General features: G+C 43.5%; 1 protein-coding gene across 2 annotated transcripts; it reads left to right on the top strand.

Annotated features, from left to right (window-relative positions):
- The first annotated feature begins 45,043 nt into the window (after positions 1 to 45,043).
- On the top strand, positions 45,044 to 113,663 carry GPD1L (glycerol-3-phosphate dehydrogenase 1 like). 2 transcript variants are annotated; one of them, XM_014827172.3, is made up of 8 exons: positions 45,044 to 45,339; positions 58,129 to 58,306; positions 69,814 to 69,954; positions 72,041 to 72,179; positions 78,318 to 78,430; positions 94,333 to 94,566; positions 94,868 to 94,974; positions 101,585 to 104,630. In XM_014827172.3, exons 1-8 carry the CDS (start codon positions 45,293 to 45,295, stop codon positions 101,679 to 101,681), a joined length of 1,056 nt encoding a protein of 351 aa, XP_014682658.1. In that variant the 5' UTR covers positions 45,044 to 45,292; the 3' UTR covers positions 101,682 to 104,630. The 2 variants fall into 2 exon arrangements, with proteins under 2 accessions (XP_014682658.1, XP_070348648.1); XM_070492547.1 differs by lacking the exon at positions 101,585 to 104,630 and adding an exon at positions 113,123 to 113,663 and having other exon boundaries at positions 45,092 to 45,339.
- Positions 113,664 to 123,626: the final 9,963 nt, after the last annotated feature.

Here is a 123,626-nt window from a genome sequence, read left to right as displayed (position 1 = left end):
ACTTGATAGATAATAGCCATGGTCAACTGAGGAGTCATTTATTAATACAAAGATACATGAAGTAATACTATGCATTAGCTATAAATAATTATGTATGAAAATTATAAAATATGGAATGGAAGACAGCTCAATCTCCTCAATGCTAACTGAAGTGAGGGCACAGAGAGGGAGAGAAATGGGGTTGGGGTGGTGATTACAGATGTTGGGGCCAGCCCCGTGGCAGAGTGGTTGGGTTCCCGGTCGCCCAGGTTTCACGGGTTTGGATGCTGGGCGCAGACCTAGCACTGCTCCTTGGGCCATGTTGGGATGGCGTCCCACACAGCAGAGCCAGAAGGACCTGCAATTAGAGTATACAACTATGTACTGAGGAGCTGTGGGGAGAAGAAGGGGGAAATAAAAGATTGGTAACAGATGTTAGCTCAGGTGCCAATCTGTAAAAAAAATAAAGATAAAAAATAAAGGAGACACTGGCTTCATCTGTAATGTTTTATATTCATTAATGAAAAGACTAGCAGCAAATAAGACAAATGTTAGCAGTTATTAATTCTTCATGTTCAAATGGGAGTATTTGCTCAATTTTTCTAAATACTTTTCAGGATGTTTGGCTCAAAAACATTACACTAATCAAAAATTGAATGTGTTCAGATTTTAAGCAAGAGGCATTTCACGTAAGAAATGCAGGTGCCCCTTCAGACTTCACAATTTAGCTTTTTCTCACTGCACCATAACACCTTGAGCATTTTCCTTCTTGTTCTTTTCCTGAGGGAGCAATGGAGAGAATGGAATAGCTGTCTCTGATCCATTAGCCACCTTTGTCTTTTTTTTCTTTTTTTGAGGAAGATTAGCCCTGAGCTAACATCTGCTGCCAATCCTCCTCTTTTTGCCGAGGAAGACTGGCCCTGAGCTAACATCCGTGCCCATCTTCCTCTGTTTTATATGTGGGACGCCTACCACAGCATGGCTTGCCAAGTGGTGCCATGTCTGCACTAGGGATCTGAACCAGCGAACCCTGGGCCGCTCAAGGGGAATGTGCACACTTAACCACCGCACCACCGGGCCGGCCCCTTGGTCTTTTGAAAATAAGTAGCCACTGGGTTCTAGAAGTGGGCACAGCCTGGGAATAAAGAAAACTCTAAGAACTCTCTCTGTTCATGATGGCCCTACCACTTCATTGGGTCCTTCTTTAGGTGATATCTTTCAACCCATTTCTCAGCCCAGAGCTCACGTGGCTCATGCTCAGGGAGGAGGACATAGAGATGCGCTCTCTCAGACACACTCACATACTCATATATGTAAGTGTGAGAAGGGTTGACTTAGTCTTGATGTCAAATATATTTCTAGCTATGAGTCACAGTCAGAATGTCTGAAAGCCACTATACTAAGCAATTCAAATATAACATGGTCAAATCAGAAATCTTTATAAAGTGTAAAAATTTTCCTCCATCTCAGTAAATGATACCACCATCCAACCCAATTGCTTAAACCAAAGACCAGAAGTCATCTTGGTTCTCTTCCCTCGCTCTCTACATCCCAGCCTTCAGGTACAGAATAGATAATGCTTGCGTCACAAGTATTGGTTGGTAAAGTCTGTGTTTTGGACACATACACACCCACCCACACACATAATATGCACACTGAATTGTAATATAAAATGTATTTCTTCCCTTTTCCTGAAGAGGGAGAAAGTTACAAAGAGGTGGGTTTTATATTTATCCTCTTTAAGGAGCTTGGACACATCTGGAGCTCATAGATTCTTTCTCTCCTCTTTTTTATTTTTAAATGTTCGGTATCCTCTTCATGTTGTTGGCTTTCCTTTTCTATTGCTGAGAAGTCTCTCCTTTTGTGAGGAATAATTGATGGGAGGTAGGAGGAAAGGGAGAAGGTGGAAGGTGTGGTACGTTTTCAGTTTGTTGTGTCCTTATCGATAGGTGTGAGGACCAGCTGGGAGTCTGCTCTCCCCACTGGATGTCCACAGCGCTCCATCCAGACCCCCCTATAGCACTTGCCACTTTTGACCTTGTGTCTCATTTTTTGGAAGACATGATTTATCCTCCCTAATTGTCTGTACTCTGGTTGGGAAAGGTTCCTTCTATATTTCACCTCTGTGTTCTGCCCCCTCTCACCCCCTTCCACCACCAAAAAAACTAGCACAATCCTTTAGAAAAAGTCTTCTGAGCGACTGCCTAATTCTAACTTCCTTCTTTCTTCCCTGCTTTCTTTTTTTTTTCCTTCCTTTTTCCCTCCTTCCTTCCCTCCATCCTTCCTTCGCTTCTTCCTTAGAGAACAATTGTGCTTTAGAAACTGCTTTCAACTGGAATTGGGTACAAAAGGGGCAGGGCCTTTGGTACAGAGGGCACCTGCCATGGCACCTGCCAGTGGATGGTCCGGCAAACTGGCCACAGAGAATAAAAGTGCACAGTGGGCCTGAGCTAGCGAAAGAAAGGCAACACTCATCAACTTGGGCACAAGCAGAGTTTGTCAAGTGTCCTTGCCAATGTCAGAGAAGAAATCCCTTTATCTCATTCCTGTGGGGAAACTTCCCTTCCAGTGAGCTTTGAATGACTCTAACCTCTAAGGTTATTTCCAACACTTACTTACAGATATAAGTAATGCCAGCCTACTGCAGGTCCTGGAATCATGAATCAATGTTATGTGCTTCCAAAGGTCATTGGTATACCTTACTACTCTGGTGCTTCCTCTTTGGGAGTTCAACTTGACTGCCAAGGCATCAACTACTGGTGGGAAGAGAGTCCACAAAAATAAGGGGAAAATGCATCATCTCACTCTAAGGAGTGTCCATTCCCTAAAGGAGAAAATAGCTGAGGTAGAACCAGAGAAACCATATAGAGACATATTGTTTTTATTTGCCAGATTATAGGGCAGAGGGCAGTGCTTATGGCTTCTTTATGTCTCACATAGCTCCAAGTGCAACTACCAGCAATCAACAAATAATTTTTAATAATAACAATAATGTTATATCTGAGACCAATAAATACTCGAACATTGCCCGTTAAAAGTAGCCTATAAACCATTTCTTGAAATTGCTTTCCAGCCAGTTTCAAACATGACTCTATTAAACCATTAAATAAAAGAGAAGAGGCTGTGTCATAAAATGGAAATGAGGATTATGTCGAAGAAGGTTAGAGGCTAAATTTATAGTATCTAAATTTTCTTAAGGAAGCAAGTGATAAAATTTTACTAAGCACAACCCTTAAGTTATAAAAAATATTCTCTGGTTGGAATCACATTCTGTCCAACGGCAATTCTTATCTCAAGGGAGTGATGAGATAATATGAAATATTTTAACTAGGGAAATAGAAAGACTGAAAATAATCGAGGAGAACTTAAGTGAACTTCACCTACAAAAAAAAGAGTAAAATACTCCACAATTTTATAATTTCAGGGAGAGCAACTGAGTTTGTCTTATCTGAATGTATCTTAAGCTCACAGATGAAGCCAAGATGGCTGGCATTTAGGACTTTAAATTTTCATATATTGGACATAATTTTTTTTAAAAGATGTGATTAGGGCCAGAAGCCTACTTCTTGCAAAAAAATTTTTAGATTGTCTTCAATTATTTAATCTGAAAGAATCCACAAAATTCTGATGTTAGTAACTTGTAAAGGAACATTCGGAGATAGACTCAAGAGGGAAAAACTGACACAGGAAATGCATTTCTCCATAAGTAAAAGTAAACAATGAGAACTAGGAAATACTAATGCAACAGAAAAACCAGTCTGAGATCTTAGAATATTTCAGATATAAGGGAAAGATGAATCACTTTGAGAACTGCGCCTTTAAAGTATTAAGGCATTCCATATATTTTGTTTTCATGGAAGGAGAAGTTCCTTCTTGTGTGACCTTCCTCCCTCCCTGCAAAAAAAAATGAAAATCAGGAAAAGAAGAATGATTAAATTTTAGTTTCTTTAAACTTAAGTGCCATCTAAACAGGACACTATTTCTCTTGTGACTATGAAAAGAAACAAGAATGTAAGATTTACTATCTCTGATTTTTAATTTTATTGAACAGCTGACTCGAGATGATAACGCTATCAACCTCCATCTCGTTAATGTCTTGAGTAGAGAATTGCGTGTTCGCCTTCAATTCGATAGATGTATGTTTCAGATTCTTGTTAACATAACAGGAGAATCAACAGGAAAAATTATCTCTGGCACACTCCCAAATGAACTCTCCATTAACACAGAATTTTATAAAACAAGATTTGTTGTTGGCGGAAGTCCAGTAAAAGAAGATTCATGTCTTTATTCAAGAATATCCCGGGGCGGCCCGGTGGCTGAGTGCTTCAGTTCGAGTGCTCTGCTTCGGCAGCCCAGAGTTTCGCTGGTTCAAATCCTGGGCGCAGACATGGCACCGCTCATCAAACCACGCTGAGGCAGCGTCCCACATGCCACAAGTAGAAGGACCCACATCGAAGAATATACAGCTATGTACGGGGGGGTGAAACTTTGGGGAGACAAAGGAAAAAATTTAAAAAAATCTTAGAAAAAAAAAGAAATGAGAAAATGTACATAGATTTTACAAATTTGTGTGTTACTGAACATTTCTCCTTTATTTCCAAAACCATAAAACAATTTGAAATGTCTATTAAGAGCTGAATGGGGTTTTTTTGTTTTTTGAATCATTTTAGTCCAACTTGTCAAAATTTGAAGATCTTAAGAGCTGTTTCAATTACAAGAAGGCTTTCAAATATCTGTATTAATCTTGTAAGATTAATTTTCATCTTAACAAGAAGTCTTATTTTTTAGTACCTAGAATTAATTAACTTGAACTTACATGATCCAGTAGAATTTAAAATCTGGCAAACCATGGACACCAGTTCTAAGGTTAGGAATTTAATTATAAAGTATTTGGCACCTAAAAGCCACTCAAAGAATATTTGTTGGAGTGAATGGGGTGGAGAGGTACCTCCTTGCTAATAAGTGGGTAATACAATTCTGAATTGCAGCCAACGAATGCTGTATTAGAAAATACCTAAGAATGTTCAGATTTGCATTTCATTGTCAGCTACAAGTGACAGCAACTTCCGCAGATACTGGTAAAAAAAAAAAAAAATAGAAGATTCCAATCAAGTCATTCATACCATTTACGATAGATTTTATAGGACATTTAGCCCAGAGTGAGAAGATTAGCTGCCCACAAGACAGTAAGGCAATAAAAACCATTGTTATTACTGGATTTTCTTACTCTGTATTCAGTGCAAAGAAAGAGGAGAGAAAAGGTGAGAAATTAAGAATTTCTATAACTCACAAATGCCCTCCTCTCCAAAAGTTTTGAGGCTTCCTAGAAGAAAATTAATCAATAATTAGAGTCCAATCAATCACAAGCTCTGAAACTGAAGAAGAATCAACACCAAGATTTCCCAAACTGAAGAGAATGATGCTCATTCTAGTGTTTTCTGAGAAAACAAATTACTGCTCTGGGTCCACATCGTGGGAGACTCTAATTTGTCTCCGACACAGAACCCAATACACTACAAGCATTCAGTTAGTCTTGGTCGAGAGACTATATCTGCCAATAGGTAACAATTTCAGGGTCAATTTGTGAATTCAGTATTGTTGAACTTATATCTATCCACACGATGTCAGAGAGTTGCTATAAGAATCAGCCTTCATCAATGGATGGTAAGTCAGTTTAAAACTATAAAAATCTATAAAACACATCAAAGTAAATATACAGCTATCCCAGGGTCTAGGAAAGAGAAGTCATCATATATATAAATTCCCAGAGTGATAAAGCTGGCAACTGTGAAGAATTTTAACACACGATCATCGGGTTTTCTCATGTTACTGAAGGTGTTTTACAGAAGTAGCAATGTCTACACTCAGACATTCTCATCGCATGCACAGTTAGCCATACCAGAGAGAATTTGGAGATAGGAGAGTGAGGAGGCAGGATACAGCATAAAGCTATTTTACAGAAAAAGCAGGTTAAAACAAAAACTCACAACTCTAAAGGAATCAGAAATGTCATTTGTAAGATCAGACACTGATGTTCTTTTTCTTGAGAAAAATAATGTTTGGAGGAGAACTTAAGAGAATATCCATTTATTCTATCCCCCAATCTTCTGGCAGGAGAAGAACTTAAACTGTCTTCACAAATTTAAAAAGCAAAATATAAGAGACAAACTCAGACATAGAAAGTAGAATAGAGGTTAAAATTTTATGTTAGATAACTTACCGGTTTAACCATTTTTAAGTGTATAGTCCTGTGACATTAAGTACATCTACATTGTCATGAACTGTCACTACCATCCATCTCCAGAACTCTATTCATCTTCCAAAACTGAAACTCTATACCCATTCAAAAGTAACTCCTGGTTCTCCCCTCCCCCCAGCCTCCTGTAACCACCGTTCTACCTTCTGTCTCTGTGAATTGATGAGGATCAAGGCTGCCCCACAGAGAGAAGCCCAAGGCGTCCTGCCCTACATACCGATCTATATCATCCTCTGGGAAGCATAGGATGTCCTGACTTAATCTGATCTGATTCTTATCTAAAGTTATAGGACCACCCAATAACCAGACCCCACCTACAGTGATACCATTTAGTGACGTTTTACATAATCTTTCCTTTGTCTTGTAAAGAAATAACTCACATACCTATGCCTTATAAATTTAGCTCTACCCTCAATACGTTGCAGCAATTAGTGCCCATGGGTCCTGTCCTCATGCCAGCAGCTCTTACTGCCCATGGGTCCTGTCCCCATGCCTGCAGCTCTTCACTGCCCATGGGTCCTGTCCCCATGCCACAGCTCTTACTGCCCATGGGTCCTGTCCCCATGCCAGCAGCTCTTACTGCCCTCGGGTCCTGTCCCCATGCCAGCAGCTCTTACTGCCCTTGGGTCCTGTCCTCATGCCTGCAGCTCTTACTGCCCTTGGGTCCTGTCCCCATGCCTGCAGCTCTTCACTGCCCATGGGTCCTGTCCCCATGCCGCAGCTCTTCACTGCGCATGCGTCCTGTCCCCATGCTACTCCATGCTAGTCTCTGAATAAAAGAGCACTACTGCTAGACCTTGAGAGCCCAAGAAATCTTTCTCTCGACTTCTCGACTCACTGAGCCTGCATCATGAATTTGACTAATCTTTGTACCTCATTATGTTACATATATTTTGCCACAAGAAAAAAAATTTCTTTTGAGGAAGATTAGCCCTGAGCTAACATCTGCTGCCAATCCTCCTCTTTTTGCTGAGGAAGACTGGCCCTGAGCTAACATCCATGCCCATCTTTCTCTACTTTTTTTTTTTTTTTTTTTAATATCTAGGACACCTGCCCCAGCATGGCTTGACAAATGGTACATAGGTCCGCACCTGGGACCCAGAACCAGCAAACCCCGGGCCACTGAAGCCAAACGTGCGAACTTAACCACTGCACCATTAGGTTGGTCCCCTCTCCCCTCAAAAAAATTTTTTAAGGAGAAAATAAGAAACTATTCTCTCCTTTCTGTTCCAATTGGACTGCCCTGGCCAGGCTACCACGTTATCTCACGTGGATGATGGCAGCAGCCTCCGAGCTGGTCTCCCTCCCTGTGTCACGACTCTGGCCTGTGACCCACTCAACTCCCCACTTCCACCCTGAAATCATCAAGGGTGTTCTAATTCCTACAGAACCAAACACAAAATCCTCAGACTGCCTCGAGGCCAACACGGGGTAAACCACCAGCGCCCTCTCCAACTGACTAAAATGTTTCTCCAAAGAATGACAAACTTAGACAGTGAAATATAAGACCATACACCAAATTAAAGACATTCCCACTAAATGCAACGTGTTTGGACACTCATTGTAAAACACACTCCTGATGATACCTGCGCAGCTTCTCTCTAAACCACGGACAGCCACAAAGAATGCTACCTAGCCTCGTTCTACCAAAAAACTAGGCAGAGGTCCTGGCAGCATAGGCAAGCCAGCTTAATCTAAACCGATCCAAACCGAAGTTGTGCCTCACCACCCTACACCACCACCTGCCAGCCTCTGTAATGGTTCAGTGATGGCAACTACCCTTACTTGACACACCTCGTGCATAGCCCACTGCATCTTGGGAGGCATCCTCTCAGGCAGTCCCCCTGTAACAGGAAATGCTGGAAGGAAGGGTCTCCCATGCACCGAACTTGACAGACAGACTGGGGAACTTCCGGCTCCCTAGGAGAGCCGGGCTGAACAGGAGGCAGACAGCCCTGTTATTCCACCGCCCACTGCTGAGGCTTTCACTCCCCTAGGCAGCTTCTTGGACTCGTTCTGCAGTTGGAAAATCCTAGAATGTGAGCAGAAAAAAAAGTTTTGCTTCTGTCAGAAGAAAGCCTGACAGGCACCAGAAATTGCTTTAGAAGACAGTGCAGTTCAGTTCTCCATTATCCTGAGAGAACTCTGACACCTGCACATCAATGAAAGGGGATCAGAACAGTGTCATCTTCCCAGCGACAGTCTCCAGGTCTTAACAGATCTCTCTTCAGTCACAGAGGAGAGAATTTATATATCCTAGAAAAAGGTTCCACAGCTTTTAAGGGAAAGAAGCATTGTCCTGAGGACTCAGAGAAAAAACACTGCTGGGAAAACGTTTCTATATATGAGCAAAAAAGTTGTTTATAGGGGGCTGGCCCCATGGCCCAGCAGTCAAAGTTCTGCATGATCTGCTTCAGCGGCTCAGGTTTGCCAGTTTGGATCCCCAGCGTGGACCAACTCCACTCATCAGCCATGCTGTGGAGGCATCCCACATAAAAAGAAATAGAGGAAGATTGGCACAGATGTTAGCTCAGGGCTGGTCTTCCCTAAGCAAATAAAAAGAGGAAGATTGGCAACAGATGTTAGCTCAGGGTGAATCTTCAAAAAAATTTTAAAAATTGTTTATAAAATATCTAAAATTGGGGCTGGCCCCATGGCTGAGTGGTTAAGTTCGTGCGCTCCACTTTGGTGGCCCAGGGTTTTGCTGGTTCAGATCCTGGGTGCAGACCTGGCACCTCTCATCAAGCCATGCTGAGGCGGCATCCCACATGCCCAACTAGAAGGATTTATAACTGGAATATACAACAATGTACTGAGAGGTTTTGGATAGAAGAGGAAAAAAAGAAGAAGATTGGCAACAGATGTTAGCTCATGTGCCAATCTTTAAAAAAAAGAAAAATCTAAAATTTATTGAGTAACATACCAGAGATAAAGGAGTTGCACTGAGAGAGAGTTCCAGAGATCTGCAAAGGGTACTCTCGAGTCTTTGGCAAAGTGCTGATTTCTTTGAGCACAAGAGGAAGCTACCTGAATTGAGGGGAAAACCACCAGAAAGAAGTAGGTAAACATATCTAAAAGAAACAGAAGTACTGATACATGGATGGGCCTCAAAAAACATTATGTTCAGTGAAAGAAGCCAGGCACTAAAGACCACATGTTACATGATTCCATTACATGAAATGTCCAGAAAAAGAAGATCTATAAGCATGGAAAGCAGACCAGTAGTTTCTTGGGGCTGGAGGTGGAGCAAACAGGCAGGAAGGGTCTTTTTCCATGATGGAAATGTACTAAAACTGGATTGTGGTGGCATAACCATGGGCTCATTTAGACCCACTTTGAACAGACCCCATCTCTCATCAACAGAGTGATTAAGGAATTGTTTTTCAGGGGCCGGCCCAGTGGCGCAGTGGTTTAAGTGCGCACATTCTGCTTTGGTGGCCCAGGGTTCGCCGGTTCGGATCCCGGTGTGGACATGGCATGGCTTGGCACACCATGCTGTGGTAGGCATCCCACATATAAAGTAGAGAAAGATGGGCACAGCTGTTAGCTCAGGGCCAGTCTTCCTCAGCAAAAAGAGGAGGATTGGCAGCAGTTAGCTCAGGGCTAATCTTCTTCTTCTTCAAAAAAAATTGTCTTTCAGAAAATCTGCAAAGTCCTGTAGCCATGACTTGTGCAGAAGAAGAAATCTTGACCTCAAATGACTGCAGAACCAAAGATTCTCCTCCCCAAAGAACCAAAGGACCTGAACATGACTGGAATTTAAAAGTCAGACTGTTATCAGAAGTGAGGGGCCCATCATTCAGAAGATTCAGTGTTAAAATTCTTTTCCCACCTCACCATAAATGTTTAGAACCTTACCATTAATGTTTGAAGCTCACCAATCAAAACCTGTCCCACCAGCATTTCTGGGTGCCAGCCTGTTCTCCCCAACCTCTTAAATTTCACCCCAAATCCTGAGTCAGGGAGACAGATCTGAGGGGACAAGCCCCCTGTTCTCCCTGCAGATCCATCTCACAGAATAAAGCTGATTTCTCTCCCCAAAAGCTGACGCTGTAATTAATTGGCTCGTTTATGCACATCAAGTAGGAAAACCATTTTTACGCAGCAACAGTGATATTTGTACAACTCAGTACATTTCCTAAAAATCATTGAATTGTCCACTTAACCATGAATGAATTTTATAGTAGCTTAATTATAGCTGTTCAAGAAAACAAATCCTAGACAATAGAAATAAAATAAATGACAAAATGCCTTATCTACAAGTTAAGATAGGCTAAAAGATTACCCCAAGTAAACTACGAAGACAAAATAAAAAATTAGCAATTGACAAACCTGAAAACAGTAAGATTAATATAAAAACTTTAGGAGCTATTAAAGAATTTATAAAAAGATACACTTCTAAAAAAGTAATTTACAAAAGGAGGAAAAGAAAATGGAAATTCTAAAGGAGATATTAAAAGATAAACCGAGGCAAATTAAAATATTTAAGAGTACATTTGAGCAAAAGTCTATTCGAATCCAGCAGCAACCAATCAGATTGAAAGGAGCTCCAAGGAGCTGTACAAAATGAAGGACTTTTACAGCCAGAAGGGAGCGGGAACAAGGACGGTATACTCCGCAAGAAAGTGAGTTGGTTACTGCAAGGTCACTCCCAGAGGAGAGGGAAGGGGTCTGTCAGGCAGATTACTAACCAGTGTTGAGCAGGTGATTCCTGGTTGGATGGTTGAATGTTCCATTTCTGGGAGAGCCAAACTGTAATTATGTTAAGTCTCCATTTGGTGATGGGGGACTTAGCACGAGCGACTCGATTTTAGTACTGTTGTCTTGTTTTTAACAGAGATATAACAACAAATTATTTTTTATTAATTTAAAAGAGAACAGAAGAAACACCCTCCCCTTAATGTTAACAGTGCTTCTCTCTGTTTAAATTGATTATAAGTGCTTTTTATTTTCTCCTGACTTTCGCAAATTTCCTATAATACCACAATTTTGATTATAAAATATTATTATATTTATGCATGTTTATAAGGTAATGAATTTGAAATTTTCAATGAAATGGTAAATCTTCTAGATGTTGATCTTCTAGAGCATCCACTTCATTGGTTTGTGATTATATGTTTTTCAATATTTGAGGCGATCATCCCTTTCCCTATGTGCTTCTCCCCCATGGACCTTCCCCAACCCAAGCATCCATGTCCTTCCATCTGCACTGCCTCGGGGAAGCGATGATTCAGGAGAGTCCAAGCTTTGTCTTTAAGTTTCAAAAGGGGAGGTCATCTTGGCATTAATACAAAAGATTTTGGAAGGGTGTGGTCACATTCACACTCCCAGTACCAGAGGTTGACTGTTGGGTTAGATTTTAAGGAATCCTGTGCCTCGGGTGGACAAGGGGGTGAGGGAGAGTGGCAAAATTATTTGCTGAAAGAATCTTCTCAGCTTTACATGAATCAGTAATTCTTCACAGCCTCTACCTGTAATTCGCAGGGAAGGGAACCTAGTTCTAGAGAGTGAAGAGAGATGTCAGATAGTTTTGGAGGTTCTAGAGGGGAAGGGACCCGATGGTCACCTCCCATGTAGAGACCTGGGAGGTCGGTCTGGAGCTTTCTAAATGTCTCTGTGCAGTTGGCCTGGCACAGGAGTGAAACTAGTAGGTAGACAGGGAAGAACCCAAACAGTCTCACAGAGTTCCCTGCAGCCCCAGAGAGGTGCAGGACAGCAGCCAAATTTTCTGTGTGTCCCCAGTAAAGGGCGGTTTTAGCTGAAACAGAGACAGACCTCAAGAAGCCCCGCAGGACCTTCCAGGTTGGTGAACAGGTGCAGATTTGGGGAAAGTGGCTCACTAGGAGAGAACATGGAAGCTCCGTGCCCTTTCTTGGTACCTTGCCCAATGGGCATCTCTTCCATCTGGCTATTGATGGTAATCTACTCTTGTTCAATGAATTTGAAGCCTGGTACCTGAGGGTTACTGTAAATATTCAATAAGAACATGATTACTTTTCAACCTTGTTCCCAACATAGACATAGATAAAAAGAAGTTAATCTTGTCAATTTGCTGTTTTCTTGTTTAACCTGAGAGGTGACTCAAGGGTCACAAGGATTTATGAGCCTGTTTTGCAGAAGAAAAAGAACACCTTCAAGGACGTTGCAATCATCAGGTAACCAGCCCCCAGGTGCCATTGACCCTAGAAGTTAGATTGCCCAGGCGCATATCTGGAGTGAAAGAAACACGATTACCCAGTTGCTTCTCTGAAATTCCTCCTGCCAAGCTCCTTAGCTCTATAAACCCCTCTGCTTTCTTCTCTTGTTAAGGTGGATTTGAGAGACCCTATCCTCCCGCCTTCTTGTTTTGGTCAGTTCGAATAAACCTTTCTCCATCTCCAAGCACCAATTTCTGTGTTTGGTTTACTGCGCATCAGGCACACAAACTTGAGATTAAGAGGTTTGCTATCAAACTGATAGATTTAATAAAGAAAAAGAAAAAGAAAGACTGACCTTTTTAACTTTAAAAGAAAAAAGTAAACCAAGAGATTCAAAGAAATATATCTTGGAGTTGTTAACAACATGTGCATGCCTCAGAAAGGAAAATGAGACCGGATTCTAGCAAGACCAAAACAAGATGGCAGCAACAGAGCATGGCATCCTTCCACAGACTGTCTGCCAGTCTCCACAGCCACCTTCTGCCTCCATAGGTCCCACCCAAGGATTCTCAGAGGTGCAGGATAAGATTTTTTCTAACTTCCTTCCTCATGGTGACTCCTCATGTCACCCTAAGGGCTGTGGTAACTATTTCTTTGTGTAAAAATCCCTGTGGTACTCCTTCACTTACTATCTCCCTTATAAATAAAATGGCATATTAAAATTGTTTTTACTTTATAAATATTAAAAAAAAGAAGAAGCCTTGCCATCAGGGACAACATAGTGGCAACCTGCTCAAATCACCAACCCAGGGCAAAATGGGTGCAGGCACATCTGGGCAGATGCCAGCTTAGGCAGAAATCAGCACATAATCAGCTCCCTCCTGACTGTGTACACCCAAGGGAAAGGAGGAGGGTGGGTTGAACTCAGGCAACCCAGAATGGCAGCGATTACCCAGAACTGAGTAAGATTAAGTTCTCATGCTCTGATGGAATTTCTCAAAAGAAAAAGTAGATTGATTCATAGAAAAACAAAGCTTTATTTCTTCTGTGATGTGTGGCTTGAGATACAGTGCCTGCCACAAAGGCAGTCAAGATTTTTCACAGTGTGGCCCCAGTTTATATTTACGGTTCCACCTTCTCCCACTTTCTATCCCACACCTGAAATTCCAGCAGCACCAGACTACCTGACAGCTGGATAGACCCCATGTGCTCTCACGCTTTCTCAGCACACCTGTGATAATTTTTCAAACGGCCATATGCCTCCCATTAAGAAAGGGGAGTCTAAGTCCTTTCCTATTGAATCTGAGCCGGCTAACCTTGGTGCCTCTTTTTAACCAATAGAATGTGGTGGAAGTGATATCATGTCACTTTAGAAGCTAGGCCAGGAAATTCCATGCAGCTTCTGCCTGGTTCTCTGAGAAAACTCACTTTTGGAGCCCTGACCTGCCAAGTTAGAAGTCTGACCATCCTGTGGCCACCATGCTGTGAGGAAGACCAGGCCACACGGAGAGGCCTCAGTGAGGTATTTCTGCTGACAGACCCAGCTGAGGTCCCATCTAAAAGACAGTATCAACCATGAGACTTATGAGCGAAGATGCTTCCAGGTAATTCCAGCTCCCAGCTGTGAGGTCACTCCCAGCCTTGGAGTCTTCCTAGTTGGGGGACCCAGATGTTGTGGAGCAGAGACAAGTCATCCTCACTGCACCCGTGCTGAATTCCTGACACACAGAATCTGTGAGCATAATAAAATAGTGGGTTTTGACTACTAAGTTTTAGGGCAGTTTATTATGCAGTAGTAGTAACTGGCACATGCCCTTCTCCATTTTGAGGGGTCAAAGTCTTATTCATTCTTAAAAAGACAAAAGTCTCGCCCCCTTTCTGAAGCACCTCCCTCAGCTCCAGGGTCTGAACCGACCCCCAGTCAGACTGCTGTCCTCAGTTGGACACTGCTTTCTCTCTCCCTTCTCCAAGGCCAGCATGTGGTGGGCACTGCAGTTAGTCAGGAGTTCTGCACATAGTAGGAACTAAAAAATTATTTGCTGAAAGAATCTTTTTTTTTTTTTTAAAGATTTTATTTTTCCTTTTTCTCCCAAAGCCCCTGATACAAAGTTGTGTATTTTTTAGTTATGGGTCCTTCTAGTTGTGGCATGTGGGACGCCACCTCAGCATGGCTTGATGAGTGGTGCCATGTCTACGCCCAGGATTTGAACCAATGAGACCCTGGGCTGCCGAAGCAGAGCGCACGAACTTAACCACTCAGACACAGGGCTGGCCCCTGCTGATAGAATCTTATTCCTCAACTTCATTTGAAAGAGTAGCTCAATGCAGCCTCTGCTTGAAATTTACAGGGAAGGGGACCTGATTTTACAGGGAAAACCAGGCCTACTTCCAAATGAATGCCCTGCTTGGAAAGGTTCCAGAGTAACTCAGTTGTGTCTTCCTTTTAAAATTAATCTGCAGTATGAGACAACCTACGGTATTTAATTTTGCTTTATTCGCATTTTGTTTGGGCAAGTTTTCAAAATAAAAGAAGCCTTGCCTTTTAAAATGACATAATGGGCGGGGCCATGAGCTAGTGTGAATGAGAAACAGTCTGGATGGAGCACAGAGTGGTTTTTTCCAGGCAGTTCAGAGTATGGTTCCCATATGGTGCAGGCGTTCTGCCAGTGAGCATTCCAACTTCCTTTGAACATGGCTTCGACTGGGCTTCTCACAGATGCAAGAAAACACTTGTGAGCCACTAGGAGCGAGATTACTCTAATGTCTATTGTAAAAGCAAATTTGATAGCAGCTGTCAGGATGATTATGACAAAAGTAGATCAATAATTGAGTTTATGCTAACAGATCAATCTGCACAAAGCCAACAAAGAGTGTTGAGAAAGAGCCTGAGAAAGGGGGTGAAAGGTGAAGCTCTGTGTACACAGCGATAGTCATCAGGAAATAAAGACAAGATCAATAATGGAATGGCTGGCAGTGTGGCTTTCTACCTGAGGGGGTTCCAGACTGACAGAATTCAGCCTGGAATCAGAATTGACAAGCATCTTTAAAGGCAGTACTGGCAACTTGAAAACGACGTCAACCTCTCAGATTTCCCACAAAATCTTTCTAGAAGTGAAACTTGTGGATGTTGGCTAACAAAGTGACACGAAGCTTCCACCCTTCTCTCTCATCCCATGGGGTTGATTCAGCAGCATTAAACAAAAATGCAGGAGGAAATTTATATAGGTGTATACCAGGTGTGAGCAAAGTAAGAATAAATGTATGTGATTATTCAACATTCTAAAATCACAGAATCTCTGTTCTACTGAACCCACTTTCCTGTGGTTTCTTATTTCCTAGTTACAGTACTGAGTATTTTTGCATTGCAAAAATGGGGTCCTCCATAAAAACACTGCTTGCTTTAAAAAAAAAATAACACTCAGGAAATTTGGTTTGGGGTGTAGCCATCTATTCTTTCGGCTTATCTCCCACCTCCAGCAGCTTTCGTTCTCCCACTTTTTAAAGAAAATATTTTATATGACACATTTATTTTACTTTTTTATGTTACTGAGTCAGTGCTTTGGGGGAGTGTCTGTTAGAGATAGTGTGTCATTGACTTAAAAAATATTTTTTTTTATTTTGTATTGAGACTGTGCTGGTTTACAACCTTGCAAAATTTCAATTGTACTTTATTGTCAGTCATATTTTAGGTGCACCACTTCACCCTTTGTGCCCACCCTCACCCACCCTTTTCCCTGGTAACCACTAATCTGTTCTCTTTGTACACGTCTTTAACTTCCACCTATGAATGGAGTCATACAGAGATTGTCTTTTTCTATCTGGCTTATTTCACTTAACATAATACCCTCAAGGTCCATCCATGTTGATGTGAATGGGCTGATTTTATCCTTTTTTATGGGTGAGTAGTTTTCCATTGTATATATATACACACCATTTCTTCTTTATCCAATCATCAGTCATGGGCACTTAGGTTGCTTCTACATCTTGGCTATTGTGAATTATGCTGCAATGAACATAAGGGTGCATGGGTCTCTTTGAATTGCTGATTTCAGGTTCGTTGGATAGATACCCAGTAGTGGAATGGCTGGGTCATATGGAATTTCTATTTCTAATTTTTTGAGAAATCTCCATACTGTTTTCCATAGTGGCTGCACCAGTTTGCATTCCCATCAACTATATATGAGGGTTCCTTTTTCTCCACAACCTCTCCAGCATTTGTTGTTTTTTGTTTTTGGTTATTTTAGCCATCCTAATGGGTGTAAGGTGGTATCTTAGTGTAGCTTTGATTTGCAATTCCCTGATGACCAGTGAAGATGAGTATCTTTTCATGTGCCTATTGGCCATCCATATATCTTCCTTGGAGAAATGTCTGTTCATATCCCCTGCCCATTTTTTGATTGGGTTGTTTGATTTTTTGTTGTTGAGTTGTGTGAGTTCTTTACATATTATGGAGATTAACCTTTTGTCAGATATATGATTTGCAAATATTTTTCCAAATTGGTAGGTTGTGTTTTTGTTTCAATCCAGTTTTCCCTCACCTTGTAGAAGCTCTTTAGTCTGATGCAGTCCCATTTGCTTATTCTTTCTATTTTTTCCTTGTCTGAGAAGACATGATATCTGAAAAGATCCTTTTAAGACTGATGTCAAAGAGTGTACTACCTATATTTTCTTCTGGAAGTCTTATGGTTTCAAGTCTTACCTTTAAGTCTTTGATCCCTTTTGAGTTTATTTTTGTGGATGGTGTAAAAGAATGGTTGATTTTCATTCTTTTACATGTGGCTGTCCAGTTTTCCCAATACCATTTGTTGAAGAGACTTTCTTTTCTCCATTGTGTGTTCTCAGCTCCTTTGTCAAAGATTAGCTGTCCATAGATGTGTGGTTTTATTTCCAGGCTTACAGTTCAGTTCCATTTATCTGTGTGCCTGTTTTTGTACCAGTACCATGCCATTTTGATTATTATAGCTTTGTAGTATATTTCGAAGCCAGAGATTGAGATGCCTCCAGCTTTGTTCTTTTTTCTCAGGATTACTTTAGCAATTTGGGGTCTTTTGTTGCCCCATATGAATTTTAGGATTCTTTGTTCTATTTGTGTGAAGAATGTCATTGAGGTTCTGTTTGGGATAGCATTGAATCTGTAGATTGCTTTAGGTAGTACAGACATTTTAACTATGTTTATTCTTCCAATCCATGTGCATGGAATGTCTTTCCATCTCTTTATGTCATCATCAATTTCTTTCAGGAAAGTCTTGTAGTTTTCATTGTATAGGTCTTTCACGTCCTTGGTTAAATTTATTCCAAGATATTTTACTCTTTTTGTTGCAGTTGTGAATGGGATCGTGTTCTTGAGGTCTCTTTCTGTTAGTTCGTTATTAGAATATAGAAATGCTACTGATTTATGTAAGTTGATTTTGTACCCTGCAACTTTGCTGTAATTGTTGATTACTTCTAGTAGCTTTCTGATGGATTCTTTAGGGTTTTCTATATACAAGATCATGTCATCTGCAAACAGCAAGAGTTTCACTTCTTCATTGCCTGTTTGGATTCCTTTTATTTCTTTTTCCTGCCTAATTGCTCTGGCCAAAACCTCCAGTACTATGTTGAATAAGAGTGGTGAGAGTGGGCACCCTCGTCTTGCTCCTGTTCTCGGAGTGATGGCTTTCAGTTTTTCCCCATTGCGTATGATGTTGGCTGTGGGTTTGTCATATGTGGCCTGTATTATGTTGAGGTACTTTCCTTCTATACCCATTTTACTGAGAGTTTTTATCATAAATGGATGTTGGATCTCATCAAATGCTTTCTCTGCATCTATTGAGATGATCATGTGGTTTTTGTTTCTCATTTTGTTAATGTGGTGTATCACCTTGATTGACTTGCGGATGTTGAACCATCCCTGTGTCCCTGGTATAAATCCAACTTGATCATGGTGTATGATCTTTTTAATGTATTGCTGTATTCAGTTTGCCAATATTTTGTTGAGGATTTTTGCATCTATGCTCCTTAGTGATATTGGCCTGTACTTTTCCTTCTTTGTGTTGTCCTTGTCTGGTTTTGGGATCAGGGTGATGTTGGCTTCATAGAATGTGTTAGGAAGTGCTCCATCTTCCTCAATTTTCTGGAATAGTTTGAGAAGGATAGGTATTAAATCTTTCAATGTTTAGTAGAATTCTCCAGAGAAGCCGTCTGCTCCTGGACTTTTATTTTGGGGGAGGTTTTTGATTATTGTTTCAATCTCTTTACTTGTGATTGGTCTATTCAGGTTCTCTATTTCTTCCTGATTCAGTTTGGAGAGGTTGTAAGAGTCTGAGAATTTATCCATTTCTTCTAGGTTGTCCAGTTTGTTGGCATATAGTTTTTTCATAGTATTCTTTTATAATCTTTTGTATTTCTGTAGTATCTGTTGTGATTTCTCCTCTTGCATTTCTAGTTTTATTATTTGAGTCTTCCCTGTTTTTTCTTAGTGAGGCTGGCTAAGGGTTTGTCAATTTTGTTTATTTTCTCAAAGAACCAGCTCTTAGTTTCACTGATCCTTTCTACTGTCTTTTTTGTTTCAATTTCCTTTATTTCTGCTCTAATTTTTATTATTTCCCTCCTTCTGCTGACTTTGAGCTTTGTTTGTTCTTCTTTTTCTAATTCTGCTAGGTGTAGTTTGAGATTGCTTATCTGAGATTTTTTTTTTTTTAAAGATTGTATTTTTTCCTTTTTCTCCCCAAAGCCCCCCAGTACATAGTTGTATATTCTTCATTGTGGGTCCTTCTAGTTGTGGCATGTGGGATGCTGCTCCAGTGTGGTTTGATGAGCAGTGCCATGTCTGCGCCCAGGATTCGAACCAACGAAACACTGGGCCGCCTGCAGATGAGCGTGCGAACTTAACCACTCGGCCACGGGGCCAGCCCCTGCTTATCTGAGATTTTTCTTGTTATTGAGGTGAGCCTGTATTGCGATGAATTTCCCTCTTAGGACTGCTTTTGCTGCATCCCAGATGAGTTGGTATGATGTGTTTTCATCTTCATTTGTCTCCAGATAATATTTGATTTCTCCTTTAATTTCTTCAATGATCAACTGGTTGTTCAGTAGCATGCTGTTTAATCTCCACATCTTTGTCCCTTTCCCAGCTTTATTCTTGTAATTGATTTCTAGTTTCATAGCATTATGGTCAGAAAAGATACTTGATGTTATTTCAATCCTCTTGAATTTGTTGAGGCTTGCTTTGTTTCCCAACATATGGTCTATCCTTGAGAATGTTCCATGTATACTTGTGAAGAATGTATAACCTGCTGTTTTTGGATGGAGTGTTCTATATATATCTATTAAGTCCATCTGGTCTAGTTTTTCATTAGTTCTCCCACTTTTATTGTTTTTATTATTTTTAATTTTTAAATTTTTGTTGAGGAAGATTAGCCCTGGGCTAACATCTGCTGCCAATCCTCCTCTTTTTGCTGAGGAAGACTGGCCCTGAGCTAATATCTGTGTGCATCTTCCTCTGTTTTATATGTGGGTATGCCTGCCACAGTATGGCTTGACAAGTGGTGTGTAGGTCTTCACCTGGGATCCAAACCGGCAAACCCCAGGCCACCAAAGCAGAATGTGCGAACTTAACCGCTGTGCCACTGGGCCAGCCCCATAGTTCTCCCACATTTAGACTTCTAATTCTCTCCTCATCTCCTTACCAAAACAAAAAGAAAGATCAGAGATCACTATCTGTACTTTAAATGAAATCCACATACACTAATATAATGACTCTCCCAGGCATCTGCAATTTAAAGACTCTTTTTGCAAAATGAGTGGTTCTATTTCCTATTAAAATAATGTTTCTACCACAGCAGGCAGATGGGAAAGTGATAAGGATGGGAGGAGCTGAGAGCAGCAAGAGGTTTTCCTTGTTCTAAACTGTAAATGTCTAAGACTGGACCCAAAACTAAACCAACCAAGTACCCATCCATCCTTTCAGCAAATATTTGCTATCCATCAATCAACAGAAAGAGTATTCACTCTCAATTACATGATTTCATGTGCTCCTCATAAGAATCTCCTGGAGTAGATACTATTATTATCTCCATGTTGCAGATGAAGAAATTGAGGCACAGAGAATTGAGTTAAAATAAATGTACAGGTAATCCGTGGTGCAATAGGGACCTGAATATAGGCAGTCGGACCCCACAAGTGTTCCTCTAACTACTGCACTGGGCAGCTCCTATCAATTTTCCTTCTTTTCCTTTCCCTTTTCCTCAATCCTAATAACTCCCCCTTCCATCTCTCTGATCCAAATATCCAAGACTTCAAAGATCCAGAACCCATTCTCATACACTGTCTTTTCTCCTGGGCACCATTTCTATAGCCTGGCTCTTCACTCCACACCCATAAACCTCTACCACACTGCCAACTGATCATGCCATTGCCCCTGGGATAAGTAATATCTGTTCCCCAGTGTTTACCATCTCAGACCTTCTAGATCCATGTGGAGGTGAAGGGAAACATGGGCCCTCAGATGGGGGGACAAGCCCAGGAGAGGATCAGGAGGTGGCATTATTACCACCAAAGGGGGGTCGTTTGCCTGCCACAAGACCTGCCAATAGTGGAGAGGCAAGGTGGTAGGAGAAAAAGGGTTTTATTACAGCTTGCTAGCAAGAGGGAAGATGACCTACTAATGTCGGAAAGAACCATCTTACAGAACAAAGACTACAGGCCAGTTATATATGGGGCTGGTCTCTAGGTGGGGGAGGCATCTAGCCTTCAGGTGGGGCAGACATCTAATCTTAGTTCCTGATAGTCTTTATTTTACCGGATATGCATTAGAGACCAGAGCAATGCCTTGTACCCGGATCTTTCAGTTGTCATTGATAATGGTTATCAGCATAGACTCTTTGCCCAGGAGTCATCACATTCTTAAAGAACTGAAAAGAACAAAGTTATCAACTTATAGCAGTTGAGAGGGGCCTTAAAATCTACAGAGCATGTATATCTCCTTGAGGATGCATATCTAGCTGGGTTAGTTAATCAGAGTTGATTCAAAGTTACAATATAGGGGGCTGGCCCAGTGGCCGAGTGGTTGAGTTCATGCCCTCCACTTTGGCAGCCCAGGGTTTCACCCATTGGGATCCTGGGCACGGACATGGCACTACTCATCAAGCCATGCTGAGGTGGTGTCCCACATAGCAGAACTAGAAGGACCCACAACTAGAATATACAACTATGTACTAGGGGGGCTTTGAGGAGGAGAAGAAGAAGAAAAAAAAGATTGGCAAGAAGATATTAGCTCAGGTGCCAATCTTTAAAAAAAAAGTTAAAATATAGTTTCTTTTCTATAATATGCCTTCCCTTATGTCAACCTTGTGTTGAGCCAGTATCAGCATTACACAGCTGAGAAACATACCGAGCTCTGGAGCCTGAGGAAGGGTAACCTGTGCAAAGAAACCTGTCTACAGCAAGAACGACATTGATCTTTTACTGCATAGACTGGAATGGGTATGATAATAAGAATAATTCAAAGATGTCATCAGGAAATAAAAACCATTGACATTCAAAATTCATCTAATAGTACTCTTAAGGTCTCTGCATTTCACTTCATATATATTTACCTCAAAAACAAAATCTGTAGACAAATCTTGAAGTCTAGTAATGATATGCATGTGGACATGTTTAGAGATGAGATGTCCCAATGTCTGCAACTTTGAAATGCATAGGAAATAAGATAAATGGATGATGGCTAAATAAAGCAACTGTAGCAAAATGCTGTCAGTTATATAATCTAGTCTGTGGGTATATGAGTATTCTCTGTATAAATCTTTCAACTTTCTGTGTGTTTCAAAATTTTCATAATGAAATGTTGAGACAAAAGCAGAGACATAAATAGGATTAGAGATAACTATCAAGTGGAGAAGAAAAAACACTAAAAATGTATTTTGACTATAGAAAAGTATGGTCTTTTTGGAGTCCTGACTACTTGTACATGTTTTAACTGATCTGAATCAGTAAGCATACATCAAATGAACTTGTTGCGCCATTTGATTATAACATTATACTCTAGGCATACAGTTCCCACTTCGGGTCACATAATACTGTTACCGCCCAAGGTGGAGTTGTCTGTCAGCTGCAAGCCATGTCAATAGTCAAGAGGCAAGGTGGTAGCAGAGAAAGGGTTTTATTACAGCTTGCTAGCAAGAGGGAAGATGCCCAACTAATGTCTGAAAGAACCATCTTGCAGAACAAAGACTACGGGCCAGTTATATAGGGGACCAGTCTCCATGTGGGGGAGGAAGCTGGTCTCTGGGTAGGGACAGACATCTGGTCTTAGTTCCTAATAGTCTTTTGTTTACTTGATGTGCATCAGAGACCAGAGCAACACCCTATACCTTGATCTTTCGGTTGTAATTGATGATGGCTATCAGCATAGGTTCTCTGCCCTGCGGTTATGACATTCCTAGAGAACTCAAAAGAGCAAAGTTATCATCTTATCGCAGCTGGGAGGAACCATAAAATCTACAGAGTCTGCAAATACCCCTAGACAGACCCTTACCTACCTAGGCAAACTAAAGCAAGGATTCAAAGGAGCTGGTGAGTCAGGGTTAGTCAATCAGAAGTCTTCAAAGTTACAATATGGCTTCTTTTCTACGATATGGCTTTGTAGGGGAGAAAAAGATTTCCTCTACCCTCTCTGGGTTCATCTGGCTGGAGAACGAATTAAATTCACAGGAGACAGAATAGCAGGAGAAAATTAAACAAAGCTTTATAACATGTATACATGGGAGAGGCTCAGACAAGCTGAGCAACTCGCCAAAATGGCTGAAGCCCCACCCCCCCTTAAATATCATATCTAGCTAAAGACAAAGGAGGATGTTGGGGGTGGGGGGAGTAAGTTACAGGAGGTTACCAGAAACAGGAATAAGATTATTATGCAGATTTAAGTCCTTGCATTCTGTATTGATAGGAGTTTCTAGAGATAAGGTCATCCCCCTCTTCTTCCTGGTACAGAGAGGGAGGGACATTTACGGATGGAGATTTCCCTTACAAATGTAAATGCTTCTTAACAAAGGGTAAGTAAGTTCCACTCCTCAGAGCCTCCTTCCCTGTCCCAGTTTATCAAAAGCAACAAGCCCCAAATAATCCTCATGCCAAAGAGACATATCTTGGGGTGGCCAATTCCAGGCCCCCACAGCTTCCCTCCTGTCAACCTTGTGTTGAGCCCGTATCAATATCTGCTCAGTCTGTTTGACACCTGAAAAAATTAAAAAGCACATGTTTCAGAGACATTAAAGGGAGATAGGAAAGAAAGACATTTATGAAATAAGGTGACACTGAGAATAAGAGTAAATTAAGGGCATTAAAAAGTAGGTGAAATATATTAAAAAGAACATTGGTCTGATTAAAATAACCCCTGAGTTAAAGTGGAACAGATGTGACCAGATGATAAAGAAATGACTTGCGGGGCCAGCCCTGTGGCCGAGAGGTTAAGTTCACGCACTCTGCTTCGGCGGCCCAGGGTTTCGCCAGTCCGAATCCTGGGCGCAGACATGACACCACTCATCAAGCCACGCTGAGGTGGCATCCCACATACCACAACTAGAAGGATCCACAACTAAGAATATACAACTATGTACCAGGGGCCTTTGGGGAGAAAAAGGAAAAAAATTTTAAAATCTTAAAAGAAAAAAAAAAGAAATGACTTGGAATAGCCCATGAATGCTGGAAAGATAAAAAAGTCAATAATGGAACAGTTTGAGGAGTTAAATTTTAAGAAAAAAGCCAACAATTCAGTACAAAAGTGGACAAAATATATGAATAGAAAGTTCATAGGAGGGGCCAGCCTGGTGGCATAGCAGTTAAGTTCGCACATTCTGCTTTGGTGGCCCGGGGTTCGCTGGGTTGGATCCCGGGTGCGGACATGGCACCACTTGTCAAGCCATGCTGTAGCAGGCATCCCACATATAAAGTAGAGGAAGATGGGCACAGATGTTAGCTCAGGGCCAATCTACCTAAAAAAAAAAAAAAAAAAAAAAAAGAACGTTCACAGGACAGTAGGTACAAACGGCAGCTATCTTGAGACCATGAAGGGAGCCAGCCCAGAGAATAAAGCCAGCAGCCTGTGGACAGTAGAGGAGAAAGAGGGGAAGAAACGGTCTTGATAAGGGCATTGGACCATTACCTTAAGCAGTACTAAACTGCTTACTTCCAGGCTTCTAAGTAAGATAACAAATGTCCTTAGTGTTTAGACAGCTTTTAGTTGGTTGCAGCTAAAAAACATCCCTGATATACTGGTACTATTTTGAGGTTATTTATAAAGAATATATTGCAGCATTGTTTGTGATAGCAAATGATGGAATACAAACTAAATACCATCTGAAGGGGATTTGTTTTGTAAGGGAGCAAAATTCGCTACCCCAAAATGTATCTCTTTGCCTTGATTATTTTAAAGAACAAAAGACTCAGGAAGAAACTTTGACCTTCTCCCTAATTGCCTGAAAGAATTTTAGAAGGTCTGCTCCAGGAAAGAGCTATCACCATAGATAACCATAGTATAATATTAGCTAGGTGTGGTAGACAGGGATCCAGCCAGGCCCATTTGAGCAAAGTCCTCTCCACATGCCATCGTCTCTACAAGGCATGGCAAACATTTGTTTACCAAACCTTTGCTTTTCCATCTCCACGTGAATTGCCTCCCTCCTCTTTGAAGTCCCAAGCCACTACCCTCAACCTCCTCTTTTGTCTTTAGCTGCAAATGGTATTTAAGTTGGTGGCTCTGGCCATTTTAGCAAGTTACTCAGTTTTCCTGGCTTTGTCTCAAGTACACATGTTATTAAACTTGTTTTTCTCCCGTTATTCTGTCTCATGTCAATTTAATTCTTAGACCTGGCAGAAGGACCTAGAGGGTAGAGGAAAACGTCTCCCTCCCCTGTAATTAAGGAAATTATAATACATCCCTATAATGGAATAACACAGTCATTTAAAAGGATGAGGCAATACAAAAGACTACATACTGTATGATTCCGTTTATACAAGTTTTTTAAACAGGCAAAATTAATCTAGGGTTCTAAAAGCCAAGATAGTGGGGGCAGTGACTAGAAGGTATATGAGCTGGCTTTTGGGAATTCTGGTAGTGTTTTGTGATCTGGGTGATGGTTACACACATATAAAATTATCTTTGTGAAAATTCAATGAGCTATATATATACTTACATCATATATACTTTTCTGTATGTGCCTTCTATATCAATAAAACTTACAAAAAGAGAATGAAAGAGCTTTCTATGTACCAGTAGGGGACATTACCCTAACTATGCATGTCCTAAAATAACTTAAAAACTAACTAAATAAACAGGGGCCAGCCCTGTGACTGAGTGGTTGAGTTCGCGTGCTCTGCTTCGGTGGCCCAGGGTTTCACCAGTTCGAATCCTAGGTGCGGACATGGCACCGCTCATCAGGTCACGCTGAGGCGGCATCCCACATGCCACAACTAGAAGGACCCACAACTAGAATATGAAACTATGTACTCGGGGGCTTTGGGGGAAAAAGGAAAAATAAAATCTTTGAAAAACAAAACAAATAAACAAAAAACTAACTAAATAAATGCTAGCCAAATTCCTCTGCAGAGGAGATCTAACCTACTTTGCACTAATTTGCACTTCATGACTCCCACCTCCCACACACATACTATGGGTGAATTCAGTGTGCTTCCAATAAGCTCCTCATCCTTCTCTGTTTCAATATCCGTCAGATGCCCAGACCGGACACCATCATTCTCAATTCCTCCCCCTTTCTTGCTTTGCACAGACGCTCATCTACCAAAAGAATATAGATTTTACTAGTTATACATATCCCAAACCTACCAGGGCTTTCCACTTCTACCTTAGCCAACGGCACTATTCTCCTGGAATAATGACAGTCTCACTTCTTGTCTTCAATCATTCTCTTCAACTGCAGCCAGAATTTTTTTTTTTTGAAGATTTTATTTCTTCCTTTTTCTCCCCAAAGCCCCCCAGAACATAGATGTATATTCTTAGTTGTGGGTCCTTCTCGTTGTGGCATGTGGGACGCCTCCTCAGCGTGGCTTGATGAGCAGTGCCATGTCCGCACCCAGGATTCGAACTGATGAAACACTGGGCTGCCTGCAGCAGAGCGCGTGAACTTAATCACTCGGCCACGCTGCCAGCCCCAACAGCCAGAATTTTTTAATGTACAAAAGGCAAATGTGACCATGTCTCTCCCCAGCTTAAAAAACACTTCAGTGGCTTCCCCTTGCCCTTGGGGCAAAGCCGAAACTTTTTGACATGAAGTACAGGGCTGCCCTTGATCTGATCCTGCTTACCTCTTCCCCTCACCTCAGAGCATTTTCCTGCTACCTCCCCGTCCCTTAGACACACAGACCCTTCTCAGTTCCTCACAGGAGCCTCACTGAGTCTCCCCTCTCAGCCCTCCCACATCCCTCTTCTCCCCTCTCCATCTGACCAATTCCTGTTCATCCTCACGCACCTCCTCAAGAAGGCCTTTGTGGAGGCCCACCCTGAGTTGGGTCCTCCTGCTCTATCCTCTGAGCATCCCATACAGCCCCTCTCAGAACAGTCACCACACCTTATTGTAATTGTTTAATATCTGTTTTCCAGATAAACTATAAGTACTGTGAGTGCAAGGATGGTCTTTGCTCTTGAATCACTATATTTCCAGTATTCAGCTCCAGGCCTGGCACACAGTAGGAGCGCAATACATATTTTTTTACATAAGTGAAATCATAAAGAGTGATGGGATGAACAAACTCTTTTTAAATTATCCAGAGTAAAATTAAAATTACTTCTCTATCATAATCAGGTGCTTAGTGGGCACTATCCAAGATGAAGTCCTTGGGGGAAACCTTAAGGTCGTCTACAGCATAAAATCCTTTCAATGAATGCATTCTCCCTTCGAGTGTCAAATTTTGTCCCTCCACACCAGAGGAGGGTGCAGGTCTTATACTGGTTGCTGGATTTAGCAACTGAGAGTGCTACTTAGCCTACTTAGAGAGAGGGTAGACAGCTAGTGTTGGGGGTTTTTTTGAGAAAAAAGATCAGAAGAGACAAGAGAAAGTAGATGAAGAGAACAAGGGGGATCAATACCATGTGCATAACACATGTCTGGCTGGATGCCAACTTGGAATGGCAAAGGGAAGAGCAAGGATAGTGTGGGAGAAGGAAAAGGGAAGTGAGCAGAAGTGACCCTGGAGGAAATTTATAACCTATGGGAAACCAGAGCAGAAATCTGAGGTGCTCCTGACACTCCAAATTGGAAACATGGAGGGAGGCAATGCAAAGGAAGACCAAAGGAGCTACACCAAGAACACTGGCCTGGTGGGAGCCCTGGGTTCTTGACTCAGCCCTGACACTAACTCGCTGTGCAGCCTTAGTCTAACCACTTAGTTTCAGTGGGTCTCAGATTCCCCATTTGCGAAATGAGGGATTTAATGTAGATCACGTTTACTAATAGTTCAGAACTTTGGTAAATGCTGTTGTTCAATGAAAACACTTTTCTCAAAAGACAAAATGAAAGAACACTTGGAAGAATTAAACCCTTTAATGTTAATTATCTCTACTTGGCATTTAACAAACCTCACCAGGGGTACATGGTTTCTTTCTTATAAGGCTCTCTAATCTAAGGTATGTTTTTATCTGGTGCTAATTTCCCTATAGGATTTCAGTTATGTTTTCAATCACAAAAGCTGACATTTGCATAATATAAATTGTCTTTAGGATTTAGAAAGTTCTTTCATGCTGGTCCAGACAACTCTGAGTGCGGATATGGAAGCTTGCCCAAGTACACAGAGCTCAAAAGGAGGGAGCAAAAGCTGGGCTGTGGGTCCCTGCACAGACCTGGACTTAGTGCTCATGTGGCAAACAGCCTGGCATCACCACTTACTTACATACTTTACTTCTAGCAAAAGTTTGTGGATGTATTGTGGACTTCTAGACAAACAGGACAGCAGAATCTGTCAATTCTCAAATCATTAAGCTCCTGTTTTTATTCCCCAACATGTTTTGCAAATATTTAAAATTTTAAAATAAAGGCTATCCAACCTATTTTTACAAGCTGTTTCAGAAGCATGCAAGATAATCAATCCTTCCAAATAAAAAGTCTTCCTTATTCCAGTACTTTTGACTTTGAATATACTGTCAGAGCGCAAATCCTGATATTAGTCATGTATCTGGGATAACCTCAATGCACAGTAGTTTATGTACTAAAAATATTTATGTATTTCCTGGTCTTGATGAGCACAACAGCAGTCTTTCAAAAACCTTGCAGTGGGATGTAATAAAACTTGAATTTTAGCCCTGAATCATTCAAGTCTCAACTCTGTCTCTTGGTCGCTGAATCAACTTGGGCATGTGTCAAGGGCAGAACAACAGAAGACTGCCTTTTCCCTCTGGCGGAAGTTAGGGGTGATGCTAAACTGCTTCTCTAGGGAAGAGGTGGCCGCTAACTATTTTCAGCACTGGGAAAGAAGGACCATTTAATCCTGCAGTGGGATGGGAGGATGATGAGGGAGTTGTTACTGCACAAAATTAGGGTCTTCTTGCCCAACGCTCATAAAAAAAAAAACCCAATTAATTATAAGCATCAGCTTTTGGGGGAGAAATCAGCTTTATTCTGCAAGATTGATCTGCAGCGAGACAGGGGGCATGTGGCCTCAGATCTGTCTCCCAAGTTCGGGATTTGGGGCAAAATTTAAGAGGCTAGGGAGAACAAGCTGGCATGCAGAAATGCTAAGAGGACACGGTTTTATTTATTTTTTTATTTACTTATTTTATTGAGGTCATAATAGTTTACAACATTGTGAAATTTCAGTTGTACCTTACTTCTCATCAGTCACCATATATATGTGCCCCTAACCTCATGAGCCCACCCCCTAATCCCCTTCCCCTCTGGTAACCACTAAACTGTTCTCTTTTGGGACAGGTTTTGATTGGTGGGCTTCAAGCATTTGTGATAAGGTTTTAAACATCTATGACAGAGTTCTAAACATTGATGATGAGGTTGGGAAGGAATTTTAACACTGGATTTTCCTGAATGAGAGACTCCTCACTCAAGATAAGAGTTCAACTTTGAAGGTCTGATCGGGTCCCGGCCGTTTGGTAGCCATGGGCAGCAAACGTGGATTCCTACAGCTGTCCAAGAAGGTTCCTGAATGAGAAGTGAATTTAGATCCATCCTTGGAAAAGAGAAAGGCACAAGGAAGAAAAGTGGACTTCCTAGAACTTCAGCTCACAAGCTGGTGAAGCAAGATCCCCGTATGGGTCATCAGAAATGATGTGGGCTCGGCAAGCTGAGTCGTCAAAAGAAAGATTTCCTGGACTCTCAAGTTCCGATAGTAGTGCTCCTTTATTCAGAGACTAGTGTGGGGACAGGGCCCACGGGCAGTGAAGAGCTGCAGCATGGGGACAGGACCCATGGTCAGGACTTTATCAATAGGTGTCGGTCTTATAATATTGGATAGGGAAGTATTCCCAGCCAGACAGTTTAAAACATACTCAGGCAAAGTTGATATAACCTCTTTGTAAAAGAAATCAGCTCAAGCATTCCAACCTTTGCAATCTTATCAATACTTAGACTTTCACGTTTCATCAATTCAATTCTAACCTGAGTCAGGGTCTTAAGGCCAGTCATTCTTTTTGCATGCGTGTTTCCTTTTTAATTTGGCCTTTTCATAGGTATCAATAAAAATTATGATGACAGCTCTCACAAATTTTTCCCCCAATTTAGAAGTTTTCCCAATTTAAATGATCTATCATCTGGCCACACTGACGAGTAGGATCTTAATAGTGACTCAACCAATAAGCTTAATTATGGACACAAGAGGCGTCCCCAAAAGAGATCCAGAAAGTTCACTCTCAAAAGTAGTCTAAGAAAGTCAGGCAATGAAGGTTGAGATCACAAAGTCCCCTTATGAAAGCAATTGGGACCCCTTGTGACAAACTCCCCTGAGAATGGACACAGCTGGATAAAGAGAGTGTGTCCTGGAACCCCAGTGTACTCAACTGGCTGCCAAGATACGTGCCGGTACTTGCATCCTCCAGATGGCGGAGGCCAGAAAGGTCACAAAGCCAAGCTCTCAACACATAGAACAAGACAAAAGGCCCAGACAACAGGCTTATAGAGATGCCTGTGTCTTACGACAAACAACAAAAAAAGACAGAGACAAGGAAAAGTACTATCTCTGGGAGGAAAAGGATCTACAATCAATGAGTATGCAACTAAATCCTAGAGTCGCTGAGTCCAAGAAGCCAGCTTCACCAAAATTTTCTCCTGGTAATCTAAATTTAGAAAAGCAAAAAAAACTCACCACTCTTGCTTCCACTGGACCCTGCAGGCAGAGATCCGGGAGACTGACGTGGGAAGAACTCTTATCTTCTGCCGGCTCTCGTCAGGGGTCCATGTTCTCTTGGCTGCAGCAGTCCAGGAGCAAGCAGTGTCCAGCCAGTGAAATTTTATCCTGTCCAAGTCGCCAAACTGTAGGGGAGGAAGACGTTTCCTCTACTCGCTCTGGGTCTTTCTGGCTGGACAACAAATTAAATTCACATGAGACAGAATAACAGGAGAAAATTAAACAAAGTTTTATAACATGTATACATGGAAGAGATCCAGAAAAACTGAGCAACTCACCGAAATGGCAGAAGCTCTCATCTTAAATACCACCCTCAGGTAAAGACAAAGGAGGATGTTGGGGGTGGCAGAAGTCAGTTATGGGAGATTACCAGAAAAGCACAGTAAACAAGAGTAAGGTTATTATGCAGATTTAAGTCCTTGCATTTCACCTTGATTAAGACTTTCTGGAGAAAACATCATTCCCCCTTCTTCCTGGTACAGAGAGGGAAACACCTTTACAGATGGAGATTTCCTTTACAGACGCAAATGTCTCTTAACAAAGGGTAAGTAAATTCTACTTTTCAGAGTTTCTCTCATGTCTGCAGTTTTTAAAAGTAACCAGCCCAAAATAATCCTCATGCCAAAGAGACATAGCTTGGGGTGGCCAATTCCAGTCCCCCACAGTGGTGTCCTCTCTACCGCAGTGAGGGAGAAACTCAGCTTTGTCTTTTCAATTGGTCGTGTTGGTGCTATTCAGGGGGGCTGCGTAGACAGATAGAATCATAGAATCTAAGTATTACAAAAACATCCATAATGCATCTGGTCCACCAAGGGCTAGGATCCTCTAGCAGGTCCCCTGACCAATAGTCATCCAGGCTCTGCTCTGAGACGTCCTGTGCTAAGACCCCCACTTCTTGTGGGGCCCATCCTATAACTGCTCAGCTCTCCTTGTGACTTCTCCACGCAAATTATGGTCCTGCCTCCAGAAATTCACCCAAAGACTGGTTTCTCTTCCAGAGATTAGCAGACAAGAAAATCATCAGCCCTATGTCCTTATCAGCTCTATCTGAAGGCAGCTGGCCACAAAGCATAATCTAAAATGTCAGAGGGGGTTGGCCTGGGGGTGTAGCAGTTAAGTTTGCACATTCCTCTTCAGTGGCCCCAGGGTCGCCAGTTCTGATTCTGAGTGCAGACCTACGCACGGCTTGTCAAGCCATGCTGTGGCAGGCGTCCCACATACAAAGCAGAGGAAGATGGGCACAGATGTGAGCTCAGGGCCAGTCTTCCTCAGCAAAAAGAGGAGGATTGGTGGCAGATGTTAGCTCAGGGCTAATCTTTCTCAAAAAAAAAAAAAAAAAAAGGAAAAAAATTAGCAAAAATAAAATAAAATGTCAGAGGCAGGCCCTGCTTGGAACTCTCTTTATCTCCTTCAAATAGGATCAGGAATTCCTGCCACCTTTTGGGAATAGGGATTCTGTATCTAATGAAACCAAAAAAAAAGATAATATATTTGTTTCCTCTTTTCTGTTAAGGTCTGGGGACCCCTCTTCAAATGCAAACAATTTTTTGAATAAGAATGTACAGAGCCTGTCCCACTCTTTACAGACAAGTGCCAAGATGAACCAAACGAGTCTTGTTTGGTTTGAAAATATTTTATTGCTGTTCATTTGTTATAGAAATAACACATATTCATTACAGAAAATTTAGAAGAGATCAATTTTAAAAAGTCATCTGTTCTCCATCACCTAAATATAGCCACTGTTCACATTTTGAATACTTTGATGTTCAGTCTTTCGGCTGTTATTCCATTAACACGCAGTATGTGTGTGTGTATACTGATAAAGTTAATTCCTATTATGGGGACCCACGAAATGGAGGCCACCCCAGTGGCCTGGCCCACAACACAAATCTAAACTGAAGTCAGCCTGCACTTCCGAGAAACACCTGTCAAAGAAGCCTAACACACACCAATCACAATCCTCCAACTCACCTTTAGCTAGTTTACCTTACCCTAGAAAATAGGGCGTTGGCCACCTTTAAGACACTTCAGTAGAAGTGGAAAAAAGCCAATTTACGGTCTCAGAAAATTATGCCACTTAAATATTTCCACCTGCAGAGTATAACAGGGCCCCTTTCCCCATCTTCATGAATATTAGGTATTAGCATGCACTTTTAACATTTATGCCAATTACCAGACAAGAAATTGAACCTCAGTGTTGTTTCCTCTTGCAGTGTTTGAACTACTTTTTTTTGAGACTGAACATATTTTCAATTTTTATTTTTTTTAAGATTGGCACCTGAGCTGGCACCTGTTGCCAATCTTTTTTTTCTTTCTTCTTCTTCTTCTCCTCCTCCCCAAAGCCCCCCAGTACATAGTTGTGTATTCTAGTTGTGAGTGCCCCTGATTGTGCTGTGTGGGATGCCATCTCAGCATGGCCTGACGCACGGTGCCATGTCCGCGCCCAGGATCCGAACCGGCGAAACCCTGGGGCGCCGAAGCGGAGCAGGGAAAGCTAACCACTCGGCCACGGGGCCGGTCTCGTGAACTACTTCTGATCCTAAACACTTTTACATGTTTATTGGTCATTTGCATTTCTGATAGTACAAATTGTCTTTTCATGCCATGTGCTCATTTTTCTACTAGGATATTCAGTTTTCTCTCAAGTAAGTTATTGGGGTTCTTTATATATTAGGATACTCATCATTGTTTTGTTCCACATTTTGTACAATTTTCTGAAGTTCAACAGGCAATGGAGGTGAAGGATCTGGACCGTTTGGTCACAGAGGAAGGGTACAGCTCAGGAAATGTCCACAGAGGTGGCTCCTGAGCAGCATGGGGGAATTAAACCCAGGAATAAGTAGGGAGAGAAATGTGGGAAAGAAAGAAGAGAACAGTGACCCAAGGCAGAGAAAGGCAACAAAGAGACCATATAGAGAGAAAGAGGGTGCCTAAAAGGATAGGCCTGTCCAAAAGGACTGGGTAGAGTTCCTTTCGATTCATCTAAATGTGATCATCTTTTCCACTTACTCACTACTGCATGGAGGGGCACCAAGACCACCCAGAGATGATCTTCAGAAGTCAGGGAGGGGGTGTCCCTAAGAACCTAGATAAAGCAGCAAAGTTTAAGTTCCTCTTCCAAACAGACATACTTCCCCTCTCTACAGCCCTGTCACACAGTCAGAGGCCCCCTCCTTTATTTCAGACCCCCTTAATGCGCTACCTACCTCTGGAATGTCCCATCTCGAAGGCCTCCAAGTTGCCTGTAAGATTACCTCGCCGAGTCCTCACTTCTGTAATGGAAACACTTGGTCCTTGTTTAAAAAACAAAACAACAACAAAATCCTGCTAAGTTTCACCCATCTTCAGACACTCCTGTCCTGAGCCGACCAGAATCGTACAGAACCCCTCCTAGACCAGTTTGAATCGCAGCTTCTCAAAATCGGTGACGTGACAGCTGGAAGGAAAGTGACCGTTCACAAAGAGGGGTTCATAGTCCTCCTGGGGCACCCCGAGACCTGAGCTCAGAGACTGCCTTCTTTGTCGCTTGCTCCTTTTTTGTTCCATATTTAGCCCTTTTGACTTTCTGCTCTGAGATCCACTGAAATCAGACCTGAATGACATGGCTCTTCCTTTCCAGGCCAGCAAATACATTCAGCCTTCTCTTAGACTGGCATTTAATGATCTTTGTTTCTTACCATTTAACATCCCACAGCTTCATTAAGTTTAAGTGATTACCAGGTTAACATAATTAATACCAAAGTGTGAACGACTGGCAGGCTTTCATTTTCTCAGGAACATTGAGATGTCAAAGGATTTCTCAACGTATATTAGTCTATAAGTATATAATCGGTACATCTGTTTTGGGGGTAGGGAGACAAGCAGGAAGGGAAACTGTATCTGTGAAATGAGTGGAAAAGAATAGAGTCCCTCCCCCCACTCCCTCCCCTTTCCCCTGAAAAATACAGGTGAACTCTCTGCCTGGTGCTGCCCGGTGCCTCTAGGCTGCCACTACGCCCACCGCTACCCCACCATGCCCAGTACATCAGTCACTATCTGCACAAAAGTTGTGATTACATCTGCTACAAGCCAAAGCAGAGACGTGGTTTTCCCCAATTTTGTCTTCCCAGTATCACACACACTCACACACACACACACGAGGGACTCATTATAAATATTTGTTAAATGAATAAACAAACATACATGTGTTATAGCACGCATCTGTTAAGTCCTTGAGTTGCTGAAGTGAATCAATAAAATCTTTACAAATGAAAGCTGGTTTGGAGTGTATGTGTGCTATTCCTCCTCCCCCCAACTCTGAGGGTGAGGCATACGCCCCCAACCAGGAAACTACAGAACTCTCCTCTTGAGAAGTTAATCTGCCCTGGAGAAAAGTCACCAGGATACTGACATTTGGGAGTGCCCCACACAAAAGACCTGTTTGTCCCCAGACACCCTCTGTCACTAGCCTAATCGCCTCAGAGCTGCCTCACTCTGAACTAGGAACCCATGGTCACACATCATTAAACATTTGAGAAAGCCTCCAACACGAGAAACAACACAAGCAAGATAAAGGAAAAGCGGTAACAAAAAATCGAAGGAAAAAAAATCCTACACTTAATATCTTCAAAGAAATAAAAAGAGTAATAAGAAAGAACTCTTGGAAATGGAAAACAACACAGCCTTAAAAAAAAAGTGCACCAAAAGAGTTGAAAGATAAAATCCAGAAAGTGGGGGCGGGGGTAAGCAAGCAGAAAAGAGGAAGATAAGACTTCAGAGAAGGAGACAAATGCTAAATGATAAATGTTTCAGACAGAAACTACAGAGAAAATGGAAAGCAGCTAATTCTTGAAGAAATGAGACAAGAAAATTTCACAGAACTGAAAAATACAATAATTCTGATTGAAAGTGCACCACTGAATTTAGAACAGCCCATGACGAGGCTATAATCAGGAAATTTCAGGACACTGGGGATAAAAAAAGGATCCTAAAACTTTCAGGGGGTGGGGGGAGGCAAACAAGTCATACAGAAAGGAACAGTATATGAAGGAAGAATCTAAGTTGTTTTAACACAGATATAAAATATGGAGTGGCATAATCAAAATAGAAATGAATTCCTACTCACGTCATAGCTAAGAGGTAGAGGGCGGAGCTGGAAGGGCTCCTCAGGAATCCTCATCATCCAGCTTCCAATTCAGAATTCAAGGAGGCAGTCTAGGTCCCCCCATCGTGTCAACATCCTACCACGGGGGAGAAGGAGAGGTGAAAGGTCTCTGGATGCTGAGTCCTTCCAGGTTACAACCTGAAGTGGAAAACACAATTTCAACTCGCATTCCAATGCCCAGAACTTAGTCACTTGTCCAGAAAGCAGAGTGCGGGGACCTGAAATTGGCCACCCCAAGATATGTCTCTTTGGCATCAGGATTATTTGAGGCTGATTGCTTTTGATAAACTGGGACAGGGAAGGAGGAATGGAACTTGCCCTTTGTTAGGACATGTTTACATTTGTAAGGTAAATCTCTATCTGTAAAAGGAGCCTCCCTCTCTGTACCAGGAAGAAGAAAGGAGATGACATTCTCTCTAGAAACTCTTAATCAATACCAAAGGCAAGGACTTAAATTTGCATTTTATTGTGCTTCTCCGGTAACCTCCTGTAACTGACTTCCCTCCCCCTCCCAACTTTGGCATTTCTTTAAGGATTAAGCATCCTTCCTTAGGCTAGGAACTGATTGCTGCACTCATCTGTGACCACCCAGCTCAAGACAATAGACTTGCCTCCTGCTACGCCCTCTGAGACAGCAGACCACTACCTGCCGTGTCCATCAAGCCCTGTGCCGACAGGGCAATCTTGTGACTATTGTGGGAGGGACATTTCAATCACATGTGAAACACCCTATTTGGGGGTATATAACCACTCTGTGTACCCCACTTCTTCGGTGCCCTTTCCTCCTTCGGGAAGAAAGGCCCCGGGCCATGGGTCCTCATAAAGCTTTGTTTAATTTTCTCTTGCTATTCTGTCTCATGTGAATTTAATTCATTCTCCGGCCAGACGAACCCACATTTGGGAAGAGGAAATGTCTTCCTCCCCTACAAGAGCAAGGAAAGCTCGGAAATGTCATCTCCAGCCAGGTAAATGGTAGGCATTATTTTGCTAAAGGAAAAAGGAAGAATGGATACTGGAGGAAAATAGAAGTCTTTATCCCTAACAGAATCAGAATTGAGTCATATTTCTTCACAATATCACTGGATTCTAGTAACCAGTGGAATAATATCTCCATAATTCAGAGAGAAAATGATCTTTAGCCTAGGATGCCACACTAGTCTGATATCAAAGGTGAGGTTAGAACAAAGACATTAAAGACCTAAAAACAGAATTTTCTGGAAGTTATTGAATGATATGCTCACTTAAATAAAGAGTAATCCAAGAAAAAGGAGGAAATGGGATCCAAGAAGCAGGCTTGGAGAGCAGATAGTGCAGAACGGTGTAAAAGACAAAAGGCTCTGGGAAGGGAATCTCCGTGGAAAAAGGGAATCAATAAATTATCTAGTACATTTGATGGCTTGGGAAAAACTATCAATAGAACATTGATCCAATGGAGAAAATGAGAAAACTTTAACAATTAGTAGAAGAAAAATAAGTGAGCATAAAACCCAAAGCAATTATTAAGTCCACGGTCAAAAAAGAGTACATGAGAGGAAATCTTATAATACACTTCTTGGAGCTATGGCTAAATATGTTTACACGTCATAATAAGGCAAACTGATCACTGAATTGACCCAAAACTGTGATGCAACTATGGAACAGAGAGGATGAGGTAGAGGAAATATGTGCATGTGTGTGGGGGATAGTGTTAATGAAGTCAGCTCCCGCTTACTATTACAGGATGTCTGAATTATAACAAGCAAGAAGTAGCAGCAAACTTCATTCCTAAGAGAAATGCAACGTGAAAATAAAATGAGAATATTTTCACCTATCAGACTGAGGAAGTCCCAAAAGTTTGGAAATACACTCCCTTGGCAAGGCTTTGGGGAAGTAGGCACTGGCATACACTCTGGGAAGAGTGTAATCTGGCCAACCCTCCGTGGAGGACAATTTGGCCATACCTATCAAAATTACGAGCGTGTGTACCCTTTGACCCAGCAATGTCACTTACCGAAATTTATCCTAGAGATATATTCTCACGTGTGCAAAATAGTTTCTGAATATTCCCTGCAGCATTTTTTGTAAAGGAAATACTGCAAATAATGCAAATCTCCATCTGCTTTAAAAAAAAAACAGTAGGGATGCTCTATTTACTGAAATGGCAAGATTGATTAAATATCGTTCTAGCTGAAAAAAGCTAGGTGCAGAACGGTGCACATGTGAGCTAATCACCAGTGCTGTTCGCCAGCATGTCTGGCTCTCTGACTCCTGGGTACAAGATAAGTTTGCACTTCCCTGCCCCCTTTAAACTGTCAGGTCCATGTGACATGCTTTGATCAATGAATGTGAGCAGAAGTGACATGTGTCACCTCTGGGAGTAAGCCTTTAGGGGCCAGGGAGCAATTTGTCATAGTCTCCGTCCCTTGCCATTGCAAGCATGACACTCCAGATGGTAGAGATTCTGTTGGTTTGCAACTCTGCATGCAGAAAATGTGAAACAACCAGAGAAGGGCATGGAGCACGGGTGAGAAAGAAGCCACTAAGATGTCTGGATTGTTTGTTAATGTGAAATATCCTACTTCATCATGGTTGATTAGGGATACTTTTGCATAAAAAATAACAGAAAAAGGCAGACAAAGTAAATATATAATGTTATTTTCTTGTATCTAGGTACACAGAAAACTAACAGAGGTTATCTGGGGAAAGTGGGTTGGGTAGGAAGTAGATGGATGGGAGATGTGAGTAGGAAAAATACTCTTTACTGTATATCTTTTTACATGTCTTATTTTAGGACCGTATGACTGTATTAGTTATTCAAAAACTTTAATTAAAAACAAAATAATAACATAAGAACATATGGAAGCAAATATCAGATCAAATAAAAAGGCAGTTGAAAGTGGTTAGTTTTAGGGAGTAGAATCTAAGGAAGATGATTGTCACTTTCCATTTAGTACAATACCATTTTAAAACTATGTGTATGCATTACTTTGATTTTAAAAAATTTAAGAGAAAAAACCATGGAAAGTGACCAAGCTAGTGTCTTGTGAAGTGATATTATGAGCGGTGAGTTTTATCCAACTCTGTTTTACTTTGGGAAGTGACATAAGAATAGAAATGTTTGAATTCCTCCAAAGTGCCAACTTTTTACAAATTGAATCACATCTCTTATGCTTGCAGGTCATTTATGGAAAAATGCAACCAATTTTGAATACTGTTTGGTATGAAATGTAACACAAGGATTGGTATCTAATTTCATAGTCTAGAAAAGAGGAAAACTAGAAAAGCACCAGTTACTTTTGCTTTTGCCAAGAAAGACAACTTCTGTCTCAAAACACTCCTCGTCCACCACTATCACCTACCCCGCTGTCCAAATCAGAAATCTGGGACTCATACTTAACTCTTCCTTCTCCCTTCCCCACATTCCTTCCCATGCCAGGCCCTAGGGGTTCTGCCCTTAACTGGTCCACCTCTCTCCATCTCTGCTGCCTGGATCACTGCGACAGCTTCTTAGCTCACTGCTCTTCTCGCTTCCAGTTTTGTCGCTTCCAGAACATCCTCTTTGCCACAACCAGAGCGATCTTTTAATAGACAAATATGACCACATCATTTATCAGCCAAAACACTTTAATGTTCCCCCATTGCCTTCAAAATAAAATCCCAACCCCTATAACAGAAACTTCTGTTACCTGGCCCCTGTCCACCTGTCTGAGTCATCTGTCTTTACCTCTCACTCTATCCACCAACTTCCTGAACTTTCAGTTCTCAAAGGAACCAATGACTATTTTTCTTTTGCCTCCTAGCCTTCATATGTGTTCTTCTCTCTGCATCAAACATTATTCCCACATTTCATTCCTACTGGTCCTTCAGTTCAGACATCTTTCTTCCAGAAAGTCTTACCTGGCATCCTGAGTCCAGGTCGGTACCACTCCCATCTCTTCCCAGAGTTCCCTGTCTCTTATCAGAGCAACATCAGGCTGGACTCTCTGGAAGATACTTTTTTCTTTCTTTATCTGACTTCCTTTACAGATTGCAAACTTTGTCTCTTTTCTTCAACATCGTATCCTGAGATCCTGGCATGGCAGGAGTTCAGTGAATATCTGTTGAACAAGCAAATGAACAAGATTTAAATCTAGAACCAAGTCCAGATTGATATTTGATTTTTAATCAAGTAGAAACTGAAGAAATAGCTCTGCCTTTTTCTGGGAAGGTACAATGCTGAGTCTGGTAATTTCATCTTTAAAACTCCCTAGTTCTCCAACTGATCCAAGCTGGCTAGTCCCCCAAAAGTAATCAATAATAATGCCCAGAGCTTGGCTAAGGGCTAGCTCCTAAACTAAAGGTGGGTTATCGTAGTGTGATCTTTAAAAGAAGCAACAGATCCTCACGTCATCCCAATCTAAAGGACCGGGGAAAATGCACAGTTGGTAAACAAAACCTGATGCCCAGTCCCCTTTGATAATTTAATAAACTTTGAAATGAACAGATTATAATTGACACCTGCTCCTGCTAAGTGTCTGGGGCTCTATTTGGTTTTTGTAAGTGGCCAAATCTGCCTTTCATCTATTATGTCTCTATTCTCCGAGGAAGTAAGATAAAAGCCCATATAAGTTTCCAGAACGAGGCATTGTTTTCATCAGCCCAAAACCTGTAATTTTCTCATTAGACTGTCAATAGCAATATTGAATATGGTCAATTTCACTTGAAGGGAGTTGTACTAAGAACAAATATCACCAATGGGGATTGTACAGTGTGTAATTAGGAAGCAAAGCAGTGACATATGTACTGCAGGATGGAGTAGCTAAAATGTTTCTCCAGGGTGGCCCAAGTATACTATTACCTGGAATTAGAGGGATGAATTTTTTTTTTTTTCCTGAGGAAGATTAGTCCTGAGCTAACATCTGCTGCCAATCTTCCTCTTCTTGATGAGAAAGACTGGCCCTGAGCTCACATCTGTGCCCAAATTCCTCCACTTTATATGTGGGACACCTACCACAGCATGGCTTGCCAAGCAGTGCCACATCCACACCTGGGATCCAAACCGGCGAACCCGGGCCACCCAGGTGGAACGTGCACACTTAACCGCTGCGCCATCGGGCCGGCCCCTAGAGGGACGAATTTAACCAATACCAGCCTGTGAAAGTTTTCAGTGCCGCACAGAGATGAGAAAAATAAAGACTTCGTGGGGAGAGTTTTCTAAAAAGCAAAATTTATTCTTTTCATTTTTGGTTTTAAGTTTTCATTATGTGCATTCAATTTTTTAGCATTGACTGACATTTTTAATATGAAATAATGTTAGGTGGGGAAGCTGTTACAGGACAAATGTATACACAAGAAACCAGGAACGAGGGTTTCCCTAAAGGAGAGAACTGGGAGGCTGCAGGAAAAGGGAGGGAGAGACAATTTCACTAAACACCCTTTCAATCCCTTTGAATTTTGAATCACGTGAATGCATTAATTATTCAAAAAATTAGTTAAATTAAAATGAATAAGATTAATTAAAATAAATAAAAATAAAATAAGATGAAATGAAATGGGAACAGTGTATGGCAATAGTTTATGTCCTTACTTGGGGAAATTAAAAAATTGGCAATTCTATGTCAGACTTCAAAACATATTTTTAATCTATAAAATCTCAAGGACTGGGAACTAGTTCAAAATATGTTTTTCAACAGCCAATATTAACTAAATGCATCTCATTCCAGCTAAAGTCACCTGCGTCAGTTTGTCCCATCTCTGGTAAGATGGCTGACCACTTGGTTAAGCTGGTGTCAGCCAGTTTTCTCTACTGTAAAGTTACTCTTTTACCCTTAAAGTAACTTGTGTGGAGACTTTGAGGCCAGGTAAATATCCTGTCCCTCATCAAACTTTCCCCGCTATTTTTGGTACCCATTGATAATTGTGTGGTACCCTCATTCCTTCTCCACCTATTAGCTGGGATTCTATTGAAGGAAAGGGCTTCCCTTCTGCCTCATGTATTTGTTTGCTCATTTCTTTAAATCATCATAGACTCATAAATTTTATTTTATTTTACTCAAAGAGTTTAAGTCAATTACTATTATTATTTATTTTGATGCTTGTGTTGACCCAGATTTGGCTACCAGGAAATCTTTTTTTTTCTTTTAAACCATGGACCACAAGGCCCTACCATTTAATCTGGCCTGCTGCATCTCTGACTGAAATTCTTCTCTTGCTCACATTTGTTCACTATGTTATAGCTTTCTGTTCTTCAAACACACAGGCTCTTCACTGCCTCAGGGCCTTTGCACTGGCTATTCCCTCTTCTTGGAGGGCTCTTCCCCCCGTCTTCCCACGGCTGCTTCCTTTGATTCATTCTGGTGTCCCCTCCTCAGAGTCCTGCTCTGACCATCTCAGCTAATTTGGGCTAATCCCTCCCTCACTCTCCTACTCTCCCTCTCATTCTCTCTCCTGTATTTTCAACCTCTCTCTCTCTCCTGGCTGCTTCCTAGGAGTATGTCAACATTTTCTAACCTCTTCCACATGATTTTAAAAAACCAAAAACCTAAGAAATCTTCCCTTCCTTCTTTAGTTTTGCCTTTCCCTTCTTGCATGTCCCTAATCTCTCAACTTCTGCTGTCAGCCAAACTTCTAGACAGCATTGTCTACACTCTCTCAAGCTCCACTTCTTTGCCTTCCATTTACACCTCCACCTGCTGCCAGCTAAGTTTATGCTCTGCCCCAAAACTGAAATTGAACTGTTCTCACCAGGTTCAACAACAATCAGGGTCGTGGTTAGCCAATACAACACCTTTGTGTGGACTGGAAGAAGGTGCCCCTCCTTTGAGATGCTTGCTTCCATCTGTCAAAAAACAGTCATCTTAAGCATACCAATATGCAATGTCCACAACGTGCATGGTGCCCACTGGCATTGTGCAGTGTACTACCTGCACAACCATGCTCGAAAGCTCTGTCAGCAGCCTTCTTTCTGCTGGCTTGAAAGACATACTCCAGTCTCATCTTACTTGACCATTCTCAAACTCCCCTATGACCATCCCTCCTTCTTGAAATGCTGTCTTCTTTGGCAGCTGCAATACCACGCTCTACATTTTTGCTGCTCCCTTCTCACCGTCTCAGGCTCCTCTTCTTTGCATGTCTCAAGTATCAAGTCCATTTCAGTGTCCTGGTTTGTCTTCCTTTGTTACTTGACTCGTCTCTCTGAGTGGTCTTAATCACTTTCATTCAACAGACATTTCCTGAGTGCCCACTCTGTGCCAGGCATTGTTCTCACACTCACCACTTGCAACTTCCAAGTACGTGCTGATGAATTGCAGACATGTCTGTCTCAGACCCACAAATCCGACTGCCTCCCTGAAATCTGAACTTGGATACCAGATGGACTCCTCAAACTTAACTTGTCCAGAACTGAGCTCATCGTCCTTCTCTCATGAACTCCTTATAAGACCAGGAGGGTGTTAGTGACAGGAGAGGAGTTCTTCTCGCTCTTCTGTACTGTAGCTTCTCCCCTCCCCCATGATATTCATTACATAGATATACAAAAATACTTATAATCAAAGGTGTAAAGAATAACCAACCCTCCTCTCCACCATAACTACAATCCTGCATTTCATGCTTATCTTTTTCTCGTTTTCCTTTACAGTTTTACTAGGTATGTGTGTATCCCTAGTGATATATTTAATTTTGCTTGTCTCTGAACTAAGAGAAACAAAATCATACTGTATGTATTCTCTTACGACTTGCTTTATTCTCTTAACATTATGTTCATGGACTTCACCTATTTCATTTTTGTCTTAACCTTTGTAACCAGTCTATAAAATAAATGACTCTATTCTGGCATGATGTGTTGTGCATACCAGGTGATCAATAAACACCATATGATGACACTGTGTGGGATAAGTCCACACAGTGGACAGTCGAATAGCCGGGCAGCTCATTTTCACGCAGGTGTAGTTGCAACATTGAGGAAGTGGAGTTTCCATATGAGTTACAAGTTGTTTAGGCAAAGGCTAAAAAGGAACCAATCTCTTGGTGTCAATCTTTGCAATGCATGTATACTCCTCAAGTACATGAGTTCATTACTTAATCTGACAAAACCATTTTGTAACACAAATGCAAGAAAAAGATGACTAAAGCATCTTTCACATCATCACTGCTTAGGTATCTTTCCATCTGTGCAAATAACTGAGAGCAAACCATCAGTGAGCGAGTGGAGAGAATGTTCTGTCTCACTCACTCTCTTTAAGTATTTCCTTGAGTAAATATCATAAGCAATATAGATAAATCTTTCTTACAAATATAGAGATGAAAACAAAAATAACAGTTAATCCTCTGGGCATCAACCTAATAGGCCCAGTATTTTTCCAGGTGCTAGGGTATGTTTCTTCAGCCAGTCTCCAGTGATATTTTAGTTCTCTGGTTCTCAATCTTGACTGGCTTTTGCAGTCACCTCTTGAACTTTAAAAAAATTCTGACGTTTGTATCCCATTCCTGGCGATTCTAATGCAGTTGGTCCGGGGTGGTGCCTGGGCATAGGGATTTTTAAAAGTTCCCAAGACTCTAATATGCGGTGGAGTTTGAAAACCACTGGTTTAAGCCACTTTATCCTCCTCCTATGGTGTCCAGCACAGGGCCTGGTGGAAAGCGATGCTCAGAATGAATAAATAATGTTCTATTTTTCAGGAAGGAGGGAAGCGTAGTCTCAGAACCACAAACTCTCCTGGTGCGCTGGGGCAAAGAGGCAAACGGTGCTAAGCAATTGGGTCAGGGCGATGCTGCCCGCGTCCAGGTCTCTCTGCTGACTCTCACTAGAAAGATGTCCACATTGAAGTGCAGGTACTGTCCTGCAAAGTCCCGAAGGCCTCAGAAGATACAAGGTCACTAAGAAGCTCAGGAGAGCCAGGCTGTGTCTTGCTTCCACAAGGGAGGCAGAGGCTGAAAGTCAGGTATGGGCACTTCGAGCTCTGACCCAAGTCTGGTCGACTTTAGAGGCAACCTAGGATCCTCTCTCGGCTCTAAGTAGCAGTGTGGTGGCTCTTGCCGCATGAGGATAAGGGCTCGAGCGAGGCGGCACCACCGCGAGCCGCTCTGCCGGGAGGGCTACGCAGCCTCCAGCGTTGGGAGCGCGAGCCTCTGCTCGACTACCCTGGGCTGCACGTGGCGCGGGGGCAGCAGCTGCCCGGGACTGCGGGGCTGCCGGGAGCGGACTACAAGTCCCGGCATGCCTCGGGCAGGGGTGGGGCGGCGCCGGAGCCGGGCCCGGAGGGCAGCCAGGCCGGGGCGTGCGCAGTGGTTCTCGGGAGTTGCGAGGCGGGTTCTCCCTGGCTGTCATCTGTGGCCTGGGGCGCCCTGGCGGGGGTGGTCGCTGCCATTGGCTGAGAGGCGGAGAGGCGGGGCCGCCGCGCCTGCTGCGGCCAAAGCTGAGCAGGCTGAGGCAGGCGGCCGGCCGGGGAGGCGCGGGCCGGGCTGCAGCGTTCCGGCCTGGCCATGGCAGCGGCGCCCCTGAAAGTGTGCATCGTGGGCTCGGGGAACTGGTGAGCTGCTGCGGGCCAGCGGCGCGGGCTCCGCCTCCAGGAAGCCCCTCTCCGGGGCGGGCCAGGGCCGCGGGTCCCCGTCGCAGCATGAGCACCCGGCACCGCGCGCAGGGAGGCGGGGCGGGCGGCCTCGGCACCGCGCGCCTGGGGAGGCCCCGCCGGGGCACTCGCCCGGAGGCCCTGCCGCGGGGGCAGCGCGGAGAGAGGGTTCTGCGCGCCCGCGGGCACCTGTCTGCGCTCTAGTCACCGCACGGCGGGAGACCGGAGGCCACCTGCTCGCCACGCCCGGGTAGTTTTGCGCAACATCCTAAGGGCGTTCTCCGTTCTCCTGGGCAGATCGCCTGGATCGAGGAATTGAGGGGGGCGCGAGTCTTCTTACTGTAGTCTCGGTACGGAGGAAACTGAGGCAGAGAGGGCTGAGGGGCGCTTGCTACCCAGGCCGGGGTCCGCGCTGTCCTTCAAAGTGCGGGTCTCGCCCCGCTTCTGATAGTGCAGCATCTTAGTAACGTTCTAGCGGGAAGAAAATCCAAGTTCCGGCAGGCTCCGCTCCCAGGGGCGTTGGGAATTCTCCTCTGGGGAGATGTTTGTGAAGCTTCGGCTCTCTGCTAGGCTTTATTTGACTTTTAACATTTGTTAAGCACTTTCTATCAAGCGCTCTTCTAAGCTCTTTATAAATGTCAGCTCTTTTAGTTCTCTTTATCAACTAGTTAGTTCCCACTGTGTACGATTCTCTGTGTTGGGGTGAATATAGAGGAGAGTGGGGGAGGCAGAATAGAGTATGGCATCTGATATTTCCAGTCCTTTTTCCCTTGTTGTGCAGTGTTTTTCCCACATCCGAGGGACTGGTATAGAATAGTTCAGAGTGAGGTTCTTTCACTGCTTCTGGTTTTGCGTGGTCTGACACTCCTGGCAGTTCAGGCTTCTAGGAATACTGCAGCCATTGGTACTAGCTCCTTGGTCTTACTCTTTAAGACTTGGCCCAGAAAGTACTTCTTGGAGGAAACCTTATCTGGTTCTCCACTTTTCCGTCCCAGCAAGGCCAGTGGCCTCTCCCTGTGCCCCCATTGCTGACGTCTATCACTGCAAGGTAATGATTCATGGGGTTATCTGTTTCCACTCCTCCTCACCCAGCTCTTGCGTACAGCATCTAGCCCAGTGCCTGTCATAGGCTAAGTAAATACTAAATGAGGGTCTGAAAACTAACTTTTTAAAATGTAATTATATTTGCTTAGGTAACATATTCCATTGTTTGGTACGTTTTAGTGACCCAAAACCCACAAAAAAAACAGTGGAACATCTCCCACCCACACTTGTCCCCCAAGGTACCTTCCTCCTGGAGGAACACCAGTGTTATCTGTTTCTTCTGTCCTTTCTGGAGAAATTCCGTCAGATGCAAGGGAATGTTTACACATGTTTTTTTCCCTCTCTGCCCTGCAAATACTAGGATAATATGCACTTCTCTGTAAACTGCTGTTTTTTGACCAAGAATGGAATGTTCCACCCAACATTTAGTGGAGTCGGTACCTATCCACTGCAGAGCTTCATTTGGACTTTCTGCTTGTCTTTGCCGGCTTTGATCCCAAGGTCACTTGAGTGAGATGTCAGCTGCCCTGTTGGCCATGGGACTGGAACAGCACCCAGTTAGCACATGTTCTTTTAACATTAGTTTTCCTCTTCTGTGAGAGGACACAGAACCACAGATGACAGCGCCTTTTCCTAATTTGCAAGGTGCAACAGAGGTAGCACAGCTTTGCCAGGCGGGCTCTGGGCCTGGAGCAAGAGTGGACCCTCTTGCGCCCTCTGCTTGGATTTGGCTGCCTTCCCGCTGCTTCACTCTGATGTACTTGTCTGTTTTCTTGGCCCACTCCAGCCCATGGAAAGGAAGTAGAACTTGGCTAGTGACACTGGAGCAGAGCAATTGAGAAATGTGCCGTGCCGATAGTTTGGGCGGGCTGCCTGGCTCCATGAGTTGTGGGATCAGACGGGAACAGTTGTTGCCTTTCTGCAACTGCCCTGAGAGCAGAGCCACTCCAGTCCTAGAGAGAGGAACATGACCTCCCCAGAGATTCGGAAACTTAAGAACTGAAAAGAACATAAAGAGGCTCCATAGGGGCTGTTCGGGGGTCAAGCTCTGTCAGTAGACATTTGAGAGTTTGCCCTGGGTAGATCCTGTGGCCTTTCCTGGGATACAGACACAACTGGACACAATCCCTGCCTTTAAGGAATTTGCCATCAGGTCTGAGATGGATAAGGACTTGAAAATAAATTCAAAAGCAACAAAATGGAATGAAATATCTGTCGCAAGTTTAGACGTTACATTTGAAGTAGTGTTTCTTAAAACGTGGTCCAGAGATGACTTGCATCAGAATTACCATCGAGGCTAGACTTGCTGATTCATATGCCCTGAAGGTGGGACAGATTTTTCCCTGAGAAACCTGTAGCCTTTTGCTAATTTTAAAACAGACTACCAGGAGATGGATCTACCCTTCCAGATGTGGGCCTCATGTCAGGAATGGGAAGTTGCTTAAGCAATGTTTACACTTGGGACTTTGGAGGAGCTCAGAATGCTTATGTAAATAAAGGTGTTATCACATCTAAGCTCCTAGCTGAAGAGTGGCTATAACCCTCACATTGAGTGCTTCCCCATGTGAGGATCATGGATTGCAGTAGAGATACCAGAAGACTGAATCTGGCCGCCTTGCCAGGGAGCTTCAACCAGGAAAGACATGAAGGGAAAGTAGATGGGTTATGTAATGCAGCCTTGTCTTGTCCTTTGCCACCTCCTTTCCTCTAGACAGATCAGACAGAGGAGGCCAGAGGGGCCCTCACGCATCCAGCCAAGCCCTGCCATGCTGCACACGACAGGGGCTGCAGGGAGCTGCTTCCTAACCTGTGTGGCTTTTTATGGCTCCAGTGACTCAGAAAAACAACAAAAAGAAAACAGCTTCTTAAGTTCCTCCAAAGATGAAATAAAGTTTCTCCACTAGAACCTTGGGAAGATCAGCCAGACATAGTACAAGATCCAGTTCTAGAACTAAAACCTCGGTGCTAGGGAGCATTTGCCCCAAGCCTCCTTTGGAGGCAGGGTAATGCAGTGGGGTAAGGAGGGCTCAAGATTCCAGCTCTCTGGGTTTCGATTTTGGCAGCTCTGAGGCCTTAAGCAAATTGTTCCTCTCCAACTATCATTGCTTGTAATATTGGTACCTGCTGTCTAGGATTATGATCAGGATTAAATTAAATGAGGCGATCTGGGGAGGGGGCAAGGTAAATGTCAGCTACTATCATCACTAGTTTCATCATCCTTGACCAGCATCATCGTTAAGTTACAAAATGGACCGGACCCACGTGGAGTTTGGCTAAGGAGTAGAGGCAGAGAAAGGAGAGATGAAAGACAAAGAGCATAAATGATGGACAGCTGCAGGAGTTGTTTTATCTCTTCCTCCTGTTTTCACCATCAGCCCACAGCTTGACCCCTGAGACTAAAGGTCAGGGAGAGCTTTGGCCTACTTTGCACTGGTGACCAAAGCTGGACGTGTATGACTCTTTTTTGGCCGCTGGAACCATCCAGAATGCGGCACTGCGGCTCTTGGTCCTCCCTTTTCACCCTTTGTACTGCTCAGTTTCTGTCATGATTCTCGCTACACCCCCACAGGGAGAGCCCAGCAGCAGTTTGAGCATCTGTAAATTAGCTCCTCCGAGGTCAGAAATAATCCCTTCTCTGTCAACAGGCGGCACTGACACACCTCTGCTTTGGAAGCTGGAGGGAGAGTTCGATAATAGGATGAATTTGAGCTGAACTGGGAAGAGATCCAGAGTTCCCTTGTGAGCAGGGTGAGATAGCCTGTACAGTTAACAGAAAAACAAAACCCAAAACACCCTGATACTTAGTCATCTATTTCCATCACTCCCCCGCCTGTTCAGTATAAAAATCACGACTCCTGTTCAGGGGTGAGTCACGACCTCTTGGTTTTCATATCTTAACCTTTCACCTCCTAACCCTCTCTGACCTCTTACATGGTTCTTCTCTTCTGCTTCCTCCCCTCCCTTGAGAGGGATAATCATAATAACAGTTACCACTTACTGTCATTTTCTGTGTGTCAAGTACCTGCACTATTTCATTTAAATCCCAAAGCAAGCCTACACAGTACTATAATTATCCCTGTTTTAGATGACAAAACTGAGGTTTAGAGAAAACTATCCCAGGTCAGTGGCTAAAAAGGTGGAGTTGAAACTCAGCTCCTTCTTACTCCAATGTCCATGTTTCTATAAATTCTTAATCATTTTCAGTGAGAGGCATGCTTTTACCTGAGGACAAATCTCACTGTCATAAAACTATTGAGTATCTTACCCTCCCAACAAAAGTCTGGTGTAATAATATTCCACTTAAGAAAAATCAAATTGAAAGAGGCCTTAAAAATCATCGTGTTCAGTTTCCCTCCAAAGCAGGCATCCCCCCTCTTATAGATATGACAAATGATCATAGTTTACTATTTTTAAGGTAACTGATCTTCTTAAAATTAATCTAGCAGATTAATTCTTAGGAAAATCTTATATTTGAGTGAAAAATCTGTCACGTCCAGCTTACACCTGTTAATCTCAGGGCAATGCCCGGGTGAGCCCACTATTTTCTAAGACATGTCTTTTTGGATAGCAAAGTCATATGTCCACTGAATCTTCTTGGTGGCAGTCCAGGTAGTGTCCCCAAGGCTCTCAGTGGTTGCTGGTGGGAAGTGGTTTCTGGGTCCTCACCATCCAGATTACCCTTCTCCCTTTCTTCTTCCTTTCATCCCTTGTCCCCATGCTTGGTGATGTCAAGAACTAAGCTCAGTTTGCCAGAAGTCTTCTGGGCTCCCTTAAGATTATACTAGTGGCACTTTGCCATCATCCTACTTTGGGACTCAGTTTCTTCCTCAGGTGAGAACTGGGAACTGAATCAATTATCTGTTGCTACCTAACCATCTTCCCCTAAACTTGATGACTTTAGACAGTAATCATTTATTAGCTCATGATTCTGGGGGTCAACAATTTAGGCTGACTAAGCTGGGAGGGTGTTTTGCTGGTCTGGCCTGGGCTCACTTATAAGGCTGTGGTCAAGTGGTGGGTTGGCTGGGACTCTTGGTCCTCGGTGACCTCCTTCGCCTGTCTGGCAGTGGACAGGCTTTGGCCAGGTTGACAGGAGTGACTGGGCTACGTGTCTCATTCTTCAGCAGGCTAGCTTGGGCTTCTCCACGTGGTGGCTGAATTCCAACAACAGCAAGAGAGAGTTCATATAAATGCCTCATAAGTGGAATCATACAGTATTTGTCTTTTTTGTTACTGGCTTATTTCACTTAGTATTATGTTCTCAAGGTTCCTCTACGTTGTAGCATGTGTCAAAATTTCCTTACTTTTTAAAGCTGAATACTATTCCATTGTATGTATATAGCACATCTTATTTATCCATTGATCTGTCAGTGGACACTTGGGTTGCTTCCACCTTTTGCCTATTGTGAATAATTCTCCTATAAAAATAGGTGTACAGATGTGTGTTCAAGTCCCTGCTTTCATTTCTTTTGAATACATAGCCCCAAGTGGAATTGTTGGATCATATGATAATTCTATTTTTAGTTTTTTGAGGAACCAGTGTATTGTTTTCCATAGCAGTTGCACCGTTTTACATTCCCCCCAGCAGTACACAAGGATTCCAGCTTCTGCAGTCCTCACTGGTGCACTGGTGACCAAATAACACTTGTTATTTCCTGTTTCTGTGTGTGTGTGTGTGTGTGTGTGTGTGATAGTAGCCATCCTCATGGGTGTGAGCTGGTATGTATTTTGTTAATTGCATATGATCATGTGACATGTACAGTTTTGCATCCTGTTCTTTGTGAAATGTAACGTTCTATCTGAAGCTTTTTCCTCAGCAGTTTGCATTTTGATAGATAGAAAGGCTTTTTTCATCTCCTTCTCCTCCTCCTTTATGTGGAGTTGTTCACATTGATCTTTTTCCTCTGTGGTTTCTGTCTTTGATTTTAAGCTTAGAAAGTTTTCCTATCCAGAGATCAAATAAACATTCACCAAGTGGAATCTATTCAAAAAATGCTTCATTTTTCACATTTGCATCGAATACCCTGGCGTTTGATTATACTTTTATTGAAGTCCTTTAACTGCAAAGAATTACACAAAATGTTAACACTGGTTCTCCCTGGGTGGTGAGATTATGCATAATTGTTTTTTCTTCTTTCATGTATAACTTTAATGAGTAAAAAAAAGTGGATGTTATTTAAACCAAAATTGACCACCCTCTTCCAGCTCTGGGGGAGACCAGGGCATGGAATGTGGAGAATCTGGCTGAACCCTTGCTAATTCTCCTGGGCCTAGTTTCTTCCTTGGTAAAAAAAAAAAATAAAGGATGGACTATGGGGTCCTTTCTGGCCCAGAAAGATTCTGTACCCTGTGAAGAAACATGGGCCACCAGAATTCTGTCAGATTCGGGCCTGACTTGATAGGCAGCTATACCTTGGCTGACGCAGCGCCTCCCCAGCCTGATTAAAATATGACACCTTAGAGTCATATTTATGACTTTCTTAGAGAGGAAGGAGCGAGAGGGCCGTGGACAGAGAGTGAATGTCAAGGGGCTGGGGGTGGGGGGGTTACCAAGCTGGAGGTTAGGACCTCCGGCATGTGGGTGTCCATGCAGTTGGGACCAGGGAGGGAGAGCAGAATGTTGAAGACACAGCCTGGGGTGCAAATCTCTGTTCTTCCACTGACCACCTTTGATTTCTTCCTGTAAAAAATGGGGATCATAATGGTACCTGCCTCAGAGAGTTGCTGAGGCTTAAAAGGAATAATTTGGGTAAGGTATTTAGAAGAGTGCCGTGCTAAGGAGCTAATCATATTGCAGTATATAAATGTATCAAATCAACACGTTGTACACCTTAAACTTACACAATGTTATGTGTCAGTTATATCTCAGTAACAACAACAAAAACAGTACCTGACACCTGGTAGGCAGTGAACCAGTGCTCATTGTTCCTGCCCATCCCTGCTCCTTTCTCACCTCTTGTCCCATCCTTGCCCTCTTCACCTTCTCACCTCTCCCCATGCAGTCCCATCCTCTCCCTCCGATTTCTTTTCTCTTCCCTCCTTCCTCTGCCTCCCCTCTGCCCGTCACCCGACTTCTCCCTCACTGTCTTCTCCCCCTCTAACCTCTCCCCTCCCCCCTCCTATCCCTCCTCCTTCCCCTTCCCCTCCCTCTTCCTACCAGTGTCGGCCCTAGATAAAAGCAGGAGATAATTTCCATACCCCTCCTGTTCCTGCATCAGAGTTCAGAGTTCAGCCCTAGCTGCACTTCCTCCCTGCTTTCCCTGACCTCCCTGATGTCCACCAAGTGTCACTGTGTCACCTGCTTGGCCACTTTGGTCAGTGTGGTGTAGTTAACATTTCTTTGTGTGCTTGCTGGAGCAGCGTCGGTCTCCATTAATCAGTCTCTAAGCTCCATGAGGACAGGGGCTTGTCTGCTTTATTCCCTGTGTCTCCTGTGCCCAGGATAGTGTCTGCACTTCACAGGTACTCAATCTGTATTCTCGGCAAATGATTCTACTCTACACCAGGGTGTAAAATAGCAGGAAGTGTGGGCTTTGGATGCGGAGTTGGGTTAGAACTGCCGGCTCTAGATGGACAGCGTGACTTTGGGTAACTTACTCTCTGAGCCTCAACTTGTTCATCTGTCAAGTGGGGAAATGTGTACCTCTCTTGTGGTTGCTGTATAGATTAAATGAGGGAGCTGGCCCCCTGGCTGAGGTTAAGCTTGTGTGCTCCGCTTTGGCGGCCTGGGGTTTGCGGGTTCGCATCCTGGGCATGGACCTAGCACCGCACATCAAGGCATGCTGTGGTGGCATCCCACATAGAGGAACTGGAATGACTTACAACTGGGATATACAACTATGTACTGAGGGTTTGGGGAGGAGAAAAAAAAGAGGAAGGTTAGCAATAGATGTTAGCTCAGGGCCAGTCTTCCTCAAAAAAAAAAAAGATTAAATGAGATCTTATATCATATACCCAGTACATAGCTACCACTGGAACATTATTTCCCACCCAAATCCCTTCTAAATTTCATTTACATAACCTTGTAGAGGTTGTGAATTAGTCTGTATTTTGAGACCTGAGTTAAGATAATTCATGATTTCCTAGGAAATGTGATTTTATACATCTATGTAAAGACCCAGGACTGGTCATCAGCAGACCTGAGTCCCTCTCCCGGTTCTGCCACCACCTGGTTGTGTGACACAAGGTCAGAGTGACTCTGAGCCTCATGTGTCTTAATCTGCGAAGTGAAGAGTTTGGATCGGATTAAACCTCATCACACAGGCTCCGCCCGGATGGCTTCGGCTCTGACTGCACCACACCAGTACTATTGTTTGCTTGGTATACTTTCTTTAAAAGTTGACTTGAGAGAAGACTTCATATTGCTACTGTAAATATCATAAGTAGAAGGTGACAACAACCACCAGTGGAATGAAAACAACAGTATTACAGAGTCTTGCCAGATACTCCTGCCTCTGCAAGTCCGAGGCTGCCTCATACTTTGTGAAGAAGGGAAATTAGCACATGCTGGAGAGATGGCAACAGCATAATGGCACGCGAGTGAGACGTTCGGCGCTCTCTCAAAAGGGCCATAGGAGTTGAGAAGGGTACAAGTGAGTCAGTGTAATTTGGTGCGGTGTCTAGGGGCGCTCTGCCATTGGGGGCACCCCTGGTACTCATTCCTCACCTTGGAAAACACTGGACTCAATCATAAACCTAGAAGGGAGCTTACAGGTCATCTGCCCCACGTGTCATTTAGTAGATGGGTGAGGGGCCAGCTGTGGAAATGGCTGCTCGTGCCCTTAAGCCAGCAGTGTAAGATCCATGCCTGGCTGTGCTGTGCAGTGGCCAAACAACCCCTGAAACATGGAGAGCTCCACCAATGTGGGACCCCAGCCACGACCACGACCAAGCCACTCACAAACTGCCTTCATGGACTAGTCAGTACTTTTATTTTAAGCTCAGTTCTCATATATCTGTGCATGTTTTTGGGCTGGCCTCTGTAGGCCAGTCACTTTTTCTTTTAGAACAGAGTGTGTCACTTATAAATAGACTCCAGTCCCTTCAAAACGCTCAGGTTCCTCCCAAACACTCCCTTTGCTCTGTTGGATCCTGTTCTTTCACGTTGGTTGGAAGTAGTGACACATATGTAATGTACGCATCTAGTACCATTTCAGAGCCACAAAGGGGTTTTGGGTGTGGATTATACTTTTTAATAAAAAACAGCTTTGTTGAGGCATAATTGATATACAAAAAACATTGGACATATTTATTTATTTATTTAGTTAAAGATTTTATTTTTCCTTTTTGCTCCCCCAAGCCTCCCGGTACATAGTTGTATATTTTTAGTTGTGGGTCCTTATAGCTGTGACATGTGGGATGCCACCTCAGCATGGCTTGATGAGTGGTGCCATGTCCACATCCAGCATTTGAACCAGCAAAACCCTGGGCCGCTGAAGCAGAGCACATGAACTTAACCACTCAGCCACGGGGCTGGCCCCCACTGGACATGTTTAATGTGTACAATTCGATGGGTTTGGAGATATGAATACACCTGTGAAACCATCACCACAATCAAGATAATAAACATCTATCGCCTCCACAACTTTCCTCCTGTCTCCCCTATTTTTGGCAGTAGGAACACTCACAGTGATCTTAGCTGAGGGCTTGCCATATACGGCCTTTATTATGTTGAGGTGGATTATCCTGTTTGAGGTTTTATAAATGGCACAGAAAAAAGTAGACAGCAAAGAAAATACTTGGGTCAACATGGAGATTGTACTAGATTGTCAAAGAGATTAAAACCAAACAGAACAAAATGTAGTATTTTAAGTCCTGATCTCCAAAAAGAAGATTACTGTAAAAGTTACTTAGAACAATTAAGACTAGGCCTTATAGGCACCAGAATCTTTTTGTTTCTTTCCTTTCTAGATTTGTCCTTGAATTAAACTCCATGCTTCTTCCCTCCATCCTGATCACCCTCCCCATTGCCCTCCCCCCACTCCCACCCCATCCCTGAGTGGCACATCCAACAGCTTGGCCCACTATTGCTTGGAGTTACCTCAAAGCTGCTGTATTTGGTGCATCCCTTCACTATTATTGCAAAAGCCCACCCTCCCCCAACTTAGATGCTCACAATAATAAGCATTTACTGTTACTTATGAGTCTGTGGATCGGCTGGGTAGTTCTTGGCTTGGTGGGGCTCACTCGTGTGTCTGCCGTGAGCTGAGTATTGGGTGGAAGCGCTGCCCTGCCTGCCCTTCCCATCCCTAATTTGTGAAGCCCTTTTTGCTTCTCAGCAGAGGTATGGTCTTCCTCAGCACCGTTCCCATGTCTTCTCCCTGTGCCCCAGCTGTACGCTGTGCGTGGTTCTCTCAACAGCAGGTTGAGCATGGGAGGTTTCTCATGGATGACAGCTGAGTTCTTTGTGTTAAAGTCCGTCGCAGTTTACCCTCCCAATCACATACCGATCCATTTTTCTTCACCTCTTATCGCACGTAGAATTGTGAATTTCTTTTCCCTTGTTCATCTCTCTGAGTGGGTGGTAAGCTTTTGAGAGGTAAGAATGCATTGCCTTTTCTCAGTTGTATCACCAGCTTCTAGCTCAACACATTATATACAGCAGGTGCTTGGTAAATGTTTGATCACAGATAAATAAACGAATGAATGATTGAATGAAGTGATTGATGAAACCAGGGAGGAGGCAGAATAAGGTCCTGATGACCTCACATGAGTAAATAACATAACTGGAGTTTCCCTTACTTATTTTTGTCCTGTCATTTTAAGCCCCATTGAACCCCAGAGGAGGTACAAACATGGTCTGGTGGGCTTAGTTCTTAACAGTTCCAATTTTTATTTAAATTGTCTTAACTAACTCCTTTCAGCAAAATGCTACAGGTTTGCCTCTGGTTGCAAATGCCAGGCTTCCCTAGGAGGTGGCTGTAAAGGGAGAAGGTCATAGGGGAGGGGTCTTGTGGTTCTGGTTTATTTTCTCATTTGATTTATTACACTTGGATTCCTAGTGTCTTCCGGACCCCCCTCAGTTTGCTTGATTCCACAGAAGCACTCTTGCTCTCTTTGGCCTTGTGTGAGTTACTTCATGCCAGGGAACACTGTGAGCCCGAGCTGCTATCGCCCTGTGAGTGCCTGAGCAGCTGTTTCCAAGACTAGAATAAAGGTGGTAGTGATGGTGGGGAGATTCTTGGCCTCTTTTCTATGAAGTGTCAGGAGAGTTGGATTAATGGGTATTTAGCTAATAAACTGTCCTGCTAGCATGGAATAAGAATTTCATGGGTAAAGCCCCAGAGCATTGATATTTACAGCTATCTTTTGTGAGGGAGGAGGGTGCCAAAGTTCTAGATCATTGTGCAGAGCAGCTGTTCTCAACCCTGGCTGCACATCAGACCCTGAGGGGTTTTAACAACTACTGATGCCTGATCCCACTCCAGAGGTACCAGTTTCATCGGTCTGGGGAGTGGCCTGGGACTCAGGATTTTTACATCTCGCAATTCTATTGTGCACAGTTGAGAAGCACTGGCTTAGTTTGTCCATTCTCTCTCAGGAAAGGGAAAATGATTCTAATATGGTTATAATTATTTGGATTTTCCTGGTTGTTAAATCACAGAGGTTTATATGCTGGGATGAATTAGAGTTGGGTTAGAATAACTGAGATTTATCGGAGAGTAAGGATAACCATCTCCAATATGTTTCTCTGCATCAGCTTGGTCCCCGTCACTTTCTGTTATCACCCCTTTCTCCATCTCACCAAATTGTCTTGAGAGTAATTGCTAGAAAAATAACGAATGCCTGAATGTGTGAATTGTCACGGTGCTCTTTTACCGTTCTTTCATTTGCTCCTCACATCAGGAAAGGTGGCCAAGAAACAAACTATTTCTCTGACCCAAGTCCTGAAGGAGAAGCTGATTGGCTCAGCCCATCCACAGGCCCGTGGTCCACTGCGCTCAGCCCATCTGTGAGGTGGGCACAGGTGCCCATGCTGGTCATGAACACTCCATTGTGGCAACCAGCTGCAGACCCACCGCCCGTATCCAGAGGGCTGGTGTCAACTCATCAGAGAGCCTTCTCTTCCCCTGTCGGAGAGCCTGTGGGGGACATTCATTACCACGATATGTTTGGTGACTAGAGATGCAGAAATAAGGGAGCCTGGTGGGCTAGAGGCCAGCTGGATGTCCGCTGGGGGACCGCTCAGGCGGCCGGGCCCTGTGCCCTTGCTCTGCTCCTTTTCTGGAATCCACTCAGGTTCTTGTCTTTCCATTATGACTGCACCTGGGGCCTGTTGCGGTCCACCAGGACACACTTTATTCTGGGATAGCTACATTTTAACCTCCTTGATAGATTTGAAATATAGCCTTGTTGCCTCGGAGGCTTAGTGAACCCTCTAAGTGTTATTTTTATGCCATCTTTTAGGTGGATTTCTCTTCTGTCTGTGATAGTCTCTTCCAACATAGGTTGTTGCTTACTAGTTTCAAGAGGTGATGCTTTTTGACCTTCTCCCAAATTCTGGGGCTTTCTTGATCACAGAGGGTGGTATTTTCAGGTAAAAACAACTAAGTTTCAAATGGCCTGTGGCTGATACATCACATCTTGAGTTATAAACTCAGTGCTTGAATCAGAATCAGGAGCGAGACTTCTAAATTCTAATCTAGTGCTTTTTCTCTTCTGCCCGAGTGAGTTTAATTTTTTTCTTTTCCACTGTTTCTTTTGTAGGGGTTCAGCTGTTGCAAAAATAATTGGTAATAATGTCAAGAAGCTTCAGAAGTTTGCCTCCACGGTCAAGATGTGGGTCTTTGAAGAAACGGTTAATGGGAGAAAACTGACAGACATCATAAATAATGACCACGAAAATGTAAAATATCTCCCTGGACACAAACTGCCAGAAAATGTGGTAAGACTCTGGGATGAAAAGTACATTTGGTTAATTCTGAAAGTCACGCTTGGCTGAGTTAGCACTTGGGACTTGCGGAAATGGGAAGGCTGCTTCCATCTTGCCCTGTTCCTTTCTACCACCAAGTTCTTTGCTTGGTTAGTTTTGTTTCTCCTGAGTCTGAAAATGGGCTTTGTATTAGTTTGCTAGGGCTGCCGAAAACAGGGGGCTTCAACAACAGAAATTTATTTTCTCATGATTCCAGAGGCTTCGAGTCCGAGATCAAGGTGTTGGTTGGTTTCTTGAGGCCTCTCTCCTTAAGTGGTAGATGGTTGTTGTCTTCCTGTGACCTCACATGGTCTTCCTGCTGTGTGTCTGTGTCCTGATCTCTAATTCTTATAAGGACACCAGTCATGTTATATTAGGGCCCACCTTAATGACCTCATTCTAACTTAATTCTATAAAGACCCTGTTTCCAAATGCAGTTGTCACCGCACCGGGTTTGTTTTTGCCCACTGCCCAGAAAGCCAAACACCGAGATGACAAGATTGCAGCAGAGAGAGGGTTTACTCACAAGGCAGCCACGTGAGGAAGCGAGAGCATGAGCCTCAAATTTGCTTCCCCAGAAGTAGCGACTCAGGGATATTTATGGGCTGGGGGGCAAGGTGGTCTGAAATGTGAAGGCAGGTAAATGGAGATGAGGAGAGGTGAGGTAATTGATGATCTGCGCAAGCGTAGTCAGACTCCATGCCTCTTCATAGGACCCACGTTCACAAAATGGCGGCATTAGCATGATCTGAGGGTGGAGTTTTTAACCGATTGACATCAGGAGGTCGCTTATCGGACATCTGTGCAGGCCCGGTGGATGGGTTGGTGGTCTCAACCAGCCTGAAGTGGACAAGGAGTTCTAATTCCTGAAAAACAGCTCACACACCCATTACCATGGGGACCCAGGCTCCAGGGAGATGTTATCTATAGGAGCCTAGTGGGAGTCAGAAAGCATATTGCCTAAACAGCACAGTTAACAATGGGTGGGTTAAACAGCTAAAAGCTGTAATCAGTAATTGCAAAAAGGAAAACAAGTTCCTAGCTACTTAATCATCAATGGCTAACTCTCTGCTGGTTTCACAGTCATATTCTAAGGTGCTAGGGTTAGGACTTCAGTGTATGAATTTTGAGGGGACACAGTTCAGCCTGTAACAGGCTACTTTCTTGGCATTCGAAATGCTGGTCACCTCAAAGCTGGGGCTAACAACCTTGCCCTCAGCTGCTCGTGTCCCCTGGTAACTCCCAATGTACCCTTTCTAAGTGCGTGGACTTTGATCCACCCACTAGGACAGCTACTGCACTGGTCTGTGATTAATATCAGGGTCAAGGCCTAACTTACAGAAGGAGATGAGAGGAAATAGAGAATTATAGGACTGACAGTTTAAAATTCAAGCTTATTAGGTCTGGGAGAAAAAAAATACAGGTTATTGCCTGGCCTCATTCCAGTGACTTTCGGGGAAGGAAGAAAATAAGCTTGAGGAACAAAAAGGATATACCCTAGTCTGAGTGGAATTTATGGACTTTTCTTGCCAGATTCACCTTTTGGTGGCTTTCTGTAATAGTCTGTTTGAAAACCAGACCCCATCGTGGCTGCCTAATTCCTGTGGTTAACTGGAGAAACTCCTCTCCATTGTTAATGAAATACGCATGACTGTATCTGTCCACTCGCCAAGCCTTTATGAGTGTGTGCTGTGTACACAAAGCAGAGTGTTGGGTGCCGGAGACAGAAAGAGGAATAAGGGGCCGTTGCTTCCCTCCAGGAGTCCAGCAGGGGAGACAGATCCATAAACTGATAAATACCAGGAAGCTTGGACGTGCAAAGACCTTGCTGACTGAAGGTTTTTGTTGGGCCTTTGGTTACAGTGTTCATTAGTGTCAGGTGCTGTGCTAAGTAGTTTACATATATTATCTCATTTAATACTCTCAATAAGCCTCTCAGGTTGATACTATTCGTTTTCCTATAATGACAGTGATTCTGATTTTTGCAGGGGAAGAGACCAAGGCTCAGAGAGGTTAATGAATTTGCCCAGGGCCACCTAGCTAGAGACTAGGGTTGGAATTTGATTCCGGGTGGACTCATTCCTGAGCCTGCTGAATCCACTGCCTTCTTGACAATGATGACTTCCTCCTCTGTGTCACTGAACTAGGGCCAGGCTGCATTTCCCCACTGTTGTTCTTGGTTCTGTTGGTGAGGAGGGAAGGGATCCCTAGGGTTCTGAGCTTGGAAATTAAGTTTTCCAAGGATCTGATGGGAAGAATAAAGGGAGCGGCTATACCCACTGCCGTGGAAGGCCTCTGGGTCATCTCTAATCCATGCTTGGAGTAGAGAATTCCTGTGAGCTTCGCATCTCTCATTCCCTTCTGTAGACCACGTGCTTCATTAGTATGTTCCTTCTGCTCTGCTTTGTGCCAGTCCCTTCTGTACCTGTGTCTTCACCCCTACCTGCCCCAAGTGTGTGAACCTGACTTTCTGGTTTCTTTTCTCCTGTCGTTGCTAGTGCGGTGCTCAAGGAATGTTGGGGGAGGTGAATCTGCCAAATGTTCTGTGACATTAAAGCCTGTGCTGTGAATAGGGCAGGAGGGGGAAGGAACTGACATAGAATCAGGAACCATCTTCACTCAGAGCCCAGCCCCCACAGTGATTGACTCCATCACCCTCCCCTGGTCCCCCGGTGTGGACAGAGAGGGGAGAGAAAGGAGGAACTGTCCACTCCCAGGACTAGGTTGGTGTCTGAAGCCTTGTAGATTCATGAAAAGGAAGGGATCCATTCTCTGGAGTGGACACTGGCATGGTTTCTGGTTGTTTGCTGTTAATGGCCAGTGCTCCTAGGAACAGCCTTGTATACCTCCTGGGGATGGAATGTTAGGATCACAGGTAATACACATCTCTAATTTTACCAGATCACACCACTGTGTTTGAGAACTCACATCCTTGCCAGTGCTTGGCAGAGGATACACAGGGTATTGCAAAACTTTATTTCTTAAGCTGGGGGAAGGTACACAGGTTTTTTTTTCTTTATACTTTCTGTATTCTTGAACTGTACCTATGAAATGCCTCGTAATAAATAGTTTAAAAAGTTGAGTGATGGTGAAGTGCAGTGGTGAAGGACACACACTTGGAGTCAGAGGGCCTGGGCGTGAAAGCTCACTGAGTGAGCCCGGGAGCCCTGCCCCACCCCCAACCCAACCGAGTCTGGACTGTTACTAGTGCCTTGGCCTTAGGGCTTTTGTGAGGAGTAAATGAGATGATGCACATAAATCGTTTAGAGTTAAGCATTTGTTAAAAGCTAGGGTTCAGTTCCTGAACACAAGACAAGATGAGAAGACAAGGATGAGAGGCAGTGACAACTATATTTCATAGAGGATGCTGCAATCGTAAATCCTGGTGTCATATGGAGCACATACTGACACAGAACCACACCACTTGTCTATCAGTAGCCATACTGTGGTGACAGCTCACATAGAAGAACTAGAAGGACTTAGAACTGCAATATACAGCTATGCACTGGGGCTTTGGGGAGGAAAACAAAAAGAAGTAAAAAAAAAAAAACACCAACAAAAACCAGGGTTTTGTTTTTGTTGGTGGTTTTTTTTTTTAGATTTATATATTTATTTCAGAGTTTTTCACATATCTCATTTGAGCATTTAAAAAGTCAACTAGTGTTAGACAAGATCCACATTGTTACCATTTTTTAAGATAAAAAATCAGACGTAGAATTGATTGACTCACATAGAGCAAATGTGGCTCTGGAGCTCATAAGCTAGCTTTAATCATTTTTGCCTTGCAAATTCAAGCAGGAGAGACTTGTTGCATTTCCATCAACATGAGATTCATATTGAGGATGTCTGTCAGTTGGTGTGCTGACTTGAGACTGCGAGTCTTTCTTGCTTGGGGCCCCCAAGCTGCTGCCAGCCTGACCCTTCTCAGGTCCATGCCCGTCATGTGATCCCCTCCACATGGGAGCCTTTTGTAACAATGACATCACTGTGTCATCACCTGCTCAATAAAAACTGGGATGGTCTGGGTTTGCGATTTCCTCTTAGACCTGACTGGAGGGAACGCTTCTCATTTCCTGTCCCTACAAGATAAAAATTGTTGATCCTGTTTTATAGCTATCTGTCCAGGGCCTGTGTTTAGAGGTCATCCAGGTAGGGAGCTCTTCTGCCTTCTCGTTCCAGCTTTAACCAAGCTCCGTAAGACACCAGGATTTACGATTGCAGCATCCTCTATGAAATATAGTTGTCACTGCCTCTCATCCTTGTCTTCTAAGCCTTTCCAGCTCTTTTTTTTTTTTTTCATGAGGAAGACTGGCCATGAGCTAACATCTGTTGCCAATCTTCCTCTTTTTGCTTGAGGAAGACTGTTGCTGAGCTAACATCTGTGCCAATTTTCCTCTATTTTATGTGGGATGCTGCCACAGTGTGGCTTGACGAGCGGTGCTAGGTCTGTGCCTGGGATCTGAACCTGCAAACCCCAGACCACTGAAGCAGAGTGTGTGAACTTAAGCACTACGCCATTGGGCCAACCCCTTGCCAGCTCTTTTTTTAAAACAGCTTTACTGAGATATAATTCACAGACCATACAATTCACCCATTAAAGTATACAATTCACTGGTTTTTAGTGTATTCACAGAGTTGCACAACCATCACTGCAATCAATTTTAGAACATCTTCATCACCTTAGAAAGACATCTCCTGCCCTGTAGCAGTCATCACCTATTCCCCACCATTCCAGCACTAAGCAACCACTAACCTACTTTCTGTCTCTCTAGATTTGCCTATCCTGGGCGTTGCATGTAAATGGCACCATACAATATGTAGTCTTCTGTGACTGGCTTCTTTCACTTAGCACAATGTTTTGAAGGTTCATCCATGTTGTAGGGTTACCCACAGTTCTTTTTTATGGCTGAATAATTTTCTATTTTATGGATGTACCGTATTGTGTTTATTCACTCACCAGTTGATGGACATTTGGGTTGTTTCCACTTTTTGACTGTTATGCATAATACTGCTGTGAACATTTGTGTGCAATGTTTTGTGTGAACACGTTTTCACTTCTTTCGAGCATATCCCTAGGAGTGCAATTGCTGGGTCATATGGTAACTCATTAACTTTTTGAAGAACTGCTAGACTGTTTCCACAGTGGCTGCACCATTGTCCATTCCCAGCAGCAGTGCATGAGGGTGCTACTTTCTCTACATCCTTACCACCACTTGTTCTTAACTAACTTTCTGGTCCTAGCCATCCTAGTGGGTGTGAAGTGCTGTTTTATTGTGGTTTTGATTTTCGTTTGACTGATGGCTAATGATGTTGAGCATCTTTTCATGTGCTTATTGGACATTTGTATATTTTCCTTGGAGAAATGTGTGTTCAGATCCTTTGCCCATTTGAAAAATTGGGTTATTTGTCTTTTTATTATTGTGTTGTAGAAATTCTTTATATATACTAGATACAAGTCCATTTTCAGATGCATAATGCAGAAGTATTTTCTCCCATGCCTTGGGTTTTTACTTTGTTGATGGTATCCTTTGAAACATAAAGTTTTAAATTTTGGTATCCAATTTATATATATATATATATTTTTTTTTTTTTTTGGAGGAAGATTAGCCCTGAGCTAACTGCTGCTAATCCTCCTCTTTTAGCTGAGGAAGACTGGCCCTGAGCTAACATCCTTGCCCATCTTCCTCTACTTTATACGTGGAACACCTGGCACAGCATGGTGTGCTAATCGGTGCCATGTCTGCACCCGGGATCCAAACCGGCAAACCCTGGGCCGCCGAAGTGAAATGTGCACACTTAACCTGTGCGCCACTGGGCTGGCCCCAAATTTATATATTTTTCTTTTTTACTAACTCTTGATTTGGTTTCTTGCATAAGCTGCATTCACTGATGATTTCTCAGCACCTAGAATGGTGACTGGCATTACCTGTGGTCTGAATGAATGCCAGGGACAGTGGAAGTGGTGAGGAAGAACAGACCAGGGTGAAGAGTTTTGTTTCAGTGCTTTGGGTGGTGTCTTATGGGATGTAAGTTTAGGCCAAAACAATTCAAAAAAGATAAGACTATTTACTTTTGGGTAATAGGGTTGTGATAATACCTATTAATTTTGGCCAAAGGTCTTCTGTGAAAATTAGAATATCAGTTCAGTGGGAAGCCTCAGTGTTAACTGTTTCCTCCCTTGATTTAGCTTTTTTTTTTTTTTTTTTTTTGGTGAGGAAGATTGGCCCTGAGCTAACATCCATTGTCAATCCTCCTCTTTTTGCTTGAGGAAGATTGTTGCTGAGCTAACATCTGTGCCAGTCGTCCTGTACTTTGTATGTGGGATGCTGCCACAGCATGGCTTGATGAGTGGTGTGCAGGTCCACACCCAGGATCCAAACCCACGAGCCCTGGCTGGACTGCTGAAGCATAGCGTGCAAACTTAACCACTATGCCACCAGGCCAGCCCCTGGGTTTAGCCTTTTGATTTTCTTTGGAGGAGTAATCTTCGCTGGAGCTTCTCAAATTTAAGTGTTCCTCAGAATCACTTGGAGAGCTTAAATATATAAGTTGGATACCAGAATTCAAAACTATATTTTTATGTTTCAAAGAATACCATCAAGAAAGTAAAAACCCACAGCATGAGATAAAATACTTCTGAATTATGTATCTGAAAATGGACTTGTATCTAGTCTATATAAAGAATTTCTACAACACAATAATAAAAAGACAAATAACCCAACTTTTCAAATGGGCAAGGATCTGAACACACATTTCTCCAAGGAAAATATACAAATGTCCAATAAGCACATGAAAAGATGCTCAACATGGTTAATTTAAGTGTTCCTCGGAATCACCAGGGATTACTGGATCCACCTGGGGGCCTCCGATTCGTTAGGTCTCAGGTGAGGCCTGTGCATTTGCATTCCTAGCAAGTTCCCAGATGATGGTGATACTGTTGGTTTAGGAACCACACACTTTGGGCATGACTGCTTGATATTACTGGTGTAGTATTGGGGTAGCCAAGCCGTTAACAGCTGGTTTTTTTATTCCAGAAGCAACCTCACTTACCGACAGTGGCATATTTGTATAAGAATCATCAGATAAGATTGATCTGAGGACCATTTCTCTGAATGTAGAGCCAAGGATGTGAATTTCATCTTGGATCTTGGCCAAAATTGTGGTTAAGAGAACAGAAGGGAAGCACAATACTTTTGAACCTCTGCTATGTGCCAGCTACTGCTTTGCTATATGTGTTATTCATGCCATTGTGTTTAATCTAAATATTCATTCCCTCAAGACCCTAGGTGAGTTGCCCAGAGTCCAGCTAGCTAACTGGTGATAGAGCTATACCAAGATGCCTACACACTGCACCGTGATAACCGAGCCAGGGGGATACAAAAGAGCCTTCAGGCTTGTCCACACAGACTTGCCTGGCTCTTTTTCCAATGGTTTTACTTATTATTGGTTTTTTTTATTAACTTGGACCAAGAACCCTGGATTCCTGAAAGTCTGGGTATTAAGTGGACCAACCATGATGCCTTGGTTCTGATTTGATTATTTGTCCTCCATGCCAATGACAGGCAGCCCTTTTGTTCTGAGTTGTCTTTCCCAACTTACTTCAGCCTCTGTAATGCTGCCACCCTCAGAAAGATTTTGACCGTGATATAGGTTGGCATTTCCTAAGCAGTGTCTTGATTTTGTTCAGAGTAAAAGATAGGATAGAGGCTTAGCTAAGGGTTTTATTCTGAAGGAGAATATTCAAATTCCCATGTTGGTTGAGGAGAGCTCATTCTGATACCGTGTGAGAGGAATAATGTTCTGTGAATGGACCTTGTGCACCATACAAATGCGGCTCGTATCACACATTGCCTCTGTGGGTTAAACCCTAACCGCTCTGCCAAGGAGAAGCTTCTTTGATTTATTGAAGAAGGAAATTTTATTTGATTTGTTGAAGAAGGAAATGTAAGAGACAGGAAGAAATCTGGACCAGCTGGCAGCTTCCTTGCAAATGTTTTTTAACAAGGGACCTGGGGATGGGCTGATTCCTTAAAAGTTAAGAATTTGTAGGAAGCAGGTAGATTTTTCTGATGAATGATCTTTTGCATTTGTTTCATATCATTTCAAAGCACTGTGCTTTATATAACTTAATTGGAAAGTGCTCTGTGAAGTAGTTGGGTAGGAAAGGTGACTTTTATCCCCATTCTATATATGGAGTAACCAAGGTCAGTGAAGATAAGTCACTCGTCCAAGGTCACACAGCTGATCAGTTGCGTTCATCTTTTCTCTGTGGTTCTGGTGTCTTTTCCATTTCACCGTGTTGGCAAGTGCCCTGAAAGGGGGTGTCTGTGCATGTATGTGTTGGAGATGGATGGGGAAGAGGAGAAACAATAGAAACAATCCAGAGAAGAAAGGTTTTAATTAAAATTCAGGCTTCCAGGCTCTATGTGAAAAAGAGTGTAGAGAGCAGAAATCCCTGCCTAAGTAAGACTAGTAACCCAAGGGGGAGTGAGGGCTCCGAGTTCCTGGTAGGGCTAGGGGGGATTGGGTGGGACCACAGGCAAATATGTACAAAGAGCGTTGCCAGTAAAGGACAAACAGAGTAACTGTGGGTTGGCATTGGGAGGCTAATGGAATAGAGTAAGAAATCACTTTTCTGGAGGAGGCAGAATCTCCAGATGCTAGGGAACTAATAAGCAGGTCGATTTTTGGTGATGTGTCTTTACCACCTGTGGCTACCCAGCCTAGATTACCAATCTGGAGAAGCCCCTCTGAAGAGGAGAACAGGTTTTCCCCTGCCTTTGGAGGTGTGAATAAAGACAGAGAAGTGCTAGACTTTGGGTTATGATCTGCTATATGGGGAATGATGCTTTATGTTGCCATTCAAATCAGCTTAAGCTGAGATAGAGAATGCTTTGGTTCATATGACTAAAAGTCCAGGTAGAGCTGGTTTCGGATGCAGCCTGAACCATTAGCTTAAATGATGTCAACAAAGCCCTGTGTTTTCCTCTGTTTCTTGGCTCTGCCTTCCACAAAGTTGGCTTCATTCACATCAGAGCCCCTTGGCAGGTCTAGATTCTCTCCTCCCATTTGTAAAATGGTTACAGCTGTTCCAGACCCCCACACCACCATCCCGCACTGTTCAAGGAAAGATCCAACAGCTCCCGCAGAAGAGCAAGGAAGCAGCTGTTCCCTAGAGGCCCCAGCAAATGTCTCCTTGGCTCTGAGTGTTTTACGTGCCCATTGGCGTCAACAAGTTAAGGACCATCCATGGAGCAGGGGAGGGGCCAATTCCACCCAAATTGCAGGGTTAAAATGGGGAAGCAGTAGCTTTTGAAATGAAGTTCAGGGGCACTTTTGCTAGAAATAAGGGGAATGGAGGCTGGGTGGTAAATTACAGAACTCTTTCCTGCCAACCAAAGGGATAAAGGAATGAAATAATTCCAGATAGATTTCCTTGGGGAATTCTTTGAGTGAGGGAGTAACTTTTAGCACATATATTAGTTAAAAGAATAGACTAACATCTAAGAGGAGACATAATAATTATGTGGCTTAAAGGACAAAGGGATTTATTGCCCTCTCACATAACAGCGGTCCAGCAGCTTCGCTTCACACCACTGTTCCTGGCCCCATCCTTCTTTATCATTTCCTATACCATCTCCTAGTTAAGGTTAGTTAAACCCTAGTTAGTCTGGGTTGCCATGGGTTTCAGCCTGCAGAAAGGGGGAAGAGAAAGTGTGGAGGAAGCAGCCCACTGTTTTCAGGGCTCTGGTCCGTAATTGGTGTTCACTGCTCCCTCTGACATTCCGTTGATGGGAACTTGATCCATGCCTTGTGTAACTGCAAGGGCTGCTGGGAAATGTAGTCCCTAGTGAGGTGGACAGCAACCAGCTTACAGCTCTGTGACGATAAGGAAAGGGAGAAGGAATTTTGGTGAGCAGTTGGCAGTCTTCATCACTGCTTTCAAACTAGATTTCCTATGAGGCTTACCCATCCTGAATGGTGTTTCTGTGGCAGATAACACTTCCTCAGAGAAGAATCCTCATCTGAGACCCTTCATTTCGGGGACCAGGAATGCTTGATGAAACTATATCAGTTCCAGTTAGGTTCAGGGATATGTGACACAAAACCTGAAATAACAGTGACCTAAGCAAAGTAAGTGTTTGCTTTTTCCCTCCTCTTATATAAAAGACGTTCATCATATTAACAGTGCATCATGGTGTCAGGGATCCTTTTTGTCCTCTGTTCTGCCATCTCAGCATTTGGTTTCCTCCTCATAGTCCAAGACACCTGTTTGAGCTCAGGCCATCTCTTCCCATTCTCTCTGGAAAAGAAGGAAGAAAGGCTTTCAATGGCATTTCCGAGAAGCCACACGTGACACTTCCATTTCCACTCCATTGGTCAGAACTTGATCATGTGGGGCCCCTAGCTGCTAGGGACACTGGGCAGTGTAGCCTTCTTTCCTGGTATTCATGAGCCTTGCCCCAAATTGAGGGTTCTCCTGCTGAGGAAGAGGGGAGAGCAGACATGGGCAACAACAAGCAGTTTCTGCTAGAGACTGTCTGCCCCGTGTCCTCACTAGATGCCCTTCCCTCTGCCTATGTATGTGTTTCTCTGCCCGTGGTAAATTTTAAAACCCATCTTCGTACTTATCTGAAGGAAGAAATCAGCATAGTAGCCAGCATGTAGTGAGTGCATACCAGGCGCCAGCCACTGTTCTATATCATTTATTCTTCACAACAGCACTCTCAAAGTGCTTATTAACCAAGGAGAGTTTCGTGCAGGACTATTTACAAAGGTGTGGGCAGACTCAAGGGCACAGAAAGGGCTTGGTGAAGTGCCTGGAGATTAGCAACAGCAGGAAGCCATGAGCACTCCTGAAAGGGCAAGGGGACAGACCCCTGTTGCCAAACCAGCCTGACCAGAGCTTAGAGACGTGGAAGAGGGGCTGCCTATGAGGATGTATGACTACAGTATGAAGCCAAGCCTGTTCTCCTCACAGCCTGTGCAGGACGGTCCCCAGGAGCCTGATAAACACCTTGACCTGTCCCTTCTCCTACCTCACATCTCCAAAGTGCCCCTCTTTGGCTGAAGCCAACTGGAAGGCAGAGAGCAAGGCTGTCCAGGGGAAACAGTCCACAGAAAGCAGCCTCCTGGGGTACAGAGTGGGGCAAAGAAGGGCAGAAAATGGATTGGGGGGTTGAGAGAGCAGCTGAGAAGAGCCCACACAGTCTTATTATGACTCCCTTTTACGGGTAAGAAAGCTGAGGCACGGAGAGGGTGAGTCACTTGCCCAGCTGGTAAGCGACCGAGGCAGGACCCTCCAGGCTTCAGATGCATGGCTTGAATGAGGAAGGCAGAGCACACACCACACTTGGCTTTATCGTCTGTCTGCACAGTGCACTTTGCACAGTAGGCATCTGAGAAATGATCAGTGAATGAAACCATTTGGATAGGCGTGTTTTGGTATAGGAGTGACCATTTCCTCCTTGCCATCGCAGGTTGCCGTCTCCAACCTCAGCGAGGCCGTGCAGGATGCAGACCTGCTGGTGTTTGTCATTCCCCACCAGTTCATTCACAGAATCTGCGACGAGATCACTGGGAGAGTGCCCAAGAAAGCCCTGGGAATCACCCTCATCAAGGTAACTCACCTGTGACCCCTCGCCAGATGTTGGTTACTGGGAAATTTCATCTCACTTTCATCTGTTGGAGATGAGGAGCTGAAGGAGAGGTTATGGCAGTTTTTTGTTTCTTTAAAGATGCCTGGAAGATAATCAAAAACACACATCCCGCGAGCTGAGCTGAACTCAAATTTAGGAGGGGGCTGCTTTCTGTCACAGCAGCGGTCATGCCTCCTATCACAGCAGCTCCTCCTCGTGCACCTTGCTATCAGAAACAGCCTTCCTGTCTGGTACTCAGCCTTCGTTCTGGAAATCACCAGTGGTTTGCATTAGCTGGGAAATTAATCATCGTTAGTTCCCACTCCTGTGTATGTTCTCTGAAGAGGGAGTTGTTTTGTTTTGTTTTTTTTAAAGATTTTATTTTTTATTTTTCCTTCTCTTCCCCAAAGCCCCCAAGTACATAGTTGTATATTTCACTTGTGGGTCCTTCCAGCTGTGGCATGTGGGACGCTGCCCCAGTGTGACCTGAAGAGCAGTGCCGTGTCCGCGCCCAGGATTGGAACCGGTGAAACCCTGGGCCACCGAAGCAGGGCACACGAACTTAACCACTCAGCCATGGGGCCAGCCCCAGAAGAGGGAGTTTTTAACCAGAAGTCCACACACCACCCCAAAGGTCCATAGAAAGAACTCAGGAGGTTCATGAACTTAAATGTGGGGAAAAAAATTGCGTTTTTATTCATTTTAACCTCTAACTGAAATGAGCATTTCTTTCATTTATGAATGTAGGCCACAAGCCAGAGTTTCAGTAACAGTAGTATTAGCAGGACTTGTGACCCTGTTGTTAATAGAAACCACAGGTATTTTCATATCACTTTATAATAAATGGCTTCAGGTATCTCAAGCTATCATTTAGGCTCATCACTACTTTGAAATTATGGTAATTATTAGACCTGCCATGACATCTTTTCCTAATTGCATTAATAAAATTGCACATATATTACTTGGTTGCAAATTTGATGGGTTTTTTCCTAACATTTTGATAACTATATTTCAATATAGTTGGCTTCCTTGGTAATTGTATATATCTTGCTTTATGCATATGAAATTCTAAGAATGAGTTCATAAACTTTGCTGGACTGCCAGGGGTGGGGTCCACATCATAAAAAAGATTAAGAACCTCCTAGAGAGACTCTGTTCCAGAATGTTCGTAGATGAATGTTTATGAAAGCAAACTGGAACAGCTCAAATGTCAGTCAGCAATAGAATAGGTAAATGAATGCTGGACTATTCGTTTTGGAATACTACACAGTAGTAAACAAGAATGAACCAGGAGGGGCTGGCCCGGTGGCACAGCGTTTGAGTGCGCACGTTCTGCTTCGGCAGCCCAGGGTTCGCCAGTTCAGATCCTGGGTGCAGACATGGCACCACTTGGCAAGCCATACTATGGTAGGCATCCCACATATAAAGTAGAGGAAGATGGGCATGGATGTTAGCTCAGGGCCAGTCTTCTTCAGCGAAAAGAGGAGGATTGGCAGCAGTTACCTCAGGGCTAATTTTCCTCAAAAAATAAATAAATAAATAAAAAGAATGATTTTTTTTTTTTTTGCGGAAGATTTGTGCAGCTGCATGGGTAAATCTCTAAGAATGTAGCACAAAACAGCACATCACAGATGAACAGTACAATTTCATTTATAGGCCTTCAAAAATAGGCATGAAGCCATAACATATTATTTAGGGACAGTTTTATGTGGCAAGATGATCAAGAAAGGCCAGGGAGCAGTGCATACGGCACTCAGGATGGTGGGTCCCTGGTGGGGGCGGGGGAGCGGTGCTGAGCAGGAGAAGGGACTTCAGCAGAAACACAGGCCTTCAGTGGTGTTGGTCACGTCCCGTTTCTTCACTTGAGGGGTTACAGTTCATTTTCTTTTCATTTTATTGCTGTTCTTTAAACAGTACATACACAGTATATATGTTTTCTCTGGTAAGAGAGATTTTTCAAGTTGTATATGCCATTGGCTGTGTGAGTCTAGATGACTTATAAAGCAACTGTCTGCTGCCTCTTTTATTTGGTGGTTTGTCTTCCGCTAACTTGTTGACATCTTTGTAGGGCATAGACGAGGGCCCCGAGGGGCTGAAACTCATTTCTGACATCATCCGAGAGAAGATGGGCATTGACATCAGTGTGCTGATGGGAGCCAACATTGCCAGTGAGGTGGCCGCAGAGAAGTTCTGTGAGACCACCATCGGTGAGGGCTGGCTGGGGAAGGGGCCTCGGGAGCCTGGACATTTTGGGTCTGAACATATACATTTTCCATTTCTGGTATTTTCTGTAGTGGACTCTTTTCTGCCCCCTTAACATTCCTGAGGTTGATAGTCCGTGGTGAGGGGATTTTATGTAAGGAGGCCATTCTCTTGAAACTGAAGTGTGTCAACAGCCCCCAGAATGAAAGTAAAGCCAAAGAGACCATTTCGACCACCAGGGTCCAAATTATCAAGGTTAGGCACAGACATGCAGGGCTGCTTGTACTGAGAAGCAGGTGGTTGCATCTGTGGTGGGGCTCCCCTTGCCTATCAAGCCAGCTTTGCTTTACTCACAAATGCCAGTTTCTGGGTCCTCATTGGTTTCCAACGAGATCTAAAAATTGGTGGGAAGGATCCCCGTTTTCAGGTGAATAAGCTAAGACCCAAAGAATAAGTTACCTGTGCCAAGGTCACAACTAATTTAGAACGCAGGCATGAACTTGGGTCTCCTGTTTCCTGACATAGAAAGCTCTTATACAACATTGGTGTTGTGAAAATTTTTGTTTCTTTTTAAAATGGCTTTGGAATTCTCAAGTCCCCATGTATCACATTAAAGGACTTGTAGAAGAATTATATCATTGTATTTCTAGATGTGTTGCAAAAGTTTATAAGGTTATCTATCACTCCAGAACTTACCTCCACCCTTGTCAAACACACTAGCAATGCAAGTCTTTTCTCCTTGGCAGCTTTGTAAAGGAAGCTCTGAGAGAAGTCAGGTTCTCTGGAGTAAGGTGGGATGCTCCAAAAAAAGGGAATTCCTGATTCTCTCTCTCTCTTTTTTTTTTTTTGATGAGGAAGATTGGCCCTGAGCTAACATCTGTTGCTGATCTTCCTCTTTTTGCTTGAGAAAGATTGTCGCTGAGCTAACATCTGTGCCAATCTTCCTCTATTTTTTGTATGTAGGATGCCACCAGAGCATGGCTTGAGGAGCGGTATGTAGGTCCACACCTGGGATCTGAACTCATAAACCCCAGGCCGCTGAAGCAGAGTGTGCCAACTTAACCACTATGCCACTGGGCTGGCCCCCTGATTCTTATACATGCCTTCAAGTTACAACATTTTTACTCTTGTTTGCTTTTTTCTTCTGTATTTTTAATTGCGTAGATATTACCTCATTGTTGTGGAAAATAGATAATCAAAAGGAAATAATTTTTTATTTTTTATTTCATTTAATTTTCATTATTTTTTCTATTTGTGCAAACTGTTTATGTTTGTAGTTAAGCTATGTACTGTGTTACGATTGCTTTATTTACCTAATATATAACGAACAGCTTCAAAGTCTATCAACATACATCTTCATAGCTGCATAGTATTTCACTGACAAGCCCATGTATCTGGGCACTTCAAACTGTTTTTTTGAGAAATAATATTTTTGACGAGGAGAAGTATCACAAATAATATAAAGAAGAAAACAAAATGGCCCATAATACTGTCACCCAGTTTGATATTTACAAAAGTGATATAGACACAGGTAAGAAAATTCAAACAGTTTGAGAAGATGTAAAATTAGAGTTGACTGTAATTTCTCACCTACTCTCTTCCCGAAGGGAATCACTGTTTCTAAGTATCCTTCCAGAAAAAAACATTTACATATGTATACTAGTCTATGTATAGGTTTTATTGTTTCACAGTTAATTCTTTTATCCATCTGTGATTTTAATGTAGCCTGTGACATTGTTATGTAATTACTTTTATTTTTCCAAAAACAATTAACTAGTTGTTCCAACTCAATCCTATTTGCCAATAATCAGTCAGCAATCAGTTTTACCAGTCAGTTGGTTGGAAATGACTCTTTACCCCAATCATCCTGTAAGGCTGAGATTTCCTCTCTGATCCTTGATTTAAACCTGTATCTACCTGTAGATTTGGGCTAGGATTTTTCCCTGCCTCTAGCCCTGTTTGCTTAGGAAAGTTTCCAGTCAAGTGAGTGTGTTAGTGTCTTTTCATTTGTAAAGAAAGATAAATGCACAGAAATTACTACGCTTTCCCTCTGGCTTCTGTTTACCCAGTGCTTCCACTGCCTTCTCTGTGGGTTGGACCATAGTTGGTGAGAGTGACCTGAATTAAATTAAGTAAAACATTGAAAGGAAGATAGAACGCGAAGGTGATATTTTCTAAATTGTCTTATATAACCTGAATTTAATCAGGAGGAAACATCAGACAAGTTCCACATGACGGACATGTTACGAAACAACCAGCCTGCACCCTTCAAAAATGTCAGCGTCAGGGACCAGCCTGTTGGCGCAGTGGTTAAGTTTGCGCACTCCACTTCCGTGGCCTGGGGTTCACTGGTTTGGATCCCAGGCTCGGACCTGCACACCGCTCACCAAGCCATGCTCTGGTGGCATCCCACCTACAAAAGAGAGGAAGATTGGCACAGATGTTAGCTCAGGGACCATTTTCCTCATCAAAAAAAATAAAATAAAAACCATCAAAGTCATGAAAGACTAAGGGAGTGTCCCAGATTAAATAAGACTCAAGAGACATAACCAGTAAATCAAGTTTGGGATCCTGGGTCGGGGGAGGGAAGGTTGCCATAGAAGACAACGTCACAGTAATTAGTGAGATTGGTATATGGGTTGTATGTTAGATAACTGTATTGTACCACGTTAAATTTCATGTATTTAATAATTTTACTGTGGTTATCCAGATCTCCTTTCTTGATGACATTGGCAACCAACTCATTTTTAATTATGGTAGATTCAGGAATCTTGGCCCACTTGAGTCTTCTGTGGAGAAAGAAGAAAAAAATGGCATTGTTTTTAGTATCTGGTAAAAATACTAACCGGCATCATGAACTATGGTGCCCTCTTGTGGTGAGAGCTCCCTTCCTTCTTGGACTGACTTCACAGAATTGGAGACTGTTACTCAGTCATCCCACAAACACTTTTCAAAGACTGTCATGTTTCAGGCATGGCGCTGAATGTCAAGGATACTTAAGCTCCTTGTGAAACTTCTAAGCACACAGACAAATATGGAATCACAGACTGGAATGAGGGTTTTGAAGGAATTTTATTAAATAGCTTGATTATCTCTAAAACTTGGCATGAAAGAGAAGAGGGATTTCCCTGTCTTTTGGTTCATAGTGAGTTTGAGGCAGCCCTTCCGCCTAGCTGTTGGGCATTACCTGTTCTTTACCAGATGGTCTGGGTCCCCACTTGCCACATCACTGCTTGTTACTGGTAAGAATAATACCGTTAGTGCTTTCTTATCCCTGATTTAAAATAATAATTTTTGAACAGTACATTTGAGAAAAAGTGAGATTGCTGTAAATCAAGCCCACTTCTCTAATGGACACTGTGTAATTTGCAGCCACGGAGGAAGTGACAGACTCCACTTTGTATAGGTGGTAAATGGAGAATGCCCTTCTGTCACATTATTCGCAGCAACTCAAGTTTCTACCTGCAGACAGCTGGACGAAAGTGATGGAGTGAGGGGCTTGTATGTGATGCTCATGAGCATCCTTCATGTTGGAGGCACTGGGCAGTGAGGGACAGAGGAGAAACACAGTAATGATGTCATGATATGGAGGCTGGGGGCTGGTTTACCCGCCCAGGTGATGAAACAGTGTTGCACAGACTCACCCAGATGGTTTGGTGGACTGTTTAAAGAAGGAAGAGGTCAGTTTACTCAAACAGACCCAGTTCTAATATTTGGAAAAAAGGAGAACTCAGCTAAATAATAGATAATAGCAATGCCTATAGAATAGAAAATGTGTTTCTAAGTAGTGAGTGCAGATATTTTAAACATTTTATTATGGAAAATTTCCTTAAACAAAAGTAGGAAGAACAGTGTCATGAACCCCGTATACCCATCACCCGTCTTTAGTAATGATTCACTTCTGAACCGTCTTATTTCCTCTGTATCCCCACCCTCTCTCCACTCTCCCCTGGATTACTTTGATATGATATTACTTCTGGGTGTAATTTCAATTGTTGACAATCATCTTTTTTTCTGCTTGGAAGGATATATCTCTAATTGTGATGCTTGTTTGGTTTTTCTGGTTTATTTTCTCTTATCCCTCCCCCAAGAGGCAGCATAGCATAGACAGTCAGAGCCTGGGTCCTGGAGCCAGAGCACCTGGGTTAGAATCTGGGCTCTGCTTCCTCCTAGCTGTGTGACCGTGGGGGAGTTGGTAAACCTCTCGGGGCCTTCTGTCTGTAAATGGGGAAAATCCTAGTCATGAGCGTGTAAATGTCAGCTATCTCCATCGTTATTGTGTAGAACTTTTGAGTGCTCTTTATGACTCATAGGCTATTTTCATATCTGGTTCTTATTTAACCTCACAAGGGTCCTGAGAGTGCCATAGTGTTATATTCTTGAGGAAGCTGAGGCTAGAGGAGGTTAGATCAGAGGTTTGCAAACTTGCCTGTCCAATGAAGTCACCTGAGGAGCTTCAGCGATTACTGGTGCTTGCCCCCCTCAGAGACCCTGAGTTAATTGGTCTGAGGGGTGGCCTGGTTTCAGTGTAAAGATATCCCCAGGTGCTCGTAATGTGCAGACAAGCTGGGAACAAGTTTGGGAACCTGGAGGCAGGCAGAGCCCAAGTACTATAGTCCGGGTGTGCTTTCTGCCATCTCTGCTGGAGACATGCTCTTGGGAGCCAGGACTTGGCTGATAAGTCTTATCATCTTGATTTCCAGAGCTGAGCCCCACCCCCAATCCCACCAACCAGAGCAGTTTTCACATCAGGCTTCATGTGTAAAGTTTTGTTTTTGTTTTTAATCAAAAGCCCCTAAACAAAAAAAAAATAATGTGTGAAGACTTCTGAGCATCCGTCTCATTCCAGGCACTGTCCCAAGGGAGGGGATCTAGCAGTAGCAAAAACAAGTGCTCTTGGAATGCATTTCCGTCTTCCGCAATTTAGTCATTGAGAATATTTGTTGATGTTGTATCAGTTCTCCATTGCCATGGTGTTGCTGAGTTACAAACAACCACGGAACCTCAGCGGCCTAGAAAATAAGCACAGTTAACACATCTGTGGGTCCACTGGGGGTCGGCTGATCTTGGCAGGGGCAGCTCGGCCGGTGGCTCTGCTCCGCGTGTCTCCGTCTTCCTGCTGGGCCCAATCGGCCAGCTGGGGCATGTTCTTCTCACAGCGAAGGCAGGGGTACAAGGGAACCAGGCCTACTGCTGCACAGTGGGCTTCAAGCTTCTGCTGCGTCGTGGTTGTTAATGTCTCACTGACCAAAGCAAGTCACATGACTGAGCCCAAAGTCAAGGGGTGGGGACATATGCCCCCCTGGCTGTGAGTCCAAACACAGCGAGTGGTCAAGCCTAACATCGGTAGAAGGGGATGCGCTCTCCTCCGGTGGAAACCAGAGGGTGATTGGTTTTAAACAGTAATCTGTTACAGATGGAAACACAGAAGTTGAGCTTATAAATGTATATGGTAACAAAAAGTTGCAACAATTTTAGATATCAAACATCAGAAAGATACTTAGATAAAATATAATACATGTCCACAGTAAAATACAAAGCAGCCATTTAAAATGATATAGAAAGTAGATGATATTGACAATTATTCATACCATAAAATGGGGAGAAAGCAGATTCTGAAAACACATGTACATTGTTCCCAATTTTGAGAAAAACTATGTATATTCATATTTCAGTAAGTTAAAGATGCATGCCAAATTGTTCATGATCATCTGTGGTGGAATTATGGAATATTATCTTCTATTTATACTCCTGTGGATTTTCTAAATTTTCTATAATGAACATGTGTTACTTTTTTTTTTGAGGAAGATTAGCCCTGAGCTAACATCTGACGCCAATCCTCCTCTTTTTGCTGAGGAAGACTGGCCCTGAGCTAACATCCGTGCCCATCTTCCTCTACTTTATATGTGGGACGCCTACCACAGCATAGCTTTTGCCAAGCGGTGCCATGTCCGCACCCAGGAAGCGAACCGGTGAACCCCAGGCTGCCGAAGCAGAACATGCAAACTTAACTGCTCCACCACTGGGCCAGCCCCTGCACATATGTTACTTTTGTAATAAAAAAGTTGTTTTAGACTGTGTTAGATGTGAAAAGTAAGAGTAGAGACTGTTATTAATTTCCCTTTTTTCTAACCTTTCAATAGGCAGCAAAGTAATGGAGAATGGCCTTCTCTTCAAAGAACTTCTGCAGACTCCGAATTTTCGGATCACTGTGGTTGATGATGCAGATACCGTTGAGCTTTGCGGTGCTCTTAAGGTAAAGTCAGCCTTGTGTTTCTGCTCCAGGAGCGGAGTTAATCCTGCGGGGCCGCTGTTAGCATTATTGAGTCTGATCCCGAAGAATGGGCTCTGTGTTCTGTGCGCTCCCTTCAGCGAAGAATAGTGAATCGAGAGCCTTGTTTGTCATTTCCTGCTTTGCCCCAGCCTTTCCTGGGTGGTTGAGTTCCTTTCTCACTCCTGGTTTGCTTTTATTTGCAAATCTGGGAGAATCGTGGCATTTTGTTCATTGGGAAATTGGCAGTATCGATATTTGGGAAGCGTTGATGGTACCTGGATCGCCGAGTTTTGCCTGGGAGCAAAGTCTTCTAACTCATACATTCGTAGATTTCTCCTGCATGTTGTCTTGAGCAGGAGATGGAACTTGTTCCCTCTGAATGATGCTTCTCAATTGGTTTGATGGTTCATTTGGTTGTTCTTTTTAAAGGAAAAAGTAGTTGGCTGCTGCCAGAGGTTTTTCTAAGAATAGCTTTATCTTTGCCTGTACAGGGGAAAGATCAGATGAAGGAAGCAGCTTCTGCCTGCCAGTGGCTGGGGAGGATGAAGGGAAGAGTTGCTGCACTTGGGCTCCTCACTTGTTCCCCTCTGCCTTTAAAAGTCTTGGTCAAGGGGCTGACCCGGTGGCATAGTGGTTAAGTTCGCACACTCCACTTCCATGGCCTGGGGTTCACAGGTTCAGATCCTGGGCACAGACCTAGCACTGCTCATCAAGCCATGCTGTGGCAGCATCCCACATAAAATAGAGAAAGATTGGCAAGAGATGTTAGCTCAGGGCCAATCTTCCTCATCAAAAAAAAAGTAAAAGTCTTGGTCAAGGTCCCTCTCCCTGTCTTGACTATGGAAAACCAGCAGCAGGGAGCTGGGCGCAACTTCTCTCCTCTCCTTGGAATCAGCGTTGCTTTAGCTGCTATTTCAAAAAAAGGAAAAAATAAAGAGTTTCAGTGTGAATGAATTCCCTGTTTGAGTGACTTTTGAGTCATTTCTTTTGTAGCAAAAGCCACTTTTCAGGAATTTGAGCATCAAGGAAAGGAGTTAGGCAATCTGGCATTCATGTCACTCTGTCAGGTGAGAACTGCAGAGATTAGAAGAAAGCTGGGGAGACCAAAATCCAAAAAATGCCTTCCCACGCCTTCTCTCCATTGTACATCTTTTTTTCTAGTCAGAATTTAAAACAACTTTTTAGAATGAATACCGTGTGTATAGGTGTGGTCACACGTCCCTATACAATGAGAATTTTAAGAATTAAAGCCAGTTAAAGCCTTGGGCCCCCGCACAGCACACGTCTGTCTTTCTAGATGCTCGTGTGGGGCACTCTGCACGTCACGTGCAGACCGTGTCATACATTTAAGACGCTGGCCTTGGCTGCTTTGTTTATTTTTGTTGGTTGAGATTTTTATGTGTTTTTAATAGCCCTTCATTACACTAATGACCGCTCAACAGCAGGGCAGCCCGGATGCCTAATTGCTCAGCACCAGGCTTTGTCGCTCCAGAACCGTTTTTGACTGAACATTTTTGCTGGTGGGCGGAGGAGCTGTGAGACCCCACCTAGCACAGAGGGCGCTGGGGCAGATGACGGATTCCAGATGGAAGGCTCTGGAAATCTCCTGCAAAGGGGCCCCCGTGCTGGTCTAGTGGCTGAACTTAGATTGCCTTTTCATTTTGTTGGCAGGAAGCCTACACGTGGATTTGCACCTGCTCCCGTGGCAGGGGGTGGTTCAGGGGGGCTGAGGCCGAGGGTGGGGACCTTTCATCCTCCTTCCCTTGGCTGTCCTTTGAAACAGGATCAGTTGCCATCAGTCCGGTCGGCTTTGTCAGAGCTGGGATTTTTGAAAACCGAGAAACAGGCACTTTGGCAGTAATCCAGTCTAACCGTTCTGTCGTCTAGGTGAGGAGAGAGAGATGCAGAGAGAGTCAGTGACTCAAACTAGCGAACATCGGCTCACTCGGAGTGTGGACGCGGGTTCACGAACCTCCATCCGGTGTCCTTTGGTTGCTGTGTGCGACCGGACGTTTCTGGTTTGTGTCCGGGCCGCTGAGTAAAGTGAAGCCCTCCCTGTGGGAGCCTGTCTACGCAGGGACACGCGGACACACGGCTCTTTTATGATGTCATTAGCAGTTTGTTGGTTTTTCCTGATGATAGAAGTAGTGCGCATTCCTGTGTTTCACACAACAGAAAGATGTTGTAAAAGAAAGTGACCATCGCTGATACTCCCCACCTCCTGAGGTGACCACCATCACCGATTTTGTACTCTTCCAGTCTTTTTAGCAAGTGTACGTATGTGTATGTCTCCTTTTTAGAAAAAAACTGCTTCGTACCGTTGAAACAGTTTGACATGTTTTACTCTTTCACATTAACAGCCTTTAGTAATCTTCTCCCTACTAGCTAGTAAAAACATGTAAGCTATCTTTTTTTGTGCTCAAAAACATGAGGGCATTTGAGTTACAAAAGAAGGAAGGGAGGGAGGGAGGAAGGAATGAAGGCACAGCTCTTTACAAAGGTAAAAAGAAAATTCAAAGGAATTCTGCAAAATCATTCTGTCCCAGTACATCTCACTGCCGTCAGAATGTCCTTCACTTCTTAGCTCTATTAATTTCTTAATCAGAAAGGGAATAGTCTTTTTTAAATATCAGCTTTATTTAAGTGTAATTCGTGTATGTTAAACGGCATCCATTTAAAGGATATAATACAATGGGTTTTAACAGTTGTACATGCACCCTGGGAACTGCCACCATAACACAGGACATTTCCTTCATCCCCAAACAATTCCGTCTGTCCCTTTGCTGTCTGTCCTGGCCAGGCCGCTACCCATCTGCTTCTGTACACTGCGGTTTGCATTTTGTAGAATTTTTATAATGGAGTTGTACAGTATGGACTCTTCTGTGTCTGGCTTCTTTCACTGGGGGTATGTTTTTGTTTGTTTTACTGTAAATTTTAAGAAGCACTTCATATAGGAAAGTACAAAAATCGTAAGTGTACTGCTCAACTTACGTTATTATTTTTTTCTTCTTCTGCCCAAAGCTCCCCAGTACATAGTTGTATATTCTATCAACTTATGTTATTATTATTATTTTTTTATTAATGTTATGATAGATTACAACCTTGTGAGATTTCAGTTGTACATTATTGTTAGTCATGTTGTGGGTACACCACTTCCCCCTTTGTGCCCTCCCCCCACCCCCCCCTTTTCCCTGGTAACCACCGATCAGATCTCCTTGTCAATATGTTAACTTCCACCTATGAGTGGAGTCATATAGAGTTCGTCTTTCTCTGACTGGCTTATTTCGCTTAACATAATACCCTCGAGGTCCATCCACGTTGCTGCGAATGGGGCAATTTTGTCTTTTTTTATGGCTGAGTAGTATTCCATTGTGTATATATACCATATCTTCTTTATCCAATCATCAGTTGCTGGGCATGTAGGTTGGTTCCACGTCTTGGCTATTGTAAATAATGCTGCGATGAACATAGGGGTGCAAGGGACTCTTGGGATTTCTGATTTCAGGTTCTTAGGATAGATACCCAGTAATGGGATGGCTGGGTCATAGGGTATTTCTATTTTTAACTTTTTGAGAAATCTCCATACTGTTTTCCATAGTGGCTGTACCAGTTTGCATTCCCACCAACAGTGTATGAGAGTTCCTTTTTCTCCACAACCTCTCCAACATTTGTCGCTCTTAGTTTTGGATGTTTCTGCCAATCTAACGGGTATAAGGTGATATCTTAGTGTAGTTTTGATTTGCATTTCCCTGATGATTAGCGATGATGAACATCTTTTCATGTGTCTATTGGCCATATTCATATCTTCTTTTGAGAAATGTCTGTTCATGTCCTCTGCCCATTTCTTGATCGGGTTGTTTGTTTTTTTGTTGTTAAGCCTTGTGAGTTCTTTGTATATTATGGAGATTAACCCTTTGTAGGATAAGTGGCTTGTAAATATTTTTTCCCAATTAGTGAGCTGTTTTTTTGTTTCAATCCTGTTTTCCCCTGCCTTAAAGAAGCTCTTTAGTCTGATGAAGTCCCATTTGTTTATTCTATCTATTGTTTCCCTCAACTGAGGAGTTATAGTGTCCGAAAAGATTCTTTTGAAACTGATGTCAAAGAGTGTACTGCCTATATTCTCTTCCAGAAGACTTATTGTTTCAGACCTAATCTTTAGGTCTTTGATCCATTTTGAGTTTATTTTGGTGTGTGGTGAAAAAGAATGGTCAATTTTCAATCTTTTGCATGTGGCTGTCCAGTTTTCCCAGCACCATTTGTTGAAGAGACTTTCTTTTCTCCATTGTAGGCCCTCTGCTCCTTTGTCGAAGATTAGCTGTCCATAGATGTGTGGTTTTATCTCTGGGCTTTCAATTCTGTTCCATTGATCTGTGGACCTGTTTTTGTACCAGTACCATGCTGTTTTGATCACTGTAGCTTTGTAGTATGTTTTGAAATCGGGGATTGTGATTCCCCCGGCTTTGTTTTTCTTGCTCAGGATTGCTTTAGCAATTCGCGGTCTTTTGTTGCCCCATATGAATTTTAGGATTGTTTGTTCAATTTCTGTGAAGAATGCTCTTGGGATTCTGATTGGGATAGCATTGAATCTGTATATTGCTTTAGGTAGTATGGACATTTTAACTATGTTTATTCTTCCAATCCATGTGCAAGGAATGTCTTTCCATCTCTTTATGTCATCGTCAATTTCTTTCAAGAAAGTCTTGTAGTTTTCATTGTATAGATCCTTCACTTCCTTGGTTAAGTTTATCCCAAGGTATTTTATTCTTTTCGTTGCGATTGTGAATGGGATTGAGTTCTTGAGTTCTTTTTCTGTTAGTTCATTGTTAGTGTATAGAAATGCTACTGATTTATGTATGTTGATTTTATACCCTGCTACTTTGCTGTAGTTGTTGATTATTTCTAATAGTTTTTCTATTGATTCTTTGGGGTTTTCTATATATAAGATCATGTTGTCTGCAAACAGCGAGAGTTTTACTTCTTCATTGCCTATTTGGATTCCTTTTATTTCTTTTTCCTGCCGAATTGCTCTGGCCAACACCTCCAGTACTATGTTGAATAGGAGTGGTGAAAGTGGGCACCCTTGTCTTGTTCCTGTCCTCAGAGGGATGGCTTTCAGTTTTTGTCCATTGAGTATGATGTTGGCTGTGGGTCTGTCATATATGGCCTTTATTATGTTGAGGTACTTTCCTTCTATACCCATTTTATTGAGGGTTTTTATCATAAATGGGTGTTGAATCTTGTGGAATGCTTTCTCTGCATCTATTGAGATGATCATGTGGTTTTTGCTTTTCATTTTGTTGATGTAGTGTATCACGTTGATTGACTTGCGGATGTTGAACCATCCCTGTGTCCCTGGTATAAATCCCACTTGATCATGGTGTATAATCTTTTTGATGTATTGCTGATTCGGTTTGCCAGAATTTTGTTGAGGATTTTTGCATCTATGTTCATCAGTGATAGCGGCCTGTAGTTCTCCTTCTTTGTGTTGTCCTTGTCAGGTTTGGGGATAAGAGTGATGTTGGCTTCATAGAATGTGTTAGGGAGTACTCCATCTTCCTCAATTTTCTGGAACAGTTTGAGGAGAATAGATATTAAGTCTTCTTTGAATGTTTGGTAGAATTCTCCAGAGAAGCCATCTGGTCCTGGACTCTTATTTTTGGGGAGGTTTTTGATTACCGTTTCTATTTCTTTACTTGTGATTGGCCTATTCAGATTCTCCATTTCTTCCTGATTCAGTTTGGGGAGGTTGTAGGAGTCTAGGAAGTTGTCCATTCTTCCAGGTTGTTCAATTTGTTGGCATATAGTTTTTCATAGTATTCTCTTATGATCCCTTGTATTTCATTGGTATCTGTTGTGATTTCTCCTCTCTCATTCCTAATTTTATTTATTTGCGATTTCTCTCTTCTTTTCTTGGTGAGTCTGGCTAAAGGTTTGTCGATTTTGTTAATTTTTTCGAAGAACCAACTCTTTGTTTCATTGATCCTTTCTATTGTCTTTTTTGTTTCAATATCATTTATTTCTGCTCTTATTTTTATTATTTCCCTCCTTCTACTGACTCTGGGCTTTGTTTGTTCTTCTTTTTCTAGTTCTGTTAGGTGTCGTTTGAGGTTGCTTATGTGAGCTTTTTCTTGTTTAGTGAGGTGAGCCTGTATTGTGATGAATTTCCCTCTTAGGACTGCTTTTGCTGCATCCCAGATGATTTGGTATGTCGTGTTCTCATTTTCATTAGTCTCCAGATAATATTTGATTTCTTCTTTAATTTCTTCAATGATCCATTGTTTGTTCAGAAGCGTGTTGTTTAGTCTCCACATTTTTGAACCTTTCTCTGCTTTTTTTCTTGTAGTTGATTTCTAGTTTCATAGCATTATGATCAGAAAAGATGCTTGATATTATTTCAACTCTCTTGTATTTATTGATGTTTGCTTTGGTTCCCAAAATATGGTCAATCCTTGAGAATGTTCCATGTGCACTTGAGAAGAATGTGTAACCTGCTGTTTTTGGATGAAGTGTTCTATATATATCTATTAAGTCCATCTGGTCTAATTTTTCATTTAATTCTATTATTTCCTTGTTGATTTTCTGTCTGGATGTTCTGTCCATTGGTGTTAATGGGATGTTGAGGTCCCCTACTATTATTGTATTGTTGTTGATGTCTTCTTTTAGTTCTATTAAGAGTTGCTTTACAAATTTTGGTGCTCCTGTGTTGGGTGCGTATATATTTATAAGTGTTATGTCTTCTTGGTGGAGAGTCCCTTTTATCATTATATACTGTCCCTCTTTATCTTTCTTTATCTGTTTTGCTTTGAAATCTACCTTGTCTGATATTAGTATAGCGACACCTGCTTTCTTTTGTTCATTATTAGCTTGGAGTATTGTTCTCCATCCCTTCACTCTGAGTCTGTGTTTGTCTTTGGGGCTGAGGTATGTTTCTTGGAGGCAGCATATTGTTGGGTCTTGTTGTTTGATCCATCCTGCCACTCTGTCTTTTGATTGGGGAGTTCAATCCATTTACATTTAGAGTGATTATTGAGATGTGGGGGCCTACCACTACCATTTTATGTCTTGTTTTCCGGTTTTCTTCAATTTCCTTTGTTTCTCGTCCCATGGTTTCATCTGTTCTGATGAAGAGCTGCTATTCTCTGTTGTTGTCCTTCTACTTATCTCCTCTGCTCTTGGTTTTGTAGCCCCTTTCCTTTTTTGGATTTTTCAGGAATGAGGGTTTTCCTGAGGATTTCCTGAAGAGGAGGTTTTGTGGCAATGAACTCCCTTAATTTTTGTTTATCTGAGAAAGTTTTTATTTCTCCATCGTATTTGAAGGATATTTTCACTGGGTAGAGAATTCTCGGCTGTAGGTTTTTGTCCTTCGGATTTTTGAATATATCATTCCACTCTCTTCTAGCCTGTAAAGTTTCTGCTGAGAAATCTGCTGATAGCCTGATGGGGGTTCCTTTGTAGGTTAGTTTCTTTTGCCTGGCTGTCCTTAGTATTTTCTCCTTGTCGTTGACTTTTGCTAGCTTCACTACTATATGCCGTGGGGTTGGTCTTCTTGCATTGATAAAGTTTGGAGATCTGTTGGCTTCTGTCACCTGAAGATCCATCTCTCTCACCAGATTTGGAAAGTTCTCAGCCATTATTTCTTTGAGTAGGCTTTCTGCCCCTTTCTCCTTCTCTTCTCCCTCTGGTATACCTATAATCCTTACGTTGCATCTCCTAATTGTGTCTGATAATTCTCGGAGAGTTTCTTCATTTCTTTTTAGTCTTACTTCTCTCTCCTCCTCTGCCTGCAGCGTTTCTATATTCCCATCTTCCAAATTGCTAATTCTTTCCTCCATATTATCGGCCCTACTGTTCAGTGCATCTAGATTTTTCTTAATCTCCTCTATTGTGTTCTTCATTTCCAGTATTTCTGTTTGGTCCTTCTTTATCGTATCAAACTCTTTTGTGATGTAGCTCCTGAACTCGTTGAGTTGTCTATCTGAATTCTCTCTTAACTCATTGAGTGTTTTGATGATGGCTGTTTTGAAGTCATCGTCATTTAGGTTATATATCTCATTTTCTTTGGGATTGTTTTCTGTGCATTTGTTATTTTCCTTCTGTTCTGGAGATTTAATGTATTTTTTCATATTGCTTGATGTTGTAGATTTGTGCCTCCGCAGAGAGATAGAGTTTAGTTGCTCCTTCCACTTGTTTCTGCTGGTGTGGTGGGGGAGCAGCTGTTTATACTGCACCAACCAGGAACCCTATCTGCAGTTCCTAACTGGGCCTGGGCCCCTCCTCATAGTCACAGTGGTCCTTTGGATTCCCTCTTCTGCCGTGGGGGCTGTCATGGGGGGGCTTCAGGCTGCTGGTGCCTACTGTTGCAGCCCACCTAGACGTGCTCCCTCCTTGGGGTCTGCAACGGTGTTATGGGCTTTTCCAGCGGCCAGGGGTAGGATCACTTATATTTGCCGCTCCGTCACTGTCAGCACCCACAAAATCTCACTTGTCCACTGTGGATCGCAGCAGAGCTATTGGCATCTTCTACAGTCTGTGGTTAGCTCACCTAGCTATGCTACTTTTGTCCCGGGGTGTTCCAGCCTTGTGGCTCCCGGATGGGTGCTCTCTACTAGTGCTGTGCAGACGCTTTCCCTGAGGCTGCTGTGAGCCTGTAGGGTTTCCCCCTAGGCTACGGAGCTGGGTCGCTGGAACTCCACCCAGCCCCAGTCCTGTTCCCCAGGAACTCGGGGAGCCCTTTGCCCTGTCTGGGGGATAGCCGGAGATCCTGATTTCAGTGGTAGCTGGTCAGCTGCTGCCCTGCCTGATATTCTCCTCTCCGGGACCCTCCCGGTGTTGTGGATGCTGGGCGTGGCCCCTCCGCTAATAGCAGACAGAGAGTTTTGTCTGCTGCCCGGGCGGAACTCTGGAGCTTCCCCTCCGGGCCACAGAGCCAGCCTCTGGAGCTCCCCCCACCCCCACTTCTCTCCGAGATCTCCTGCAATCCCTTGCCCCACAGGGCGGGCAACGGCAGCTGGGGGTCACCTCGCCCTCTGGGATTCTCTCTGGGACTTTCCCAGAGTTGTGAATGCTGGGCGTGGCCCCTCCACTACTGGCAGACAGAGAGTTTTGTCTGCTGCCCGGGCGGAACTCTGGAGCTTCCCCTCCGGGGCGTGGAGCCGGCCTCTGGAGCTTCACCCAGCCCCAGTCCTCTCCAAGATCTCTGGCAATCCCTAGCCCCACGGGGTGGGCAGTGGCAGCTGGGGGGCCGCCATACCCTCTGTGATTCTCTCTGGGACCCTCTGGGCACCGTGAACACTAGGCGGGATCTCCCCATCAATGGCGGGGCGAGACTCTCCCCACGGGCTCAGGTGTGTAACTCTAGAGTTTCCCTCTGCGTTTAGGAGTAATTGCGGGGGGTTTAGGTAGGATTCTGGTCACCTGTTTCCACCGTTGCTCCTCTGGTGTGTGCTCGCTCCTGCCCTAGGTGTGTGTTGATCTTCTGGGGGCGTCCGTTGGAAGAAAACCGCTTGCAGGTACTAGGCTGTTCGGTCGGGGTTGGAGAGTTTTCACCTATCTCCACATCCTCCCGGAGGGAAGTCCGTCCGCCTTCCGATGTATAGTCGCGTGGGTCTCTCAGACGTCCTGAGATGCTATCTGGATATCCTTTGTTAAGTGATGAGTGTCCAAATAATTGTAGACTTGAAGGGGGAGAGACAAAGAGGACTACTCATGGCGCCATCTTGGATCCTCCCCTCTATGTTATTATTTTTAATAGATACTTTATCAGGATTAAATTTCATTAACAGAGACCAAAAATGATAGTGGCTGAACAAGGTAGAAGTTTCTTTCTTTCTTATGTAAAAATCCTGAATCCATATGATAACTCCATTCTACAGAATTCTCAGAGACCCAGGTTCCTTCCAGCTCATGAGAGTATGGCCCTTGTCCTCGTGTTTTAATATAGTGACCGGAAGTCCAACCATCACATCTGCCTTCTGGGCAGCAGGGTAAAACTAAAAGAAAGGACAAAGGGCATGTGGCAGCTGTCATTTAAGGCAGGTTCTGAGAAGTCACAATGTAACACTTTGGCTTCACAATACTTAATTGTGTGACCATACCTAGCTGCAAGGGAGGTAGGGAAATAGTTGTTGTTTTTTTTTCCTGCGTTACCACATACTTGCATGAAAATCAGGGACTCTATGGCTCTGGAAGAAGAGGAGAGTAGATTGGGGATAAACCCATCACCTGTGGCCCAGGTGCACGGCGCTGCTTTGTATGGCTGTTCTGTAGCCAGGTTCACCCTCTGTCAATTGCTGGGCATGTAGGTGTCCTCGGCGGCTTTGGCTGTGATAAACCATACTGTGATGCACAGCCTTGTGCCTAGTCTCTAGCCAGGGCCACTGCTAGATGTGGCTATTTGTATTACATTCAAATTAATTAAAACTTTAAAAAAATTAAAAATTCAGTGTCCAAGTCAGAGTAGCACCATTTCCGAGTCACAGTAGCCCCATTTCAAAGGCTCAGTAGCTACGTGAGTCTTTAGTGACTCAGTGGCTAGTAGCTTCTCTATTGCATGACCACATAGAAAACATTTACATCATTGCAGAAACTTCTCCTGGGTGACGCTGTTCTTGCTAAGGCAGCTTCTTAGCCAAGTGCGCGGCCCGCTGGGCCAGGTGTGGGCTCGAGCTCGGCCCTCCTGGACGTCTCCACCAAGCTGCTTTCTACAGGGCCCGGCCTGGAAGCCACCGTGGTCCTTCGCCTGCAGTAAGCCTGCACTCTGAGGGCGCTTTCCTCTTAGGTCAAATCCGCTAGGAGCTGGCCTCAGGAAGAGTCCCATGGGTTGGTGGGCTTACAGAAAGTCGTGATATGGTCGCGGTTTCTTCCTAGGTGGTGAGAGTGTCTGCATAACCTGCAGGCGGCCTGGGCTGCTGATCCAGTTTGATATTCTTTTTGTGGGAGTGGGAGGGACTGAATCCCATCCAACCCGCCCCGATTCAGAATCGCAAAGATGGCACTTTGGGTGGCTGATTGCCTCTGAGTGTTGCCATAACGCAGGAAATGGGGAAGGGCTTAAGCACATCTTCCGAAAATCGTAGATATTTTTAGCTCCAGAATAGTTTAAAGCAGATTTAAATGCACAGTGGATAATGATAACTTTCACAGCTGAGCCATCTCAGAGGACATCTGCTCGCATGCTATTCAAACTCGAGCTGACTGGCTCAGTGTGTTTATTTTTCTTTTGACAGTGATAAGTGGAGGGAGAGAGTGAGGATTTCAAGATCCATCATAAGACGATTAAACTGGATTGGGGCCCAGCGTCCCTAGAAGAGAGAAGTTTACCCTGCAGTGGCCCCCTGCTCCCTCCGATGGGAGGTTAGATGTCTGGTGGAAACCGTGAGGTTGTTCTGACCTGTGTGCCCTGCGAGGAAGTGGCCGAGAGGGCGCTGAAGCCCCCAGGTCATGGATCTCCTTCTCTGCCTTTTCTCTGACTGCAGAGACACGAAGGTCAGAAGCACTGCTTTGGGGCTCAGGGCTCATCCATACAGCTCCTGCTTGGATGCTCCCGGTGACTGAGAGCTCACTCCTTTGCCTCTAAGTCTTTTCAGTTGAGTGGGGTCAGCTCGTGCTGTTAGAAAGTTCTCATCTTGACTCTGAGGTGGCCCCTCTCCGCCTTTTACTCGCCGGCTCAAGAGCAGCATGGTGGGATCTCCTCCCTGGAGAGGACTCCGGAGCCAGGCCGCCGGGGTTGAAACACGGCTCTGCAGGTCCTGACTCTGCCACCTTGAGCAAGCTACTTGTCCTATGTGTCTGAGTTTCCTCGCCTCTCACTGTGCATAGTAACAGGACTTGCCGTGTGGGAATGCGGGGGAGATTAAATGAGTTAATGATTTATGAGGCTCTTAGAACTGTTCGATAAGGTTAACTGTTGTTATTTTTATTATTTTTCCCCATCAATTTGTTCTCCTCCTCAGCCTACCCTTTTTGCCATGTGGGCCAGGGTCCTCTGTTCAGGGTTAAGGGTTCAGGATGATCTCTGACCCGGGGAGAGGTGGGGTAGCCAGGCTCCTACTGTGGGAGCAGCAAGGCATGGGGGACAGAGAGGAGCTTGCAGCCAAGAGCCAGGTCCTGGGAGCCTGTGCCGACTGCCTCCATCACCAGCGAGGTGTTCTCCGCAAGCCACTGCACCTCTCTGAGGCCCCCAGGAGGAGAGGTACACGCTTGCCTGCATTGTCACGAGAATTCCGATGAGACGGTGGGTGCAGGGGGCCTGGGGTGGCTCCCTGTAGCCACTTAGTAAGCAATCCCTCCCCCGCCTCTGTCTAGGAGCCCTTGTTGAACGGAAGTCCCTGCTGTCTCCCACTGAGTCTGTAGGCAGTTACTGGGGTTGGTTTGTCAAGTAACTTCCAGAATGGGTCACATCGTGATGAAGGACACAGTCCAGGAGGCATCAGAGAGCAATTTCAGCAATCTAACCATTTGGATCCTAGGCCTCCATACATTGCCATGGTAACTTCGATAAAACCATTTGATGGGTTCACCCAGCAGCTGGCCTCATGGCCTCTGTGGTCTGTCCCCCTGCATGTCCTCGGGTGTCACTCTGTTGCCCCAGTACTGTCCCGCTGCCTGCAGCCCCAGGGCAGCCCACAACTGCACCAGCTTCCCAGGACAAATGTGACCACCAGAAGGGCCTTGAAGAATCTTGTCCAACCCCTGAATTTTAGACCTGAGGCAAAGAAGTTCCAGAGAGGTAGAGTAATTGTTCCAAGGTGACACAGCAATGAGGCAAAATAAGAACCAGCGGCCCTCTGCATATCAGTGCTTGTGCCCCTTGGGTCTCCCCATGGCTTCCGTGCCAGGAGGGGTGCCTGGGCCCGGATGGACCGAGCCTTGGGTGTTCTTATGGTCCCTGGCACCTAGTCTCTGCCCAGCGCCCTATCTAAAAGAGCTGGGTATTCCATCCTGGCTTGGCGGCTCATCCCCTCTGGAGCAGAGCTGTAGAACCAGAGTCCGCCCCCCGCCCCCAGCATCTCTCCAGGCTCCTTCACACTGCCTCTCCCCTCTTCTCTTCCCACGGCGCCGCCACACACTAAGTGCGCCAGCCAGGAACTGCCTCCTGCCTCCCTCACGCGCACACGCAGCAGGTAGCTGGGGGTGGGTGTTTGCTGTCAGGGGGCTGATGACACCTACAGTTTGCATCGTCTGTGTGGCGGGAAGGGGTTGGCACGCTCTTGCAGGTACAAGCAGAAGTTAGTACCTTATGAAAACTTAGGCTCCCTGCTCCGGCTGTTGATCCAGAAGACCTGAGTCGTCCTCAGCTCTCCCTGCAGCTGTGGGCACAGGGTCTACACAGAGTCCGGCCTTCGGAGGGGAAATTGATGGCCTTGGGAGCCACGTCATTGGTCTGTTAGAGCGGTTAGCCTCATGGAGAGACCATCGAAAGCACAGGAATGCCGGGAATTTGTCTAAAACCTGCGTGTGTTCGTGTTAGCTTTCGGATCAGATTTAGAGCATTTTTTACTTTTTCCTTGTATTCATGGCAGTGAGAGGAATAGGCAGCAACCAAAGTAAGCTCAGTATTCTCCCTGAGGAAGAGAAGAGGATGCAGGTGGGGCCTTTGTGCTCTGATCCCTCGTTCTCCAGTCCCCTTCATTCACCCTGGACGCCGGGAGGGAGGGTCCTGTTCTGTTGTCTGTTGGAAACAGACAAAAGCTTCAGGAGGCTCATGGCCTCTTTTCATCTCAAGCGGCTTCATGGCTTCGGTGTCCCTGTAGCCGTGTCTAAGTGGCCAGATCTGTCTCTCAGGGTGAGCCTGGCGGCATCAGTGCTGTGTTTGATGTATTTTATCAAAACCTGCTTATCAACCAAAGAAGGCATTTTTCTTCCCCAGTTCATTCTGTTTTTCACCTCATCCCTCAGATTTTATAGGCCTGATGTTTTATGAACTGTTCTGTCCCTCATTAATGAAACTTTATTGGGGGAAGGGGAGAAAAAACCTTATTTTAACTTATTTTCCATTTGTTGCCAATTAGCTTCACGTTTTAAGATCTGTCAAGGCACAAATCCACAATCCAGGTGTTATGGAAAAATGCTAGTTCGGTTAGACAGAGTCAGAACACTTGCATTTTTCCTGGCATCAAGTCTTCTTTGTGAAGGAGCTGGTAAAGCAGAGACGGCCAGGAACCTGGGGCCACAAGTGACATCCCAAATGACTGCCATCTGTGCTGCCATGCAGGCATTACTTGTCATATGTGGTTATGTGATTTTACCTGAGATCGAGGCCCAGTCATATGCCACCTCCTCTGTGCAGCCTTCCTTGATTTGAAATGAAGCTTGTGGCTTCCACCATTTCTCAGCACACTCTTCCTTGTGTCTTGTAATGTGCTTTGTTGTGTCTCCTCTCACAAATCAATTGTCAACTCCTTGAGGACAAGCTGTGTGTCTAATTCTGTCTTTGCACCTCCTCCCTGGGGGCACCCTCAGCCCCCACCTCACTGCCCCTCCCCCACCCCGCCCGTCCTGCCCGGTCCCTCCAGGGCCCATTGCAGGGCGTCCCACACAGTGTTTGCTCAGTACACATGGGTTGAAATGGAAATCAGATTTTCAGTCCCTCTTACAGAATATCACTTTCTGCTGAGCATACAGTGATTTGCACATTTGTTTTATTTTCCTATTAGGTCAGGGGTTGGAAAACTTTTTCTGCAAGGGTCAGGTAGAAAATGTTGTGGGCCTTGTGGACCCTGTGGCCTCTGTCGCCACTATTCGGATTTGCTGTTGCAGCACAAAGGCAACCCCCAGGCAAGAGGTACATGGGCCGGGTGCCTGGGTCCCAATACAGCGTGATTCACAAAAACAGGCCGTTGGGCCTTAGACTGCTGACCCCTGGGCCACATCATCAGCTTCTGCAGAGGCAGGTCTGTGTTCAGTCTGCCTCGTGTCAGCAGAGTGCCATGCAAACAGCAGGTGCTCCATAAATGCTGGTTTAGGGTTTAAATGAAACGAAAGGCTGAAACTTGAGTTGCGCATACGCAGATGTCGTGACCCAGCAATTCCACTCCCGACAGAAATGCCTGCACGTGGTCACCAAGGATATGTACCAGAGTGTCCATAGCAGCACCATTTGTAATGGCCCCAAGCTGGAATCTATCCCCATGCCAGTCAACGGAGAATGGATAAAGAAATTGCTCCCTGTTCACATAGTGGAATACAATGCAGCATTGAAAATAAATGTGCTGTATGTAAAAATATGGCTGAGTCTCACAAACATGATGTCAAATTGAGACCAAGAAGTCGGACACAAAAGATGACACACTATAGGATTTTATTCACATAAAGTGTAAACACAGGTGAAGCAAATCTGTGCTGTTAGAAGTCGGGAGAGTGGTTCCCTTTGGGGGGGGTGGTGACTGGAAGGAGGTCGGAGCGGGGCTTTCTGGGGCACTGGTTATGTTCTGTTTCTTGATCAGGGTACTGGTTACATGAGTGTGTTCAGTTTGTGACATTTCATCAAGCTGTCCACTTATGATTGGTATACTTTTCTGTATAAATGTTATAGATGACTAAAGCATTTGATTTAATTTTTTATTTTTAAAAGCAGTTTGTCCAAACAGTATTTAACTGGAGACCACTACCAACCTTCTAATTTTCTCGCTGATGCTACTCAACTGCTGCCTCCTGCTGACCCCACATCTGGGCTCTTTGTCCTGTAAACGGGCACATAGAAGCCTGGTCCCTTCTTTCATCTCTCCCACTCACGGTACAAGAGCAGACCCCAGACATGTGCAGGAACCAGTGGAGTGAGTTGAGGGTGGAGCCAGTGGTCCCTGCCTCGGTCTCCCCCCACCTTCCTGACATCCTTATCTGGAGGGGGTGTGTGACCTGTCTTGGCTTCCTTGTCTGCTCCGCAGAACATCGTAGCGGTGGGAGCCGGGTTCTGTGACGGCCTCCACTGTGGAGACAACACCAAAGCTGCCGTCATCCGCCTGGGGCTCATGGAAATGATCGCCTTCGCAAGGATCTTCTGCAAGGGCCACGTGTCCACGGCCACCTTCCTGGAGAGCTGTGGCGTGGCCGACCTGATCACCACCTGCTACGGAGGCCGGAACCGCAGGGTGGCCGAGGCATTTGCCAGAACTGGAAAGGTAGTCCCTGGCCTGCCCTCCCCATCCCCTCCCTCCTCACGTGAGACTCCTGGGCTGCGGTGGGCTACAGCCCAGGGGAGATGGAGCCCAGGCAAGATGGAGGCCGGCATTCCTTGTTCCGGGTAGTGTTTACCTGTCAGCTTTCACTTAAAAGTACTTAAATCTTACATCCTTGATCTTGAACGTCTTTATCTTTCCTTGGCTTGCTGCAGAGGATTATGGCTCCCCTCCCCCACTCTCCTCTCTAAATAAGTTGTTCTCTGGTGTTTACGGTAGATTTTTTTCATCCTTTGTTTTTAAGACCATTGAAGAATTGGAGAAGGAGATGCTGAACGGGCAGAAGCTCCAAGGACCTCAGACTTCTGCTGAAGTGTACCGCATCCTCAAACAGAAGGGGCTGCTCGACAAGTAAGTCTCCCCATTGTCCATGGACCAGAGAGACGGTCATCCTCCCAGTCCTATCGTGACGCCAGCCCAGTGCACACGAGCACAACTTTTGACAAGCGTGTGCAAGACTTTACTGGATTAGTTTTGTCCCTTGTGTGATGTGAACATCTACAGCAGGAAACATTTACTTACCCTGAAAATGAGCATTTATACAAAACACAAAACCAGGCTCGACCACAGTGGGAAGAGCTCAATTCTATAAAGCATGTTACAAAACATGAAGTTTGAGATCCTGGTTTGTTCTGCAAGGGTGTTTGGTAAAAGCTACATAGCATAAGTTTTAAATGAAAAAAAGATGTAGTCTTGTTAATGTCAAACAGTTCAGAAAAGAAGGAAGGCCAAATCACCCCAGAATGCTGCTCCCGGAAGTGAGCATGCTGAGGATTGGTGAGCAGCCTTGCAGTCCCTCCGTCATGTGGATGGGTGGGTGGGTGCATCCAGCCTCCACTGCCCTTCCAGGCTGGTCGTGTGTTACAGGTGGGCTTGGTCAGGTCGATTTGCTGTGTGATGGTGGAGGAAGCCCTGAAGCAGCACAAAAACTACCCAGCTTCTCGGAGGCTGCTCCTGGGCCCCACCTGCCCCACAGCCCTTTATTTGGTCGATTTGCCAAGCGTTGCTGCATAATCGTGATGACAAGTACCCCACCTAGTGAATGCGTGTGCAGTGTAACCCGTGTGTGCTGTACTGTCCGGTAATGCTCTTTGGGAGAGGGAGAATTTGGTTGCCTTGGAGAGGAGGGAGCCGGGCAGCTGAATTGGTGCTGCCCGTGTGGCCAATCCAGAGCGTGCACTTCCCTCCGAGCTGGGAGGTGGGTGAGCACGGCATCTGCTGGGCTTTCTGCTTGCATGTCCTTCATCCTCTGCAGGTCAGTCCGGATGTCTGCTGGTCCCAACCATGCGTCTTTGCCTCACCCTGCGCCCAACTTTCCTCCTCCTTGTCCCTGGTGTAGATTGATCAGCCGTCGCGTTCCATATTGAAAGTCGAAGATGAGGGTGGACGGGCACTTGTCTTCCTTCTTTAATTTGCATTTTATTTTTCCGAAATGGCTTTTGAAACCGGCCAGGCAGAGACGGAAGTCATAAACAAGCCTCCAGAGGAGGAGAATTGCCTTTAAATCGTGACTGAAAGCAAAACACCTCTGACATGCATGGTTTTCCCCGTGTGCTTACCAGCAGACAGTGATGTGTCTGTGTGTGGTTGGTGTACTTGAATGACAGCAAGTCGTCATCAGGAATTTTAAAAAGTCTTAAAAAAATACCTGAGTGTTTGGCAGTGGTGAGTATCTCCTGAGCACAGTTTTAAAGTGGCATCTGTGTGCTCCCAAGGCGTGCCTTAGATAGCATTCTAGGAATTGACCAGTTGACTAGATGTTAGTCTGTATTCATCATTTCACTCCAGGAGGACAGGGGCTGGAACTGGCGTTCTGGGCTCAGCACCTGCCTGTTTTCACAAGCAGCTGTAATCAAGCAAGAGAAACGGTTCTGAGCAGACGCCTCTCCTCAGTCATCTTGCATTTTCTTTCTTCCAGTTAGAAATTGAACAGGCTGTGCCTCTGCTTAACGAGGTCCCTGCCAGGTGGGAGGGGCACCACCCTTCTCCCAGGCTGGAGCGTGGATTCCCGTAGGACGCGCCCTTCCCTCGCCTGCTCCCGAAGCTGCACAGGCAGAGCCGAGTTCTCCGTTCTCCCTTTCCACCACCTCATACCTGGATTTTCTTCTGTTTCATTCTAGCCATCACTCCTCTGGTCTTCCTCTATTTCCTTCTCCCCTCCCTTCCCTTCTCCATTGCTATAGAAGGAGCAGTGCACAGGAGGGCAGATTTAAGGCCACCTTGTGGCTCACTAGCCGCGTGGTCTTGGGCAGGTCCTATTTTAATCTGTTCTATGCTCTAGTCTCTTTATGCACAAAAATCAAACTGTAGACCAGGTGATTGCCGTGGTCCCTTTGACCTCGACTATTGTAACTCAGAGGCCTCCTGCTCCGACAGAATGAGGTCCGCAGTCCTTTGGTTGGCATTGAGGCAGCCCTCCCAGTCTGGTACTAACTTCACTTCCCACCAGCACGTCCTGTTACCCCTGCAACACCTTCTTTAGTTGAAGTGGACTTCCCTTTGCCCCAGCGCCTCCTTCTCACACCCTGAGTGCCTCCGTCCTCCTGCTGTTTGCCTGGACCCTCCCGACGTGCATCTCAACCCTCATCACCGTGAGGGGAGCCGGGTCTGTCCTCAGAGAAGCCTCCTTTCATCTCCTCCAGCCACAGAGAACTTTCCCTGCTTGGAACTTATTGTTCAGACCAGCGGTCAGCCAACTTTTTCTGTAAAGAACCACACATTAATCTTTGCAGGCCACGTACAGGTCTCTGCCGTATAGTCATCTTCTTTTTCTCCTTTTATAGCCCTTTGAAAATATGAAAATCATTCTTAGCTCACAGGCAGTACAGAAACAGGTCACGGGCCAGAGCTGCTTCTCAGGCTGTGGTTTGCGGACCCCGGGTTTAGACAACATTGCTGCTCACGTGCTGTGGACTTATTACGTAAATATATAGTTTTACTTTAATCTCCATATTTGGAGATGGGAAGCATGTACTTTTGGCAAAAAAAAATTTCAAATTCTACAGAAAGTCGCAGAGTGAAGAGTGAGTCTTGACCGCCACCCCAAACACAGGCAGCTCTCAGGGTTCAGTGACCCTTTCCCCCGAGCCTTGTCGTTTGTGTAATGAGTCCTGTGCTCCACGTTCGCCTCTGCCCCTCGCTTTTCTTCACTTTAGGATATGTTTGAAGATCATTCCACACCTGCTCCTAGAGATCTCATTCTTTTTTTAATAGAGGTAGAATTGACACATAACATTATATTAGCTTCAGGTGCACGTCGTTGTGACTTGGTATTTGTACAGCGAAATGATCACCACAGTAAGTTTAGTGACCTTGCATCACCCTACATAGTTATATTTTTTTTCTTGGGATGGGAACTTTTAGATCTCTCTTAGCAACTTTCAAATAGGCAATACAGTGTTATTAATTATAGTCTCCATGCCGTACATCACATCCCCATGACTTATTCGTTTTATAGCTGGAAGTTTGTCCCTTTTGACCCCCTTCATCCATTTCACCCACCCCCTGGCCTCTGGCAATCACCGACCTGTTCTCTGTATCTGTGAGTTCAGGGTTTTTTATTATTGTTTTTTGGGGGTTTTTTTTAGATTCTACACATAGGGAGGACCTCTCATTCTTTAATAGCTGCAGAACATTCCACTTTATGAGAGAACCACAGTTTATTTAACCAATCTCCTCTTGATAGATATTAACTTTGTATGGGGTTTTGTGCTCTGATAAAATTTCTTGGGGCTGGCGCAGTGGCACAGCAGTTAAGTGTGCACATTCCGCTTCGAAGGCCCGGGGTTTGCTGGTTCGGATCCCAGGTGTGGACCTACACACCGCTTATCAAGCCATGCTGTGGCAGACATCCCACATATAAAGTAGAGGAAGATGGGCATGGATGTTAGCTCAGGGCCAGTCTTACTCAGCAAAAAGAGGAGAATTGGCAGCAGATGTTAGCTCAGGGCCAATCTTCCTCAAAAAAAAATGTGCTTTATTAGATTTCCATATACGTGTGTCTTTATGAGAATGTGTGAGTATAAGTATTTGTATTAGTTTGCTAAAGCTGCCATAATGAGAATACCACAGACTGAGTGGCTTACGCAACAGCAATTTATTTCTCATAGTTCTGGAGGCTGGAAGTCTAAGATCAAGGTGTTGGCAGGCTTGACTTCTGAGGCCTCTCTCCTTGGCTTGTAAATGGTGGTCTTCTCCCTGTGTCTTCACGTGGTCTTCCCTCTGCATTTGTCTGAGTCCTAATCTCCTGTCTTATAAGAACACCAGCTGTATTGGTTTAGGGCCCACCCTAATGACCTCATTTTAACTTAATCATCTCCTTCAGGGCCCTATTTCCAAATGCAGTCCATTCTGAGGTCCTGGGGGTGAGGACTTGATCGCAGGGATTGGGTGGGTGGGACCCAATTCAGCCCATACAGCGTTGGAAGCTCCTTGAGGGCTGGGGCCTTGTTTGTAACACTGCGCATCCCTGCACCTCGGTGAGGCCTGACATCTTAAGTCCTCAGGGTCCATTAGTGGAATGATTCATTGATTAGTTTATGTCAATATTTTTCTGTGAAATATGTTTTTTGTCCTCCTTTCACCTCTAATCTTATTTAGAGAGTTCCCCAAACTGATCTAATTGGCCTTGTGGCATTTTATATTATAGAAAATAGCATTTAGATGGTCAGTATAGCTTAGTGGTGGGTGTTGGCTCCAGAGTCAGAAACTATGCCTTAGTTTCCTCATCTGTAGCGTGGGGATAATATTATCTACCTCATAGGGTGGTTGTGAGGGTTAAACAAGTTACTTGTCCATAGAAATCACTCCTTCCCCTCACACTCCATATCTCTTCTTAACATCTCATCTACAGAATACATTTTGGAAATGCTGGTCATGAAATTTGGCAGTACTTTTGGCTGTGAGAACAATGCCCAGTTAAAAATGCCTTGAACAATAGGGTTATTTTTCTCTCAGAACAAGGAGTCTGGAGGTGGACATTATTGATGTTGTCTCAATGCCTCTGGGTTAGAATCTCAGTGATCCTGTTACCCTCCCTCAAAGGCGCAAGATGGCTGCAGCAGCTCCAGGCATCACAGAGTCACACTGTTGCACTCAGCAGCAGGGAGCAAGAGCAGTCTGAGGTAGCAGATTTTTTCTCCATTGCTTTTCAAGGAGAGAGATATCTTCCCTAGAAACCTCAGCAGATATATTATGTCTTGCTGGCCAGAAGTTGCTTACTTGGCTAATTCTGGGTGAAAGAAAGGCTGGAAAAGTGAACATTAGGCCATTTCCAACTCTGGTAAGGAGAGAATGGGGTTGAGAATGGCTTTGGTTGGCCACTCATCACCTGCCACCCTGCTTTGGGGACACACAAGTTGTTCTCATCTTAGGAACAGGAAAACTAAGCCATGGAAGGACAAGGCAAGGGGCTGAAATCTCCAGGCTGTAACTCCCATTCACAAGAATTCATTCAACAAATACTCACTGAGCACCTGCTCCTTGCTGTGCCCTGTGCCTGGCCCCAGGGATGCAGAGGTGAACAAAACAGACTTGGGTCCTGTCCTCCCAGAGGGTGCAGTCCAGGACCCAAGGCCGTCAGGCGGCTGCAGTTATTAGCTCTCATTATGGCTCACCAGCCATATGCCAGGTGTTGTACTGTCTACTTTACGTGTAAGTCAGTTAATATAACGGTCCCGAGCCACCAGCCCCATTTCTCAGATGAGCAAACGGGGTCAGAGGGCTGGTGAAACCTGCCCAGAGTTCATAGGCTGTGGAGTCAGATTTGACTGTCTACCTCACTCCAGAAAATAACCAAACATTCTGTACCTTAAAAAACCCACAGTGAGGGGCTGGCCCCGTGGCCGAGTGGTTAAGTTCACGCGCTCCGCTGCAGGTGGCCCAGTGTTTCGTTGGTTCGAATCCTGGGCGCGGACATGACACTGCTCATCAAACCACGCTGAGGCAGCGTCCCACATGCCACAACTAGAAGGACCCACAACAAAGAATATACAACTATGTACCGGGGGACTTTGGGGAGAAAAAGGAAAAAATAAAATCTTTAAAAAAAAAAAAAAACCCACAGTGATAGGCTATCATAAAGACATATGGCCTTCCAGTACTGCTTGCTAGTCTTAAATTAAGTTGTCATTATAGGATTCTAACTAGATAATTTTCAGAATGACCTTTAAGAGTCTTGATTCTGTCAAGTTCACTTTGGGCTGTGCGTGTGTGTGTGCACATGTGTGTGTAAATGCCTGATTGAAATTAACTTAGTTATTTCCTTAGTGATTCCTGCCAGGAAAAAAAATACTTGCTGAGTCAGCTGTACCTTGGGATGATATTGTCTTTTCTTCCAGTGAACTATTAGCCCACTCCTTCGTACCCTCATCCAGTTCAAACTTTCATTTATACCTGTGTTCATATCTTGGAAGAAAAGGCAAAATAAATCCAGCTTCCAACATGAAATCGGTGCTTGGCTAATTGTGGGTCCACCTCGGTTCTTGCAGGAGTGTCCCAGGCCTGCATTATTTATGTGATGTGTGGGCTGCCTCATCTTCATCCTTGAATGCTCCTTTTTGTAAAAGGGAGAACAATACCTCCTTGCAGTTTAAAATTTATTCTCCAATCTTTTCAAATAGTGACAAACTTAGACTCATTCCAGATTTGACCAAGAGCCTGAGCCACAACCCTTTATGCAAATGACCACAGCTTACCCTGTCAGGTTTATCCTGTGACTTGTTTGTACGCAGTGCACTGCAAACGATCAGGCAGAGGATGGTTTAGCTTGTACCAAGATCTTACAGCCGCGTTGCAGAGGTTCTCTGCAGACCAAATAATAAGGGGATGCAAAAGATGGTCCCTTTGTTTTCCAAAAGTAGCACGCTGATCTGCAATCTGTTAGGCAAGACAGAAAAACTAACTTGTTCTGTGAGGTAAACCAGATGGCTGAACTTGTCTTTTCACATTTCCCCCCATCTAGGTTTCCCTTGTTTACTGCAGTGTACCAGATCTGCTATGAAGGCAAACCCATCCAGGAGATGTTGCTGTGTCTCCAGAGCCATCCGGAGCATAGATAAAGCGAATCAGGCAACATGTCGGGGAAAGTGCTGCTTTTCCAATCAGTCTTTTGGGTTCAAATGGAAACCGGGACTGTGGCAACAAGATGTTTGCTTGACTGTGATCCCATCATGGATGTGTATGAATTTTTACAGGTTCGTTTTTGAATTGCTAGAAGCAGTTCATTGGCTAAAATGTACTGGTCAACAACAAGACACGTATGTGGATGTGTGAGTGTGTGTTCATTGCTCGTTCTGTGGATGTTTCTATGAACCAAAATTAAAGGTCCATTTTAAAAATTACTTTTGAAATTTTCCCCCTGCAGTATCTTATAAGATTGGAACTATCTCAGCTAAACTTTTTGGATCTAATTCATATGTATTTGAGTGAAGGAATTTTTTTTCTCATTCTTTTGATGTTAAAATTTAACCAGCATTAACATGGTAGAGTGGAGGAGCGAGTGTGTTCAACGATCAACATACTGTAACTTTTAAACACTATCTCAAAGCCAGCATAATTAACTTCTTCGATTGTGGATTGATCTTTTTTTTTTAACAATTAGATATTTTTAATTGGTGGTCTACTTATGTATCTTCCTCTCACTGCAGTTTTCTGCATTTTTAGCCTCTTTTATCTTCATTAGCTGCCAGAATGTGCTTTCACAGAGGCCCAGGATTGGCAGAAGACAGAAAGCTAAACTGGGATTTTCCTGCTGTGACTGACACATTCTTCTGATTAATGACACTTGTATGATGCTTTCTGTTAGGTAGTACTTTTGTGCAAACATTTCCTTTAAGCCTCATGGATGCCCTGAGAGGGGGCTGCTATTATTCCTCTTTATAGATGCAGTCACTGTGCCTGGTGACCTGGCGAGTAGGGGCAGAGCCAAGAATCAAGTCCAGTGCACTTCCACCCCACCAAGGTGCCAGAACCTTCTAAAACGTCACTGGGCTGATTTGACCTCCAGCTAATTGGTTGTGGCACTTGCCATATGCGGCCTTTCCTGAGGCCATAGGAGGGCTTCCTGCAGCTGAGATTTGTGTGGGTCGTTGTCTGGACAGATGCCACTCCAAGTGTGGTCCTCACTCCATCAGCTTCATTGGGAGTCTCTTAGAAATGTACCTTCCCAGGTCCCACCCCAGATCTCTGAATTGGGGTATGGGATCCATGCTTTAACATGCCTTTTGTGTGTTTCTGATGCTCACTACAATTTCAGAACCACTACTTGAGAAAATTTTTTTCAGATTGGCATTTCTCCAACCATGTTCCATAGGAAATGAGTATCCTGGGATCCAGTGGGTGTTCCCGGTGTTCCCTGGAAAAGTCAAGTGGGTTTGGGAAAAGCTTTGTCTGTACACCGCTCTTGAAGGTATAGAATGTATGTCAGTGTGTCAGTGGAGCCTGTTTATTTAACCCAGCAAGTCCCAAACACATTAGGTTATGGAGATTTTTTTGGCAAGGAAAGTTTCCAGGGAACACTGTTCTAGGCTGAGATGACCTTGGGACAGCTCAAGTGTATCCTTCACTCCTGGCAAGAAATTAGGGTGAATAACTAACCACCTGTGGTATTGTTGGTTCTGAACTTTTACAGTTCAGGTCTGCCATGAATCTTTGATGAAGCTTTAAGGTGACACTGTCAGGTGTAACCAAGTAGATGTCAACCTCGCTGAAACGCACATTATGTGGAATAAGTGCTTTTAATTCTAGAATTAGAATTGGAATTACTGTATCTTCTTAAATAAGATTGGTTTCAGGATAGCATTACAGTTACGTTGCATAGCACTTGATAACTGTTAAGGGAACCTATGAATGTCACTTATATATTCATGGATTTTCAATCACTTTGTGAGATTCTGACCTTTTTTATTTTCTGGTTTGGGACTTTTTTTTCCTTCTATATCTGAAATCACTGTAGAATAGATTTTTGTGGGAATTTTAAAAACTCTATCCAGAACATTTTGGGGGGGCATTTTCAATCCCCATACACAGAGGTATATTGAAAGCACACGAAGTGGCTCTGAGTTCTGTTGATTTTAGTGCCACTGTTAAGCTAATCAACTTTTGATTGTCTCATGATTAATCTTTTTTAAAGTTTGTATATAGGTAAAAAAGTGTTAATTTTTAAGATACATAAAGGGCTGTAAGCTAATTGTGGTGTCTATTAAGTAGGATAATTAGATGTGCGGATTTAGGATTTTGTCTTTTGTATATTCTCATCTTCATCCAGCTTCCTACTCTGGGTTTTGTACTTGAGTGTTTTTTCTTTACAAACCCTCTCTTTGTCAAGTCCACTCTAACGTCTGCTGAGTGTACCTCTTGAACATACTTATAATATTCTGCACATTATGGAAAAAGGCAAATTTTGTAAGTGTATGCTCTGCTAACTGTAGATATTTATTACCCTATGAGTTATCTATTTTTGTAACCACCTGTGGTCCATCATTTAATTCACGTTTCTTACTATTATGGTAATAGGGAGAGAGACGTCTAGAAGAGAAGCTTAATTTGTATGATTTTAGCCAATCTGTGAATGTAAAAACTACACTGTTGCCTTGCTCTAACCCAGACTACTACAATGTGGAACAAATATCTATCTTGAAATCCATCCTAGCAGGTAGAGTTGAGCTAAACTCCTTCTGGCTTTTCACTGAGGTCTTAACTATAACATGGCCCCATGGCATCGGCCCAAGGACAGGTGAGGTGCCCGCGCACAAAGGGATCTTTCCTTTTTCCACTAGTTCTCTTCTGAGAGCCTTTTACTTACATGTGTACTGTCTGTTTACAGATTGTAGGTGGATATAATTTAAAAGCTTGATTGAATAAACATGTAACCCCCTAAACCTGTGCTACCGATCCTATCTTTTTTAAATCAGCTTAATTAATAGTTTTATTTGTTTAAGTTAGCTCTTTTATTTTCCTCCTGAGTTGTGTTGCATTTACAACAATAAAAAGGCCATTTTTAAAAGAAAGGCTTCATCTCTGATCCCAGTCCTCAAACACATCTGTTTCCATTTGTCTGTGTTCCTTTTCATTGCTTTCTGATTTTTTTAATATGATTATCGTTGTAGGACAGAGGCCTTCCAGGTCCAGCTGGCCCGTGGACTAATGAGCTTGAGCCCTCCCCTCCCCCACCTCAAAGGAAAGCTAGGAAAATATAACCTGTGTCGTTTTGTATATAAGGCTGACCTCACAAAAATGGGAGAGAAATCCCCAGGAGTCTGAAACAAGTAGGGGGCTGACAGGCGGGGTGGTAATGCCAGGAGGTGGCTCTGGGGCTGCCAGAGGAAAGAGGGGGAGTGCTCTCTGTTATCCAAGGGTTTGAGTGTAAAGCTCATGAGGGAACTAGAGCCCTGCAAGGGCTACACTGTCAGGGGGAAAATGGGCTAAGAAAACCCACGTAGAGGCACAAACAAGGAAGCTTGGCTCTAGGTGGAGAAAAACGTCTCTTCTGAAAATTTGTAATCGTGAGTCCAGCACCACAAACAGGTTTTGGGTTTGAATTTTTATATCCAGGAAACCACAAGCAAAAAGTTAGCGTAAAAACTGGAACTTATGCCAGTAACACCAGTAGATAGTGGGAGAAGCAAATACAAAAACAGTGCAGAAATCCCCTCTGGATCCAGGCTCCACAGACTTCCCATGTAAAAGGCCCCACTGAATATGCACTTAAAAAAATAAAATAGGGGCCGGCCTGGTGGCGCAGCGGTTAAGTTCGCATGTTCCTCTTCGGCTGCCCAGGGTTTGCGGGTTCGGAACCTGGGTGTGGACATGGCACCACTTTGCATGCCGGGCTGTGGCAGGCGTCCCACATATAAAGTAGAGGAAGATGGGCATGGATGTTAGCTCAGGGCCAGTCTTCCTCAGCAAAAAGAGGAGGATTGGCAGCAGTTAGCTCAGGGCTGATCTTCCTCAAAATAAATAAATTAATTAATTAAATTAAATAATTACAAAATATTCATTATAAGTGAAAGGTAACAGATTTTTTTAAAAAGAAGAATGAGATGCCCAGAGTTTCAGATAATTAATTGAGCAATATGATAGATGCTTTAAAAGATTTTTAAAAATAAAGACATAAAAGGAAGATGTGAGTATTAAGGACAAATCACTGTGGGAAAAAAACTCCAACCAAGCAGACTTGAAAACCTATTAGAACATCTAGAAATGAATGTAATTTTAAATTATGTCATTGGGCAGATTAAAGAGTAGATTTGACAGAGCTGGAGATGTAATTGGCAAACTGGAAAATAGATCTGAAGACATTAACAGAAAGTAGCAAAGAAAATATTTGAGAACTTAAGAGGTGAGTAGAGGATAAGATTCAACAAATGTCTGATAGGAGTTCCAGAAGAGAGAAGAAGGAGGGGCAGTTATTTTTAAAAGGCTGACATTTGTCCAGAATTAATTGTATGCAATGAATTGTGTATTATTTTCCATAATATATTTCCATTAAAATTTTACCACAATCTTTATAACTTTTTATGACTACATATAAACTAAGTCAATGGCAAACTTTTTTTTGAGGAAATATTGAATGAGGAATTTATGAGCATAATAATTCTACTTATTTACTGAAGTTAAGATTGATTGAAGCTACTGAAGCAAGCCATGCCACCTTTGTTAGGATGGGAGGCACAATACTGGGCCAGACGCGGTCCCAGCTCCTGCTTCCCCAGTTCATTAAGTCACATAACTCCTCCTGTGGAAGTTCATTTTCCTCATGGAAAGTGGGAATAATACGTATGCAGTCTAGCTCATAGGACTACTGTTAAGGTCAGTGAAAAAGCAGGAAATCAACATTTTTTTTTATTCCTTTGAGGAAGATTAGCCCTGAGCTAACTGCTGCCAATCCTCCTCTTTTTGCTGAGGAAGACTGGCCCTGAGCTAGCATCCGTGCCCATCTTCCTCTACTTTATATGTGGGACGTCTACCACAGCATGGCAGGCCGAGTGATGCCGTGTCTGCACCCGGGATCTGAACTGGGGAACCCTGGGCCGCCGAAGCGGAACATGCACACTTAACCGCTGCACTACCGGGCTGGCCCGGAAATCAACATATTAAAGGAGAAAAATTATATTATTAGCTGCTTGTGGCAGAGACAGTGCTATGTGTTCACTAAATTATTTCACTTATTTCCTGAGATACACAAACTACATGTGTCAGCCTCCCCAGCAGTGAGGTGACTGAGTTCTCACCAATGACATAAGGAAGAAAAACTGTGGCTTCCAGGGTCCGCGTTCTGTTTGATTCTTCATTCTCTCTTCTGTGTGCTGATTGGATATCAATCTCCAGGAGGACCTGGAAGCCCCTATGTTGAAGCTGGTAGAGCCTCTCTCAGCCTGGATTCCTGCATGACGACGTGAAGAAAATTCCCCTACCCTCGGTCACATAGGTATAAAAAGAGTCGTTACCGTGTTATGCCACTGAGAATGAGGGCTTGTTACAGCAGCTAGCAAAACTTACCTTAAGATGTTACTAAGAAGATGTTTGAGGAGTTACAAGAGATGGAACTTGCAGAAATGTCAAGAGATTGGGGGAAGTTTATCCATTGGTCACTATAGCTTCATAATGTCTATTTTGGCATTCCTCGTTTGGATGTGGGAGGCCGTGTTGGAATGTGGGTGGGTGCACCTGGTGGTGTGCCTGTCTGTTCCTCTCCTCTCCAGGACTAACTCTGGCTAAGTCCAGTCTTTGTGTATATAATTGTCCCTTGTTATCCAGAATTAATGTCAGTAAGTTCCAAGATTTATAACATGTTTTTCTTTAACACTAGAATGGCATTAAGATATCTTCCTCGTTTCAAAAGATTTTAATTAGAAATGTCAGATTATAGATAAGTCCACATGCCAGCTGTCATCTCTGAAAAATATGTCTGGCTGAAGCCAAAAGGAATGGCTCTTAAGCTCCCCCTCAAACACTAAGGAGTGAAACGTCTCTGAATTTTACACATTGTGAGTGAAATAGAGCTGCTGGAAAAGTACCTTATCACGGAACTTAATGCACCCTGTAATTTGTCAAGTTGGTGATATTTGACTTGTTGGAAATGCTTTTATGCTATGATACGTGTTATTTGCAATTCTTTTTAGTTCTTGCTCTTACTTATTTTTAAATGACTTTTGAATGGGTAACACAGTCACTTGGTTCAAACAGAAAGCCCATTTCCCAAGTAGCCACTGTTATTAGTTTCTAACATGCTCTTCTAGAATTTCGTTTTACATAAGTATATACATATTCTTATTCCCTTCCCCATTTTTCTACACAAAATAGAGCTTACCACACGCATTGTTCTGCATCTTGCTTTTTTTCACTTAACATTGTCTTGACAGTCTTTCATATCAGTTGCTTTTTTTTCAACAGTTGCGTTTTCTTAAACTTTTTACTTTGAAATAATTATAGATTCATAGGAAGATGCAAAGTTAGTACAGAGAGATCGAGTGTCCCCTTCACCCAATTTCCCCGAACCTAGTTTCCCAATGCCTAGTTTTTTAAATTGTAAGTTAAAATAATAGTAACAAAGCTCTTTTAGCACTAATCTAGTACTTTGCATATGTAAATTTATTTAATCCTCAAAATTTATCATCTCCATATACAGATGGGGACACTAAGGTACGAAGAGGTTAAAGAACTTGCCCAAATCCCAGGGACAGTAATTGATAAAGCCAGGATTTGAACTCAGGAAATTTGGCCTAAGAGTCTGTCTTCTTAACTTTTAGACTACATTACTTCCTTTGAGTAATGGCTGTTCACAGTTGAGTGAAATCAGACGGTGACTGGAAGGGTAGACGGTGCAGTTACTCCTAACAGTTCTTTCTGCAAACGTGCATACACGCACTATGTTCAAGCATGTATTACATTTTAAAACAGAATACTGTTCTAAAACTTTCTTTTATAGTGTTAATACTGAAGAACTTTCATCTCCACACATATGGATCTCTCACATCCTTTTAAATATCTGCATCACCTTTTATTACATGACACTTCTATAATTTATTCCCGGTGAGTATTTAGGTTGTTTCCTGTATTTCCCTTATTACAATAATTGCTGCAGGGAACATCTTTGCACATGTGTCTTTGCTCACTTATATGAGTAAATCTAGAAGATAAAATCATAGAAGTGGAATTGCTGGCTCAAAGGGATGTGTGTTCTATATTTTAAAAGACACCACCAAATTAGCCTGCAAGAGGCTGCCTGCAATGTACGTTTCTGACCTCACTTTTTTTTCCTGGTTACTTTTATAACCTCTGAGGGATTCCTTTATAATAGAGACCCAAATCAAACCAATAAATCCAAGATATGTGCAATTTTGTATTTATCAAGAATTTAGAAGTCTCTCCTCCCAGTTGCACTGTAGGAAGTAAAATTTTGTTATTCGTAACTACAATTGTGTTAAAGCAGCCTCCTCACTAATAGTTGTAAGAGTTGGTGGTGCTGAAAGTTTATATAGGCGCATAATGCATCCTGTAAGTGAGCTGTTTACAAGGAATGTTGATACAAGAAACATTAATAATAATAATAATAATAATAGTAATACCAACCACAAATTCACTGTGTAAGGAAAACTCCAGAAGGCTCGGGGCTGGCCCCGTGGCCGAGTGGTTAAGTTCGCGCACTCCACTGCAGGCGGTCCAGTGTTTCGTTGGTTCGAATCCTGGGCGCGGACATGGCACTGCTCATCAAACAAACCACGCTGAGGCGGCGTCCCACATGCCACAACTAGAAGTACCCACAACAAAGAATATACAGCTATGTACTGGGGGGCTTTGGGGAGAAAAAGGAAAAAAATAAAATCTTAAAAAAAATAAAAACTCCAGAAGGCTCCTGTAAAAAACAAGCTGAAATGGGATAAGATGCTTGTCTGAGGAAATTGCAGGTTCCAGTGAACTGTGACCCTCCTGTTCACCAGAGGTCACTCTTTGGGAGTGACTGCTCCCGAGGCAGTTGGCAGCCAGCAAAAAAATAGCATCATCGTTCCTGTGACATTCTGGTCAAGTGTTTAGAAATCCACACGTTTCTTATGAACTAAGGTGAATTTGTGCCAGGCAGTTGTCCAGTGTCCAGGTTTCATTTTTTCTTCTTCTCACCGAAGCCCCCCCAGTACATAGTTGTATATCCTAGCTGTAGGTCCTTCTAGTTGTGGCGTGCAGGATGCCACCTCAGCATGGCCTCATGAGCGGTGCCATGTCCGAACCAGTGCAACCCTGGGCCACCGGAGCAGAACGTGCGAACTTAATCACTCGGCCATGGGGCCGGCCCCCAGGCTTCATTTTGACTTTTTAACTCAAAACTGACCACAAATGTTGACGTCCAGCAGTTTTACTTCCGCTCTGGCCTGTGTCCACTCAGACATCTGACTGGGTTTTGCTGCTTCGGATCTCTTTCCCTTCCTTGATGCGGGACACCCACTCGGCCTGCCTGTTCCATTTCTGTCTGCTCTCTCTCATTCTGACGCTGACATTCTGACAAAAGCAAAAACACCTACTTGCTGCACTTTGCTCTCAGGAAAGACTCCAGAACGTACCTGGGGAAATACTTCTAAAGGAGGGACTGTCCATGCTTCGAAGAAGCGTCAGCAGGGAGGGTGGCCGTCATGGGAAGAAAAAAGCCTCTTCACATCCTAATCTGTCCTCGGGTCTGCCGGTCTGTTGTCTTCGGAGATGGTGTAATTTTCATTTAGAGGCCATTTTATCATGAAGCTAATGAAATTTAAGGTGCAAGACCCTTTCTTGCAAGTCTTTTCTAAGGCCCTGTCTCTAACTTTGTTACATTTGTATTCTTTTTCTTATAGAAACTGCTCCCTCCACCCCACCTCCCTCACCCCCTCAAGTGTAAAAGCTTCTGGCCCCTTAAAACAAGTCCACACCTAGTTTCAGGACTTTGGAGTCAGGCGGGGATTCAAATTTCAGACCTGTGTGACAAGTTACTCTCTAGGCTTCAATTTTCTTATCTATAAATAGTGTGAGGTTTCTTGAGAAGTCCGAAAATATGTAATTTGGTTTTCAGAGTTCCCTGAATACCTTAGGGAACTTCAAGATGGGAAGACCCTGGAGAGGAAAAGACAAATCCATATTTGGTTTGAGTTGCTTGGGACCTTGCCTAGGAAGACGTCCAGGAGGCAAAAGAACGTTCTGGACCACAGATCAGAAGGAGTGAGGACAGAGGTGGTGGTTGGGCGAGGCGGTTATGATATGAATTCAGTGGTGTGAAGGTGGTGTCTGTGAGGCACGGAGGGGAGGGGACGGTAACAGTGGGTGAGGTAAGATTGAAGGGTCCAGGATACGCCTGGACAGAAGTTCGCATTTTATTTCTTTGGGAGATTTATAAATCTTGCACCCCTTTCCATAGGATTTATTCATTAAGGGCCCTGTTCTCATTTCCTTTCCAGCATTATTGAGGTATAATTGACAAATAAAAATTGTATATTTTAAGGTGTACAACATGATGATTTGATATATATATATATAGTGAAATGATTACCACAGTTAATCTAGTTAACATATTTATCACTTACATATTCAGTTTTTTATGGTGGTGATTGGTGAGAACACTTAAGATCTATTCTTCCAGCAACTTTCAAGCATACAATACAGTGTTACTAACTATAGTCACCCTGCATTACGTTACATGCCCATGACTTATTCATCTTATAACTGAAAGTTTATACCCTTTGACCAACATCTCCCCATTTCCCCCTCCCCCCGTCCCTGGCAACCGCTGCTACACTCTCTGCTTCTGTGAGTTTGACTTTTTTAGATTCCACGCATAAGTGAGATCATATAGTATTTGTCTTTCTCTCTCTGGCTTATTTCACTCAGCATAATGTCCTCCAGATTCATCCATGTTGTCACAAATGGCAAGATTTCCCTTTTTTTATGATTGAGTAATATTCAATTGTATATATATATATATATACCACATCCTCTTTATCCACTCATCCGTCAACAAACACTTAGGTTGTTTCCATATCTTGGCTATTGCAGATAATGCTGCAATGAACGTGGGAATACAGATACCTCTTTGAGATACTGATTTCATTTCCTATGGATGTATACCCAGAAATGGAATTGCTGCATCATATGGTAGTTCTAATTTCTTTCTCTCTTTCTTTCTTTCCTTTTCTTTTCTTTTCTTTTTTTGGTGAGGAAGATTGGCCCTGAGCTAACATCTGTGCCAATCTTCCTCTATTTTGTATGTGGAATGCCACCACAGCATGGCTTGATGAGTGGTGTATAGGTCCATGCCCAGGATCTGAACTTGTGAACCCCAAGCCACTGAATTGCAGCACGTGAACTTAACCATTATGCCACCAGGCCTGCCCCAGTAGTTCTATTTTTAACTTTTCGAGGAACCTACATGCTGTTTGCCATATTGGCTACACCACTTTACATTCCCACCAACAATGCACAAAGTCTCCCTTTTCTCCACATCCGCATCAACAATGTCTTTTCGATAATGGCCATCCCATTAAGTGTGGGGTGATATCTTATTGTGGTTTTTATTTGCATTTCCCTGATAACTAGTGGGGTTGAGCGCCTTTTTACATACCTGTTGGTCCCCATTCTCATTTATCCTGCAGTCACAAAAATGTGAAAGCCACTGGGAGTCAGTTTAAAATCAATTGTTGCAGTTCCCAGAGTAATCAGTTGAGGGCAGCACTGCACAAGGGTTATTCAGCCAACATCATCGAGTCGACAGTGAGGGCCTAGAGTGTGCTAAGGAAGCTTGCGGCTAGGGCACTGACCCAGCCTGGGAAGTCAGGGAGGGCTTTCCTGAGGAAGCGACTCTTTTTTTTTAAGATTTTCTTTTTTCCTTTTTCTCCCCAAAGCTTCCCAGTACATAGTTGTATATTTTTAGTTGTGGGTCCTTCTAGTTGTGGCATCTGGGATGCCGCCTCAGCATGGCCTGATGAGCGGTGCCATGTCCGCACCAGGATTCAAACCAGCAAACCCCTGGGCTGCCGCAGCACAGCGCACAATCTTAACCATCAGCCATGGGGCTGGCCCAGGAAGTGACTCATGAACGATATATCACGATGCAGTAGAATTAAATACGGGAGGGAGAAGTGTTCCAAGTAAAGGGAACAGCATGTGCTAAGGCTCTGTAATGCAGAGGACCTAGTGAGTATGGAACAAAAGGACAGTGCAGTAGAAACTGAGAGAGTGAGTGGGATGTGCAGGGACATCAGAATTAGAGCTAAGTTTCTAGACTGTTATTTATTTAGAAGCTATTAGGTGCCAGGCACTTTCCCAAAACGTTTCGTCTCACGGCAGGTGGCATTAGTCCCATTTTACAAAGACACAGAGACATGGCTACCACCGACCTTTCTCCAAGCCACCTCTCCTTCCCAGAACGTCCTTTTCTCCACTGGCTGCTAAGCCCTAGCTTTCCTTCAGTGCGTGGGTCCGTTCTCTCTCCAAGTTGAATGTTACTGATCTTTTCGTGCATATGCTCTATCTTCCCGACTAGACTATCTCCCTGAGCCGGAAGGTGCTGCTGATACCTCAGTGTGTCCCAGCATGCAGCCCAGAGCTGACGTCTAGGAGGCGCTCTCTTCCAGTTGGTTCCTGTCTAGCGATAACGACAAGATGGCGCAAGGACATGGTGATGTGGTAGATTTCCATCACGGCCCCAACATTCCCCCCTCCTTGAATGCGTGTCGTTTGCCATGAGACTTCACAGGCAGTCTGTGTCCCAGCCCCTTGAGTCAGGGCTTGGCTTTGTGACTTGCTTTGCCGTGCAATGTGGCAGAATTGATGGTGTACCAGGTTCAAGCTGTATATTTGTCAACTTGACTGTCTCCTGGACCTTTGCTCTCTTTAGTCTCATTTCTAGGGGATAACGTGAATCATATTTTAAATATTTTTACTACATATAGTAGCTCAAATTCATTTACTTTTAACTGTTGTCTAGTTCTCCATTATATGAATAAGCCCCAATATAGTTATCCATTTCCCTATTGATGGCATAGAGGTTGTTTGAAGTTTTTGCCTAATACAGAAAATAATGGAAAAATGTTTCTGTGCATGCCTCCTGTATACATAGACGACACTTCCTCACATGTCTATACTAGCGAGTCGTGGGGTATACACACTCCAAATTTGCTAAACTATTCTTAAACTGCTCTCCAAAGATTTTGGACCAATATACTCTCCCACTAGCAAAATATGAGACTCCTCATATCTTCGCATTTGGCATCACTTAGTGTTGTCATATTATTTTTTGCCAATCTGATGGGTCTGAAATGGTATCTTGTTGATACTTTAAAGTTTATTTCCCTGATTTTCAAAGAGGTTGAGCCTCTTTCCATGTGCTCATTGGCCCATCTGGCTTCCTCTTTTGTGAATTGTCTGTGCATCTCCTCTGTCTATTTTCCTGCTGGGTTGTTTGTCTTTTTTTTTGAAATGAACTTGCTCCAACAAGTCCTTATATAATCTTTATATTTTATATTATGCATTCTATACATGATCTCTATAGAATATATAAAGGTAGTACATAAAGAATATAATGTATATCGTATATGCAATACATTAAGAATATTATATGTTCTTTATATGTGTGGTTGCTCATATGTATTGTACAGATCTTCTTCCAGGAGTTTTTTTAACAGCTTTATTGGGATATAGTTCACACATCATACAGTTTGCCCATTTAAAGTGTACAATTCAATGGTTTTTTAGTAAGTCAATTTTAGAACGTTTTTGAAACCCCATACCCTTTGGCTGTCACCTCTTTCTTCCCTCATCCCCTCCAGCCCTAAGCAACCACTAGTCTATTTTCTGTCCCTATAAATATGCCTATTTGGACATTTCCTATAAATGAAATCATAATATGTGGTCTTTTGTGACTTCTTCCACTTAGCATAGTATGTTCAAGGTTTTTCCGTGTTGTGATATATTCAGAACGTCATTCCTTTTTATGGCCAAATAATATTCCATTGTGGGGGCTACACCACATTTTGTTTACTGAGTCATCAATTGAAGTAACGTTTTACTGAAAAATGTAACTGCAATCGAAAACTGTTTTCTGATTTCTGCTCATGTGATCTGATTGCTTACCCCTGTCCTCTTCCCACACATGAAAAGAAAGATTTTTTTGGACCAAAATGATGAAAAGGTTTATCACTGGCTTTGAATTGTACTTAATCGGTGAGAATCCTTAGTTCCAATCCCCGTGCTTAAAGAGCCGGCCCTAAAGCCTCTTGTTATCCTAGGTACAGACCCTGGATCAACGGCATGAGCCGCCCTCAGGCTCCTCAGAAGGGCAGGTTCGCCCCAGACCTGCCTGAAGTAACTCTGCCACTGAAGGAGCTCCCCAGGTGATGCAGATGCCCTTTAAAGTTTGAAAGCCCTGCACCGCTCTTTCTTAGCCTGAGTCCACCATGAACCCACCCGGAAGGCTTTGAACGACGCGATGACCTGCCCACCAAACCACTGGAGCACAAGAATCTGTATTCTACTTATTCATGTTTTAAGCCGCCAAGTTTGCAGTTCTGTTTAGCAAAACGGACTGAACGGCTCTCCAGGGAGGATCCGTCCGTCCCTTTTCTAAGGAATCGGAGTGTGACGACCGTTACACCTTCTGCTCTCTGACCTCCCTTTCTGAGTGGGTGTTCGAAGCCCTGTTGACAAAGACGGTCTGTTTCTAAGAAAACACAGCTGAAGCCCCTGCAGAGGGCGTGCTGCCAAGGATGTGCTAATTTTTCTTGGTTCCTTTTCAGTACCCAGTTTATAAACTTGCTCTGCAAGGACGGGCTACTGCTTTAAGCAGTGTTTACCCAAAAATAACTTCTTCCTCGCTCCTGCCAACAGATTAAATACAGTAAGAACAAACATCTTGGGTAGACACGAGGATTTGTCTCTTTTTAAATAAACCCAATCCTGATCTTATCTTTGCTAAAGAAGCTGTGGCAGCAACAAGTCGTCACATCTGTTTCCCTCCCTTCTTCTCAGCTCCCCGAGGATTTCCTTCCACGCATGGCGTCCTAAGGTGTGTTTATGTCCCCAGTCGTGTCATTGGGATCTCATGGCAAGAGCTCCAATAACCGTCTCACGGGTCGGGATGGGCAGTCCAGCCTCCACCTTTCACGTGCACAAAAGGTTTTCTCACTTGACTGGGGTTTTGTCGATGCCTCCTTGTCATTGACAGTCCTGCCCTCCATCTGTCTCAGATGGTGTCACTGCAATGCCCAGGCACTCTGGCTGAGGCCACTTTTTGGAGTTAAAGGAAACAGGAGGGAGGAGGAAGGAAGATATGTTTGTTCTGTGCATCCTGCCATTATCCAGCTCACAGATATGAGCGCGAGGGCCTCAGAACGGTCTAAGTTATTTTCAGCCACCTCAGAGCTTGTGCCACCTTGACTGATTGAAAGGAATGACAGCACAAGAATCCAAGGCCCTGAGGTTGCTGAAATCCACACCAAGCAGGGTGCTTACAGGTGTCAGGTAGCTTCCTGGGTTCTCGCCACAGGCAGGCGATTGCTAAGCTGTGAACTTGATCTATTTCTCTCGTACTCGGCCAAGGAACCCTGCTTTATTCTCCAGATACCAAGTGCTCAATCTTCCAGGTTCATGACGCTTCCCTCATTCCAACTCTGGGAATTAAATATTTTAATATTAAATAAATAATTAAATAATTAATTTCCTATAATTTAAAGCAGATTCCTTAGAGGTTTTTAATCCAGTGAAGACTTCTCAAACCTGGGCAATTCAAGGTATGATCTCAGTCTGAGAGGACAGACCTCGTCTGACCCAGCGTTTCAAAGATCTTTCCACAGGCCAGTTCTGTATCAACAGAAGCCGGCAGAGCTTGCTCAGCGGTGTAGTACCTGGGGCCTGCCGTTGGCAATTACTCCTGTTTTTGATGTTTGCTAAGGACTGTTGCTTAATTTGCTGGTACACTGCCTCTCTGATCACGTTACAGGTCCACACCTGTGTGTGTGTGTCCTTTGTAAATAACAGCCTGTTCTGTTCCTTCAGCCAGTCCTTGCCTACTCTCCTACTCTGCCCTTTTAATTTTTTTAAACTCGTTTCATTCTTTTAAATTAGAACTCCAATGAATTATTCAGTAACCTGAGCTTCACGTCCCTGCCTCCTGGAGGTGGGAGCGCATGCATGATGTTTGCCGGTGATTTCCATAGAAAGCTGTTGGGCCATTTGCACGAGATTTGTCTTCCCTCCAGAACAACACACTACCACTTCTGAGACGTCTCTGATGTCCTTTGCACACCCCAGCCTGCTGCTTCTGCACGTGTTCTGTGACAAAGATTTGATGTGAACATCATTTCTTTCACTTTAGTACACGTATCTGCAGAAGAGTCCTTGTTCTTGTCGGTTCAGAGGGCTCACTTCTTTCTTGGTTTCTATTACAGAGCCTTCTCGAACAACAGCTTGGAGTGTGTTGTGTGTGTATGTGTGTGTGTGCATGCGTATGAGAGAGAGAGAGAGAGGAAATGTAACAGTGCCCTATGGACTGCTTTCCTTTGATCAGTCTGCCTAAGATGCTAAGTCTTTCCATCTGTCTGTCTCTCCGCCTGTCTCCCCTATAATGTGCCATCTCTCTTTCCCTGTCTTGCTTCTTTTCTTCATTCCTAACCAGCGCGTTCAGGCCCAGCCACCTTACCTGACCTTAATACAGAACATTATATATAATTACAAAGTAATTGAACTTAATAAGTTTTAGTGTTCTCTGTTCTTAAATGGCAGAAGAATAGAACAATTTTTTCCTTAAAGAAAGGGAAGGGGTGGTAATTAAAATGTTTTCTTTTACTTCTCAGTTTTTAAAATGCAATATACATGATTTTGTTGTCAAGATTTTGATCACCCTACGTGATCCCACTTTTTTCATCTTAGTTAAATCAAGAGTATTTTCCTCTAGTATGAAATATTCTTAGAAAATGTATTTATTTGTAAGTTGATAACATTTTGTGTTTGTTTTTAATTTTAGGATCTACAACTTAATTATATCCATTGGTTGGATTGCAGGTACTAAAATTACAGGGTTTAAAGGGTATATTTTAAAAGCTCTCAATAAATATAACCAAAAGCCCTGAGTCATGTAGGTGGGCCCAGCTTACTGCCCATCTAGCTGGCATTGAGCAATATTGTGGAAAAGTACAACGTGGCCCATTTAATAGGTGAAAGTGGTATCCTGATATTTTAATTTGCGTTTCATTGATTATCAGAGAATTGATGACTCAGAGATAACAGCATTTAGAAAAAGGAAGACGTTTACTTGCAAGAAATACGAGTCACTCAGAAGGACCCACTCATCAAATAAAAAACACAACAGGTCATTAAAACCACACACTGCAAAATTACCAAGCTGATAGAACTTACAGTGGTATGTTCATGACTGAAAACCAGTAATTTTCGTACAGGGTTATCATTTCTACAAAAGTGTGGCCAGTCTTCAGACAGCAGCATTGCAAAAGTCAGGGATAAAGTTGCTTGTATTAAGTAGTCAGCAACTTACAGGCAATGCTCAGGAGTTCATTTACTTGGGGGGCTGGAATCAGACAGGGTTGAAAGTGTTTATTGTCCCCTAACCGTGGGACTCAGAGGCGAAATGCCCGTGTTGCTTCCACAAGATTTTTGATGTGTAGAAAGGATCATGTGTTTCTTCTTTTATAATCACATATTTGGGTCTTTTGCCCTGTTTAATTTTATTGAGGTTTATCTCTTGCTTATTGGATTTTACTTGCTATATGTTAAGAAATCCATTGCCATATATTGCAAAACAATTTTTCCCGTGTCATTTGACTTTTGATTTGGTTTATGGTATTTTTATCATAGCTAACAGTTTTATTTTTATGTAGTCAAGTCCATTGTTATTTCCTTTATAATTTCTGTTTTGATACCATGCTGAGAAAGTCTTTCCCAGCTGTTTTACTATTGCTCATAGGCAACCTACAGAATGGGAGAAAATATATCAAGGGGTTAATTCCAGAATTCATAAGGAACTCCTACAACTCAACAAAAAAAATAAACAACCTGTGAGCAAAGGACTTGAGTAGCCGTTTCTCCAAAGAAGATATATGAATGGTCAATAAACACATGAAAAGATTCTTAACATCGCTAATCATTAGAGAAATGCCCATCAAAACCGCAATGAGATAACACTGTCCATCCATTAGGATGGCTATTAAGAAAAAAAAAAGAACCAGAAAATAACAAATGTTACTGAGATGTGGAGACACTGGAAGCCTTATGCATTGCTGGTGGGGACGTAAAATGGTGCAACTGCTGTGGAAAACAGTACAATGATTCCTCAAAAAACTAAAAATAGAATTACCAAATGATCCAGCAAGTCTACTTTGGGGTATGTATCCAAAATAATTGAAAGTAGATATTTGTACACTCATGCTCATAGCAACATTATTCACAATAGTCAAAAGATGGAAGCAACCCAAGTGTCTATTGATGGATGAATGGATAAACAAAATGTGGACTATACTTGCAATGGAACATTATTCATCCTTAAAAAGGAAGGACATTCTGATACATGCCACAACACGGATGAACCTTGAAGACATTATGCTAAGAGAAATAAGCCAGACACAACAAGACAAATACTATGTGATTCCACTTATATGAGGTAACTAGAGCAGTCACATTCAGAAATAGGAAGTAGAATGGTGGTTGCCAGGGGCCAAGGATGGAAAGAAATTGGAAGTTGTTGTTTAATGGAGATTAATGGATATAGGTTTGCAAGATTGAAAAGTTCTGGAGATGGATGGTTGTGGTGGTTGCACAACCATGTGAATGTACTTGACGCCACTGAACTGGACATTTAAAAAGAGTTAAAATGGTAAGTTTTATGTTGTGTATATTTTACCACAATTTAGAAAATATATTGCTTATATTTTCTTTTACTACTTTATAATTATGCTGTGAGTTTTTAGGAAACATTCTGACTGTGAAAGATATCAGCAATTCCTATCCACAGTGCAGATTCACCTCTTGGTGGTGGGAGGTTGGAGGTTGGGGGCCTGGTAAGAACCAAACCAAGGGTGAGTTAGGAGTTAGGACAGATTCAGAGAGAGAGTTCTTTGTGCTCCTCAAGCTCTTTTGATGACAAGGAATACAGATTTTCTTAGATTATCAGTTACTATTGTTGTGCAGCAAACCACCCCAAACTTTGTTGGTTAAGCAGCAACCATTTTATTATATCTCATGGATTCTGTGGGTCAAGAATGTGGGCAGGGCTCAGGCTGAGCAATTCTCCTGCTCCTCATGGTGTTGATTAAGGTCACCCACTTTTACTCAGCCAGTGGACGGGTTGTCTGGAGTATCCAATATGGTGCCTTGGAGGGGATGATTGGATGGCTGGACTCAGCTGGGACTGTCACTTGTCAATACACTTGATGACCTCTTCAGATGGCGGTCTCAGGGTAGTCAGTTCTCCTACATGGTGGCTCAGATCTCAGTGAGTGAAGGTCTCAAGAGAAACAGATGGAAGCTGCATTGCTTTTCTGACCCAACCTTGGAAGTCACATGGTGTTACTTCTGCTGCATTCTGTAGGTTTAAGCATAGGGTCAGCCCATATTCAAGGAAAAGGAATTCTGTGCCTCCTCCCAATGGGGAAGTGGTGAGGTCACGTTGAGGACAGCACATGGGATGGAGATATTGTTGTAGCCATCTTTAGAAAATACGATATACTCTACTGCTAAGGAAAAGTGGGTGTATTATAAAAACACAACAGACTAGAATTGGGAAAACCCTGGGAGGGAAGCACGGTAGAACCAGCAGTAGCTGTAGCAGGAGCTGGTCTGTGACGTCTTGCATAATCTGCTTGGGCCCCTCTCTGCTCACTGTTTTCCTGGTCTCCCTCAATATCTTTTGGCCTCTGCTTTTCCCCTAACACCCTACCACCCCACCTGTGACCTACCGTGGCCGCTAAAGCCTGTCTCAAGCTTCCCCCAAAATGTCTTAGTTCAAATTCCTGAGAGAGACTCTGATCGGCTCAGCCTGTATTTCTCAGCAGCCTTTGGTCCAATCCTTGGAGGGGCTGGTACAGGCTGGAAGTAAAGGTAAAGAGGAGCTGAGCAGCTGTCAGATGGCACTGCCTCTGGTTTTCACACCTGGCTGCACATCTGAATCACCTGGACAGCTTTTTAAAAATTCTCGTGGCCTGGGTCCCACATCCAGATGTTCTGATTGAATTGGTTTGGGGTTAGAGACTGAGCAGGGATACTTTTTAGATACGTGGTACCCGTGTTCTCCTACACTCAGGGAACCCTGCTGCCAGCTGTGATACCCTGGGAATAACTAAGAGAGATGGACGCCAAGCTTGCCCGGGGAGTATCGTTTACCAGACAGGGAAAGAAAAACAGGCTTTTCTTGTTTTTGTTTTTGAGCATGTGTTACTGTTTTTTCATAAGTAAAATCTCAAAGAATTTGTGAGCTAGGAGGGAGCTTAGAGACAATCTAGTATAGCACATTCATTCACAGGTAGGAAATAGGGCAACCAGTTCATCCTGGTTTATGTGGGAATGTCCCAGCTTTAGCATTGAAAGACTCACCACATCCCAGGGAAATCCCTCGTCCCAGGCAAACCGAGAAGGTTGGTCAGCCTCCCCAGATGGGAACTACCCGTCAGCAGGCCCTCCCCAGTCTCCCCTGCCCCTGGCTGCTGGCAACCACTTGTATCTACTTTCCGTCTCTATGGATTTGCCTATTCTGGACATTACATACAAATGGAACCCTACAAAGTGTGGCCTTTGGCATCTGGCTTATTTCACTTAGCATAATGGTTTTTAAGGTCCATCCATGTTGTAGCAGGCATCAGTGCTTCATTTCTTTTTATGGCTGAGTGATATTCCATTGCATGGCTATACCACATCCATCAGCTGACGGATATTTGGGTTGTTTCCACTGTGGGGCTGTCATGAATAACGCTGCTGTGAACATTCGTGTACAGGTTCTTGAGTGGACATAAGTTTTTAATCTTCTTGGATGTACACCTAGCAGTGGAACTGCTGGGTCATGTGGTAACTTTATGTTTAACTTTTTGAGGAACTGTTACACTATTCTCCACGGCAACGGTACCATTTTACATTTCCACCACAAGTGAACAAAGCTTCCAAGTTCGCCACATCCTCACCAAAACCGCTTATTATCTCTTTGATTATAACCATTCCAGTGGGTGTGATGTGCTATCTCATTGCGGTTTTGATTTGCATTTCTCTGATGACTAATCACGTTGGGCATATTTTCATATGCTTAATAGCCATTCGTATATGTTCCTAGAGAAATATATATTCAGATTTTTTGCTCACTTTAAAATTGGATTATTTGCCTTTTTGTTGTTGAGTTATAAGTGCTCCTCATATATTCTAGATACAAGAACATGATTTGCAAATACTTTCCCCCATTCAGTGGGCTTTCTTTTCCTTTTCTTGACTATATCCTTAAAGCACAAAGGTTTTTAATTTTGATGAACTCCTATTTATCTGCTTTTTCTTTTGTTGCTTGTGCTTTTGAAATCACATCTAAGAAACCAAGGCCTACTCCGAGGTCATGAAGATTTAAGCCTATGTGTTCTTCTAAGAGTTTTATAATTTTAGCTCTTACATTTAGGCTTTTGATCCATTTTGAGTTAAGTTTCATATATGGTGTGAGGTAGGGGCCAACTTTATTCTTTTGTGTGTGGCTATCCAGTGGGAAGAGACTTCTTGCCCCTTTGAATGGTCTTGGCACCCTTGTTAAGAACGATTGACCATGGATGTATAGTTTCTTTCTGGACTCTCAATCCTATTCCATTGGTCTATATGGCTGTCCTTATACTAGTTCCACACTGTCTGGACGACCGTAGCTTTATAGAAAGTTTTGCAATAGGGAATGTGAATTCTCTAGCCTAGTTCTTCCTTTTCGAGGTTGTTTTGGTTATTCTGGGTCCCTTGAATTACCATATGATTCTTAAGATCAGATTGTTGATTTCTTCCAAAATGCTGCCTGGGATTTTGATAGGGACTGCATCAAATGCGTGGCTCAGTTTGGAAAGTATGCCATCCTAACGATATTAAGTCTTCCAATCCCTAGTCGTGGAATATCTTTCCACTTACTTAGTCTTCATTGATTTCTTTCAGCAGTGTTTTGTAGTTTGAGTGTACCAGTCTTGCACTTCTTATGTTAAATTAATACTATTTTATTATTTTTGATGCTATCATAAATAGAATTTTTTCCTAATTTCATTTTCAGATTGTTCATGGCTAGTGCATAGAAATATAATTGATTTTTGCATATGGACTTTGTATCCTGCAACCTTGCTAAACTTGCTTATTAATTCTAATAATTTTTAGTGAATCCTTTATGATTTTATATATATATATACGATCGTGTCATCTGCAAAGAGATGACGTACAGCTTAGGTCTTCCTTTCCAATCCGGATGACTTTTATTTCATTTTCTTGCCTAATTGTCTTGTCAGTTAGTTGAATGTTGAATAGAAATGGTGAGAGTAGACATTCTTTCTTGTTCCTGATCTTGGGAAGAAAGCCTTGTGTCTTCTACCATTACGGATGATGTTGGCTTAGGTTTGTTTTGTTTTGTTTTCATCAGGTTTAGGAGGCTTCCTTCTAATCCCAGTTTGTTGAGTGTTTTTGTCATGAAGGGGTGTTGGCTTTTGTCAAATGCCTTTTCTGTGTCTGTTGGGATCATCATGTGGCTTTTTTCCCTTTATCCTATTTATGTGGTGTATTACACTGATTGATTTTCACTTGTTGCCAACGCTGCATTCCTAGGATAAATCCCACTTGGACATGGTGCATAATTCTTCTTAGACATTGCTGGATTATGCTTACTAGTATTTTGCTGAGGATTTAAAAAATCTATATTCATAAGAGATATTGGTCGGTCGTTTTTTTATGATGTCTCTGGTTTGGTATGAGTGTAATACTAGCATCAAAGAATGAGTTGGGAAGTGTTCCCTCCACATCTATTTTTTGGAAAAGTTTGTGAAGAATTCATTCTT

Source organism: Equus asinus, chromosome 21, assembly GCF_041296235.1.
Source record: "Equus asinus isolate D_3611 breed Donkey chromosome 21, EquAss-T2T_v2, whole genome shotgun sequence".
Lineage (NCBI taxonomy): Eukaryota > Metazoa > Chordata > Mammalia > Perissodactyla > Equidae > Equus > Equus asinus.
This window is presented reverse-complemented; position numbering and strand designations above follow the sequence as displayed.

Coding starts and splice junctions, on each gene's coding strand:
- GPD1L (XM_014827172.3), top strand. CDS start 45,293: ATGGCAGCGGCGCCCCTGAAAGTGTGCATCGTGGGCTCGGGGAACTG. Junction 69,955..72,040: donor TGGGAATCACCCTCATCAAG/GTAACTCACCTG, acceptor ACATCTTTGTAG/GGCATAGACGAGGGCCCCGA. Junction 78,431..94,332: donor AGCTTTGCGGTGCTCTTAAG/GTAAAGTCAGCC, acceptor TCTGCTCCGCAG/AACATCGTAGCGGTGGGAGC.